At 49.3% G+C, this 133,212-nt stretch overlaps 6 protein-coding genes and 1 long non-coding RNA gene across 19 annotated transcripts; 4 read left to right on the forward strand and 3 right to left on the reverse strand.

Annotated features, from left to right (window-relative positions):
• The first annotated feature begins 2,279 nt into the window (after nt 1-2,279).
• On the forward strand, nt 2,280-31,744 carry BTK (Bruton tyrosine kinase). Of its 3 annotated transcripts, none has more exons than XM_043492696.1 (20): nt 2,488-2,564; nt 7,774-7,853; nt 15,245-15,436; nt 16,260-16,358; nt 17,317-17,385; nt 18,642-18,723; nt 21,616-21,744; nt 21,912-21,976; nt 22,678-22,859; nt 23,447-23,509; nt 24,308-24,362; nt 25,240-25,322; nt 25,495-25,622; nt 26,800-26,877; nt 27,167-27,338; nt 27,687-27,903; nt 30,027-30,091; nt 30,473-30,591; nt 30,744-30,901; nt 31,254-31,744. In XM_043492696.1, exons 2-20 carry the CDS (start codon nt 7,821-7,823, stop codon nt 31,323-31,325), a joined length of 2,061 nt encoding a protein of 686 aa, XP_043348631.1. In that variant the 5' UTR covers nt 2,488-2,564; nt 7,774-7,820; the 3' UTR covers nt 31,326-31,744. The 3 variants fall into 3 exon arrangements, with proteins under 3 accessions (XP_038272792.1, XP_043348631.1, XP_038272791.2); XM_038416863.2 differs by lacking the exon at nt 2,488-2,564 and adding an exon at nt 7,317-7,390 and having other exon boundaries at nt 7,789-7,853; XM_038416864.2 differs by lacking the exon at nt 7,774-7,853 and having other exon boundaries at nt 2,280-2,564.
• LOC122455884 lies at nt 11,134-26,105 on the reverse strand. Its single transcript, XR_006274389.1, has 3 exons — nt 25,472-26,105; nt 18,163-18,169; nt 11,134-11,150 (listed from the first exon to the last, which is right to left on the reverse strand). It is a non-coding gene; the product is annotated as an uncharacterized LOC122455884 (long non-coding RNA).
• A 1,247-nt stretch (nt 31,745-32,991) lies between the features above and the next one.
• On the forward strand, nt 32,992-35,994 carry TIMM8A (translocase of inner mitochondrial membrane 8A). Its single transcript, XM_038417474.2, is given in 3 exon segments — nt 32,992-33,158; nt 33,160-33,321; nt 35,027-35,994. Coding segments are annotated over 3 exon segments (447 nt in total). The 5' UTR covers nt 32,992-33,035; the 3' UTR covers nt 35,189-35,994.
• Nucleotides 35,995-37,717: 1,723 nt separating this feature from the next.
• LOC119861830 (magnesium transporter NIPA2-like) lies at nt 37,718-50,902 on the reverse strand. 3 transcript variants are annotated; one of them, XM_038417472.2, is made up of 6 exons: nt 50,771-50,902; nt 43,421-43,568; nt 41,891-41,947; nt 41,038-41,128; nt 40,740-40,900; nt 37,718-38,881 (listed from the first exon to the last, which is right to left on the reverse strand). In XM_038417472.2, the coding sequence occupies exons 2-6, from the start codon at nt 43,557-43,559 to the stop codon at nt 38,253-38,255; spliced, it is 1,077 nt and encodes a 358-aa protein (XP_038273400.1). In that variant the 5' UTR covers nt 43,560-43,568; nt 50,771-50,902; the 3' UTR covers nt 37,718-38,252. The 3 variants fall into 3 exon arrangements, with proteins under 3 accessions (XP_038273400.1, XP_043348634.1, XP_043348633.1); XM_043492699.1 differs by lacking the exon at nt 43,421-43,568 and having other exon boundaries at nt 50,771-50,818; XM_043492698.1 differs by lacking the exon at nt 50,771-50,902 and having other exon boundaries at nt 43,421-44,025.
• Nucleotides 50,817-62,587, forward strand: TAF7L (TATA-box binding protein associated factor 7 like). Of its 8 annotated transcripts, none has more exons than XM_038417465.2 (13): nt 50,817-50,922; nt 51,506-51,556; nt 53,858-53,931; nt 54,877-54,955; nt 55,842-55,975; nt 56,382-56,508; nt 56,800-56,858; nt 58,063-58,141; nt 58,628-58,744; nt 59,950-60,138; nt 60,281-60,393; nt 60,786-60,845; nt 61,830-62,587. In XM_038417465.2, exons 2-13 carry the CDS (start codon nt 51,544-51,546, stop codon nt 61,872-61,874), a joined length of 1,089 nt encoding a protein of 362 aa, XP_038273393.1. In that variant the 5' UTR covers nt 50,817-50,922; nt 51,506-51,543; the 3' UTR covers nt 61,875-62,587. The 8 variants fall into 8 exon arrangements, with proteins under 8 accessions (XP_038273393.1, XP_038273395.1, XP_038273399.1 ...); XM_038417467.2 differs by having other exon boundaries at nt 50,819-50,922; nt 58,069-58,141; XM_043492703.1 differs by lacking the exon at nt 50,817-50,922 and adding an exon at nt 50,991-51,332.
• Nucleotides 62,588-62,730: 143 nt separating this feature from the next.
• Nucleotides 62,731-69,043, forward strand: LOC119861827 (aryl-hydrocarbon-interacting protein-like 1). The gene is made up of 6 exons (XM_038417464.2): nt 62,731-63,437; nt 64,407-64,586; nt 65,191-65,379; nt 65,602-65,778; nt 66,450-66,591; nt 67,621-69,043. Exons 1-6 carry the CDS (start codon nt 63,204-63,206, stop codon nt 68,658-68,660), a joined length of 1,962 nt encoding a protein of 653 aa, XP_038273392.1. The 5' UTR covers nt 62,731-63,203; the 3' UTR covers nt 68,661-69,043.
• A 2,846-nt stretch (nt 69,044-71,889) lies between these two features.
• Nucleotides 71,890-119,236, reverse strand: DRP2 (dystrophin related protein 2). 2 transcript variants are annotated; one of them, XM_038417461.2, is made up of 24 exons: nt 118,849-119,236; nt 106,143-106,296; nt 97,097-97,230; nt 95,885-96,041; nt 94,661-94,781; nt 90,564-90,832; nt 89,808-89,954; nt 89,206-89,284; nt 87,378-87,438; nt 86,394-86,455; nt 85,881-85,955; nt 85,061-85,262; nt 84,634-84,719; nt 84,028-84,185; nt 83,545-83,711; nt 82,351-82,462; nt 81,674-81,810; nt 81,206-81,271; nt 80,050-80,115; nt 79,613-79,756; nt 78,472-78,709; nt 78,124-78,244; nt 77,582-77,668; nt 71,890-76,686 (listed from the first exon to the last, which is right to left on the reverse strand). In XM_038417461.2, exons 2-24 carry the CDS (start codon nt 106,248-106,250, stop codon nt 76,667-76,669), a joined length of 2,817 nt encoding a protein of 938 aa, XP_038273389.1. In that variant the 5' UTR covers nt 106,251-106,296; nt 118,849-119,236; the 3' UTR covers nt 71,890-76,666. The 2 variants fall into 2 exon arrangements, with proteins under 2 accessions (XP_038273389.1, XP_038273385.1); XM_038417457.2 differs by lacking the exon at nt 71,890-76,686 and having other exon boundaries at nt 77,532-77,668.
• Between the last annotated feature and the right edge of the window lie 13,976 nt (nt 119,237-133,212).

Consider the following 133,212-nt stretch of genomic DNA (forward strand, 5'->3'; position numbering starts at 1 on the left):
TGCACCTTTCCCGGCCATCCCACATTGATGGCAGTGAAATGTTCCTTGTGATCCACCAGTGCTTGCAGCACCATGGAAAAGTACCCCTTGCGGTTTATGTACTGGCCGCCCCGGTGTTCTGGGGCTAAGATAGGGATATGCGTTCCATCTATCGCCCCGCCGCAGTTAGGGAACCCCAGCGCATCCACAATGGTCTGCACATTTCCCAAAGTCACTACCCTTAATAGCAGCTGGTCAATGATTGCATTGGCTACTTGCAGCACAGCAGCTCCCACAGTAGATTTGCCCACTCCAAACTGATTCCCGACTGACTGCCGGGCTTTGCAAGCTCCACAGGGCTATGGCCACTCACTTCTCAACTGTGAGGGCTGCTCTAATTTTGGTGTCTTTGCACTTCAGGGCAAGGGACAGCAAGTCACAAAGTTCCATGAAAGTGGCCTTACGCATATGAAAGTTTCTCAGCCACTGGGAATCATCCCATACCTGCAACACTATGTGGTCCCACCAGTCTGTGCTTGTTTCCTGGGCGCAGAATCGGCGTTCCATGGCATGAACCTGGCCCAGCACCACTATGATCTCCCAATCGCCACATGTCGTGCTTTTAGGAACATCTGTGTCCATGTCCTCATCAGTATAGTAATCGTGCTGTCGTCGCTTTCTCGCCCAGTTTTGCAGGTACTGCACATACTGCTGGATAATGTGTGATGTATTTACAATGGTCAAAACTGCAGCGGAGATCTGATCGGGCTCCATGGCTATGGCGCCTGCACGGGTAATCCTGGAAAAAGGGAGTGAAATGTAGGAGCGAAGAATGGCAGCGGAAGCTGTGCTGTTTGGTTCATGGTAGCTGAACAATGGCGGAAAATGGTTGTCTTTTGTGGCTTTCATGGAGGTGGAAGCCCAGGACAGACAACATGGAGAAGCTTGGAAGCATGGCAATAGCGGGAGAGCTGAGTTGGTGGCGGAAGCTGTGCTGCTTGGTTCACAATGGCTGAGCACAGTTGAGTTGGAGAGGAGGATTCATGGAGAGCAGCGGTGCACTGTCTGCTGAAAGAAGTATGGTGTCTGCACATCAAAAAGGCTCAAAATGATTGTCTGCTGTAGCTTTCTGACGACACACACCCAGAAAAACCTGCAAGAATGTTTTTGCCCCAAAATGCACTGGGAGCTTAACCCAGAATTCCAATGGGCAGCGGGGACTGCGGGAACTGTGGGATAGCTACCCACAGTGCACCGCTCCAACGTTCGATGCTAGCCTTGGTACTATGGATGCAATCTGCCGAATTCATGTGCTTTAGGACATGGTATGTATGGGACACAGAAGACTGAATGTATAAAATAGCTTCCAAAAATTAGAATAGAATAATTTTGAAATAATTTTGTACTATAGACGTATCCTTAGTCTTTAAGGTGCCACCAGACTCCTTGTTGTTTAAATGACGAAAAAATTCATAATACTGCCAAGGTAGCAAAAATGCAGAAGTTTATTTCCTCTTATGTTCCCATTTTTATCAACAGCAAAAAATTACACTTAGCTAATGACTCAGTAGGAGGAAGTGTCTGTCTATGTCTCTGCCTCCAGCTCCAGAGAGAGCTCCAGTTAAAAATGGCACATTAGTAGGGGCTGTCTCTGCCGCTCTGACCCCCACAGTACCCGTTGCCCTGCATGGGGAGTGCTGGCTCTGCCCCTCTCCCCCCACACCTCCCTTTGTCCCACATGGGGAGGGAGCTCCAAGGGTATGTCTACACTACAATAAAACTCCTGTGTCTGGCCCAGGTCAGCTGGGCTACAAAATTGCAGTGTAGACATTCGGGCTTGGGCTGGAGCCCAGGTTCTGGGACCCTCCCCCTGAACCCAAATATCTACACTGCAATTTTTCAGCCACACGAGCCCAAGTCACATGACCTGGGCCAGCCACATGTATTTTATTGCAGTGTAGACATACCCTTACTGTCTCCACCCAACTGCTCCACATTTCTCATCTGTCTTGTCTTGTTCTCTCTTGTCCTGTTCCTCTGCCTGTCCTCTTCTATCTTGTCTGCCTGTCCTGTCTCTCCATCTGATCTCCCTTTTATTGTCTGTCTGACGTCTGTCCGTTTGTTGCTCCATCTTTCCTCTCTCATCCTGCCTATGCCCTGTGCAATCTCCTTCCATTGCTGTGCCCCTGCCCATTGTCCCACCCTGCCTTTCTGCAGACACACCTCCTGCCACTCACAGGCCAACCCCACCACTTGGCGCTGGTGCCCTCTCTGCATAGGACTCAGGGTGGCGCTGTTGGAGGCTGCCTGAGGGATCAAGTGGAAACAAAGCTACTAGCTTAAGTCAGAAACCAAAAAAGGGAACTGAAAGGGTGGGGTTAGCTCTCAGTGGCCTTCCTTCCTCCCTCTCAGCTCTCTGTGAGAATGAGTCGCCTGCTGCCATTCCTATCACTTGCAGACCACCCCTGCATTTCAAACCAGCTGTCCACTGGCTGCTCCGAAGTCTGAATGCCACTGGGAAGCCACCCTCAGTGAAGAGAGCCATCTCGGGGGCAGGCGCATGGAGGAGTGACAGAAGATCACCAGTAAGTCTCTGGAGACCCATTAGACCCTGTTGGGTGTGTGGAGGGGAGGTGAGGAGGGTTGAGAGGGCAGCTGTGTGCGTTGCACTGAGACTGGGAGGGGAGTGTCCAGCATGTGCCACATGGACTAAGTAGAGAAGGACATGCCATGCTTGGGAGCAATGCTTAGCAAGGGGTGTGGTATCCAGAAGGGAGGAGGAACAGGTGTGAAGGCCATCATCAGTTCATAAACAATGTGCCAGACAGGCGGAGTGACTGTGAAGGGTGGCTGCACAGTGTGACATGGAGCAACATGAGATACAGGATTGGAAAGTGTCTGGAAGTCTCATGGGCTACACAGGGGGATCCCATAGACCATGGAGGGTTAGAAGACACCTAGAGATCACCCAGGATGAGAGCCCATCCAGGGCCTGCACCCAAGGCCAGAGTCTACAAGGAGTGAGACTCCATAGGGTTAGGACTTGGGGAGGGCAGGGGTAGGGGGAAATCACACACAGGGTCATAATACAGGACTGTAGGAACTGCCAAATCAGGGAAGCTCAGTAGCTCGTCGAGTCCAGGATTCTGCCTCTCACAGTGGACAGTGCCAGCTCCTTCCGAGGACGCTGCAATGGCCAATCGGGCAGGACCATGCCCAAAAGGGAAGTTTCTTCCTAGGCAGCTAGTCCTGAAGCAGGAGGGTGCATGACCTTTATACATGCCCATTTTAGCTTGTGGGACTGCAAACATTATTATTCACCTAAATGTCTCATACTTATTTGGATCCTACTTGGCGCTGTGCCTCAGGAATGCCTTGTGGCAATGAGCTTCCCAGGTATCAATAGCAGCAATTCACATGGGGTCAGGATTGGTCCGGGGGCTCACCGTGGCTTAGAGTCCCCATGAGGTTCACACAGTGGGTGACAGGGCCCTGATGTCCTCCCAGTCTGATAACATGGTCACTGGTGTACACAAAGGGATCAGGGGCCAAGGAGACAGAACAAGGTGATGGAAGTCGGGACTCCTGGTTCCATTCCCAGGTCTACCAGTGAATTACTGGTGTAGCCTCAGGCCAGTCACTTCCTTTTGCTACGACTCAGTGTCCCACATGGCACAATAGTGATAATGGCATGCACCCACCTTGCAGGTGTTGTCATTTATGTGTAAAGGGCTTTGAGATCCATGACTAGAAAGTTAAGGTGGGCAAAGCATGCCTAGATGTGGCTGCCCTCCCTACCCACCAACCTACACAACAGAACTGAGCTGGAGCATCTCTGCTTCATACAGCGCCACCTGCAGGGCAGCAGAGACACTGCCGAGTCCAGAGCATCAGCCGGGCAGGGGGAGTGGGGAAGGGAGAGATGCAGAGCGGGGAGCGGGGGAGCAGCAGGGAAGAGTCCATATGGGGAAGGGTGCCCTTTGTTTCTTGTCTCCATCACCCCCTGTTTCTGGTTGTCTCTCTCCCCAAGCCTCCTGCCTCTCCTTCCCCAGTTATCAGCCATGCACCTCCCACCTTGCCCTCCCTTTGTCCGTCTTGTCTGCACAGACCTGCCTTGCTGACGTACCAGCCAACTGGCTGCAGCACACTGCAGGGAAAGAGGAAGCCTGGCACTCACTGTCCAGTTTAGTATGGCTAATGGCTTTCTCCTTCTCTGGCTGGCCAGGTCCTCCTGAGCTCCTCCAGCAAGGTGAGGGAGGGAGCTGGCCGAGCTGAATGATGGACAGCAAAGGGTGGCTGCTTCTGTCCATCATGCCAAAATGGCACCTGTTTCTGCTAGCGAGTGGGCAGGGGCTCCAGCTCTCAATAAGGGGTTTCTTTCTAAGATACAAGACATGCAGCTGAGTCTCAGCATAATTTGAACACTATTGTGGTTTGATGAGTGGGGTCCCAAGTGATCTGCTGCCTAGACATGATGAAATCCTGCTCCCTTGCTAAAGGAATGTGCTAAAGTGCTGTAATCTAGCAGAGGGGAGGCATTTATACCTCAGGGCTGGGTGAGTCGCTGGGTGCGGCGGTACCTCAGGGCTCAGCGTGTCGCTGGGTGCTGCGGTATCTCAGAGCTCGGCGTGTCGCTGGATGCAGCGGTACCTCAGGGCTCGGCGAGTCACTGCGTGTGGCGGTACCTCAGGGCTGGGCATCACTGTGGGTTGACAGGGCAAAGATGATTCTGTGTTCGCCTTCCCCTTAGTTTTTTTGTCACTGTATTTTATTTCATTCAGTTAAGGCTCTGAAATGCAAAGATCATTTCTTGTAAAAACTGCTTTTTCAGCTGTGAGCCTGAAATGGCTGCTCCCCAGCAAGTGAAATCAAACTGCACAGCCAGAGATACAGACAGTTGCTCCCAGGACTGAGCGCTAGGTATGCTAAGGACATAAAACCGAACCCCACTGGGGAGTGACTGATTCCAGTGAGGAGATCCAGGCACAGCTGCCTCCTGAAATGTCCTGTCTTAGCCCCGGACTTCTCAGAGCTCTGAACTCAGCTGTCATCATTGTTTTATCTCTGAATCCATCCCTTGCAAAAGAACCCCCACCCCATCCTGGACGCCCACACTGGGGAGTTCCTTCAGACCATCTCTTGCCGCTTCCTTTCTCTGCTCCATTGCTGGTCATCACTTGGACTGACTCAGCAAACTAGTGCCATGGCACTTGAATGGGGATCCCACCATGTGTTGGGGTCGGAAGTGGGGCTGGCAATGGGAATTACCCGTCTAAGGTTAAACTGGAGGAGTAGCAATATGCAGCCCCTCGCTGCCCAGGACCATCGAGGTTGCTCTAAATTACACCAGGGGCCAGAGAGGGCCCCAAATGACTCCAGAATATGGCATGGTCCTTCCCCTTCCCCATTCCAGCACTGAGCATAGGAATGGAGCAACTAGAATCAGGGCCTCTCTCTACTCTGCCTGCCCCAGCCCCAATCCCCAGTGTAAACCCAGCCAGCCCTGCTCTCCAACCCTCCTGTCTCCTGCTACACTCCAGGGAGCCCAGCTCCACTCTGCCTTTGCTCTGTGCTCAGACCTTGTGTTTGTGCCAGGAGCCACAACCCAGCAGAGCAGGAATCCCTGAGTGGATCCATTTGAGAACTTGGCCCTTGCCTCTTCCCCTGGGGGCATCTCCAGTCGCTTCCAGAGAGTCAGCGCTCATTGAGAGCAAACCTGGCTCCAGTTAAAGCAGCATGTTTGACTGCAGAGCCTTGATGGCTGGGCTATGCAAATCCCCACAGTGGCACAGATGAGTGAGCTGGGCAGGTTCCTCTCAGGGGGGCTGAGGGCTGTAGCTCAGCTCGGTCACGTGTGTCTCACTTTCAGCACAGGGACGAGATGATCGGGGAGGAGGGGCAGTTGATGAAATCACAAAGCAGGACACTGGCACAGCTGTGTGCTGCAGGATCCCTCTGGGATTCCTGATCAAAAGCTTAGAGTCTATTAAACTTAGAAACAAACTTAGATTGCCAGGAACACGGAATTCAAAAAGCAGCCTCAGCATTTTAGCAGCTGCCACATTTTCCTGTGATCAACCTCTTTGAAACGGCTCTTCTGCTTAGCTCTATCTCCACACTAATTGTACGCAGATGCAGACTAGAACATTAGTTGAAACAATATATTGGGCCAAATTCCACACTTGATTTCAGCTGCAGTTAAGAACAGCATCCTGGTCTACCATCGTTTGCTTTTTTTTCGCTAGGCAAGAGGAACCCAGCCATTGCCATGGACCCCACATTCCTACTTTTGCATATACCACAAAAGAAGTAACTCTTTAGTTGCTGTGTTGACTACTGTACAGTGCTCCTCTGTCCCAGGCTCTAGCTATCATTCAACCTCTCCTCTTCCCCAAGGCTACACTGATGGCCAGCTATAGTGGCCTCACTGGGACACACTTTTACACCCGGGGTTGTTCTTTACATCAGAGACTGTAACAGCAGAGGGTCCCCTCCAGAGAGAATAAAGCTGCGGGGTCAGATTCCCATTCGTTTTCACCACAGAGCTGGGGGGAGGGGATTTTCCTGCTGTAGGATGAACAGATGCAAGGAAGTGGAGTGAGAGGACAGAAAGATGGACACGGATTGTGGAAGTTTGGGGGAAGGAGGGGCTCATCTCGCTTTCTCTCTGCTGTAGGGCTCCAGGGGAATTCCCCAGGAAGCCTCAGGACTTGGGGACCCCCCCTTTTCTCCCCCAAGCAATGACAGATTAAGCACAGATCTCATTGGTTCACAGCGGCCAGGGACCCAGGGTGCAATGTACATGCACAGATCCATCTGTAGGGCTTCACTGCTTGAGAGAAGTGGGGCCAGGAGGCACAGGAACCATGAGCTCAGGGTGCTCCCCTGTTGTTTCTTGGGTTTGGATTTCCAGCACCTCCCTGTGGTGTGCCTCTCCAGAGAGCCCAGAATGCATTGCATAGCGGTGTGCTAAATTCAGACACAAGAAGCATGAAGCATCTGGTGGATAGCACATGTGACAGGCACACACACAGTTGGCTCTATCAGAGAATCACACAGAGCCACTTCCATCCCCCTTATCTGAAGGGAGAAAAGACCAGTCCCGTCTCTTTGGGCCCTAGCTTAGATATCCCATGAGCCACCACTGCCCAGACGACCCTTGGAGGCTCCTCTTCTCTCCCCCCCCCCTAACGTGGTACCACACCATATCTGAGCCACACCATGCAGCCTCACTGAGCTCTGGGGTTTGACACTTTGTATGTGCAAATGCAGCTGTCCCACATTTGTAAGAGTACAATTGACCAAAGTGTCATATCTACAGGAAGTAACATTAGCCAAGCAGAAGGGGAGCCATCCTCTCACTCCCACTCTTGTGCTTTCACTTCGATAGAAATGGACAGCTTACTGCGAGGTACGTGGCAAATGGCACTGGGGAGTCACCCAGAACAGCCAGGGGCAGTGGCTGGACCCTTTAGAAGCGGAGAGGGAATGTGGGCTGGGAGCAGAGCCCCTGCAGTAGTGACCTGGGTTTAATATTACAATTATATATTATTTGCACTGAAGTACTGCCTAGAGGGTTCCAATCAAGGTTGAGCCCCTGTTGTGCTAGCTGGGTGCTGCCCAGACATAGATTAGAAAACACGCCCTGGGCTGAGGAGCAATGCCTAGTTGATGGAAAAGCTGGATGTTATCTCAGCGAGGATGAAGATGGCTGGTCTGTCCGTGGGGCCATAGGAATAGAGTGCAAGGGACCTGGTCCTCCCTTGGTATTTATCTTCCTTTCCTTTGTCACTGGGCTCTCCCTGAAAGACACACTGAGGAGCTGTCCTGCCTGGACGTGGATGCTAGCCATTGTTCGGGTTCTACGTTCCAAGGTAAAGCCTTTTTCACTCTTGTCAGTAGAGTGGGGTAACTAGATTGACAACTCTGTTTGCAGCAGACATGGCAGATCCAGCTCAGTGTGACTCCGAGGGTCAGATCGCTCGTGATTTGTGAGGGTCCGGGGATCTGGGGACATGGCCGAAAATCCCAAGCCTTCTGGGCATTGGAGTACTAATGGTTATACCTATGAAAAGTCATTATAACCAGAATTAACTCTGTGATTCAGCACTCCCTGTTTGTTATTCAGTCACCTATCCAGGGAGCGAAAATAATGCTGTGGGAGTCAAGTAATCGGTCCCACGCCATGTAGACCATACAGCCAAGGCAAACAGCTTGCTAACAGTAATAATATAATACCTACCTGTTCTATAGTATTTTTCACCAGTAGATCTTAAAGCACTTTACAAAGACGGTATCATTGTCCTCAGTTTACACATGCGAAAGCTGAGGCACGGGGCAGGAACAACTTGCCCAAGATCACCCAGTAGACCAGAGCCAGGAATTGAACCTAAGTCTTACTCCAGTTCCCTTTCCATTAGGCCATCCTGCCTCCATTGCCATAGGGAATACCCTCCTCCAGCTAGTTTCCCTAGGCCATTCCCCTGTTCCCTCACACCCGCCCCCCACGTTCAGATCCCTCCTAAAGACTGTCTTGTGCCATGAGGCCCACAAGGTGTGAGTCAATCGAGTCGTACAGATTTTCACCCATTTTTCAGAGATATTTTTAAACAAAACTGTACAGAAAAATAATTGTTCAGTGAAGCTGTGTGTCGGCCACTGTTCAGCAGAACATAGTGAATTACCGCAAGCCCGCTCTGTGCTCTTCAGCTCAGTTGGTTTGCCTCTCATCTGACACTGTAAAATTCAGACACTCCGGCGATAGAGGCCATACAAATATCAGACAGACAGAATCTTCAAGGTGGGGACCATGCCAGTTTATTCGAACAACCAGACATCACAGCATGCTTACGAAAACAGCAAAACATAACTAATGATTGCTTGGCTGGCTGGTTCTTGCTCACGAGCTATAGGTCTAACTCGGGGTGGGCAAACTTTTTGGCCCAAGGACCACATCGGGGAATAGAAATTGTATGGTGGGCCATGAATGGTCACAAAATTTGGGTTGGGGTGCGGTGAGGACTCTGGTTGGGGGTGTGAGCTCTGGGGTGAAGTTGAGGATGAGAAGTTTGGGGTGTAGGAGGGTGCTCTGGGCTGGGACCAAAGGGTTCAGAGGGTGGGAGGGGGATCAGGGTTGGGCCAGGGGTGTGAGAAGGGGTGCAGGTTCCCGCTAAGGGTGTGGACTCTGGGGTGGGGCTGGGGATGAGAGGTTTGGGGTGCAGAAGGGTGCTCTGGGCTGGAATTGAGGGGTTTGGAGAGTGGGAGGGGGATCAGGGCTTGGGCAGAGAGTTGAGGCATGGGGAGAGGCTCAGGAGTGCAGGCTCTGAGCAGCGCTTACCTCAAGCAGCTCTTGGAAGCAATGGCATGTATCTTCTCCGGCTCCTATGTGGAGGTACAGCTAGGTGATTCTTCACACTGTCCCATCCTCAGGCATCGCCCCTGCAGCTCCCATTGGAGCACCAGAGGGGGCCATTGGAACGTGTAGGAGCCGGATTGGGGCCATGCTGTGGCCTCCGGGAGCCGTGTGATGCGGCCCCGACTATGCACCCCGGCCTGAGGCCCCCCAACCCAGTGCCCCAGCTGGAGTGGGGCTGAGCCCGCTCCCCAGCGGGAGCTCGCGAGGCGTAGTTTGCCCACCCCTGGTCTAACTGGTCACCATATGTGGGGGGCGGGAAAGAATTTCTCCCCGGTCAGATTGGCAGTGCCCTTGAGGGTTTTCACCTTCCCATGCAGCATGTGGGTAAAAGTCACTTGCCAGGATTATCTGGCCATATCTCACTTTATCACTTCACCAGGGCTCAGGCACTGGTGTACTTCAGTCCCTCCTGTTCTCTGCCTGGGGCATGTCATAGTCTAGTCTCCCATGGGCTGCAACACTTTGATCTAATTTTGGTTGTGGGATGTAGTGCATGGGTGCTGGTGGCCTGGGTGATACAGGAGGTCAGCCGGGTGATCTGGGGGGTCTCTTCTGCCCCATAACTCTGTGACGTTAATTAATAACAATTTGCAGCCTGAGTATTTTGTGGCTGCTTCCGAACAATGAAATCAAGATCGAGTTGTGAATGATTCTTGAGCCAGGAGAAGGGGAAGGAGGATGGCTTTTTATAACAGCTAGTCTTGCTGCTAATGCACGACCAGCTCTGCTCTTTGATAATTGGAACGTAGAAACTGCCTCAACAGACCAGGCAAATTGTAGAGGTACCGGATCCTGTCTCTGGCAGTGTCCTCTGCATGATGTTTCAGATAAAGGCAACCCCCCCCCCACATTTGAATGTATCTGTGTGCTCAGTTGTGCAATGCTGTATGTGGGAAGAAAAATTCCTTCTGGACAACTTTTGACAGCCTTTACACCAAGGACTAGACTCTGCTGTGTACCATTGACTATGATGGGGTTTTTGTCATTGACTTCAGTGGCAGCAGGACTAAGCCTTAAAGCATGAGGACTGGTAAGCTTGTAACTTCAGAACATCTTGTGGAACTGCAAATGTTACTCCTGTGCATCATAAATTGTGTTTTAGAATCTTACTGAATTAGTTTTATAATACCCTGCAGCAGTGAGTTTCACAGGTTAATGCTTCCCTTGTGCAAAAAAGTCTGCCCTTGTATCTGTATGGAATGTGTTGCCTTCCTTGCTCTTATAGGAGGGAGAAGGGAAGGGGAGTTCTCCACTGGCCTGCTCTGAACCATTCATTATTGCCTGTTTCTCCAGCAAATCACTTCTGACTCTTCTCCCTCCAAATTAATAGGCCATGGCCCCACCTATAAGAGAGCTGCTTGTAACAGTGGCTTAAAACAATTTTAGTCTGTTTTTGGATCAGGGCTTTTGTCCCTTGCCATTAGCATCTCTCCTTTCATTATATGTATCTCTGTAATTACTGAGCCCTGCAAAGTGCTCTGGGATACAGTTTGCACCGCAGGAAAAGAATTAGACAAAATAAAGCTGTATCCTTTTTTTAAAAAGGATTATTTAGAGCATCCTCATGCTATCGTTAGTGTGGAGCATTCTGCAAGAGGGAAAACAGAAGTGATCTTCACATCAAGTGAAATGAACATCACACGTGGCTCACAGGCATCCAGTGCTAATGATGTTAAACGGGCTAAGTCTTGGGTATGTTGAAATGGGCATAGCCAAGCAGCATTTTAGAGTAACTAACTGAGATTTCCATATGTGACTGTCCAGGCTGTGAGCTAGACTTAGCCAGATTTTGGGGTCATTTTGTGGGCCTTCCATACTAGGGCAAAAGTCATGCAAATGTTATAGCATCTAGGCTGCAAACTATTCCATATGTGGGAAGTATGTAGTTATTAGGGTTGTGGATTAATCACAGTTAACTGACACAATTAACTCAAAAATTTAATCATGATTAAAAAAATTAATCTTGATTGATCGCAGTTTTAACTGCACTGTTAAACAATAGAATACCAATTGAAATATATTAAATATTTTGGATGTTTTTCTACATTTTCATATATATTGTATTCTGTGTTGTAACTGAAATCAAAGTGTATATAATTCTTGATTACAAATATTTACACTGTAAAAGATAAACAGAAAAATAGCATTTTTCAATTCACCTCATACAAGTACTGTAGTGCACTCTCGGTGTGGTGAAAGTGCAACTTACAAATGTAGATTTTTTTTTGTTACATAACTGCACTCAAAAACAAAACAAAGTCCACTCAGTCCTACTTCTTGTTCAGCCAATCGCTAAGACAAACAAGTTTGTTTACATTTACAGGAGATAATGCTGCCCTCTTCTTATTTACAATGTCACCTGAAAGTGAGAATAGGCATTTGCATGGCACTTTGTAAGCTGGCATTGCAAGGTATTTACATGCCAGATACGCTAAAGATTCATGTGTCCCTTCATGCTTCAACCACCATTCCAGGGGACATGCGTCCATGCTGATAACGGGTTCTGCTCGATAACAATCCAAAGCAGTGTGGACCAATACATGTTCATTTTTATTATCTGAGTCAGGTGCCAAAAGCAGAAGGTTAATTTTCTTTCTTGATGGTTCAGATTCTGTAGTTTCCTCATTGGAGTGTTGCTCTTTTAAGACTTTTGAAAGCATGCTCCACACCTCATCTTTGCCAGATATGCTAAACATTCGTATGACCCTTCATGCTTCGGCTACCATTCCAGAGGGCATGCATCCATGCTGATGACACTCGTTAAAAAAATAATGCATTAATTAAATTTGTGACTGAACTCCCAGGAGGAGAATTGTGTGTCCCCTGTGCTGTTTTACCGGCATTCTGCCATTTATTTCATGTTATAGCAGTCTCTATAGATGATGACCCAGGACATGTTCATTTTAAGAACACTTTCACTGCAGATTTGACAAAACGCAAAGAAGGTACCAATGTGAGATTTCTAAAGATAGCTACAGCACTCGACCCAAGGTTTAAGAATCTGAAATGCCTTCCAAAATCTGAGAGGGATGAGGTGTGGAGCATGCTTTCAAAAGTCTTAAAAGAGCAACACTCCAATGAGGAAACTACAGAACCTGAACCACCAAGAAAGAAAATTAACCTTCTGCTTTTGGCACCTGTCTCAGATAATAAAAATGAACATGCATCGGCCCACACTGTTTTGGATTGTTATCGAGCAGAACCCATTATCAGCATGGACACATGTCCCCTGGAATGGTGGTTGAAGCATGAAGGGACATATGAATCTTTAGCGTATCTGGCACATAAATATCTTGTGACGCTGGCTACAACAGTGCCATGGGAACTCCTGTTCTCACTTTCAGGTGACATTGTAAACAAGAAGCAGGCAGCGTTATCTCCTGCAAATGTAAACAAAGTTGTTTGTCTGAGCGATTGGCTGAACAAGAAGTAGGTCTGAGTGGACGTGTAGGTGCTAAAGTTTTATATTGTTTTATTTTTGAATGCAGTTTTTTTTACATAATTCTACATTTGTAAATTCAACTTTCATGATAAAGAGATTGCACGACAGTACTGTATGAGGTGAATTGAAAAATACTGTTTCTTTTGTGTTTTTACAATGCAAGTACTTGTAATCAAAAATAAATATAAAGTGAGCACTGTACACTTGGTATTCTGTGTTGTAACTGAAATCAATATATTTTAAAAATGTAGAAAACATCCAAACATATTTAAATAAATGGTTTTCTATTATTGTTTAACAGTGCAATTAATCGCGATTAATTTTTTTAATTGCTTGACAGCCCTAGTAGTTATATAGTTGTATTTCCAAAATATGACCACGTAGAGCATGATTTGCAAACCCATGAGCGTACGATTAACGTGTATTGCCAGGGAGAGCCCCTGGATCCACGCTGCAAAGTTCAGGTCCATTTTGGATTTCCAGTACTTATAAATGCAGCAAGGGGTTTGAATCTAGAGCTTTGATTTGGGCCCATTTCTACCTGGATCTGTTCACCAGGACACTAAAAAGAATTGCTCTGCTGCTGTTAGGGCTGGATGGAGTGGATGCTTTTTTGAACCAAAGTTCTGATCTTCAGATCCAGCTAAGCTGTGGTCAGAAAAGGGCCTGCACTAACAGTGGCTTCATAGGCCTGCACACAGCCAGTACACCTGCCTCAGTTTCCCTTCCATTTGCCCATAGCTAGGAATATCGTCTCTCTCAATGTCCAATTCAAAGGCTCACCTCTGGGCATAACGTGTGCCTGTACAGTAATCCTGACAAAACCATTGTCTCCAAACCCCAAAGCACAGCAGGTACAAACACAGCAGTTTTCCTATTCCCGCTTCCAGGGCCATCACTTCCAGGTCACCCTCCTGAGAGTCCAGTCTGTTCCCAGTTCCTTTGCCCTTGTTCCAGGGCCCCACTCGCCAGGCCAACCACCAGGTCATTCTGTCCCACGACTGTGCAATCACAGCCAAGTCTATTCTCCCTCAAGAGAGCTCCCTGCAGGGCTCCACTCAGCCCTCTCTGCCTCTCTCCCCTTCTCTTGGGATCCGCCCTACAGCAATTTGGGTTCAGCTTGCTCTGCCTAGGGGCCTCTAAAGGAAGAATCTGGGCCAGTGCTCCTCTACAGCACCCTGGGCCAGCTCTCCTCACCGTAGTTCTGTCTCCCAGGTCTCCTGTAGCTCTGTCCCAGTAACACTTGCCACTGCTCCTCGCTACCTCTGTCAGTTCTCCCTTACTGCTTCCTGACTCTTTCACAGGCCGCTCACTCCAGCTCTTCCTGTCTCCTTCCCTAGGGCCAGGGTGCCCTCTTTTAAGCCCAGTTGGGAGGCATTTGACTGACCAGTCACAGTTGCACAAACTTCTTCCTCATAAAGGGGCCAGGGCCAATCGACAATCACTTCCACATTCTTCCAGGCCCCAGGGCTGTCAGGGACCAGGTCTGTTGTAAATTACAGCAGCCTTGGGGCTGTTCTAACTCCCAGCTGGTAATAGATCCTAAGTTAAGTCAATTGGAAGCCCCAGAGCGCTCCAGCCTTGCCCACTCCCCGAGGCACATGCCTACGGCATCCCCTATACTAAGGATAGTGGGGGAGGTGGGGTAAAGCTACTCAGTTAGTAGCTTTATGGCCTCCTTGTTCAGGAGCCAGATGCTAGCTGCAAACCTCCAAGATATCATCACATGGCAATCAGCCATGTAACTCCCCAGAAATATCACCCACATTTGAATCATGAAGAAACAGGACAAATGAATTCCCCCCTGCCAACACACACACAAATACACACACACACACACTTTTTGAGGTTTCTTGTATGTCACTGATAAGAGTCAGCTATGTCTCCACTGGCTGATTTCAGATGGGGTTTTCCTTTCTTTCCCTCCTTTTCGAGCCAGCGTGTCGGAGGTTAGCCTGTGACAGCCTGAGGATGTTCCCAGCAACAGCATTAGGGATCTGACCGGAGCTGAAACTGCTCAGATACCATCATATCTTTCTTGGTCATTATTGGGACTCAGCAATAAAAAAAAAAATCAGCAGTAAAACAGGAAACTGAAAGATAAAGATCAAGTGTGTAAATTACTCCCCCTTCCCTTTGTGTCTTTGTGACCATGTATCCAGCAATTAACATCTCCAGCTTGCTCAGATCCCAGTCCAACTGGGTGCACAATGCCAGTCTGGGATCTCGCTCTGCCTTCCCCAGGTGACAGTGTGAGCTAACAGAGCACCAGCATCCATGATGTCCCATTGACTTCAATGACAATTGTGGAACTGGACTGTGGGCAAAGGTCTAGAACTCTACATGATGATCTGGCAGTATCTGGTAGGCTGCTCACTGCCTGGCTGGTCTCTGCTTTGCTTTGGCAGCGGCAGCCCAGCAAGCGTGGTGCGGAGGAAGAAAAGGAAGAGGAGGAAGGCATGGCCTCCACTATCCTGGAAAGCATCTTCCTGAAGCGCTCGCAGCAGAAGAAGAAAACCTCTCCTCTCAACTTCAAGAAGCGTCTCTTTCTCCTGACGGAAAACAAGCTCTCCTACTATGAGTACGACTTTGAGCGTGGGGTGAGTCCCAGGGCCTAGAGCAAAGCAGGGGACATTGCTAATGGGGCAAGGGAGGCTCTGCAGAAGGCTTAGCCCCACCAGGGTCTGATCCCCTGCTGGAGACACAGAAACACTCTTTCCCTGGGTCAAGCAATGACTCCCAGTTGCAGTGGGCCAGGAGTGCGGAAGGTGCTCGGAGGAATAGAGGTGAGGGGGAAGGGAAGTGTATGGGTCTGAGGTTTGATCTAGTCACTGTGAATGTCCAGCTCTGTCAATACATCCTGTTCAGGCAGAGTCTGGGGTAACAGTCCAGGCTGGTGTCTAGAGATTAACCTTGCAGCCAGCTTGGGTGCAAATCAGACTCCAAGCTTACTGGCTGGCCCCTTTCTCTCTGTAAATTGGGAACCCCCTCCTCCTCCTCCTAAATTCTGGGAAAGTTTGGATCCCAGATGCTGATCCACACCCAAACTTTGCAGTTCACATCCCTCTCTAGTGCCATGGGGCTGCAACAAAGTCTAGGAGCTTACAGCTGCCTTCCCTGTTTACCAGGGTAAAAGAGCATGTGCCCTGCCAGGCATTTATTCCTAGAGCAGTTTCTCAGGAGACTGCCAATACGCTCGGAGCCCAGCATCCCAGGATCTCCAGGGGAACCTGCTGGTACCTTGTGATGGCTCCAGGAACTGCTGGAGAGGAGTATTAGGCTCTGGGCTAAATCCTGCCCTCGGATGCTGAAGTCAGTGGGAGTTACGTGTAGGGGTCTGGGGGCAGTGTCTGTGCTGAATTCTGATCATGGGGGTCTAGTCTCCCTCCCCCCGCAATTCCTTTCCCTTGTTCTCTTTTGCAGCGACGAGGCAGTAAGAAGGGGTCTGTGGACATAGAGAAAATCACCTGTGTGGAGACGGTGGTTCCTGAGAATAATCCTCCCCTGGAGCGGCAGGTGCCAGTAAGAAAGGGACATGTCCCCATTGCTGACATTGCCCCCTTCCTCCCATCCTCCCATCCCCAGCGCTTCCTTCCAGCCCAACTGTCCCTGGCAGGAACACAGGCCGACGGCAGCCCTTCTCCCAATCATACCTGCAGGGTGTGCCCAGCCCCTGTGGGGAGATTCCTGTCCCAGTTCTTGCTGGAAACGGAGTTGAGTCCTATGTCAGCCCCCAGGAACTGGCTGCAGTTCCTCTGGGGAATTAAGGTGGGAGCTTCTGGCTGCAGGCCCCTTGAGAATTAGTGGGCAAGGCCTTTTCCAGTCCCCTCAGGGCATTGATGGGGGGTTCCCTGATTCAGTTCCTCAGGGCATGGGGGAGGTTCCCACTCCATTTCCAGATGGGCATTTGGAGGTTGCACTCTAGTCATCTGGGTACACTGGCCCCCACTGTATGGCTGTTAGCCCTGTTGCTCTGTCATTTCAGATGGCATGTTAGGTAGAGCATACACCAGAAGCAAGTACTGGTGTAGGGGGTAACTGCTGGCTGTTTTCCCAATCTCATGGGCCTCTCCCAGCCCTGATGCCTGGGTAGCAGAGGTAGGGGAGCAGGCTTTGGGTTTGTCTGTCTACTGTTAGCTCCCATGCTGGCACAGAGGCCTCATTCTGAGATCCCTTGATGCCTGGGCGATGGGCAGGCTGCAGAATGGATGCGGCTCTGTGTGCTCTGACATTCCAGAGGGTGGCGAAAGGCTGTAGCAGATTAAGATCTCAAATCCCCAAAGACCGGGGAGCTGCCCATATTACAAAGCCCTGATATCCAGAGCCACAGAGCACACAGCAAATTCAATATACAGCACCAATCTGTGGAGCCAACAGGACACTGTGCACATCAAAGCTAAGGGGCTGTCACTTGGGTACTGCAGGCACTGATAGCAATTCTCCTGACTATAAATCCACCTTCTCTGGCTGTTTCTTGCAGAGAAAGGGGGAAGATTATAATGAGATGGAGCAGATCTCGATCATAGAGCGGTTCCCGTACCCCTTCCAGGTGAGTCACTCTTCCCCTCAGCTTCCACTGGGGCTGGCTGCAATGAGCTCGGACTTGCTTTGCATGAGGAGAAGGTAGCAGGGATGGGATGCGGGGGTAGGACCAGTGTTCCTATGCTTTGCTGTACTGGGATCACACGCAGGGTGCTGAGCTTAATCCACTTTGAAAGTGGGGTAAGCTAACCAGGAACACTGTGCTCGTACTCCAGAATCAGAGGACCCACACAGGGCGCTAATCTGGGATAGCTATTGTGCTTTGCATTTGCACCCAACCTGAATCTGAATTAACTGTCAAGTGTAGACAAGCCCTTAGTCTCTCTGTCCCTCAACTTCCCATCTGTACCATGGGGATAATGGGACTGCCCTACCTCACAGGGGTGTTGTGAGGGTAAATACATTAAGGGACTGGGAGGTGCTCAGACACTGAGGTGTTGGGGACCAAATAAAGACTAGATGTTGATGTGAAACCGGTGGGTATGTACTTGGCACAGCTCAGCCTGCTGCCACCTGCGCTACTGCGGCAACACTATTTATACTCACTCTAGCGCAACAAGCTCATACCCCCCAGCTCATAGTGCGGATGAAGCCTTAGTTTCTATTACATAGTGTTGCTTATACCGTAACTTTCTCTCAGTTTTACTGTGCTGGCTGTAATGTGGTAGGTACATTCGTGTCTGAGTCAGGGTGAATATCAGGGCCTAAGATGCACCATTTGAATCCAGATCCAAACTTCCCCCAAATTTCAGATCCAGTGTTTTGGTTCTACCCACAAGAGAACCTGGAGTCTGCTGCAGAGTTTGGATCTGGGGGTGTTCAGATCTGCGGATTTGGTTCAGGCCCATCTCCAATATCTTGGTTGGCTGGTTTTCTGGATTCTAGTTCTGGAGACTTAAAAGACATTTTGCTCTTTGTGGACTGAATTCTGTATGCATTTCCCCTCCTTAGCCCATCTCTGATCCAGTCATAATCTGCAACTGGGCCCCATAAGATCCCTGCACATTCTCTGCTTGTCTGAGTCCTGTTTGGTGAACAAAGCCGCCCCTGAAATATTGAAAGTCAAAGGAGGAAGTGGAAAGTCTTGGGGGAGGGGGCTTATTTATAACCTCCTGGTCACAGTCTCATAAGCACAGCCAAGGGGCCAGAACAAAATTAAAGGGGTTATGCTCTGCAGCAAAAGGTTAAAGGCCCCAGTCCCCACCTTCTCCCTAAAGAGATTCCCTGGATGCTATGGAGAGCATAAATCTGTATGTCCCACAGGTGGTATATGATGAAGGGCCCCTCTACGTCTTCTCCCCGACAGAGGAGTTACGCAAACGCTGGATCCACCAGCTGAAGAATGGTGAGTCTCTGGCTTTACAATGACACCTTTTTAAAAATCTTGCACGGGGCAAGGCAGGTATCAGTATTCCGCCCAAATCCAGTGGCTACTGATGGGACAATGACATCAGCTTTGGGCTAGAATCATCATCATTTAATTTGAGCTGGGACCATATTGCAATGATGCAGTGTAGCAGGGCTGTAACACTTGTGGCCAGCTGAAATCTGATGGAGCTGTGTGTGTGGGTGTGGGCTTGTGTGTGAGAGGGGAGATTAGCTGTCTGAAATGACACAGGGAAGTTCACACATGCAAGCCGGAAGGATGTCAGTCTGATAACGGGGAAGTCAGTTATTGCATGACAACCCCCATCTTCTTAAACAGCAGGCATGTAGCAAAGCCTGTAGCTCAGATCAGCTCTTCAGCTGGGTGACAGTGCTGTGTTCCCACTACTCTGCCCTGGATCCTACCCCTTGCTTCCACTCTGTTTGGCAGCATGCCCCGGTCTCCCCATTGACCATACCCTTGCAATGACTGTGCCTTCAGCTCACCACCCTGCAGCCCTTAATGTCACTCCTCAGCAGCCGCTGCTCTCGGAGGCCAAACTCAGCCCAGAATAACAGAGCTCTGGTTGCCCATCAGGTGCCACAGGAACCCAGGGATGCTGCTAGAGAATATGTGGACTGGCCGGTCCTGGCTCCTGGGAGAGGATGGGTGTCTCTCCAGTGCGGGATGGTGCTGTGCTGCAGTACAGTGCTGGAGAACCACCTGTGACAGTTTGCCATGACAGTCATGGAAACTTGCATGTGGGGACATCGGTGCCCTGACACCTAGTAATGAGGACAGAACAGCTGATTTCGTACCTAGTCCTGGGGGGGTCTCTGAATCGCGAGAGGCTCCTGAACAGGCAGATGAAGAGAGACCCGCACAAGGAGAGAGTGAAATTGGTATTTCCAGTGCCACCACACAGAATGTAGCAGCTTCCTCTGCCCTGGGTGTGTCTCCAGATCCAGCGCTGACCTTCCTCAGCACACAGGAGTTTCCAGCTGCAGGGCTGGAGTGGGCGAATTTGGGAGAAAAGGGGCAGCTTTAGGAATTAACCACCCATAGTCGCTTTCCCCACAGCAGTTCTTTGGAAAGGCAACAGGCCAGTGCAGTGCCAGCTGTGCAAGGAGAGTGATGGCTTTACAGGGTTCGAGCTGGGGGCCCACTTCTCCTCTCCCTTGCTCTGGGCTAAAGGAGGAAGGGGCCTGCTGGAGGCAATATGTAATTACACAGAGTCAGGCCCACAGTGCGATTGTGCAGCAGCTGGCTATGAGCCGCTCTCATTGCTGCATAATCACGTCCTTGGGATGTTTGGCTCATCAGAGCAAAACGCTGAAACTTCCCAGCCTGTCTGTGCATTTCTCTTTTAATGCATGGACATCGCACCAGCCCAGCCTCTTGCTGCTGGACGCCTGGAGCCAGAACCTCAGGCCTGGCCATTTGGCATCTGGAACCCTTCAGGGAAGGGGAACCACAAACATGGCTGTAAGTATGTCGGCCCTGCAGTTAAATACCCTCACTGCCCGTGTCAACTAGGGGGATGTTTAATGCAGTGTAGACATTTGGGCTGGAGTCTGCACTCTGGGACCCTTTTCCAGCCCGAGACAAAACATCTACACCACAGTTAAAAAGCCTCATAGCCTGAGTCCCATGAGCCCGGCTCAGCTGACATGAGCCTACAGTGGGTGTTTAATTGCAGCATGTGCATGCCTTTTATGGTTCCCTGACCCTCCGGTCACTGGACACAGGCCTGGTACTGAAGAACATCATAGAGCAGCCTTAGGGCTGCCCTGAACTGTGCTGACTGTCACAGCCCCAAAGGAGTTGTCCTAGCAGCCTGGGATTGCAGATGTGCAAGGGTGTTCCAGCCACACTCATTTCTCTCAGCCATCCCCCGAAGCTAGGGGCTTTGAGGACAATGCTGTGCTGGCTTCACTCCCCTGCAGGATCCTTCTGCACAAGGAGAGTCCACAGCTGGACAATAAAGCCAGCTGTCTGGTTTCTATTCCTGGGGCAATGCAAAGCAGGCTTACTGGGGTTGAGCATATGGTTTTTAATGTCTTCCTCCCTCTTGTCTTTCCAGCACAGCTACTGAAGTATCACTAGCGTTGCCACCCACTCAGATCCACCACCAACTCCCTAAGCACACTGGGGGGTACGAGGTGCTATGGTCACAGAGCTGTCCTAAAACCCCCTCACAATTCCCTTTGTCTGGTCCGGGCTTGTCCACTGGAGCCTCTGATTTCAGGACCATTAGAAAGCCAGGACTTGCCAAACCTCAGCAGGCCAAGGTGCATCCTGCTGGAGAGCAGGCCTGTCTCACCCCTGTCTAAACCAGTCAGAGGGAAAAGGCACCCGAAGGAGAGGACGAATGACTGAACAGTAAACAAGTCAATCCCCATTGCCTGAAGGCCTGGGGGAGGGCTGAAGGTTTCAGGTAATGGGGGATTGAGTTATTGGGCCAGCAGGCTTTGATGTCTGTGTTCGGGGTCCCCTGGTGATAAAAAGCCAGCTGGTTTCCCATAGACTCTGCAGCTCTGTCTAGGAACTCTGCAGCTTCGGTCAAACCCTGCGGGACAGATCCAGCCTTTGGATAACTGAGAGTTATGGGCTTTGGCTAGCCAGGACACTCAGATGTCCCAGTACTGTGTGTAAGAGCAAGGCCTTGATAGAAAAGAGATAGTTAGGTGCAACTGTGATTCAAGAGGGGGGCATTGAGTGAAGAGCTGACGTGAGTTACTAAGGAGCCTCCCATCCTTTTCATCTGATTGTTTATTAATTGTATTCTGGGAGCACCTAGGAGGTGAAGCTTTTACCCCTTGTGGAGGGGGCATCGCCCATTGTACAAACAGGCTTTCTCTCCTGCTGCAGTGATTCGTTACAACAACGACCTGGTGCAGAAATACCACCCCTGCTTCTGGATTGACGGCCAGTACCTATGCTGCTCTCAGACAGCCAAAAATGCCATGGGTTGCCAGGTCCTGGAGAGCAGGAATGGAAGTAAGACACCACCTTCCACCCCCAGCCGGTCCTCCATTCTTCTTCTCTGTGCTTTGGTTCCTCACCCCGTCTCTGGAAGGCAGGTCCGGATCACCTTCCAAGCATCTCACCACTCACTGACCCTGATGAGTTTTTCAGCTTCTTTTGCTTCGTTTCTTATCTTAAAGGTTTAAAGACCGGATCTCATCGCAAGACAAAGAAGCCTCTTCCCCCGACCCCTGAGGAGGATCAGGTATGAGAGAAGTGGCTGGGGTCGGTACTTGTCAGGGGGTGGACTGTCTCCTTGGAGAGCAGTGGGGGCCTGGAGCCAGCCACCCCTTTCCTAAAGCATTTCAGAACAGGTGGTTCCAGGATCACCAGGTGTGCCAGCCTGCTGAGCTCTTAGCTCCATCCAGAGAGGCCAGCAGAAAGGCTCTCCTGTTCCAGGCTCCTGATGCTGGCAGGCTAGGGAAGTCTGAGAGAGCTCAAGCAGAACCCCAAGGAGGAGGGCTGTAGAGCCCCTTTGGCAAGGGAAGGAGTTTGAGCCTAGGGGGGCAAGGAAAAGGCCTGGAGGATGGTTGCACCAGAGAGGCTCTGGGGCCACAGTGGAATTGGCAAGGCCTCCCTGCTGAGAGGAAACTGGGAGCCTGGGGAGAGCTGAAGCCCTGAGCAAAGGAAGGCTTAGAGCCTGGACAGGCCAGAGGAACTGTACATATTTCGTAAGGACTTGATGAATGAGACCCCAAGAGGGGACATGTTGGTTTAACCTGTTCCTGGGTGCAGGTGAGTGCACTGGGGAAACATGCAGGGGGAGCTGAGGTGGGGCAAAGGCAGTGCCAGGCCCAGGGTGGCATGCTCAGGGACCCAACCCTACAACAGCACTCTGTACTGCATGCGGTGAGGGGCAGGACGCTGGGCCCTCACTGTGTTCTGTGTTTCCCCCACCCTGGAAAGATGATGATGAAGCCGTTGCCCCCCGAGCCGTCTCCCAGCACTGCGAGTGAGCTGAAAAAGGTGGTGGCGCTGTACGACTACCAGCCGATGAACGCCCAGGACCTGCAGCTGCAGAAGGGAGAGGAGTACTTCATCCTGGAGGAGAGTAACCTGCCCTGGTGGAGAGCTCGGGACAAGAACGGGTAAGAGCCCTGGCGTGGATAATGTGGGGGAGGGACCTGTACACTCACAATCCTGCAAGCACTTACCCCCTCCTGAGGGCACTGTCAGAGCACATGTGCGCCTATGTACCCCTGCACGCAACTAGGTCCCCCACACATCGGTGTGCCTCCCTTAGAATGGTGCAGGAGCCAATGGGGAACTGTCCCCTCTCCCAGCATCCTGCTGACTGAAAGCTAAATGTAGGCAGCCTGTGCGCCCTGCAGACACGTGCTGGCAGAGTCTGTGCTGGGGACAGACCCCTCTGGGTGGGGTCACCCAGGGCCTGCTGCAGCTCCATGGCGCAGGCTAACAGTCTGTGCCAGCGTCAGGGAGGGAGAGGCAGCTCATTCACTTGGTTCAGAGGAAGGAGGAGGACTGCAATGGGCTGGCTGTGCATGCCCTTGGTACCGGTCTGATCCAAAACCCACCGGAGTCCATGGAGAGACACTCTTTGGCCAGTGGGCTTTAGTCTCTCCATGGCCATTTTCCACCAGGATTTCTGGGCAGGAATCGTGGGTCTCCCTGCGCTCCCTAAGGAGAGGCTTATGGATTCTCTCTTCTCCTGTAGGAAGCAAGGTTACATTCCCAATAACTACGTCACTGAAGCCAAGAATTCCTTGGAGATTTTTGAGTGAGTATGAGAAGCCGTGAGGCCAGCTGGGGATTTGGGCTTCATTGGGACCTCTCTTTATTAAGTAGTAGAGTTCAGCTTTTAACATCAGAGCCTCCTCTGCCCCACAGATGGGGTGGGGGGGGCTGGCTCTGCCACTCCCACCCCCTCCGCCCCACACAGGGTGTGTAGGGGGCTGGCTCTGCCCCAGAGCCTTTTGTCACAGGCCTGCTTTTGTCACAGGCCTGCTTGAGGATACAGCACTGGAATGTGGGGCTGGAGAACGGTGACTGCCTCTCGCACAACCAGGCCCTTGCATAGGGTGACCATATTTCTTAAAGTAAAAACAGGACAGCCTGGGGCTCACCTGAGGGCCCTCCCCCTACACAGGACTCACAAGAGCCGCCCTCCCCACACTGCCGGTGGCTGGGGCTGACTGGCCGAGCTTCTTCGCGCCACCAGCAGCAGGGCTGGGGCTAACCTCCTGAGCTCCATGCCATCCGGGGTTCAGCTCTGAAAGCAGCAGTGCCTGCCAGCAGCAAATTTCTCTGCTCTCCTGCTGGCGGGCACCGCTGCCTTCAGCTGACCCCCCAGGCAGCAGCTGCTGCTCTCCTGCTCTGCCTTGCAGCCAGGACAAATGCACAGTTTTGGTGAAAAAGTAGGGACAGCTGGGACAGAGCTGAAAAATGGAACTGTCTCGGCCAAAACAGGACATATGGTTATCCTACCTCTGTGTCACCACTGAGCTGTGTGTTCGCCCCCACAGTGCCTCCTATCCAGGGGCCTCTCCCTGATCATGACCATGTTCTCTTGTTCCAGGTGGTATTCAAAAAACATAACCCGGAGCCAAGCCGAGCAACTCTTGAAGCAGGAGGTGACTGTGACTTCAGTAAAAATAAGCAACCTAGCTCTGGTGGGAGCCTTTCTCCACTGCAGTCCTTGCTGGGCTCTTCTCAGAGCCCAGACCCGATTCCTCCAGCAAGGAAAGCCAGGGGTCACCTCCAAAGCATGTTCTCCCTGCTCTGGGTCTTGCCCTCTGAAACCCAGCAGTACACAGGAAAGCTGTCGTGTTCGTCTAGGAGCAGTGGAGCCTCGCTGTCATGCCAGCTGAAAGAATCAGAGAAGTGCTGGCGCTGGCTTGGCTAGTGGTGCCATTTCAATAGGAGTTAACATCATCTTGAGGCTGGGCCAGATCCCCAGCTCATGTTGATCACAGTAGCTCCATCAAAGTCTGTGGGGTTGTGTCACTTTACAGCAGCCAAGGATCTGGCCCGATGTGCATAGACTATAAAGCTGCTGCCTCCTTTCAGCTAGGCAGGGGTATGTTCCTAACACTAGGAGGCAGAGTAGAGCCTGCTGTGGAATGGCTCTGCCAATCAGGCGGAGACGAATGGTCCCTGAGGGCTGCTTTGCAGAGTCCACTAGCCCCAGCCAAGCCCGGGTGGGATGGCCAAGGCCAAGAATCCAGTCAGAAGACAAAGCAAAATGAACCCAATCTACTCTATCCTGAGGGTGAGGGAGAGCCTGTGCTGGGCTCCCCATTTGATTGTGGAGACGCTGCCCTCTTTTCACCCCCCTCTGGTGAGCCAGCCCCTCAGGACCCAGTTCACTTTAACCCTTGCCTGCCCGCTCCCCCGTGGAATGAGTGTGTGTGTGCGGGGGGGTGTTTTTGGATTGTCTGGTTCCATCCCTTGTCTCCTCACAGACATCCAGCCCTGTCCTCCATGCTGAATCCCCTCTCTCTGTTTCAGGGGAAAGAAGGAGGCTACATTGTCCGAGATTCTACCAGCAAGACTGGAAAATACACAGTCTCTGTGTTTGCCAAGTCCATCGGGTGAGCACCATCCGAGGCTGTTTTCCTTTCATTAGGCACAGTATGGGCAACTAGCTTGTTTCTGTCCCATTGCTGCCCCCGTCTCTGATGCCCACTTTCCAGGCCCACCTCCCTTGCTAGCTGGCACCCCCCACCCCCCAGTCACTGACTCGGAGTGTGATCAATTCTGCAGGGACCTGCAAGGAGTGATCCGCCATTACGTGGTGTGCTCCACGCCCCAGAATCAGTATTACCTGGCAGAAAAGCACCTCTTCAACACCATCCCGGAGCTCATCATGTACCATCAGCACAATGCTGCCGGTGAGTACGCAAGGGGAAAGAGGACACGGGCAGAGCAGACTCCTGTCAGGGTCCCATACCCTACACAGGCTCTGCATCTCCCTCTCCAGCAATGGGACCGGAAGGGGCAGAAAGCTCCCCTATCCAGCTGACCTCTGGCCAGCAGGACCCAAGGGAGAAACAGTTCATGGCATGATTTCCCCACTTCCTATCGCTGGGGTCCCTAGAAGAACAGAAGTCTACAGGCATGATAAGCAACCACCTCTCAAAGAGGGGGCAGCAATTCAGAGGAGGGTGAAACAGTCCAAGCAAAGACAAGATGAAACTCCCGCTTTGCATTCAGCGGCACTACTGTGCGCAGAACTAGCATGCAGGGGTTGGTGTAGCTCCCAATAGCAGGGTGCCGTCCCAGAGCACCCCTTTGTGGCACATCAAGACCCTGCTGGCATGCTCCCTCTTCTCCTTGGATTCAGAAATAAACTGCTCACATCCAGAGTTTGAAACAGATTTGGTGTAATGAGAATCCTGCAAAAGAGATTCTGCTTAGAGTCAGGGTCTTCCCAGCCCTCCTTAGAGCTGAGAGGACTTCCTGTCAGGCTCCTCCCTCTTGGCCCAGGACACCCACTGCCCTCTTTGTTGGGCTGTGCTCCTCAAGTCAGGCCAGCGGTAGCCAATGACATCCACCAGCCCTCCTCCTCCCCGCCCCGGGGAAGCCTCTTTTTACCTTAGTCCTTTTTCCTGGGGTGGGAGAACTCAGTAGGCAGCAACCTTCCCTTGCTAGTGTCTCTAGGCGCGCCTCTCCATGGGAGCAGCCCTTCTCTGTAAGCCTGCAACCCTCCAACTGAACTCCTAGGGACTCGCTAGTCAATTGACTGCACAGGAGGCTGGTTGGCAGCTATTTACAGGTGGCCTGAGGTGGGCTCATTTGGCTTAAAGACAGGAAGATTGGACTGACTGCCCTTAAAGGGGCCTGCCACCCTGTGGCACCCCGTTTCTGAAGGCTGTGACACTCTGGGCCCCAGGAAGCACCACAGGACAGGCAGCACTGGGATTCAAAGCAAAGACTGTAAGTTTGTGCTGATGCAAGAATATCCTCGTCTTCTCATGGATGCTGGAGATGCATGTTCTTTTCTGGAATGTCAGGAAGTACATAGAGCAGGGATGTACCTCACACTGTAACCTCTTTGCTGTGTTTCAGGGCTCATATCCAGACTGAAATACCCTGTGTCTCAACAACAACGAAAGAATGCCCCCTCCACAGCAGGACTGGGCTATGGTAATGCCTGCTGTTCTTTCATACATGTGTGAGGGTACTGCACATTACCCCTTGTGTCTGCCTTCAGTGCTACTGCACCATTCCCTGCAGTGACTTGCTGCTCCCCTGCCAGAGCTCTTAGAACATCCCCTACCAGGATCCCTCCCTTCTAGGACAGGCTAGGGTTGGGGTCGCTACGAGGGTCCCTGCAATCAGTGCGCCTGCACCTTTCTTGACAGCATCCCTTCTTATGCATGTTTGTCCAGGTGAGTTACTTCCACATCATTGCCCATGCTGCTGTTTGTTACAGGGTCGTGGGAGATTGACCCGAAAGACCTGACTTTCCTGAAGGAGCTGGGTACTGGACAGTTTGGAGTGGTGAAGCATGGGAAATGGAGAGGCCAGTTTGATGTGGCCATCAAGATGATCAGAGAGGGCTCCATGTCAGAGGATGAGTTCATTGAGGAAGCCAAAGTCATGATGTAAGTGGCAACAAATCCTATGCATTTCCTGTGGGGTCTTTACTATAGAGATGTCTCATTTGGCCTTGCAACATCCTCAGAATTCGTCCTCCAGGTTCATTCCCTCCTGGTCATTCCCTGCACTGCTCCACCTATGGACACCAACCCTGCCCTCGAGGAACCACCCTGTTCTGCGATGAGAGGCCACTGCCATTCCCACCTCCATTTAGTACTGAGCTTCCCCCACAATTTTGCCAGCAGATGCCAGTCTTGGAACGCTTGCCCTTGCCAGGATCTCGGTCTCCATGTTCCTAGCATCTCCCCAGCCACTTTCTGCAGTTTAATTTATTTTCTTGTCCTACAATGCAGGAACTTGTCACATGAGAAGCTGGTACAACTGTATGGTGTCTGCACCAAGCAGCGCCCCATCTTTATTATCACCGAGTACATGGCCAAGGGTTGCCTCCTGAGCTACCTGCGGGAAACCAGGGTGCGGTTCCAGCCCTCTGAGTTGCTGGAGATGTGCAAGGATGTCTGTGAGGCCATGGAGTACCTGGAATCCAAGCAGTTTCTGCACCGAGACCTGGTAGGGTCCATAAGGAACATGATGACCGACACAGCTCTAGTGCTGTAAGAGTCATAGGGCGTCGTTGAAGAAAGCTTGGCTGAACTTACAGACACAACCCAAAAAATCTAGTTCTCCTCAGTGAAATTTAGGGAAGTCTACACTACCCATGTTACAGCGTGGCCACGGCAGCACTGTGACATGAGCAGTGTAGACGAACTTTAACGCCAGGGGAGAGCTCTCCCAACGATAAAAAAACCCCACCCCTAATGAGCGGTGGTAGCTTTATTACCGGGAGTGTGACTCCCAGCGATAAAACACTATCTATATTGGCATTTTTCAGCACTAAAACTTTTGTTGCTTGAGGGTGTGTTTTCATACCCCTGAATGACAAAAGTTTTAGCGCTGAAAGTGTCAGTGTAGACACAGCCTAATGGGCGGTGAATTAAGAACAAATAACAGGAAATGATTCTTCACTTAGGGTGTAATGACCCTGTGAGAGTCACTGATGTGGGAGGTCACAGTCATATCCTGGGGCTGGACAACTCAATGCGTGATTGTAGTTGTAGTTAGGTAGATTAAAGATGGAGAGGGAAATCAACTTCAAATCTCATGTTCTGGACAATCAGCAGATTGCTGCAGGGGTCAGCAAAGAATTTCCCCCCAGGAAGAGCCCAGGGGTTAGCATCCTTTGAAGAGTTCAGCTACTGCTGGAGAGGATCCTGGGTTGGAGGAACTAATGGACTGAGTCAGTTAAGCAAGTTTAACATATTCCTTTACATTGATTTGACCAGTTTGATTTGAGCCCAGCTTGTTCATGAGCATGTAGAGGCAGCCATGCAGCCTTCTCTCTGCAAAGCATCTCTCTCACCTTCCTTTCCCTCCCAGAATATGAGTAGTGTGTACCACATGTACAGTCCAGCCCTCCTAAGCCTCTGCTCCTCTTGTGGTTTAGTAGAGAGACTGAAGAAAGCACAAGATTTTTCAACCACATTTTTGCCCACTTGGTGCTCTCAGCAAATAAGTAGGACTGGAGGACCTCTCTGGTCTCAGGCAGTGGTAGACATTGCTTTAGGCAACACGGGCAGGATTCTCTTTGAGTCAAATGTAGTAGAAAGAAGAACAGACTCAGACTGTGTCTACTTAGCTATGCCAGGGTAATCCCCTCGTATAGATGTAAGCTACACTGACAGAGGAGGTTTTGATGTCAGTGTAGGGACACCACCTTCCCGAAGTTAGCTACATCAACAGAAGCATTCTTCTTCCATCAACAGAGTTGTGTCTGCATTGGGAGTTAGGTCAGGGTTGTGTTTTTTTCACACCCCGGACTGACATAACTATGTCTAGCTATGTCAACCTAACTTTTAAATGTAGGCCAAATCTCAGGACCCCATTTTTAAAAGCAGGACTCTCTTTTTATGTCTGCAATTTGCCGATGCAGTTAACGTCACCTAGATGTCTGTTAAATCAGCTCTATTGTAACAGACCTGCAATACCTGTGAGTGTGAAAATGAGAAAAATTATTGGCACCCATAAACTAGCATTGCAAAACCGAAGACAGCTTTAAAAGTCAGGGCCTCAGCACTTGAGAGATATTTGGGACAGAAGGTTGAAAATTTAATACAAGAGCTAAAATGAACCATTTGGCTGGATAACATGTAAGCAGAATTTCCAGTTCTAATCCTGATGGTGAAGAGTTAGTTAAAGGACCTGGGAAGATGCTGAGTAGGGTTAATGCTGCTCATAAAATCTCCAACCTGGCCTGATCTACCTTGTAGTGATGCAGGAATGGTGTCAGCTGTGGTGCATCTGTATCTGCCAAGTCTTTCTGACATGTCTTGGGTGAAACGCCAACTTCTGCTAAGCTCAGTCCTCTCCTCCCCCTGGTTGGTGTCAGTAACATGACCTAGAGAAATCTTAGTTCACGTTCATCTACGACATGAGCTGCCATGGTGCTGTGGTTTGGCAACCAGTGCCTTCTTCTGAGCCGGAGACCAAGGCAACCATTTTGTGCCTGGCACATTGTTTGGTATGGGGGATGGTCACTGCTGCAGTGATTTCCCCCTCAGGGAAGCGTGCTTTGTGTATTTCATATGCCATATTCAATGCTGATACTATGACTCTTCCCATCTTCCTGCCTACAGGCTGCTCGCAACTGTTTGGTGAATGACCAAGGAATTGTGAAAGTCTCCGATTTCGGCCTTTCCAGGTCAGTGTACATGCATGCACATGCGTCTCTCTTCCTTTCTCTTTCACACTTTTTCTCTTCGTCTCTTTTATCTTCTTCATCCCTTCCTCACTCTCCTCCTCCTTCTCACCCTTTTTTCTTTTCTCCCATTTCTGCTTGTATTCTCTCTTCATCCAAATCTGTCACCAAGCTTTTTCTCCCTTCTTCCTGTCTCTTCCTATCACTCGCTCCTCCACCCCATCCATCTCATCCATGTGTATTTTCCTCCCTCTCTGTCTCTGTCTTGTCTCTCCATTTCCTTTCAGGCTTGACTGGGTGCAGGAAAGGTTCATTAGATGAAAGAATGAATGAATGGGGAAAAAAATGTGAAGCAACATCACATAAAATTTGTATCTACTGCAGGTATGTACTAGATGATGAATATACAAGCTCCCTGGGGTCCAAATTTCCAGTCCGGTGGTCTCCCCCAGAGGTCCTTCTGTACAGCAAGTTCAGCAGCAAGTCTGACATCTGGGCTTTTGGTGAGTTGGGAGAACAAAATTTCAAATTGCTGACAGGGAAAGAGTGGTTGAATGGAGTCAGAGAGAATCAGCTCCTCTAAGAAACTGCTTCAGATATGATCCTATATCCTTTTCTGCCCCATGAACTGTCCATGTGCATTTCTGTTTGACAGGGGTTTTGATGTGGGAGGTTTACTCCCTGGGAAAGATGCCCTATGAGAGGTTTAACAACAGTGAGACAACAGACCACGTCACCCAAGGACTGCGTCTCTATCGGCCTCAGCTGGCCTCCGAGAGAATCTATGCCATCATGTACAGCTGCTGGTATGAGGTAGGCCTTATTCCCACCAGTACACATCCTTCATGTCTACCACAACCCATCTGCAAGTCTCCATAGTCACTCCATCCAGTGGACCAAACCTTGCTCTGCAAATGCCATCCTGGGAGGTAGAGGATTTTTATCCCAGGCTTGCTTTACACTTATAATTTATAAAGTATAGCTGACTTGGTATGATTTTTTTTACCAGCATGGCTAAATCAGCAAAACCCTTCTGGTATAGATGTAATTATTACCGGTATATCTACATCAGCAAAACGCTCCTAGCATAGACAAGGCTCCAGTATTTATTTAATCATAGGTTTCTACTTCACTAGTATTTTCCTCTGCGTTTTTTTTGTTTCAGAAAGCAGAGGAGCGACCAACCTTCAGAGTCCTTTTGGGAAATATCCTCGACATAGCAGATGATGAACCCTGAACTGCTACTTGAACTAAGCTGTCATTTATTAGTTTATTTTTGCCATTTAATCTTTTCTGTGACTAACAAACCTGCCCTTAGAGGCATTGGAAGAGTGCTAAAAGAGCCTGCCATACCCAGAAAGGGAGAAAATATCTGGATCCACCAAACAGCATCGGACCCTAGCTTCTCCCACAATCCAACAATTCACTTGTGTTGGAGCCCTCGTGATACTAAAGAGAATATCAACTCACTTGTAGTTATAGATCAGGAACCTCCCTGGAGAAAGGATCCCTGAAAGCAGCACTTCACTGCTGCACTGAGCTCTTGCTGTAGCCCAGAGACTGAAGGGATTATAAATGGTGATAGCCAGGTACTAATGGCCCCTGCATGGGGTGCAGGAACTAGGGATTTTTGTAAAATAAAAAAGTACAAATTGACAGGAATTGGGTCACTGAGATCCAATAGCTCCTGTCTAGCATGCAGCTCTGGTATGGTTGGCTAGGCAGCGGCCCACAACAAGAGAGTGCTACTAGGTGTGCTTGCCACTGGACAATCAAGAAAAGGCATTTCAAAAATACTGGGATGGGGGATGGCTTCCAATCTCCATGACCTGTCAGTGGTGGTCACAATTGTGACCAAAGTGGTGTTGCAGGCAATGAGGCATTATGGGGCAGCTGTTGGAGGACTGGTAGGATTGACAGAGGTTGCACAGTATCTGCACCTTCACAGCATCATCCCTAGTAGGACCACAAGGCTCCCTGTCAGTCAGGGAGGTGGTTTTGCTGCATTGCCATAAGGGGTTGTGTATGATGGCCACATTGGAGCATGGACACATGCACACAGAGGCTGAGACAAGGCAACTTATGCCAACCCGCCTTGTGGTGCAACTCGGCCCGAGTGACCTGCCTTGCAGCCCGGCCAGCCCCCAACCCTGCAGATATGGGCTGGCTGGGACACATCTCCCCCGGCCCTGGGCCCAACCCCCGGGCCCAACCCCCAGCCAACCCCCTCCCCCAGCCACAGGCATGGGCTGGCTGAGGTACGTCTCCCCAGGGCCCACCACGCAGCCCCACATGCACAGGCTGGCTGGGGTGCATCTCCCCCAGGTAGGGTGACCAGACAGCAAGTGTGAAAAATCGGGACGCGGCAGGGGTAATAGACACCTATTAGGGTTGCCAACTCTGACCAAAGCTATTTCAGGAGATTTTTTTCCCCTGAAAATGACCTAACCTAATTTTCTTAACATAGCCTATTAAAACCTCCCGGATCGCCTTCCGCAGCCCCCGGGAGATCAATGCCGATTCCAGGCCAATCCTGGAGGGTTGGCAACTCTAACGCCTATACAAGAAAAAGCCACAGATGCCAGGACATCTGGTGACTCTACCCCCGGGCCCGCCCGGCCAGACCCCGACCCCACGAGCTGGCTGGGGCGCGCCTGCCCGCACCCTGAGGCGGGGCCGACGCTGCTGCCCCCGGAGAACTGCCCGGCGCTGCGCCGCGCCGCCCCTCCCGGCCAGGGAGCAGCAGCAGCTTCCCCTCCCCCAACCGGCAGAGAGGCGCTTTGACTCCACCCCCAAGCTGAGCCCGCCCTTCACACTCGCTCCAAACACCAACCCCCACCCTTAGTGAAGGGACGCGCGCGCCTTGGGTCATCCGCCGCGCGGGGATTGGTTCGTCACTGGCCACGTCACGAGAGCGCGCCCTGGAAGCCCAGGGGTAACGGTGAGGATGCGCATTGCTGAAGATTGCGGGACGCTCCGAGCATGCGCAGTGCGGATAACTGCCCCCTTGAGCATGCGTAGCGAGGCGATCATCCCCCTCCGGGCAAGCTGCTGGCAGACACGTGAAGGTCGCTCGCTCCCAGCGGCGAGGCGTGTGCCCGGAGCCCGGCATGGAGGCCTCGTCCCCCGCGGGCCTGGGCGCCACCGACCCGCAGCTGCAGCATTTCATCGAAGTGGAGACCCAGAAGCAGCGCTTCCAGCAGCTGGTGCATCAGATGACCGAGCTGTGCTGGGTAGGGGCCGGGGCCGGGGCCGGGGCCGGGCAGGTCTCCGGCAGGCAGGGAGGGAGCGGGAGGCAGCTCCAGATGCTCCTCGCTTCCCCCAGGGAATGGGGGCCCATCACTCCCCCCACCCCCGCTCGGGGGTGATCCGGGTCCCCGCCCCCCGTCCTGCGCGCATCTCGCAGGTGCGGCCCTTGCCGATCTGTCCCCCACCCCCTTTCTCCCTCTGGGGCTGTGCTGACTGAGAGCGGCCGGGAGAGTAGAGGGGTCTAGGGACCAGCACGAGGCCCGCTGTGTGGGAGGGGTAGGAACCCCCCAGTACGGCGGGGTGGGGCGGTTACTGGAGACTATGCAGGCACGTCCAGTCCCGGTAACCTGTCTGGGCGATGGAGAAGGAAACGCAAGACAGAATTTCAGCGTTTATCCAAATGTCCATCACATCACAAGGAGACTGCAGGTGTGAACCTAGGGATGAGGGGCTCATTACCCTGAGACCTTTAAGGTAGTGTATCTAGAGAGTCCTTGAAACCAGTGGCTAGGAGGGAACCTGGCTATATAACTAATTATCTCCTGGGATAGAGCCAGGGAGCCGCTCTTAGACTCTAGCCCCAGAAACAACTGTCAGCTAGAGATTACAGCATCTTGACTCCTGGTAGTGAGAGAGCAGCAGCAGCATTGGGATCTGTATTCTCAGGCTGTTAGGGAAATCATCTTGACTTGTAAATGGAACATATATGTGCTGAACATGAGGATAAGAGGAAACTTGGTGTAATGTGTCAAACTAGTAGAGTCTGGGCTGTTTGCCATGGGAAGTCAGAATTTCTGGACAAATTAGTAATGTTTTAGTAACTGCTGACCCTTGCCAAGGAGGGAGAAGCCAGGTACAAAATGGCTGGAGCTGCCACTCTTTGTAGGAAATGCAAGGAGAGCAGAGGTGCAGCTTTCTGTGAAGGGAGGTGTACAGGAGGAGCTGGGAACCTTGATGGACAAGGCAGCAGCAGGAGCAAGCTGAGAAGAGGGGGCAGGTGTGTCTGTGTACACTCAGGGAAAGTCTCATCTACAGAATTAAGTTGACCTAAGTTATGTGGATACACAATCACCTCAGTAATTGAATTGATTTTACACATCCACACTATGCTCCTTGTGTCAGAGGTGTATGTCCTCACCAGGAGCACCTGCATTGATTTAACTGCCAGCATGGGGCATTTTAGGGTCTTTGAAGGGCAACAACAGTCCATGTAAGCAAAACAGCGTCTGTACTGACACTGCATTGACCTAACTACATCAACTTAAGTGCTACGCCTCTTGCAGAGGTAGAGTTAAGCTGGAGTGAGCAAGGTACAGTGATGGGAGCTACATTTTAGTATAGACTCTTACAGACTTAGGGTGATATAAGATGCCTTAAGTTGACCTAACTCTATTGGGCAGACAAAGCCTAAGAGAAACTTGACAACACACGTACTTTTCACCCTATTAGTTAGTTCTCAGGCTTCTAGGTGTCAGCTTATTTAGGTTTGGCTGTAAAGTGGGCCCATAAGCATTATGGCAAAGCATGCTAAGTGTGCAGTAAGTGGGAGACAGCCAGGAACCTCCCCCTTGCCAAAGCTACTGCCTATGATAGATCTGCTGTTCCAAACAACCACCCTTTCTTTTGGGAAGTGTTAACTTAGTAGGTCTTGACTCCTCTTCTGACTGGTTCTTTTCATGTCTCGAGCAGGAGAAATGCATGGACAAGCCTGGGCCCAAGCTGGACAGTCGGGCAGAGACCTGTTTTGTGAACTGTGTTGAGCGCTTCATAGATACCAGTCAGTTTATTCTGAACCGGTTGGAGCAGACACAGAAATCCAAGTCAGCCTTCTCAGAGAGCCTGTCTGACTGAACAGGGCATGGACTTCTCTGTTCCCTTAATAAAAAGAACTGCACATCAAATGGGAGAGAGAGAGGAAAAGGAGAGCGGCTGATGGGACAGCTATAGAAGACAAGCTGTGGGGAAGTTGGCTCCTTCCTCTCTCAGATTCTAGAGTGCCCTGTCATCTGAATGAGCTGAGATCAGCTTTTTGTTTTGTCCTTTAAAATGCCAATCTTGTGAAAAATCACAGCTAGACAAGAGAGCCTGTAACAGATGCACATTTACTACTTTACTTGACAGTGTACTGTTCTCATTCCCACCGACTACCTTTCATACATAAGCTTCACACTGGGATTGTGCGGACAGAACTTCTTAGGTCGAGCACACTAATTCCAAAATATTTAATTGGGGGAGTATACTGGGATATCTAGGAGGAAATATTCAAGTACTGGAGACAGTGGGGAATGAAACACTAAGTGAAGCTTAGGAAGGGGACCACCTTAAATGGTCCTGTATTCACAATCCATTTTTATGATTAATCCTCCCCTGAGACTAGTGAATCTTGGTCTTACAACCAGACTGCAGCTGAGTTGATCTGTGCCTTCTACGTGCTTGTGAGACATGGCTAGGGGAGGACAACAGCTTGAGTTGCAGGACTACCCCAGTATAGCTTTGAGAGAAGAACTTGCCCAAGGATGTAGCTACAGGAAGAGATTTTAAGCCTCACTTTGTGGCCAAGTAACAGTTGTTTCAACTAGAACTGCAACATTGTTAAAATTGATTTGTTCCATAAACTGCTTTCTCCTGATCATTGGAATAAATATTCATTGGATCAATTTTTAAAATTAGCTTCTTGTGTTTAGGTAGGAGGGCTGGTGGGGATGTCGGACCTACCTTTCACCTCTGCCATTGGGTGCAGCCTCTCTCTCTCTGCACATTCCTTGCCTCCTCCCTTCTGTTCACCATAAAATAATTTTTGGGCAGGGAGAGAATATGCAGAGTAGTTCTTACAGTTAAACACAATGGATCTGTTCTGACTAGAAAGCCTATATATCCTATTGTGAACTCTTGATTTGTTGTTTACAGTGGTCTATTTCAAGGCCTCTGACTGGATCAGCTCCTCTGCCAACTAAAAAATGTAAAGAAATCCACCACTAAGTAAATCTACTGTGAAAAGGGGTTAAGTCCCTTCATGCACAAAGCAGATAAAATGGTGCAGATTTCTTTTAGACGAAAACCTCTGTACAAAGAGACTACCTCTCATCAGCAGGTAATTTGTTCTCATGACCATCTGATCCTCTGTGCCTTTGTAGAGACTACCACCAAGAGGAGTGATTCTAGTTGGGGTTTCTGAACCAAATAACTTTTCCCATAGAAAAGAGACCTTCCATTTCCTCTTACACAGATTACTGAAAAACCAGCAACTGAAAAGCATAATTGTGCTACTACTCTTCCCTGGAAACCCCAAATAAATTACTAAATCATGTTCCTGCCTGTTTCCTGAGCATAGTTGTGACTGCCACTTCTGCGTTCTGCAGTGGAGGGTAATAAAGCAGTACTTTAGTATGCCTCATCAGGTGACAGTGCTTACTAACATAAGTTGTCTGTGTATTACCTACCCAGGGGAGAAATCCTACAGCTGCCTTCATCTTTTGTAGCAGTTGTCTAGAGTGATCTGAGCCACTACCTAGATATATGAGCTGGTTCTTAGGCATAGGCTAGTTTCCGCTGCAATCTCCTACAACTGGTATCCTCCAGAGAACAAGTGTCTGGGCCAATGAGACCAGTCAACTCTTATTTCCTTCAGCCAATCCTAGGGCAGGGCTAACCTCAGCTTTCTGATTCTTGTATGTAAATTCACACCACAAAGTATGTGTACACTGCAAAGAAAAACCCAAGGCACTGAGTTTCAGAGCCTGGGTCAACTGACTTGGGCTCCGGGGCTAAAAATAGCATTATGGACATTCCCTGCTGGGCTCCAAGACTCCCCCTACTCCTGCCAGGTTTCAGAGCCCCAGCACAAGCAGGAGTATCGATACTGTGCAGAGTAGATATACCCTTAGAATAACAGTGGGACTTTTCTGAAAGCAAATGTAAAGAGGAGAGAACGGAATATACTCCTCTTTCAGGCACTAAAACCAGTAGCCAAGTCACAACAATCCTTACAATAAACAATCTGTGAGAACTCTTGAACTCTCCCTCCAGTTACAGTTTCAGGCTTTCATACCTGTCCCTGTAGTTCATACCTGTCTCTCACATGTGCTATGCTGCTTCTGCAGCAATCAGCTGGAATGCTTTATGGGGCTCTCTTGGTAACTAAGCAAATGCATTTTAAGGAATTACAATCCCTCCCACCCAACAAAGTAAGTGCTACGATGAAGGGATCGCACTCCACAATGAAATCTGATCCAAAAAACCACATCATTTAGTGGCAGCAACAACATTAAGAGTCATCAGTTTTGGGAATCTAGTTCTGCTTCTAGCTTTGGGTCAGTAACCTCTGCATGAGCAGAGCTGGCACCTGACAGAGCAAAGTACAGATGAGGTTATGAAATAACATGCTATGCACATCATTTTAAAACACACATTACCCCTTGTTGCTGTAGGGGCAGTGTCAACATACAAGAATCTCAGCACGTGGCTAGAATGTTTTGTAAACAATCTTTAAATATTAAAAAAAGCTTTGTTTTAAGGCCACCTAAACTGAGTGGTCCTTCCATTCAGTAAGGATTAGTGTGGTGTTACTACTGGGTCTCCTGTCACGTAAGCCTGTGGCCTGATAGTAGCTGCAGCATGTTCTTACAAAGGGAACTCAAGTCTACTGGTTATAGTGTTGGTGGGGATCTTTTCCAGGTTTTGTTCATAATAGCTGGAAATTGCAATCAGGTCTCTTCACTTGTCCTTCAGGTCCCCAGCAGTGGAAGCACAGAACATTCTCACAGAATAGGCAGCAGACTTTTACTTATTCCCAACAATGCAGCTGTAGCTGGTGGAGTCTGATCTAGCAAACTCACCAAGCGGAGCTCAGTAGTGAGAATAGAAAGCGCTTGGGTACAAGTTCAAAGGCCTTCCCAGGCAACAGGTTCATGAGTCATCATACACTTTCACCTTCCTCCTCCACACTCTGAGAACCCTTGTGGATGTCCTCTGGGCCCAGAAGAGGCGGATGTAGACATGACTGGTGTTTGTCTGCTCCCATCCAAAAAGAATGCAGGTCTGCCCTTCCTTGTTTCAGGAAGAGAGGCAGCAGGTCTGAGGTGAAGGGGATGTCTCTGAATGCATGCAGAAGGAAAATGCCAGAGACTATGGTTAGAAAGCCACTTATAGTGCCAATTATGTTGTGTAGGACCATGTGTTGCCACTCCTTGAATAGGATGGCGGAACAAGTCATGACTGCAGTGGTAAACAGGACGTAGTAGATAGGTGTGACCACAGACGTATTGAAGATGTCCAAGGCCTTGTTCAGGTAGTTAATCTGGACACTGATGCAGATCACCAGGCAAATCAGGAGTATCCAGCCCAGCGGTTCTTTCAGGACCTGCTTCCCAGCAAACAGCTCCTTCAGTGTGATGCCCAACCCCTTGACACAGGACACTGAGAGCGAGCCAATGGCAGAGCAGACCAAAACATACACCAGAACGTTGCTCCGCCCATAACGGGGCCCAGCCACGAAGATAAGGAGAATGGAGCTCACCAGCACACACACCGCAAAGGCTATAAACCCTTTGATAAGAAGGAATAATCATTAGGATTTGCATTAGAGTGGGTAACACTATCATACATTTATGTTACAGAGCAGTGAATGGAGATGCAAGATAGGCCCTCATGGGTCAGTATACTCACCTTTCACCTTAGTGATGGGTTCAAAACAAGAAGTGGTTACACGTCAAAGATTTTAGGGCTCTCTCTATTCATTAGTGCATTATGGTCCGAGTCACAAGACTACCACACAAGTTGGCATGATTAACAGATTCTGTTACATTACAAGAAAGCCTGGAATAGGGAAACTACAGGTCTGGATGGAGGTAGAGACGCAGAATTGGCTGGGGGAAGGTAATAATATGCCACTGGTAGTAGGGGGTGTTGTAAATTGGGATTGTAAAGTATTGGCAGAGCTACATGGAGCTCAGGACTGGAACATCAAAATGCTGCAAGTCAGGCCAGAGAGGTATTAGCAGAGCTGTGCAGGTTGGGATTAGGACTCTCCTGGGATAGGAAGGGGTGCTGCAGGTCAGGCATTCTGGGGCATCGGCACAGTGTGTCTGTGATGAACCGCAGCATGAGCCTGTGGGTGCTGGGGGGGAGGGGTTGACACGATTTGCTCCCTTCCCTTCTCGCTGCAGGCATCCCTTTCTGTACTGTCACTCATTCTTTCCTAAAAGAAAAGGAGTACTTGTGGCACCTTAGAGACTAACAAATTTTTTTGAGCATAAGCTTTCGTGAGCTACAACCCACTTCATCGGATGCATTCAGTGGAACATACAGTGGAAAATACAGATATCTCCCCACTGTATGTTCCACTGAATGCATCCGATGAAGTGAGCTGTAGCTCACGAAAGCTTATGCTCAAATAAATTTGTTAGTCTCTAAGGTGCCACAAGTCCTCCTTTTCTTTTTGCGAATACAGACTAACATGGCTGCTACTCTGAAACCTGTCATTCTTTCCTATCATGCTATTGCCCAAATCACTCCCTTGATTCCAACTTCCTTTCTCATATTGTGAGGGATTTTTTCCTCTGATCTCCCCCTCCCTGCAACTCTCTATTTCCTTCTTTGCTTCTCTTGTTTATTTTCACCTTAAGTTTCTTCTCTGGCGTTTCTTCTCCTCCTCCCACTAATGCTGCCCCTCATGTATTGGAAATCCTCTTTTCTACACTAGCATTATATTAGGGTTAATTGTCATTGCTGTTGATTTTGCTACTAGTTTTGTGGTTATTCTTCCTTTGTAACTCTTGCTTAGCACTTTGGTATTAAAGGGGCTGTATTATAACCACAAGGGTCATGGATAGTGGTCTAAGCATGGGCCTAGGTCCCAAAAGTACCGGAGTGCTAATCCCCGCTTTGACATAGACTCCTGTGGCCTTGGGAGAGTCACTTAACCTCCATCTTACAAAACATCCTGAAGATGAGAAGTGCCATTTCATTTTTATTAAAATAAAATGCAAATATAGCAAACACTTGCATCATACATAGGCGCCAACTCCTTGGGGTAGGCACTTTGGGAAAGAGTTGGAATGGGGGCAGGAGGGGGCGGGGCCGAGCACCCACCAGCACCAGAAGAAGTCGGCGCCTATGGCATCATACCTCTTGTGTCAGATTTGACAATAACAAGCCTTTATCCGTCTCAGTAGCACAGGCTTTCACTCTTACTCTCCAAAAACATGAGCAATCTAATCTTTTCCATCACAGAGAAGGAAACTAATAAACTATCATGGGTCAATGGGCATGTTTCTATCACTTCAGTGCAGGAAGGATTATTTACTCAATTCTTCTCAAGCTAGACAAGTTATTCTACTTTCCACTGCCATTTACGGGGGCGGAGGGGGGAAGGGGAAATTAAAAAAGCCCTCTGTTTGGATACCTGGATCTTTAAGCTTCTCTGCCATTGACTCCAGGCTGGATACCTCTTCCTCCTGTGGGGCATGGATTACCATCACTGTGGAGCCCAGAACACTCAAGATGCATCCAATCTTTCCATGGACATTCAGGTGCTCATTCAGAAAGTAGGACGACAAAACTGCACTGTAGGATTGAAAGCAAAGGATACACAAACACCAAGAGGGTACAGTATTTGAGGAAAAAGATAAGGTGAGGGTAGACAGCTACTTCTAGTGGTAAAGGGTAAAGGGACAAGTACCGCTTGTTCTCATGTTGCTTACCTGACTAGAACACTTAATGCACCCAATGGAGTTACTAGTGTTGCTGGGGCAAAGGCATATGCAGCAAAATTTGCTGCTTCTCCAACTCCCACTGCAAAAGAGACCCAGTCAGTCACAGGAGAGTAGCGTAACATGGGAGCCAATGCAGCACAATTCATGTCAGCTCATAGCCATTGTGCAGTTAGTCACTATACAGAGGCACCATCACCACTTGCTGATTCCATCATCATGCCATAATTTGTTATCTGCAATAGCACAGTCCATCTGCTTGAGCATTGTATGGACAGTATAGACAAGAATTCAGCGACACAAAGAGGTGGATGGCAAAGGAGAAAGCTTATTTACATATGGATATACTGCTAACCAGCATCAGTGAAGAAAAGAAATACTAACATCCTTACAGTTCAACATATATTTGTATAATTTTGCCTTCCTGACATATTCCAGTCTTTACTTAGCATCACGTCTGTGAATTGCCATGAAGCTCTGTTGACTACCCAGCAATACCAGAAGCTAAGGAGCCAACTATGCAGCACATATGGCAATCTGCATAATGCTCTAGAATGCTTTGCATGGTGATAGGAGAACTTCCAAAAATGGCCCAATCACCTGATTAACTCAGTGAATTAACTCTTAAGTGAGAAATTTAGAAATATATAAGATGTGAGCACACAACATGGTTTGTTTAGACAGGTAACACCACTTTCAAACTGCTCAATGAAAAAACAAGGCAGCTGAGCCTCAATTATGACAAAGGAAATAAGAGAACAAGACAAAGATAAATGTGAACAATCAAAAACCTTGGACAGCCAACGTCTCTCGCTTATACTTCAGTTTCACAGCAAGTACTTACTGGACAGTAGTCCTGCCCACCAAAGCCTCTCCCTCAGGTATGCATGACCTCCTTGTCCTGAGAAAGAAAGTGAGAGCAACAACAAAAATCCAGGGTGAGGTTCCAAGCTATACAAATAACCAGGATCTCTTTGCTTATAAAGAAAGGAATGAATTTTCCTTTGAGAGGTGGGATAATCCTCCAGCACTCCTCTTCCTCCTCTGTAAAGGAGCCAATTTCCAGATGATATTAGTTTCTTTAAAAAAAGAGCTTGACGCTGGTGAAGAGTGCTGGCTAACCATCCCTGGGGACAGAAGTCCAATTTATCCTCAAGAATAAGTACAGCATGGGCAGTGGCAGCACATGCTTCCTCCACTCTGCCTCAGCTATGTGCCCAACCATGCCAGGATCACATCTACAACACAAGGAGATAGTTTGGTCTTCATTCCATCTCTGGTGAAGATACCATCAAGGGTAGCAGCTGAAGTAAGTGTTTTTATGAAGCAAATACTTGCATACTAAGAACTGGATTGAGACCAAACTCACATGATATAGTACACCATTAAGCGGTTGTTAGATAGTAATGTTTTTGGGTTACTGATCTGGGCCAGGCTTGGAGCTGAAATAGTGCCATGGCGCATCCAGTTCCCTCTGCTCAGATTAGGTATTTCTGTTTCTCTTCTCTGTTCATTTAAATACTTGTCATTTGTCCCAGCCCTCGACAGATTTTGAATGCTGCATTTCTCCAGCTCTCTGCTCACAATACTGTGCAATATTAGACCACGCCTGGTTACGAGATCCACTACAGCAGTCTAGGATTTCGACCGTATTAACAGCCCCAAGATCAAGAAAATAGTGTGTCCCTTCTGGCTGATCCTAAAGTGACTAAGAGCTGTATTAAAGTCAGAAATGTTTTCACATCATCCAGCTGAATAGCAATTAGAACTTTTTGAAGTTCAATCTTTCCAAGTGTGTAGAGAGCCCCTGAAAACTCTCTTATTGTCTAAGATCGGTCTTCTTCAGCATGGGCAGCGGGTGGAGCCCCCCTTCGGGAAGGCCAGCCCCCAGCTCTGCCACTTCCACCCACGCTTCCCCAGCCCACAGCTGGAGATACAAGTGCCCCCTCCACACCACCCAGAGAAGCCCTGAGCATCGTCCCTCTGCCCCCCGGCCAGAGGAGCCCCAGGCTGGCTGAAGGTCAGAGCGCGTCCTCACCCCCCACATCCTCAGCCGGAGGAGCCCTGGGCTGGCCAAAGCCCTGAGCGCGCCCCACATTCTTGGCCGGAGGAGCCCCGGGTGGGCAAAGCCACGAGCATCCACCCCCCTTGGGTGGAGCAGCCCTGGGCTGGCTGAAGCCCCGAGCCCCCGTCCCACTTGCCCGGAGCGCCCCCACCCTCACCCCCACCCAAAGAAGCCCCAGGGCAGCTATAGCTGCACCTTCCCTCCCCAGACCGCAAGCCGCCCCAGGGAAAAGCATCTCTCCCAATGCTTTTGCCTTTGGCGGGAGCATAACTTTGTACAGCAAACTGCAGCAATAAAGACGGAAGGTACCTGCCCTAATGGAGCCCCTGCTGGCCAACTTGAGAAGCCCTTTCTTCTTTAGGATAAAACTTCCTCCGATAAAAATACTTGAGGACAGAGCCAGGCCTAGTCCGATATAGAAGTCGTAGCGACCTGACACACTCTCCATCACAGCCCCCTGCATCAGGAAGGAAGAACACAAATTCAGAAAGAAAAGAGGTTTGGGCATGTCCACCACACAAATCTAAGGAAAACCCCAGTTGCAGGATGTTCTCCTGGAACGTGAAAGATTGCTGTACATGAAATAAACACTTTGTAGGGCAGCTCGTGGGGGGCTCTTACTTATCTCTACACCTTCAAGTGCTAGGGCCATTGACATTTCCATTTCCTAATGCAGCATTTCTCAAACTGGGGGTCCTGACCGAAAAAGAGGTGGGGCAAGGCTATTGTAGGGAGGGTTGCATGATCACCTTTTTCCTTGCTTTCAGAGCTGGACAGCCAGAGAGTGGTGGCTGCTGGCCAGTTGCCCAGCTCTGAAGGCAGCACCACCACCACCAGCAGTGCAAAAGTAAGGATGGCATGGTATGGTTACTTAGGTCTGTAGGCATGTGCACTGGTGCCATGAATGCTACGTGTGGGGGTGTCAGTCTCTGTCCTAATGGACATCTACATAGGGGGGTGGGAGGAGAGACTTTGCTCCTGAGAAGACAGCAGTACCTGCAGTGTCTCAGTAATAATCATAAACCTGGGCATGACCCAGGAACCCTCAGGATGCACAGGGGCCTGAAGCTGACTCTGCAGCTCCTGCTTGTCCAACTCGCGGGCTGAAACCCTTAGTCCTGCTCTACACTACGAGTTTAGGTCGAATTTAACAGCATTATATCGATTTAACCCTGCACCCTTCCACACAACAAAGCCATTTTTGTCGACTTAATGGGCTCTTAAAATTGATTTCTGTACTCCTCCCCGACGAGGGGATTAGCACTGAAATCGACATTACTGGGTCAAATTTGGGTTAGTGTGGATGCAATTCGACAGTATTGGCCTCCAGGAGCTATCCCACAGTGCTCCATTGTGACCGCTCTGGACAGCGCTCTGAACTCGGATGTACTGGCCAGGTAGACAGGAAAAGCCCTGCGAACTTTTGAATTTCATTTCCCTGTTTGGCCAGTGTGGCAAGCTGATCAGCACAGGTGACCGTGCAGATCTCATCAGCAGAGGTGACAGTGGAGTCCCAGAATCGCAAAAGAGCTCCAGCATGGACCGAACGGGAGGTACTGGCTCTGATCGCTGTATGGGGAGATGAATCCGTGCTATCAGAACTCTGTTCCAAAAGACGAAATGTCAAAATATTTGAAAAAAATCTCCAAGGGCATGAAGGACAGAGGCTATCACAGGGAACCACAGCAGTGCCACGTGAAACTTAAGAAGCTTAGGCATTCCTACCAAAAAACCCAAGAGGCAAACGTCCGCTCGGGGTCAGAGCCCCAGATATGCCGCTTCTATGATGAACTGCATGCAATTCTAGGGGGTGCCCCTACCACTGCCCCACCCCTGTATGTGGACTCCTGCAAGGGGAGAGTCTCACCCAACAGGGATGAGGATTTTGGGGATGAGGAGGGGGAGGTTGAAGATAGCGCACACCAGTCAAGTGGAGAAACCATTCTCCCTGACAGTCAGGAACTGTTTATCACCCTGGAGCCAATACCCTCCCAACCCAGGCTCCCAGACCTTGAAGGCGGAGAAGGCAGCTCTGGTGAGGGTACCTCTGTAAATATAATACACTGTTTAAAAGCAAGCGTGTTTAATAATTAATTTGCCCTGAAGACTTGGGATGCATTCGTGGCCAGTACAGCTACTGGAAAAGTCTTAACTTGTGTGGGGATGGGGTGGAAATCCTCCAGGGACATCTCAATGAAGCTGTCCTGGACGTACTCCCAAAGCCTTTGCAAAAGGTTTCTGGGGAGGGCAGCCTTATTGCATCCTCCATGGTAGGACACTTTACGACAGCAGACCAGTAGCACGTAGTCTAGAATCATTGCATAAGAAAGCATGGCAGCGTGTGGTCCCAGTGTTTGCTGGTATTCAAGCAACATCCGTTCTTTATCTCTCTGTGTTATCCTCAGGAGAGTGATATCATTCATGGTCACCTGGTTGAAATAGGGGAATTTTATTCAGGAACATTCAGAGGTGGCCGTTCCTGCTGGGCTATTTGCTGTGGCTGAAAAGAAATCATCCCTGCTGTTAACCACGCGGTGGAGGGAGGGATGAAGCGATCATCCCAGAGAATTGGGGGTGTGGGGGGGTTAGTTGGGTTTGTGCTGCATGTTAACCTGAAAACATCAGCTCCTCCTTTTAAATGGCCAATGTATCTTTTTCAATTTTAATCTCCTTTTTGTCTCCCGCAGGTGCAAATGTTTCAACGCTGCTACTAGCATCTCTGTCCCAGAGGCTAGCACAGATAAGAAGGCAAAAAACAAACAAACAAAAAAAACCACACTCACGATGAAATGCTCTCTGAGCTCATGCAGTCCACCCAAACTGAAAGAGCCCAGCAGAATGTGTGGAGGCAGACAATGGCAGAGTCCAGGAAAGCACAAAATTAACATGAGGACAAGAGGGATGCGCGAGAGGATAGATGGCTGGAGCAACAGGAGAGGTGGTGGCAGCATGATGAAAGGAGGCAGGATGCAATGCTGAGGCTACTGGAGGATCAAACTGATATGCTCCGGGGTATGGCTGAGGTGCATGAAAGGCACAGACTGCCACTGCAGCCCCTGTGTAATCAACGGCCCTCCTCCCCATGTTCCATAGCTTCCTCACCCAGATGCCCAAGAACGTAGTGGGGGCCTCCGGGCACCCAACCACTCCACCCCAGAGGACTGCCCAAGCAACAGAAGGCTGGAATTCAATAAGTTTTGAAGCACAGTGTGGCCTTGTCCTTCCCTCCTCCCCTACCCCACCCAGTGCTTCCCTCCTCCCCAACCCCTCCCTTGGCAATTATCACCCTATTTGTGTGACAAATTAATAAAGAATGCATGAATTTGAAACAACAATGACTTTATTGCCTCTGCAAGTGATGATCAAAGGGGGGAAGTAGAGTGATCCAAAGGGGCAGGTATTCATCAAGGAGAAACAAACAGAACTGTCACACAGTACCCTGGTCAGCCATGAAACTGGTTTTCAAAGCTTCTCTGATGCGCAGGGCGCCCTGCTGTGCTCTTCTAACCGCCCTGGTGTCTGGCTGCATGTAATCAGCGGCTAGGCAATTTGCCTCAACTTCCCATCCCGCCATATATGTCTCCCCCTTACTGCTACGGATATTGTGGAGAACACAGCAAGCAGTAATAACAATGGGAATATTGGTTTCACTGAGGTCTAAGCGAGTCAGTAAACTGCGCCAGTGCGCTTTTAAACGTCCAAATGCACATTCTACCACCATTCTGTACTTGCTCAGCCTGCAGTTCAGCAGCTCCTGACTACTGTCCAGGCTGCCTGTGTATGGCTTCATGAGCCATGGCATTAAGGGATAGGCTGGGTCGCCAAGGATAACAATAAAGAAAAGGAGTACTTGTGGCACCTTAGAGACTAACACATTTATTTGAGCATAAGCTTTCATGAGCTACAGCTCACTTCATCGGATGCATGCAGTGGAAAATACAGTGGGGAGATTTATATACATAGAGAACATGAAACAATGGGGGTTACCATACACACTGTAACGAGAGTGATCACTTAAGGTGAACTATTACCAGCAGGAGAGCAGGGGTGGGGGGAGGGAAGCCTTTTGTAGTGATAATCAAGGTGGGCCATTTCCAGCAGTTGACAAGAACGTCTTAGGAATGGGGGGAGGGAATAAACATGGGGAAATAGTTTTACTTTGTGTAATGACCCATCCACTCCCACTCTCTATTCAAGCCTCAGTTAATTGTATCCAGTTTGCAAATTAATTCCAATTCAGCAGTCTCTCGTTGGAGTCTGTTTTTGATGTTTTTTTGTTGAAGAATTGCGACTTTTAGGTCTGTAATCGAGTGACCAGAGAGATTGAAGTGTTCTCCAACTGGTTTTTGAATGTTATAATTCTTGACGTCTGATTTGTGTCCATTCATTCTTTTACGTAGAGACTGTCCAGTTTGGCCAATGTACATGGCAGAGGGGCATTGCTGGCACATGATGGCATATATCACATTGGTAGATGCGCAGGTGAACGAGCCTCTGATAGTGTGGCTGATGTGATTAGGCCCTATGATGGTGTCCCCTGAATAGATATGTGGACACAGTTGGCAACGGGCATTGTTGCAAGGATAGGTTCCTGGGTTAGTGGTTTTGTTGTGTGGTTGCTGGTGAGTATTTGCTTCAGACTGGGGGGCTGTCTGTAAGCAAGGACTGGCCTGTCTCCCAAGATCTGTGAGAGTGATGGGTCGTCCTTCAGGATAGGTTGTAGATCCTTGATGATGCACCGGAGAGGTTTTAGTTGGGGGCTGAAGGTGATGGCTAGTGGCGTTCTGTTATTTTCTTTGTTGGGCCTGTCCTGTAGTAGGTGACTTCTGGGTACTCTTCTGGCTCTGTCAATCTGTTTCTTCACTTCAGCAGGTGGGTATTGTAGTTGTAAGAATACTTGATAGAGATCTTGTAGGTGTTTGTCTTTGTCTGAGGGGTTGCAGTTCTGTGGTGACCTAGAATCCTATTTTCAACATCTCCGACTCAAGGAATATTTCCAACACACCTCTGAACAACATACTAACCCACAGAGACCTTCCTACCAAGACTACAAAAAGAAGGATTCTGGGTGGACTCCTCCTGAAGGTCGAAACAAAAGACTGGACTTCTGCATAGAGTGCTTCCGCCGACGTGCACGGGCTGAAATTGTGGAAAAGCAGCATCACTTGCCCCATAACCTCAGCCGTGCAGAACACAATGCCATCCACAGCCTCAGAAACAACTCTGAAACAACAAATCATAATCAAAAAGGCTGACAAAGGAGGTGCTGTCGTCATCATGAATAGGTCGGAATACGAACAAGGCAGCTCTCCAACACCACTTTCTATAAGACATTACCCTCTGATCCCACTGAGAGTTACCAAAAGAAACTACAGCATTTGCTCAAGAAAGTCCCTGAAAACGCATAAGAACAAATCCGCACAGACACACCCCTGGAGCCCCGACCTGGGGTATTCTATCTGCTACCCAAGATCCATAAACATGGAAATCCTGGATGCCCCATCATCTCAGGCATTGGCACCCTGACAGCAGGATTGTCTGGCTATGTAGACTCTCTCCTCAGGCCCTATGCTACCAGCACTCCCAGCTCTCTTCGAGACACCACTGACTTCCTGAGGAAACTACAATCTATCAGTGATCTTCCTGAAAACACCATCCTGGCCACTATGGATGTAGAAGCCCTCTACACCAACATTCCACGCAAAGATGGACTACAAGCCGTCAGGAACAGTATCCCCGATACTGTCACGGCTAACCTGGTGGCAGAACTTTGTGACTTTGTCCTGACCCATAACTATTTCACATTTGGGGACAATGTATACCTTCAAGTCAGCGGGACTGCTATGGGTACCCGCGTGGCCCCACAGTATGCCAACATTTTTCGGTTATTTTCTGGTCTGGAAAGTAAGTCCCTTGCTGCAGCTGTTCATACAGACCAGAGTTCCTGAAGACGAGAGCATCATGTACCTTTCCCAGCCATCCCACGTTGATGTTGGTGAAACATCCCTTGTGATCCAACAGTGCTTGCAGCACCATTGAAAAGTACCCTTTTTGGTTTATGTACTGGTTGTCTTGGTGCTCCGGTGCCAAGATAGGGATATGGGTTCCTTCTATCACCCCACCACAGGTAGGGAATCCCATTGCAGCAAAGCCATCCACTATGACCTGCACATTTCCCAGAGTCACTACCCTTGATAGCAGCAGCTCAATGACTGTGTTGGCTTCTTGGATCAGAGCAGCCCCCACAGTAGATTTGCCCACTCCAAATTGATTCCCGACTGACCGGTAGCTGTCTGGCATTGCAAGCTTCTAGAGGGCTATCGCTACTCGCTTATGAGGGCTGCTCTCATCTTGGTATTCTTGCGCTTCAGGGCAGAGGGAAAGCAAGTCACAAAGTTCCATGAAAGCACCCTTACGCATGCAAAAGTTTTGCAGCCACTGGGAATCATCCCAGACCTGCAACGCTATGCGGTCCCACCAGTCTGTGCTTGGTTCATGGGCCCAGAAACGGTGTTCCATGGCATAAGCCTGCCCCATTGCCACCAGGATGGCCAAATTGCCGGGACTCATGCTTTGAGAGAAATCTATGTCCACGTCTTCATCGCTCTTGTCACCGCACTTCCATCGACTCCTCGCCTGCTTTTGCAGGTTCTGGTTCTGCATATACCGCATGATAATGCACAAGGCGTTTACAATGCTCATAACTGCAGCGGTGATCTGAGCGGGCTCTATTCTTGCTGTGGTATGGCGTCTGCCGGAGACCAGAGTGGCAGCGGAAGCGGTCGTTCAGTGACAATGGTTTCCAGACCTACTGCACAGTCTACTGCCAGGACACAACAGCTGAGCGGGCTGCACGCTTGCCGTGTTATGGCGAGACAAAAGCAGGAGAGCAGAGTGGCAGCGGAAGCGGTGGTTCGATGACGACGGTTAGCAGCCCTACTGCACCGTGTGCTGAAAGCAGTTTGGCACCCGCACGGAAAAAAGGCGCGAAACGATTGTCGGCCATTGCTTTCACGGAGGGAGGGGCGACTGACGACACATACCCAAAACCACCCGTGACAATGTTTTTTGCCCCATCAGGCATTGGGAGCTTAACCCAGAATCCCAGTGGGCGGCGCAGACTGCGGGAGAACTACCCACAGTGCAAGGCTCCGAACGTCGGCGCTAGCCGCGGTAGCGCACGCCCCCGCGGACTTAAGGCGCTTAATGGGGACACCCCCAATCGACTGTATAAAGTCGCTTTCTAAAGATCGACTGCTACAAATCGGAGCTAGTTGGGCAGCGCAGGCAGACCCTTCGAGCCCGCCTGCAACCGACCCAAGCGCGGCTCTGCGCTCCACGCTGGGAGCCAGGCTCCCCCTCCCGGCGCGAGTGCGGAACCCCGCCCGGCGAGCATCAATCTCCGCGCGCAGGGCACCGTGCGGGGGGGGGGGGGCAGCGCAGGCAGCGCGGCGCGTCGTACGCTGCTGACAGCGCCGTCCACCAGGCGGGCCCCGCCCCACACCGCGGGAACCCAGGCGCCCGAGTGCCCGCCGCCCCCCAGGGCGGGGCCCCCGAGACACAGCACAGCTTGTAAGGGGGCAGCAGGGCGGCCCCACTCGCCCACGGGACCGCGACCGGGGGCAGCGAGCACAGCGCCCCGCCCCGCCCCGCCGGTACCTGCTGCAGCTCCCGGCACCGCTTCCGCAGCGTCAGCCGAGCCCTCCCTCCGGCGGGAGCACCGAGCCCTTCACTTCCGCTTCCGGCGAGTCATCCAAACGCCTCCCTTCCGCCTTCCGCCCCTGCTGCGAGGGGCCCTCGCTTGGGGCCCGGTGAGTAGCGGGGAACCGGGAGCGCAGCCCCGGCCTAGGCCCTTCGGGGTAGCGAGCCCCCGCTGCGCGCGGGGGCCGGGACCGTCTCGGCCGGTGCCCCCCCGCGCCCGCCCGGCAGTTGCCCCGGTGCTGGAACAAGGACATCGCCGGGCTCGTGTCCCGGGACCCAGCCGCTCGCCCCGCTGTGAGCCCGGGACGCGCCGCGGGAGGTGTCACGTCCGCCCCTAGCCACCGCGATTACAGCCGGTGCCAGGTCCCCGCTCGCCCTGGGAACGGCCCCGGCCGCTGCCTTACATGGGGGGTGGGCGGAGGGGTCCGGATCCGGGCCTCCTTAGCCCTTTCAGGGCTACTGAAATGGCGGGGGGGGGGGGAGGGACTGGTATTTCCCCTCTCAGCTCTTGCAATAGCCGGTGGTGTTACTTGTGCCAGTAGCAGGTAATCGCTTCTCACGCAGAAGTGCGGTTTTTAAATTTATTTTGTTCTTTTTCTACCCCCGTCACTTTATTTCATTTATTTTTTTAAAAAACTGATTTTCTTTTCTTTTTCCCTTTGGGTATTTGTATTTGGCTTTTGAATGATACAGGTGTTTATAAACATTTGTGCGAAGCAAGAAGAAGCAAGATGACATCTACAAGTAATGAATTTGTTTGATTATGTCTCCTTGGTGCTGGGTCTCTGTCTCTGCTTTCTCTCTGGAAAAAGGATACTCCAAAGTCAGGGCAGATCAAGGCTCTGAGATCGATCCATTGGCGATTTAGCAGGTCTAGTAAAGCCCCGCCAAATTGACTGCAGATCGCTCTCCAATCGACCCCTTACTCTACTCCCAACAAGAATTTCTCCTGTCAACCCCCCACGGTATAGACCTTGCAATAACTCAGCTTAAGGTACGTCCGCTCTAGCTACGTTATTCACACAGCTGGAGTTGCATAGCGTAGGTCGACTTAGCCTTATAAATTCACTGTGTTCCCTTTTACTCTTTGAAAGTATCAAAAGGAGAACAGCAAGCTGTTGGGCCTGAAGTCGAATCTGTAGAACAAACAACATATGCTCTGTGTATATATGACTTCTAAGGCCCCCAAGGAAAATCCTGATGCAACCGTGGGCCTTGCTACACTACAGGGGGAGATTGATCTAAGTTACGCAACCTCAGCTATGTGAATAACATAGCAGAAGCCGACATACTTAGATCTACCTACTGCGGGGTCCACACTATGCAATGTCAACTGGAGATGTTCCACGTAGACGTCCCTTGTGCTTCTCCTTCGGAAGTGGAGTACAGTAGATGGGAGAGCAATCAGTGGTCAATTTAGTGGGCCTTCACTAGACCCACTAAATCGACCACCAATGCATTGATTGTCACCTGTTGAAACACCCTGCTCCATTTCCTCCTCTCCCTCCCAGTGTAGACAAGCCCTTAGCTATGGATTCACCATTGGTGCTTCCTTAAGGAGATATTCCCATTGTCCAGGACTCCTGATATTTAAACACAAAGTTTCTAATGTGGAGTTCAGGGTTCCTGTGCTTTTATGTTAGATTCACATGCACAGAATGCTGCCTCCCTCAGGTGCCTCTTTCTGGGCTTCTGCTTGAGAGTTATACACCTGGAACGTCCTCCTTTCAGAGAAGTTCTGAATATAATGAAAACATATCTTTAGTGCATGTGATAAACTTAATGGAGCAGAATCAAAAGTGTCTTTCTTCCTACAAGTTCTCCATTGTCTCTTATTGAAACCTGAAGATGATGATGTTGTCTTACTGTGTTAATGGCATCTTTTAGCAAGTAAAAGTGGGCAGGATGCCCTTCATGTTGATGGAGCTCTTGGGGTTGAATATTGTTACAGGAGGCTTGTGCTGTATGTGGCTGAGCACTAAGCACCACCATTCTAGGAGCAAGACAGCAGGACAGGAAATAGTACCCTGAGTTTCTCTCACCTAGCTGTGCAGAGCTATTAGACCAGTATACCAGATACTTCAGTCAATGCATGATTTCACCCCTGTGTTCTTCTGTTCACATGTAATTGTAACATCAGATACATAACTGATAGATTTCAGAGTAGCAGCCGTGTTAGTCTGTATTCACAAAAAGAAAAGGAGTACTTGTGGCACCTTAGAGACTAACAAATTTATTAGAGCATAAGCTTTCGCGAGCTACAGCTCACTTCATCGGATGCTGTAGCTCACGAAAGCTTATGCTCTAATAAATTTGTTAGTCTCTAAGGTGCCACAAGTACTCCTTTTCTTTTTGCGATAACTGATAGACATCTACTCTCTCCCCCTTTGTAATGTTATATTAAAGTTGCTCTCATGAAAACAGAATATTGATCATGTACTTTTTAGGAGCAGAACCTTATTTGGTAGAATTTAAGGGTGGGATGCTAAAAAGTGCAAAGCGTTGGTCTCCATCTGTTCCTATTGAAGCAACTGAGAGCTGTACACTGATATCAATAGGAGCAGTTAGGCCAACACTGAGTGTTTTAGAAAATCCTACCCTAAATAACTTCAGAAATGAATACCATGTGGTCACAGAAACTGCTCTTTTCAGCTCGTCTCTCACTTAAGCTCTTCCTTGCTCTGTGTGTGTGTGTGTAGGCATACATTCTTATATCGCGTCCCAAATGCATCCTTGTGAACAGGACTATTTTGTACTTTCTTTTGATTCATACAAGGGAGATCCTTCAGAAATTTGCTGTCAGAATGTAAACACTGGGGACCAGCAGCAGAAATTCTTTAGCTTTGTCAATTAAGGAGTTTCCGAATTAAGTGTCTGTCCCATCGGTCTGCATCTCAGCGGCCAGCACATACAGTTCCTAGTAATATAACAGGGAGATATCCACTTTATTTATAAATGCTGAGTGGCCATCAACTGTGGGAGGTCAAAACAGACTGAACAAACATCTTGGTGACATTGTGTTTGTTTTTGTTTTCTGACCTCAAGAACTAAAGATGAGTAAGAACAAGGACGATGCTCCCCATGAGCTGGAAAGCCAGTTTATTCTGCGGCTGCCTCCGGTAAGAGACTCTTAGATCTGGGCCAGACTAACAAGGACAAAGTGGGAGGAGCATTCCCACACAAGACTACCATCACTCTGCAAAGATCACCAAATTCCCAAGGCACCCATCCAGTCCAGCCCCAGTTTGGAAGGTGCAAAGCAGCAACTCGGGGTAGAGGGGGTTTAAAGAGATGGGTGAAAGCAATAGGAATTCTACAGACCCTGTTTGAAATATTGCAGCAGATTGGCTATTTTTACTGAACCCCTGCCTGTTTGTAATGTAGCTACCCTCAAAAACCAGCCTTCTACCCATTCCTGTTCACGACTATGCCTGTGAGATGCATCTGGATGCACTGCTGCTTGGAGAAACTATGGTGGTATGAAGCAGATCACAGCCAAGCATATACAAGTGATAGTTCAGTTGGTCCTCGTTGCCAGTGATCAGTTCTGTCATTCACTCTTGGTGCAGTTAATCTCATTCAATAAATGCTTAATCTGGGAAGAAGCTTCTTCAAATAACACGCTGATGAGGCATCTCCCCTTGATCCAGATGGAGCCCCTCTGGTTATCCACAAGGGCACTGTAGAGGAGCTGTAAGAGTGGGTATCTGAGTTCTGCTGAAAGGGTCTGTCACACATTATAATATAAAATAGACACGAGCAGTTCATAAAAACATGGGGTAGCATAAAAACAAGGGACCTTAAACCAGCGATAGAATCTTTCCCAAGTTAACATTAGGTTGCTGGTTGTGAGGTATGTTGGGAATAGCAGAGCCATGAAGTTAATGCACACTTCTAGGAGAAATGCTGTTTTCTTCCTGTGTTTAATGGCGCTTTTCAGTGGATTTCTGTGTTTAGATGAAAGTACTGATTAAAATTGGGTTTGAAAGCAGATTCTCTTTAGGCATTCAACCAGGTAACACACACAGGTCTAGTCCTGTCTCATTCATCTGCTTTTTTTTCAGGAATATGCCTCCACTGTGAGGAGGGCAGTACAATCTGGAAGTGTCAACTTGAAGGATAGACTTACTATTGAATTACACCGTGAGTAGCCAAGATTAGCTGCCTTTAATCTCTCAGCTCAGGAGGGAGTACTGTAGGCTTTGAAAGAGTGTGACTTGACTTGCAGAGCCCAGAGTGGGAAGAGACATCAGGGCTTCCTTGGGGATCATGCAGACATGTTGAGAAGGGTGCACTGAGCAATGTGGGTGTCTGATTTCTGGTGGAAATGTGCCTGGCATCTAACCAAGAACTGGTTTCCCAGTGGGAGACCCAGAGAAGAAGTTCATCTTAGTGAAGTAGGTGAAAGCTGCACACTCCCCAACTGGACAAGCTTCACATCCTGTGAAAACCTGCTTGGCCAACAACCTCAATAAAGAGGGTATGCATAGACCAGCTTCTCTTTAATGTAATTGGCCTGAGCTGCCTTTCTCTTTTCTCTGCACCTCACTTAATGGGCATCTCACTGTTTGCCAGAGATTGAGATGTGAATATTTGTGGTTCTGAAGGTAAAATTCATGCAATGTACTAATCACATGGGTAGAGCCATCTTACTAACACGGGCATAAGTCACTGGCCCTGGAGGAAATCCCAAGAATCTTCTTTGTACCTCAACTCCATCAGCAAATTCCCAGTCCTGCCCTGCAGGATTCAAAGGCAAGAAAGCTCTGCCTCTAGCTATTAGAAGAGCCATAGCTGTAGAGCATACCCCACTGTTCCTTCCCCTCCTTCAAAGGTATTTTCTGTGAGTCTATCTCTAGTTATCTTGCTGCTAAGAGCATCACAGATTTCACAGGGAAATGCCAGACAGTTCTGTGCACCTCCAGTTCACTCAGGAGTTTTAAAGTGTTTGGCCCAGGAATGCAGCATACGGGGTTAGCCATTTACTGGGCTGGCTGCTGCATTAATTTGTCTTGTTTTTTTTCTGCAGCGGATGGGCGTCATGGAATTGTCCGTGTAGATCGCGTCCCATTAGCTGCCAAGCTGGTGGACCTGCCCTGCATCACGGAGAGCTTAAAAACCATAGATAAGAAAACATTCTATAAGACAGCGGATATTTGTCAGGTATGGGCTGCCCATTATATTCACTCTGGTGTCCTGTGCTTGGTCCCTTCAGACAAAAGTCTGACCCATTACATTACGGCAGTGCAACATATCGTACCCCACTGCTAATTTCCACATCCTCAGACTGTGAATGGAGCAGCTGTGGTGTAAAATGTCCCACTGCAGCATAGCAGTTGGCACTTCCTTTCCTGACTTCTGCACCCTTCTAACTGAAGAGGAGGTTGGTCATAAACTGATCCATCCACAAAAGCTGATTTTGTCAGCTATGCCAGTGAATCCCAGAAGCTGATCACATGCTGCAGGGAGTTGCATTTCCTTGTATATGTTGTAAATGTACCAGCCTTTAATTTAATTGAGTAGCTCTGCTCTCGCATTATAATCAGTTCCTTTATGTTCTGGGCTTCAGATGCTCGTGTGTACTGTGGACGGTGATCTCTACCCTCCTCTGGAAGAGCCAACTGTGAGTACTGACCCCAAGGCAAACAAGAAAAAGGACAAGGACAGAGAGAAGAAATTCATCTGGAACCATGGCAGTGAGTAGAGTACAGGGTGCTTTACCTGTCTTACGCTGGCCTGACCCCTAGGTCCCACGGCTCACTGCCCCCCAGCCTGCCCCTCCATCCTGGACAATACAGGCCTAATCTGCCAGGGCTCCTCACTCAGCTCTTATAGTTGAGAACCTTGCCCTCAGCCCACCAAAATGCTGCTGGATCTCTCACATCCTGAAGTGGGAGTTTCCTGTACTCAGATGCAGTGAGTCTGTCATGCACGAGACTTCCCCTGAGATCACGTGCCTGACACAAAGCCTGTTTCCTTTGTTCCAGTTACTCTTCCTCTGAAGAATGTAAGGAAGAGGCGGTTCAGGAAAACAGCTAAGAAGAAGGTGAGTTGCATCTCCTCATCCATGGTGGCACCTATGGTGTCAGAGGAATGATGCCCAAAGGTGGGGGACAGAAGAAGACATTAGTACTGTGCCTACGTGGGTCAGGCGCTTAATCTGTCTTTGCAGTATGAATTCTTATAACATGGGCTTTATTAGCTTTGCTTCACACTTCACTCAGTCGGAGCATGGGGGAAGGCAACTAGGACATTTAACATTTTCTTGGCAATCTCCTGGCTGAATTTTGAAAGATGTCCTGGGGTGGGGAAATCTTACTGTGCAGGAGTCGATCAATTGTGTGTGTCCATTTTGTATACAGTGTGTCTCTCCTTCTGAATTACTATAAATATCTGCATGGAAACAAGAGTATTTATCTGCTCCTCCTCTTTCCTCACCTGAAATCCCAGTCCTCTGTGTGGGGCCCAAATATTTTCAGAGCAACCAGCTACAATGCAGCACCCAGAAGATCATGACTTCAGAAGGGAAGTGGGAGCAGATGAACCATTCCAATCCTGTCTTTGTGCAGAAGCCCCCAGTAATAAAGGACTCTGGAGGGGAAATGAAGGCTATACTAAGTGGCTGCCCATTGTGGTACAGACTGGGAGAATTAATTGCTCTCTGCTTTGCACTTCACTTTGACACAATGGAGCAATATTTCAATGTAACATTAGGGAAACCAGACCCTGGAAGCACTGAGACTTTCCCCTAGGAGAAGTGCAGCAGCACTTGCCAGTGTTCCCAACAAATTTAATAATCATAAAAAGTAAAACCTTGTTGTGATTCAGCAGCTGACTTTCAAACCTGGGGGTGTAATGAGGAGGCCTTTTACTGAGGATTCATAAATGAATTCAGCCTTGGGGAGTTCTTGTATGCCATACAGTCAGGCTGGCTTTTATTCAGAGGTGGTGTTGGGAGTGTGAGAATGGAGCCAAAGTCAGGGCAGTGAGAAGATTCAGCTCATCCAGGAGCTTTGAGGCAAAGGTGAGGAAGACGGAACACTGTCCTGAAAGGCAGGTAGTGGCAAGGGAGAGTCTTCCGGTGGGATGAATGAGCTCAAAGTCTAAAGTAAAAGAGTAAGATAAAAGAGCCTTAAAATAAGGGGCTGGGATGGAGTGTGGGAGGCGGCCAACAGCCAAGAGACCTCTGAATTGGAGAACTGTCTGTCTAGGGGTGTTTAACACTGTCTCTTTTCTCTTTCCCCTCTCTGGCCCAGTACATTGAGTCTCCAGACGTGGAAAAGGAGGTGAAGCGTCTGCTGAGTACAGATGCTGAAGCTGTCAGTGTCCGTATCCTTTCTTCTGATTAACTCTGCAGAGCAGGAGAGTGGCTGAGGAAGGCTCAGAGGAGAGAGAAGTTAAGTTAATCTCACAATACACATGGGTAGCAGCAGGCAGGACATGAGTATGTGACAGACACTGAAGTTATAGCTTGAGCTTTACCCTATTCAAAACCTGCTGCTTCTCCTCAAGGACCTCTCTCTGGCATTCGTCATTGCCCTCCTTGGGACATGTCCATACACATGCATCTGCTACTCCTGACGCTGGGGTAACTGGCTGCATCATCTCCAGAAGACAGGCCTTCACAGAAATAGGCCTGCATGACCCTGCCAATACAGTGCAGAATTAGAGAGGCATACCAAGAGAGACTGGAGTCATCCCTAGTGTAGTGTCAGCTGGGGAATCTTCTAGCACCTTGCTGTCAGTGAGGTCTGGCTGGTACCACCTTCTGTCATTCTTCTGGTTTTTCCTTGACTCTTCTGTATCTGCTCTCAGGCTGGGAAGTCATTGCTGAAGATGAAACAAAGGAAGCAGACAACCATGGTTCACTCACCGGCTTGGACATCTCCTCTCCTGGGATGTCTGGACACAAGCAGGGCCATGGCTCATCGGGTACATTGACAAAGGCTTATGCTTTTAGTAACGTCATTTTGCTGCCAGAAGGCAGGGTCACCTGGTTTTGGTCTCTATGGGGTAGTAACACATGAGTGGTACTTTATTGTATGAGCAGAGTTGGATGCTGAGGTTGTGTTCATTGTTATGAGAGAACAGGACAATAATAGTTAGCTCAAGCAGATATGCATTTGCCATTCTAGTGAACACGGCAGAAGAGAGAAAATCAATATTTTCTGGGTCTTGATTTAATCTACTTATAGTCTCTTGGATCCCATAAGGAAGGTTAAGGATGATAGGCGTGTTTAGGTAGTGTGACAAAGTTCCACTTCTGCCTTGGTGGGTCCTGCGCTTATTGGCAGATTTGCTCGCCTTGGAGATTCACGGCAGCCATCAGTTTGGCCCTTTTGCTAGTGGCTCAAACCTGCCGTTCACTCAGCTAACCTCATCGCTGGCCAGCATGGGGAAAAGGAAGGAGAACAATCCCTGCAGTCTCTGCTGATCCACCTAGTGGGTCGGGGGACAGGCCAGGATCTTCCCCTCTGGTGGGACCCACAGTCCAGGTCAACTCCTCTTATATTCAATAGGGGGGAGGGGAATGGGGGGTCCTGGGCCCGCCCTCTACTCCGGGTTCCAGCCCAGGGCCTTGTGGATCACAGCTGTCTGGCAGCTACAACTCCCTGGGCTACTTCCCCATGGCCTCCTCCCAACACCTTCTTTATCCTTATCACAGGACCTTCCTCCTGATGCCAGATAGCGTTTGTACTCCTCAGAACTCCAGCAGCAAGCCCTCTCACTCTCAGCTCCTTGCACACCCCTCACTAACTGAAGTGAGGTCCTTTTTAAACCAGGTGCCCTGATTAGCTTGCCTGTCTTAATTGATTCTAGCAGCTTCTTAATTGGCTCCAGGTGTCCTAATTAGCCTGTCTGCCTTAATGATTCCAGCAAGTTTGGGATTGTTCTGGAACTGCCCCTGTTCTTTACCCAGGGAAAAGGGACCTGCTTAATCTGGGGCTAATATATCTGCCTTCTAGCACTCTCCTGTAGCCATCTGGCCCAACCCTGTCACAATAGACACTGAATACAGAAAACTATGCCTGACAGCCATAGGGATGTGCATTGCCTTTCAGGGAGAGTTGAGGACACACTGGAACCTGATGGGAGTTCATCAACTCAATGTTTTTCTCCTTGTTTCACACCCCTAGAACATGATGAGTTGCGGGAAATATTTAATGACATTAGCAGCAGCAGTGAAGATGAAGATGAGAGAGATCATCATGATGATGAAGATTTGAATATCATGGACACAGAAGAAGACTTGGAGAGGCAACTGCAGGACAAACTGAATGAATCTGATGGGCAGCAGCAGGAGAACGAGGGAACAAACCAGATAGGTGAGCAGTCTTAGGCAGTGGTGGGTTGGTGCTGAGGATGGGCAGTACCCTGGAAGGCTTAGTGCCATGGGGGATTGGCACATTGCTCTGCTAGTGCTATAATTCATACTATGGTGTGGATCATTTCTTCTGTCTCCCTTAGCCATGGGGATCCAAAAGCAGATTGACAACCTGAAGGGTAAACTCCAGGAGACCCAGGAACGGAGAAAGCGCCAGGAAGATCTCATCATGAAAGTAGAGAATCTTGCCCTCAAGGTGAGTCCACCATCTGGTCCTTCTAGCCCAAACCATGCATTCTTTCTGGGGTCCTGTTCAGCTCAGCTGAGGCAGTGAAGGCATGGAACCAGAAGGCATCTAACTCTATTGTCCCGGAGCAGCCAATGGCCTTGCCATGTGGAATTTAAAATGAAAGTGGCTATAGGAATACGTTCCAGCCAGTTATCCATGAATGACCTGAGACTGATGCAGAGCAAACCATGGAACTGTGCTGAAGAAGATAAGGGTCCTGAAATCCATACTATGTTCCCTTTACTCTGCTGCCTGTCCGATCTGCTGGCTGCAGATTTGTTCTCTTTACATAAATGTACATAAATGTCCACTGTCGAGAAGCACCAGCAGTTATGTTCTTGCTTGTGTCTTCCTTCCAGACCCGTCTCCAGGCTGTGCTAGATGAATTCAAACAGCAGGAAGACCGAGAGAAGCAGCAGGTGAGGAAGCTTCTGTTACTGTCTTCTCCACATTCCTGTAGAAGAAAGCAACGAGTGTGCAGTGTTGTGGGGTGATGCTGAGTGATTCTCAGCATTAGGAAGCAACACGTTGCACGCTTGTCCAGTAGTTTAATGTATAAAGCCCTCCTGAGTTTTGCACCACACCACCTCAGGCTAAGGCCACAAGCTAAGCAGGGCTATTCTTGATCAGCACCCACATGGTAGAATGTCTACGGCCAGTGGAGCTGCTGGAAATGGTGATTCAGTAGGTGGTTGTCTCTCCGGAACACTAGTGAGCCAAGCCGTGTTGTTCCAGAGGGTGCTCTGAGGCTGAGGGTGCCATATTTAGTGAGATGTAAAATGAAGACCCTGACTGTGTGTCCATTAAAGATACAGTAGCACTTTCTGAAGAGCAGGTGTAGCTCTGGTCACTTGGCAAATTACCAAGTTGGGTAACTATATTCTGCTGCTTTGCATCTCTCCTTGCAGTTTCAGTTGGATACTATAGTCCGTCCATCCCCCGCCCGCCCCTTACTGGCCTGCATAATGTTGTTTGCTGTAGACAACTGCAGTGTTACACGCAAGAAGTGGCTGCATTTCAGTTGTAAATAAAGCAGTTCATACATCTGAGCCTGATTTTTTTAAACACATGCTCTGAATATGTGCATACAGCTACTCCAGTTTTGTAAGCAAATCAGATGTTTGTGCATGTAACTAGTTATCTAACATGCCATTTGGGGGCAGAATTATGAGACTCATGCTCATTCTGCATCTCTTTTAGACATGGGTATTTCTGTTCAGGCAGTTACATGTAGGTGTCTTTATAGAGACCTATAGTTTGTAAAAAGTTTTGGGGATCCCTTTGAATAGAAAGAAGAGTATTATTACCCCTTTGGTATGAGAGAGAGAGAGAGATCTAAGAAGTTTTAAACATGTAATATCTCTAATGCTTCACTTCTTCCCCCTCCAACCTTCTCTCCACAGCTCACCTCTCTGCAAGAACAACTGGAATCCCTTATGGAGAAGTGAGGAGGGCTTTTGATCAGGGAAGAAGCTGTACCCGCCAAGCGGGCATAGTGCTGAGCTGGATGCTTAACCCATGGGTTCTGGAGCCATCCTTTGTGCTGAAGACCCAACGTTACTGGCACGACCTCACTGCCTATAAGCCTACTCTTGTTAATGTTGGCACTCTATATTCTCCTGGACATTGTTTCTAGAGCTGCTGGCTGATGTTCCTTGTGCTGGACAGTGTAGCCCAAACCATTAACCTTTGAAGAAAAGGCACTAATCTGGAGTTGGTCCTCTGAGAGCAGCAGAAACACATGGGTAGTGGTTTAGTTGCACCGCTGGGGGAGATAGTTCCTTGACTAGTTTGACCCATCTTTCTCTAAGCAGAAATCATTCATACCTTGGAACACGCCTTCAAAGGCACTTTGCTTCCCGACAGGCTAATCCACAGCACTGTCGCTCTGGGTCACCTTAGCTCATAGTGCCAGAAAGCTGTGCTGAGCAAAGGGCAGGAATTAACTCCCCTATGCACTGTGCAGACCTTAAGGAGCAGAGTCAGGTCAGGGCATCACCTGGTTGTTGCTATCATCTGAGCCTGCAAACCAGCATTCTTTGAGGGGGACATCTGCTTCCTTAACAGACTTTGATGGGTCTGCAGTGGTGGGAGTTTGTGCTCATGCTTGGGGAATATCTGCTTGACCAAAAACTAGAATGAATAAAGTGTGTGTTTCCAACCCTGTCTGTCCTGTAATGCTCATTTCCTCAGAGTTGTGCTGTGACTGGCACTGTCCCTTTGCCAGCTGGAGACTGATGGCAGCAGAGCTCCCTGGAGCTTGTCAGTGTAAAAGTGGTGGGGTACTGCAGCAGCCTTGCCTTCTCACTCAGAGAGTGAGCTAGATACAAAAGGGACCCTCCCAAGGGAAAAGTGGGAAGCTGCTACCGTGCTGTCAGTATGGGGGATTCCCACCCCATACTGGGTAGAGCCCTTGTGAGGTGGGAGCTTTCTCTAATCCCAGGTAGATTAGGGAGACCAATCCTAGATTAACCTGGCAGGGGATTAGAAAGGCAGTCCAGTCAGCAGTTGTCAGAATGCATCACAGAGTGTTGGGTGGGAGGGTCTTCTGTACCACAGAGCGAGGGGAAGACGGAGGGGTAAGGAAGTATAGCAGACAACAGGGTCGCTCTGGCTCCTTAAGGTGGTTACCGTAGAGCACAGTTCTCTCTGCTCTTGAAGGGCAGAACTCCACCTAGGGGAAGTCCAGGGAGAAAAGGTTTCAGGGGGCAGTGCAGTCTCTGCCTCATTCAGAGTGGGCAGCTTTAAGCCAGGATGCAGTAGCTAAAGACTGTTAGATGAGCCACAGGAGAAAAAAAAACTCATCCCAACGGACAAGAAACGAAGAAACACTCAGGTCCAGGAAGAGAGAGAGCAACACTGGGTGTGGCCAGCAACCAAAGAGGGGAGAAGGGAGATCTACCAACAGCTTCAGCATGAATGAAATGTACCTGCTTAATGTGGAAGGAGTCAAGAAAAAGATTTTACATGGAGGCCGTGGGGAGCTGCCGCAATTCAAAGATGGGAGCAAGGTAACTACTATCTACAAGCATCTCAAACTGGCTGAGCAGGGATAGAGCAGGTCAGATGTTAGCCCACTCCCTCGAATGACAGCCAGTATTGAGTTCCCCAGCAGCTGCCTCCCAGGCTCTCCAGCTATAGATGGTGACTCAGAGCCCATATTACTGAAATCCTCTGTGCATGTGTGTCTCCTTTTAAAAGCACCCATAGTCAGAAGTGACTCTAAAAATAAAAACAGCTGACTTCTTGTCTCATTGAGTCCACATCAAATTAGCTGAGTTTACCAGGTGGCAGGTTTTTCTAACTGCCAGAGCTGCAGGTGTTGAGATTCCAGCTGTGTTCTGTCTGCCTCCTTCATCAATAGCACTAATAGGTTCTGCCACCGGAATCCAGCTGACAGCTTTGTACGCTGTAATCCAGCTTAGGCTCCTAGAGCCACATTAGCATAGCAAACAGAAGAAACAAAGGCGCTTGCCCGTGACATCCACAACTAAGGAATATATGTAGGGAGCAGATAATGGGAGTAATGTGTTGCCATTTGTGTGTGTGTACATATAGCCAGCGTTCTAAGCCTCTAGCAGTGGGACATAAGGGTTTCTTTGTGGTTCACTTGCAATAACCCTGCTATGAAGTTTGCATGCTATATTTGCAGGGCACTGCTGTGAGGAAGTTCACTCTACAGGAGCCCTATCTGAGTAGGGTTAAAAAGTATCAGCAGAGAGCAGCTGTATATAATATGAAGAAACAGCAGATGGTGGAGTGCCTCTGAGGCATATCCCTTCACCCCATCAGAGCAGCTGAGTGAACTAACCCTAAGCTGGGGTCATGGTCACCCCTTCTCAGTGACCCAAGGGTGGGATGGAGCCAAGATTCAGGGTGGAGAGGGGAGGGAGAGAAGGCTACTTACTACTCTAGTGACCTGATCCCACACTGTCATGCTTGCAGCTGACCCACTCTGCACTGGTCTCTCTTTGGTGCAGCTCACGTTCCACTTTCAGACACTAAAAGACGACTTTGAGCGCACAGTGATAGATGACAGTCGGCAGGCTGGCATCCCCATGGAGATCATCGTGGGGAAGCTGTTCAAAATTGAGGTGTGGGAGACCTTGCTAACCTCCATGAGGATCGGAGAAGTGGCGGAGTTCTGGTGTGATGCTATTGTGAGTGACGCCCCTTCTGCTGGGAACACCTAGATTTCAGACACGGGTGGGTGGGTGTGTGTAAGTAAGTAAATATACACACCACACACACATTGTGCATGCTCAACGCGTTGACACCAAAACACGCACAGGTACCAACACTTACACGTGTGCACAGCCCACAGGTACATTCTGGGCAGGATCGCTCGGGCGCTGGTATACACACACACGTCCTGCCCCCACTGGGAGCTGGAGCACTGGGCTGCTCAGTCCAGCAGCATGTCTTCCCTCATGAAGTCCTTTTATTCCTGAGGTTTGGTGGGTGCAGGTTCTAACTCTAGGACAGACTGAAAAGCCCTGGCTCAGCCCTGGAGGGAGAGGAGCTATTTATTTCTGCTGTAGCAGGCTGCTTTTACAGTATTCCTGGCCCTGTCGTCTCAATACTTAACCCAGATTCCAGGCCCCAACCCTTAAGCAGGGGGTTTAACCCCACTTCCTCCCTGCTGAGAGCAGGTGCCTCCCATTACCATCTCACCCCATCTGCTCTCACTGGCCCCCAGGCTAGGGAGAGTGTTTTGTACGTGTGCTTGAATCAAGGTGCTCCCTCCCCCTCCCCATGTTTCAGCACACAGGCATGTATGCGCTGGTCTCCAAGGGCATGAGGAGGATTGCGGAGGGCAAGGACCCCTTGGAGGGGCAGAAGCACCGCTGCGGGATGGGGAACATGTTTGACTACCACAGCACGGGCTATGCGGACCTGGATGAGCTGCAGAGGGCCCCCCAGCCTCTCATCTTCATCATGGAGCTTTTCAAAGTAAGGCCTGGGCCAGGGAAGGAAAGGCAATTGGGGTGAGCGAGAACAGAGTCAGGACAGACCACAGTAGCCTGTTCTAAGTGGCAATGCTCAGTGTGGCACAGCCTGGGCTGGTAGTCCCTCTGGGGCAGGGGGAACCCTGGGCCCAGCTCTCCTGGGCGTGGTCTGAGGAGCATACATGGCCAGCAGTGTGAAGGTCTGTTCCCTGCCCACACACACCAGGTGGATGACCCCTCGTCCTATAAACGGGACACCTGGGCCATGAATAAAGAGGAGAAGCTGTCAGCGGTGCCTGTGTTGCACAGCGAGGGCAACCGGCTAGTCCTGCTCAAGAGGTACCAGGAAGCAGCGGTGAAGTATCAGGAAGCGGTCATCTGCCTGCGGAACGTTCAAGCCAAGGTGAGAGCCACCCCGCCTGCTGGACACCGCAAATGGGGCAGGCTGGGGCTGGGGGGGCGGGTCAGCACTCAGCTGGAGCAGGGACAGCCACCTCCTGCTCTGGCTTCTTGTGCACAACCCCACAGCATTGGTACGTCATGCCTAGCACCACTTCCGTCCTCTGCTGAGCCCGTACCGTCTGCACAGGCCCGGCATGCAGCAGTGAGCTGGATGCAGTGCCCCCCATCAGCAGCCAACATGATTCCTAAGACAATAGCCGCCACACCTGGGCTCCCTGCGGCTGGGAGAACCTGCACTCCTAGGTCTTCGCAGTGATGTTTTCAGGGTACAAAGTCCTGCAAACTAAATGAAAACAAGTGGCTGGGAAAGGCCACTTCGGGGCTGTGGCCTCCAGCCAGGGAGCTCCAACAGCAGCTCTTTGAACGGCATACTCAGCCAGATGGCTGAAGGTCATGCATGTACTGGGGTGCTCCCAGCAAGCACGCTCCATGCTGACTGTTTCACTTCAAGGGTAGCTACTGCCCTCCATTTACCACAGCTTGCCCGCAAAGCCCCCGCAGGACGCACTCTGTCTCTTTCCTGGCTACAGGCGCTCTATCCCTTTGAGAGCTCTCTGCCCAGGCAGAGGGGTCTAGTGTTTTCATGCTGCACGTTGCTGGTTTTGTGAACAGGAGAAGCCCTGGGCTGAAGACTGGTTGAGCCTGGAGAAACTCATCACGCCCCTTGTGCTGAATTACTGCCAGTGTCAGCTGGAGCTGGGAGAGTACTATGAGGTCTTAGAGCACACCACTGACCTCCTCCAGAAGAACAATGGTAATTGCCCCACTGGCCTGTCCAACCTTCCACTAGGCTCCCAGAGAGGGGGCTCCTGTTCTCATGGGACTCTGCACCCAGCGCTCCTGTTCTCATGGGACTCTGCACCCAGCGCTCCTGTCACGCAGGAGCTTCCTTCCTGCTGCCAGTCCCCTAGGGGCTTCCTCCCTGCTACCAGTCCCCTGAGAGTTTGCTTTCAGCTGCTCCCTTCCTCCAGCACTTACATTCACGTCCAGAAAGCATTTCAGGGGCGGTCCTGCTAACTGGAGGAGTATGGCTTTCCATGGAATTCAAACCCAGCCAGAGCACAGCTTGAACTAGATGCATAGAAGGCAGAGTCAGTGATGCAAGCTGACATGCTAGTGCAGAGTGGCAGATTCAGGAATAGGCTGGTAGCCTTCACTCTGGCTGAGAGTTTGGGTTGGTCACTGGGTGTTTTCCAATCTCTCTCATCTGCTGCTTTCCCCTTGTGAGAACTGTCCTGGAAAGGGAATACTGTCACACCAGGTGTAACATCCTGTGCCACTCACTGCCACTAGATCCGCAGGCCCAGAGTTTAGTAAGATTACAGAAGCCAGACTTGGATGATGAGAACATCTTTACGTTTCAGGCCATGAGCAAACTGGTGGTTGACACGGGCTACTAAGAAAAGCCCCCAGTGGGCAAGCTATGCTTTACTTGTCCCCTCCGAGCTTTCTTGCACCTTCCCGGGAAGCAGCCGTACTGGCCAGACACTGACACAGGACTAAATGGGTGCTCTGGCAGTTCCTACATTGGAATCCTGCTGCATGGCAGTGAATTCAAGGGGAGCCAAGCTGTAGAGCGGTGTAGTACTACAACGCCCTGCAGCGATTGCTGTAGGAGGGAGCAGGGCCTAGATCTTTGCTCTGGTACAGCCCCTTTGGGACACTCAGCACCTGTAGCAGGTGGCTCCTGTGGCCCTCTTCTGCAGGCAGGACAGTGGCACACAATAGCCAAGCAGGGTGAGAGATGAAAGGAAATAATCCCATGCTTCTCTGCACTTGACAGAGAACGTGAAGGCTTACTTTAAACGCGCAAAGGCCCATGCCGCTGTCTGGAATGAGGCGGCAGCGCGAGAAGACTTCCTGAGGGTGGCTCAACTGGACCCATCACTGGCAGCAGCTGTGAAGAAAGAGCTGAGGCTGTTGGGGGAGAGGATGAGAGAAAAACGTGTGGAAGAGCGGCAGAGATACCAGGGCCTCTTCCAGCAGCCTCAGCTCAAAGGGGCAACAGAAGGGAAGGGGCAGTGGGGAGGAGATGGGAATGCTGGAGTTGGCAGGCAGGAGGGAGGAGATTCTGGGGAAGGTAGGGAGGAGACAGGACTGGGAACAGAGAGCTCCACAGCCAAGGAGGAAGAACAAAACCAAGGGATTTCTGGAGCAGAGGCGGTTACCAGAGAGACAGGCCTTGGAGAAGAGAACACACAGGCAAAGAGGGAACAAAGCCTGGGAGAGTCTGGGGTAGAGACAGGACTTGGGGAAGAGAGTGCCAGAGCAGAGAGGGAAGAGCCAGACCAAGGGAATTCTGGGGTCGATGGCGGGATGGAGGAGACAGGATGGGGAGAAGGGAACATAGAAGCAGAGAGGGAAGAGCCAGGGGAAGGAACAGACCAAGGGAATTCTGGGATCAATGGCGGGATGGAGGAAACAGGATGGGGAGAAGGGAACATAGAAGCAGAGAGGGAAGAGCCAGGGGAAGGAACAGACCAAGGGAATTCTGGGGTTGATGGAGCAGGGAGAGGCCAAGGAAACTTGGGGACAGAGGAGACAGGCCTTGGAGAAGGATTTTCCAGAGCAGAGACAGAAAGAACAAGCCAAGGTGATTGTGCGGCAGAGTCTCATAGCGTTCAAGGCCAGAAGGGACCACTAGAGAGAGGCCTTGGAGAAGAGAATGCCAGGGAAAGTCATGGGGCAGGAGCCAGAGAAAGGAGCTCAGAGGCAGATGAAGAATGGGGAGGGAGAGCAGAAGGATGCTCTAGCACGAAAGCAGCAGGGCAGAGCTTGGGGGAAGGGGTTGGGCCTGGGGCAGAGAACAGCAGGATGCTTTGAGATGAATGTTGAGAAGTACAAGTTGCTTCCTTGCTAACACACTGGAGGGAGGTCAACACTGAGGGACAATGCTGCTGCTCACAAGGGCTGCCGAGGTGGGCAAAGGGTCCCAGCCACTATCAGTGTAGTGCAGGACAGCAGAGAGCCCAGGGAGGGAAGTGCAATACAGGGGACCCAGGGCCAGGCTGAGATGTGCGGGACTAGCAGGTCCAGCTGGGCTGCTCTGTGAGTAGTTAGACTTTGGCCTGAACAAAGAGCCCTGGCTCAGTGAAAGGTGACTGGGCATTGGCTGGAGCTCTTTGCCATCTGTATGGTGCAGGCTGAGCCACCAATGAAACCAGGATCTGACCACGTAACCTCAATCAAAAGTGCAGGAGCCAAGGCTGCCAACTTCATTTTCGACCTGCTGCTTCATGAATCGGCCCGACGCCTCATGCACCTGCTCTCACACCTCACCCTGGGCTCGGTGTTAGAGCCTGCGCTCACCCTGTGCTGAATCAGCAGTGCTAACCCCTGTAATGCTTGCTGCTGCTGAGCTTGCTCACTGAGAAATAAAGTGTGTTCCTGGCAAGGCTCTGGCAGGATTCTTTCCCGGCTATGATTGGTGTCTCCGAGCCAGCAGGCTCCCAGGCTGCCTCGGAGACCAAGAACACTCCTGGCCCCTGAAAAGCTTTACTTTCCCTGCATGGATCTTCCCGTTTGTCCCAGCCTCCCAACCAGCCCCAGGAGGGGGTTATTTATTAAAACACAGACACCCCTACCTGAGCTCCCAGGAGCAAGGCCATCTGCCCCCCAGAGTTCACTGTCTGAAAGGGAAAAAAGAACAGGAGGACTTGTGGCACCTTAGAGACTAACACATTTATTTGAGCATAACCTTTTGTAGGCTAAAACTCACTTCATCGGATTCATGCAGTGGAAAATACAGTAGAAAGATATATATTATATACACACACACACACACACACACACACACACACAACATGAAACAATGGGGGTTGCCATACCAACTATAACGAGAGTGATCAGTTAAGGTGAGCAGGAGAAAAAAACCTTTTGTGGAGATAATCAGGATAGCCCATTTCCAACAGTTGAGAAGAAGGTTGAGTAACAGTAAGGGGGAAAAATAAGCATGGGGAAATAGTTTTACTTTGTGTAATGACCCATCCACTCCCATTCTTTATTCAAGCCTAATGTAATGGGGTCCAGTTTGCAAATTAATTTCAATTCAGCAGTTTCTCATTGGAGTCTGTTTTTGAAGTTTTTTTGTCATATTATTGCAACTTTTAGGTCTGTAATCGAGTGACCAGGGAGATTGAAGTGTTCTCTGACTGGTTTTTGAATGTTATAATTCTTGACTGATGACTCTCGTTATAGTTGGTATGGCAATACTCATTGTTTCATTGGGGGGAGGGACGCGCGCGCGTGTATCTTCCTACTGTATTTTCCACTGCATGCATCCGATGAAGTGGGTTTTAGCCCACGAAAGCTTGCTCAAATAAATGTGTTAGTCTCTAAGGTGCCACAAGAACTCCTCATTCTTTTTGCTGATACAGACTAACACGGCTACCACTCTGAAACCTGTCTGAAAGGGGTGGAGCTCACTGTTTTCACTTTGCCTTTAAAGCAGAGTTGGGGGAGAGGGGTGTATAGGGAGCAGCAGGCAAGAAGGGGGGAAATTATCTCCATTTACTGGTGTAATCCATGGGACTAGAGGCTGGATTCAGAGTGGGAAGCAAGATGGGGAAGTTATTAGTGTCTATAGGCCTCTGATCTGCCCAGAGCTCCATCTGCATTGGAGTTCAGCACCAGCAGGTCAGGACCCAGTTCAGCTCCCCCTTTTCCATATGGTGGGAGGGGGCTCCCAAATGCTGTGACTGAACTGACCATGGGAGGAATCTTGGGGAAAGGAACAGGGGAGGCCCCTGCAGAACCACAACCAGGCCTGCTGAGAGCTCATGCTGTTCCACCATTAGTAGCAGAGACCTGGCTTCTGCCCGTTATAAATTAAAAGGGAGAGAGGGATAGGCTGGGAGTTAGTGCTGGGACTAGAATCCAGGAGTTCTGTCAGCCTGTCTCTGACCTCGGGCAAGTCCTTCAGCTCAGCTATGCCTTAATTCCCTCATTTGGGGTGTTGAGACATAATCAGGAGTGCTTGTAAAGAATGTTGAGATTCTCAGGACAATATGCCTGGACCTGTGAGGCTAAAGGCAACTGAAAAGCCAGTTTCCTGGCTGAAAGGGTAGAAGGCTAGGTAAAACAAATACCATCCTGGAGTCACTAGCGCCCAAAGCGTGTTTTGGAGTGGGGAGACAGAGAGGGTTTGGCAGGAGGAGGAGAAATCTCTTTCCAGGGTTTCCTGTCTCGTACACTTGGGATCCCGTTTATAAGGTTCTTCCACACAACAGGCAAAGAAAAATCGTCTAAGCTAGGAACGTGGGACTTTACAACTAGAGCCATGGGTTTTAGCTATTTTTAAAAATTGAGCAGATTTTGTCAACAGATTTCAGAGTAGCAGCCGTGTTAGTCTGTATCCACAAAAAGAAAAGGAGGACTTGTGGCACCTTAGAGACTAACAAATTTATTTGAGCATAAGCTTTTGTGAGCTACAGCTCACTTCATCGGATGCATGAACAGAGTTGAGCTATATTCAGAGAAGAGCCTGGAAAAACGGGCACCTCCTTTATGTAGTGGCCCCTTTGTGTATCCAGACTCTTAACTACTTGCTGCTAATGACAAACATTCACACCTGCAGAGCCAGCAGTGCCATGGGAGAGGAGCTGGATTCTGGTCTGGCCTCATTTCATATACAGAATTGTTAATGAAGTTCCCATTGCTGAACCATTAGTCCTGGCAATGATGCATGAGCCAAAGAAGAAGCCAGCTCTGCTTCCAGATCCCAGGTGAGTTTGTAGCACTGGCAGAGGGGAAAAACACCACTTGTAAGCCAAGCAAATTTGGTCTGGAGTAGGACCATAGCCACCCACAGGAATCTGAGTAGTGGGTCACTCATCTGAGCATCCTGTGCCAGGTTCTTGCAAGGAAGGGAGCAGAGAAAGGAAGGGATGGATGCTTGCGCAGCAACATACTCCAGTCCTGAGGGAAGTTGCTTCCCATACTCTTGCACTTAGCAGTGGGATGCAGACAGGGAAGCCCAGAATGGCAGCTTCCCAGGGAGAGAGGGAGGGGAAACAACAGAAATAACAACAAGGCCAAAGCACCAGCAAAAGTATCAATATAAATATAAATACAAATTTATTCTCTTTTTCTAGAGCAGAAATAGAGAGAAGCCAGTGAGGACAGCACCACAGCAAACAGTACCCAGAGTTAACTAGTTTGTTCCCTTCTCAGCTTTAACAGAAATCCTGAACTCACTTATGCACAATACAATCTTTGCTTTTAAAGAAAACGTCCTAGAGGTTCGGCCGGTTGGCCTTGGCTGTATCTTTACTTATAGCGCAGAGCTAGCTCAGGGAGAGATCTCTAATTCTCTACAGCTGCCCTTTCCAAAGCGAAAGAGGGCAAAGCAATCAGGTCTGAGCCTCAAAGATATTTAGGCACCTAACAGATGGGAATTAGGTGCCCAAATACCTTTGAGGATCTAGGCCTCAGTGATTAAGGGAAGGAGCTCAGAGGAGGCACAAGAGAAAATGGAGGCCTGTCATTTTATAGCTAAAAACCCCACTAATTACATTAGTGTATCAGGTGGTTTTAATCAAGGCCTAGATTAGCACTCATAGCAAAGAGAGCTCTAGAGTGCCGCAGAACCATCGTGAGATGGGGAGCCAAGCCTGGGCAGGGGAAGAGGGAGAATGCTGTAGATAGGTCTGAAACTGGGGAATGCCCAGGAACACTTGTATTCAAGGAGGACAGAGCACAGGGGACTCCAAGGAGCACCCAGGGTTGAGGGTCTAGTAAAGCAGTGGGACACTTCAACTGCAGGGGGTCCCACTCTCTGGGCTTATTGCACTGTCAATAACTATCAATCCTTTTGTGTTCAGATGGAACACTAAGACTAACCCAGGCGCTCAGATGGGCAGTACCTTTGGGTGTTTCCATCTTCCTCTGTAGCATGAAGGAATGGGACACTTGCCAGGATTATTTGGGGGTCTCATTTAATCATTTCCCTGACAGTGCAGGGGCCTCGGGCACTGGTGCACTTCAGTCCTTCTGTCCTCTGCCTGTGACATGTCATAGTTTAGTGTCCTGTGATACTTGGCCTAATTCCAGTTGTTGGGTTTAGTATGTGGGGGCTGGGGTGTTGGTGGCTTGTGATAAACAGGAGGTGGTGGTCCCTTCTGCCCTTAAGCTCTGTCCCTGATCATGCCAGCCACCGCTCTAAACCAGTTGGGGAGATGAGCAGGCCCTGGCCTCTGCTCCCCAGAAGGGAGATTTCATGCAGGGAAAAGCAACGACTCCTGAACATGCTTTTAGAGGTGCCTTTGCCCAAATCTTGCCTTTCTCTCTCATTCTTAGCCACTTCCCAGTCTCGCCCTTCCACAGGCAAAACAATATCCCTGCTAACCCTTCTCCAGTTTGCTAGCAGAGGGAGCCATCTCCTTCCCCATTCCACAGCTGATAACGGGTGGCTCCAATCATCACTGCAGCAGGGCCCTTTGCCTGGGTCTGCATGTGGCAGGCAGCCTTGGAAGACACAGACCATGGTAGGAACAAACCCTTCCTGGCTCTCCTAGCACTAGGGCTAAGTGGTTTGTGTCTGTGAAGCATGGTGGTAAAGCAGATGAGGTGAACACCACCTGTCTGACTTGCTCCTCTCCCTTAGGGCCTGACTAGGCTAGAGGGGGTGCAACTGAGGTTTCCTCTCCTTTTCTCCTAACCTCTGCCTAGAGGGAGAAGTGCAACAGTTTGGTCTGGATTAATCCAAGGCTGTTCCTCCCTGATGGACTGGAGCCAGGGGGACCAGCATGAAGCCTGTTGGGGGTTGGTGAGATTCCCAAGGGGGGCAAAGCCAGCAGCAATTCCTCTGGGGAACAGCAACTACAGAGGGTGCTCTCACTTTGTCAGGGTCTGTGTCTCAGGCAGTCCCATCCGTGAGAGCTCTCCCCAGCTTCCGGCAGCATCACCCAGCCTGAGTCTTCTGCACTGGTCCCAAACACAGAACTTGCAAGACTGTCTCTGCAGAGACACGTGCTCCTCCACTAGACTGGTCAATCCCCACGCACGAGTGGCTCCAGTGCTCCCACTGACGACCTTCCTGGCAAAGAATGGGCCACAGGAATTTCCATCGCTGCAGCACTGAGAGAACACTGTGTTGCTACTCACACACAATCCACAGCCTTCTACAGCTGCCCTAATACAGGACAAGTGACCACATTTGGCTACTCAATACACATTAACCCTACTGCCCTACATGCTACAGTAAGCTTAATACCGCAATCCACAGCACCTCCAGTAAACAGCATGCTATAGCAACGCTAGCAATCTACAGTGCTTCCAATATACCCCCCAGGACAGCAATTCACTGGGCTACAAAGAGACACCAAAATCCACAGGACCTTTTACTACACAACATCACAGATCACAGGAACTCCTATGCACAATGTACAGTGTACTACAGCAAGCCTCATAATCCACAACATGCTGCACCAAACAAGATCCACAACATTACACAATATACCACCACAAAGTCAGTATCACAGAACCTCCAAGACACCAGAGCACTCCCTCAAACCTAACACAGCACTCTAAAGCGCCTTATACCCACCCCACTGCAGCCACCCTACCAGGCCACAATACACTACTGCAGTCCTAACACCACAGTCCACAGCACCTTCAATACACAAGAGCAAAGAGCAAAGCAAACCAGAACTTTTCCAATGCATAGCTGCAGCAGTCAGATCCCCACAACATAGGTTATATTGACTCTGGAGTTCTGTGATGAGTTCCCCATATAATATGCCTAATGTCATCAGCTTTGGAGAATGTAGCAACCCTAACACACACAGTCTGCATACGACATTCCACGCTGTTCTTCATAAAACTTCCTATTATGCCTCTACTACACTGCAACCTTATTGCCTTGCACCCCACAGCCCCTCCCCGCCAAGACAGAACATTTCATCCCATTCCCAGGGTACCTTTCCCCACCGGAGACCATGTTGCAGCCCCCCAGCTCTGCAGTCTTCTCAACCATAACACTTTGTCCCAGACAGACAACTTTCTGGAGCCTTCCAGATCCAAGTGTTCCAGAGAACACGTTGCTATGCTACAAGACACAACGCAATCCTGCATGTTTGCAACACAAGTTTTGTACACCCCGCCTCCCCCATGCCAAATAGTTCCCTCATTTAAGGAGAGACCCCAGCTGTACCCTCTGGGCTCCCAAACCAAACTACTTCCTGGGTTGCAGCAAATGATCTAGGGGCCCTAGCGCCAGATGAAGAGGGAGAGATTTTTAGAAGATGATGGAGCTCACCAGAGCACAGCTCCATCTCCTTCCTGATATGGCTCTGGCTGGTGCCACTGCCTCACAACATCATGTCCTGATACATCACCAAGAGATGTGAGCCTGCCCATTTCTCTTGCAACACCCTGGAAGAAAAGGAGCACATTTACCTACCAGATGTAGAAATGGAGGAGAGTCTGCCGCATGGGATGGAATTGCCAAATGGGCATAACAAAGTCAGTGAGCAGCCAGGGGACCAAAGCTAAAGTCTCTAACGGCCTCAGGAGAGATGAATACGAAGAACCCACTAGACACACGTCTTTGTTGCTGGGATAATCCCCCATTTCCAGTGTGTCGGGATTCAGCTGATAGATCAGGGCCACCTGTTTTATTTAGTTTAAACTTTCCATCCTGGGAGGAGCTGGGGCCCCTTATTATAACTATGGGAGGGGAGGTTGTTCCAGCCCTGACTCTGGTGTTACAGTGACAGACAGCTTGGAAGGGAAATGAACCCTGGATTCGCATCCTAGTGCCACTAGTCAATCCCACTGCACTGAGATCACCTAGGGGGAGTTTCTAGGCCAGGGGCAGCACAAACCATGCCTCTAATGGGGAGTTGTAAGAGTAAATGATAGCACAAAAGGTGTGTCCTCTCAAAAGCAGATGCTAGAATAGACCCAATGAGTGAGGCGGAAATTATCACTGAACAAGGTATTAGAATTTAATGCGTGAGTGAGTCCACGATAGTATTTGAGTACATTACATTATATATATATATATATATATATATATATATATATGGTAAATTAAACGCTAAGGCTCTCGGTTATAAAGCTCCTCTCCAGATAAGGCTACTAGTTGGGCTGAAGCTGTATTATTGACTCCTCCCTTCCCCCTTTCACCCTCCCTGCACTGTTCCCACTAGGCAAGCACCCCCAGTCTGGACCTGGAGATCCCGGGGTACCAGGCAATTGACAGAGTTCAGTTAGTCAGACTCGCAGCCTTTGGCCGTTAACAAAAAAGGTATTAAAATAGATACTCGGAGGCTGTTTACTGTCCAGTTGCTGCAGGAGCATGAGGCTGCCTGGTGCCCAGCAGGAGGCTGTCTGGGAGCAGAAGCAGCCCACACAGCTGAAGTGGGCTAAGGCTGGGCTGGGCTCTGCCATCCCCTGTAGGCGATTTCCTTACCTGTCTTACATCAGTCACAAGGAGGGCGACAGTTTGTGACCAGCGAGGGAGGGGGAAATCTCTGCATGTGTTTCATGTTCAATACCATCTCAGGGTTTCAGTTCCTGGGTTTCTTTTGAATGCTTTAGAGAGTTCCTTAAATCCAGACCCCAGAACACTTGGTCGGAACTGGCTGGTCCTCATTCAGGATAGTTCAAGCCAGAACTCCACAGATCCTGCAGTCACATTCCCATGTGGCCAGTGGGCGTTCCCCTGAGATCTTCGGACATTGGTGGACTTCATGGAGGCCATTCCACTGGAGTGCCCCCAAGAGGGTCTGAGGGAAGCCCATCCAAGGAGGAGTGAGAGGATGAGAGGTGTGGGAGGAAAGCAACCAAGAAGCTGGTTAGACAAAGCCTCTTACCCACGGGAGGTGTTAGATAAGGGAGGTCACACCTGAAAGAAAAGTCAAGAGGTCACATGAGATGGAATTTGGAAGCCACCTTGGTTAGAACTATCACATTAATAAACTAAGTGGAGGAAGATTCGCCAGAAAGTTCTCCCCTGCTGTTCTCCCCAGCACACACACAGGAACCCCTGGGTCTGTTGTACTGGAGCAGGAAAGGAGGTTCATATGGAGGATTATGGAGCTATAACACGAGATTAAAAGAGCAGCCATGTCCAGTAGCTATTAAAGAGGCATTGCTCAAGCAATAGCCCAGTGTTAGAGGTGCTAAGTCCCATGCTCTATCCAAAGACCATGCTGGTGTTGTGAGAAGAGAGTGGGCCATTCAGAGTAACACCAGCTACTAAACATTCCCAGCTGAGAATCCGCTTTCTCTGGGTATCTAGGAGGACATGAGTGATTTCTTCAGATATGTGAAGGGGTCTGGTCTTTGCCGCCTCATTAGGGTGATGGGTAGTGGCTCCAGGCTGGGATGGAAAGAGGGGAGTTGGTCCAAGGTGATCAGATTTAGCGATACCAGGAACCTGATGGAGTCAGGTATGTTCCTTTTCAGCAGCAGTGGAAACCATCTGGAGCACAGGGCTACCCTGACTGATGTCTCTCTCCAGGGCAGAAGGCTGCCCCTATGTCTGGTTGCACTCTCCTGGGGCAAAGGCTGCAGTTCTTAGCAGTTGCAGAGCTTTTCCACAGTTAGGAGGAATTCCTTCTTCTCCTCCCTGAAATCTATGCCACCACAAGTCCAAGCAGCTCTTTGGCAGTGCGTGACAGCTGGGTCCCAATTGTTGCAGGACTGGCTGAACGAGGGCTAGGGCTTCATTTGAGCCAAGCAAGACACTCATTTTAGAGAGGAGTAAGAAACCAGCAAAGGGGATTTCACTCCAGTACCTTGGGCGTTGGGGAAGGCACTCCTCAGTTTCTCCATGATGTCCTCCAAACACAGACTGACATCCCGTGCCCTCGTCTCCACCTCATCTGGGGAGGGGTACAGAAAAAGCAAAGGTGCAATTATAGGCATTTTTCAGGGATTTATCTCCTTATGGATACCAGGTAGGCTAGATCCAGAAGGCAGGATAGTGTGATCAGGAGACAGGACAGGGACTGGCAGCACTGCAGACAGACGCCCTGTTCATGGGGCTAGGCAGTGCACGGCTGCTCATAAAGCAGAGGGCTGGAGAACCTAGAAAACGAAGATCTGTGTTTCATAGCAAGGCAGACCAGGAAGGTGATGGGCTGGTGACAGAGGAGCGACTGAGTGCACTGGACACTCCGGCTCTCCACTCTGATCAGCAGATGAATGGGCCTTTCTTGTAGCACAGTGACCCACCCCATATCTTGGCATGTCACAGGGAATGGGGATGAGGCCCGAGTCAGGTGACCGGGGCTGGCAAGGGGCACAAGAGATCTAACATCCAACTCCAGAGCCTCACCTGCAGCTTCGGTTTCAGGGGTGTTGTGCTCCTTCTCCCTGGGCTGACTTCCCTCCGACGGATGGGGCGAGGAAGCTAAGGAAGAGGCCACGGAGCCATTGACGTCCAAATCAGTCGGTGGCTGGAAAGAAAGAGGCATCATAAAAAAGTTTTCTGATGTTCCCTGGTTCCACATTCCTCCTTCCTTGTCGTTCGTCTGCAACCTTCTGCACATCCATTACCAGAACCTGCCACCCACACAGCCTCCCTGCCTGCAGTATTGCAGCTCCTCTCCCAGCCCCATCATACCAAAGACCTCTCAGATACTGGACTCTGCACCCTGCTCTCCTTCCGATCCCTGTGAGGTACCTGCAGTAGCAACTCTCTGAGGCGATGCAGCTGGGATTCCAGCTGCTTGTTATGGTCCTCCAGGATCTGCATTCGGGTCTCCAGGCGGCTCTTGTGTTGCCGAAGGATCCTTGCTTCAGCCAGGAGCTCATCATTGTGCGGCTCTTGGGCTGATTCCGGAGACCCTTCTGCCACAGTGGGGGACTCCACTGCCTCATCGTGCTGCCATTTCAGACGTCTCAGCTCTCTTTGGAGGATCCTGCAGAAGGGACAGTCAGGATCCAAGCAGCGACTCCACCAGCTCTGGGGAGAAGACTGGAATCCCTGAACTGGCCCCCTACAGTAACTGTGGGCACAGGATGGACAACCCACCACCGAGAAAGCCCTCCTGGGCTGATTTCTTATCACCACATTTGTCTGAGGGCTCAGGATTCAGCGTCCCCTGACTTCTCTGCCTGGTACCAAGTCGATACCTGCCCCTCGTTCTGCACCAGTTCCCAACAGTTTCCTAAACATGTCAGCAATGAACTAAACTTGAGGGAAACAAACAGCTCAGCTCTGGGAAATAAGCCTCCCTTTGAACCTGGCTCTGTGCCTAGCAGATGGCTCCTCAATGCTTGGGCCATAGCTGCCCAGCAATGGTGATAAATCAAAAAAATGGGAGACAGAAGAGACCTACAATGGCTGGTTCAGCTAGTACCTAGGTCAGGACAAAGCCAGAATATTTTCCAGTCTTGCTTTAGATGTCCCAGATAACAGGGCTCCTGCCACTTCCCACGGGAGAAAGTGCCACTTTAATACCGCTTGCTCTCCAGAAGTTTGATTACTAGTGAGCCTACATGTCCCCTTCCTCTACTTCACCCCATTACTTCAAATTATACTTACTGGAGCTAAATAAGGCAGCTCTGTGATGTGTCCCATCCCCTCTCAATACCTGCAGACAGTTCTCACATCTCAGTCAAGCTAGACATATTGTGCTCTATCCATCCCCTTCCATCAGTCATTCCCCCCAGTCCCTGCAATCGTTTCCATCGCTCCTCTCTGAACTCCCGCCTGCTCATCCAGCCCTTGGTGAGCCGGCTAAGACAGTGTTTCTCTGGCTCCTTTCCTCTTTGAACCAACCCCAGTTTCACCTAGCCATGGCTTTTGGCCACACACATACCTGTTCTCATCCTCTAAATGAGCCAGGATTCTCTCCAGCTCCCCCTTATCCTCTGTGTTTAGGCTGTCCTCTACCTTTGGGCTGCTCACCAGCTCTCTGTCTGTGATTGGGCTGGATTGACGCAACAGGTACTGATCCTCATCCCTGTCACAAAACACCAGGAGGAGATTGGTGAGGGAACTCTAGTGATGGGAGCACGAGTGGAAGGAACAGCTGCACGGAGGGGTTTTTGTACAAGAGAGAGGCTGGTTCTGTATTGCTCAGAGCAGGGGAATCCAACTCCTGGGTACAGAGAGTGACTATGCACCACAGATAGTGCAGGACAGATAATAGAGGAGGAGCTTCTCACATGCCCCAGACAGCCAGCCTCAGTATATCTCCCCATGCAAGCTTTGCAGAGAAATACATTCAAAATATAGAGAGATGCATCAACTCACAGGCTATCGTCTGGGGACAAGCTGTCATTAAACAAGGAACAGTTCTGGCTTTCCATCTCTGCGAGCCTGGGGAAACAAAACTGTGTTCATACGTGAACCAGTGGATGTGTCTGTATGTTCTATACACCACAGTTCCCGGAGTCTCCTGCAGACGACTAGACTGGACATCTTCCCAGCTGTTCTGCCCCCAGTGTCCCTGTCACTTTTTTTGTTCTAAACATTTTTGTCCTTCATAGAAAAAAATGGTAAACATGGGTAGATTGTCCTGAGAGAGATGAGCCCTCCATGTGGAGGCCACCCAGGGCTCATCACAACCGAGCAGCTGTTCCATGGAGCATATGAACTTCAATCCTACCTGGAGGGTGGGGCAGTATTAGGGCACTGGTCTGGGAGACCCAGGGTCAATTCCCAGCTTCATCACAGAGCCCCACTGTGGCCATGCCCTAGGCACTTAGGCCCAGATCCACACAGGTCTTTATGCTTCTAAATCATTGATTTAAATGGAATTGAAGCCTAAATACCTGTATAGATCAGGCCCCTCATCTCTGTGCTCAGTTCCACACCTGGGTGATGGGGACAATAGCATTGCCCTGTCTCACAGGGGAATTGGGTGGAACAATGCTTTATGGATTGGGAAGCTACAGCACTGGGGCCCATGAAGTCCCATGGAGCGACCTGAGGCAATGGCTGGGAACAAAAACCCCAAGGAGGTTGGTGAGGGTGTAACTGGCTTGGACAGTGGTCTGGCTTGTCTCTTAGGGGAAGCATCGCAGCTCAGTAGGCCTCTTCTTTAAATATGAAATTCATGAATGAAAATGAAGGTTCCGTAGAAACAGAATGGTCGCATCCCAGCCCAGATTAGCCCATCTGGGCATCCCACTCCAAAGGGGGCCCGGCAGCTGCATCACTACCCTTCTTCCCCTCCCAGGACCAGGGCTCCATGTTTTGGAACTAACCTGAGCCAATTTTAGCCACGATCCATGCCTGTGAAGTGATTTTAGTCAGTGTCACCTGGAAAGCCCCAGCAGAGGAGTGTGTGGAGGAGGTGGGGGCACTTGGATTGTTGGGGTTACTTCACCCTGCAAATCGCAGAGTGAAGGCTGCACACAAGGCGGACAGGAGACCTCATTGGGCAGCCTGCACCGGCATGTGGTACCTGCTGGCGAAGTGTTCGATCCGGGAGTGGGTATCGGCATGCGGTAACATCGGGGAGGAGGCTGGTCTGGAAGAGAGACACACAGGTCAGTGAGGCTGTGTGGTTCCTTACTCTGACCTCTGACTACGAGACGCTACCCCGGTCCCATTTGGGTCTAGAAGTGCCAGGGAGAGTTTGGAGAAGCATCACTCCCGTGAGGTTAAACAGGAAGTTGGAAGCAGCTTCTCCACCAAACCCTCCATCAAGGGAGGACGATGGGAATCCCAGGTCTTCTTCCAAGGCCAAGACACCAATCCAGCCTCTAGAGTGAAACCTGAACCATCTTCACTCTCTGATCCCTGCAGTGGGATCATTTCCATTTGAATTTCTGCCCCCCCTCCCACAACTGGAAGGTCCCCGTCTATGTGTATCTGGGGGAGCGGGGCAGGAGTATCAGACAGGGCTGGTTGATGCGACAGTAGCACTCACGTCTCACTGAAGTCAGCTTCCAGCACAGACTGGACGGGCAGGTAGCCTCTCTGTGGATGCTTGCTGAAGTACTGCTTGGACCGGAACTTGTTTTTTAGAGTCGTAGCAAAGTCCCTCATGTTCTCACTAGAGGTGGTCTGCAGAGAAACAGACACACCAAGGCTTTAGTGAGTAAGGGGTGGGGGCATCCAAAGGAAAGAAATCCCTCAAGCCCAGCCTCAAACAGGGCAGAGGGGGAGAGTTTCCAGAGCACAGGCCAAAGGTGCATGCAAGAATTGTGCAACAAGAGGGAAGAGCACGAGCAAACAGCTGCACATGGAATCAGGAGCGTGGCTTGTCATATCACAGTGCAAGGCCATGCCAACATGCCCAGTATCGGGGACTGTCTCTGCACTTTGCATGAATGGGCTGGAGTGGCAGAGCCTGTGTTTACTGTGACAGCTTTGTAATCAGCAAAATGCACTTGTGTAGGCAGCTTCCGTCACGCACAGGGAGAGATGAACAAAACATTGGCTAAGCCATTTCTGGCACAAGGCTACCCGCAACAGGAGGGGGGTACAGCACTGAATGAAGAGTTTCCTGCAATATCCTAGGCTAGCTGCCCTTGGCTCCCTAGCCACGTGAAACTGCGAGTGCTCAGCACTCCCAGCACGGCAGCGGGCACCCCAGCTCCGTACCGGGGTATAGTATTCCATGATGGGATAGTGGAGCTTGTTCCCTTTGCTGGCTCGTCCGGTCAAGAAGCAGGTCTGACAGATATCCACGTTGAACTGCTTCAGGCTGCGGTACCTGGGAAGATGAAGTGGAGTGAGGGAGACGGCACCAATCTTTGATGTTTTGTCTCCAAGCCTCCCACCTCCAGGGGCTCTCAGCAGGGGACCACTTGCGGTAGCGTGTCTGGCTCACATCGTGTGCGCCTCACAGACCATGGCAGCTTTGGTTTATCTTGTACATCACTGAACCTAAAGCACAGCTCAGAGGCGCTGACCCATTCACTGTCCCCCGAAGCCAGCAAGCTCCCTCCCTCTCTTCCTGTGGGGACAGAGGGTCTCTCCATTTGATATTTGTGGCAGTACCTGTCTGAGGCACTGCTGATACGAATGCCCAAATTATTGACATGGAGATCAGAGGTCACATCTAAAACCTACTGCAAGTCTAGGGCAAATGGCCTTTTCAGCACAGGGCCCAGCTGTTGACCTGCCCCTGCTGATGGGGGCCCGCCAGTAACGCCTCCAGAATGGCCACAACCTGCCCAAGTGCTAGATAAACCCGCTTCTGGCAGAGACCTCATCTCCCAGCCTCAGGGGAGAGTGGGTGAGGGTGAGGACCCCACCCCAGCCCCATGGCCCCAGCACACCCTTTTTATTTTAATATATTTGGTGTGACTGTGGCCCTGGGTTGGCGGCTGCTATCCACACATCAGGCATGGCCTGGGCAGTGCAAGCTTCCCTCGGATCTGCTGACAGGCCTCTGCCCTACTGGCATGGGAAAGCAGCTCAGTCTCCCTGCTGAGGTAGCCAGCTAAGGGTCCAATAAGTACCTGCAGTTGGTACTTCGTGATGGTCTCTGTACAGGGATAAACGTCTATCAAGTCATTTCACAGAGGTCACAAACACTTGACAGCTGGGTCAGCTTTCTGTCACACCCACCGAGCCAGGGTCCAGCAGACCTGGCTGAGGTCCCATTCCACGCAGGGTCCACACCCTCACTCACTCTCCCGAGGCTGGGAGATGAGGTCTCTGCCAGGAGTGGGTTTGTCTAGCACTTGGGTGAGATTCATCCCAGTATAACCCCACTACCACTGGCTCCCGCAGAGTTCCCCTTGTTCCTAAACTGGCTGCAGGGACTGCACACACAGTTGCTCTCCGTACCTGAAGCCTTTGATGGGACACTGTTTGCAGACAGAGCATTTGGTTTGGTGCTTCATCTGCTCAGCAATGGTCACTCTGTGCAGGACAGCCAGCCACACCATGGACTGTGGCTCCAGGTTGGCCCATTCCAGGAACTGGACGACCTCGATCACAGGCTTCCCATTACTCTAAGGAAAGAGGAGAGAGACAGGAGCAGACCAAGCTGTGAAACACCATCATGGCTCCAAGCACGGAGTGAGGCAGAGATCTCTGCTAGCCAATACCTGGGGTGCCTCCTTTTCCATCCCCGCATCTCTGTCCCTCTCCCTGCTGAGCTGGTACCATACCCACTTCAAAGAAGGCATGTACATCACAGGAGGTAGCTCCGACATTGATCTTCCCCGGAGCCATTCCCAGAGCTGCTGCCACTGCCTCCCTGCCCATTGGATGGACCCCTCGGGAAGGGAAAAGGCAGAAGGAAGCATCGCCACTGACGTTACTTACGAAGCGGAAGCAGCTGCGGACACTGGGCTCCACATTGCTGCCCCCAAACGCCGCCACCTCTCCCAACTGGCGCGGAACCTGAATGGCCTCATGCAGCAGGATATTGAGGTGCCGCTGGTCGCACAGACCGCCGGGATTCGCCACCTGGCCAAAGAGATCTGCCAGGAGATGGCCCAGCACCACAGCAATCAAGAGAACAAGGGTGAGAGACGAACAGCACAGACACTCCCATTACAGTTGTGCAGGTGCGTGCCTACCCCCCACCCCAGGCTGGGGATGCAGCTTTATTTGGGCAAGAGGAAGGGAAGCGAGAGGACGGAGATGAAGCAAGGCTTGGAGCTTTGATCCCAAGACTGACCCTTTGCCACAGCTGAGCTGAGGAGTTCACCTGAGTGTGTCTATATTTGCACTGCAGCATTGTAGTCCCAGCCTACTAATCTAGGAGGTATGGGATTCAGAGAAAGAGGAGGAGTCATAATGCAGAGATTAGTCATGGTAGGAGGCTCCCATCAGGCAGGCCTCCTTGCTCAGAAACTTTACTAAGCCCGGAAGCCTCCCACTCCTGCTCTGACCTAGTTATTCCACGGACCCTGGGTGGTGACTCACACTGGAATTTCTCCTTCACCTCTGTGCCACACAGACATGCAATGCCAGTCTTGAAGGACAGCGCTCGCATCTTCCCGCTGCGACCGCTGAAAAACAGAGAGGCACAACGCTGAGCCCCTCTGTTCTGCGAAGGTCGTTTTCTTAACAGAGCCCAATCGGTGCCTGCTGGGAGTTCAACAGCATGAGCTTCCTCCCAGCAATGCTAGCTGGACCACTGCAATGCCAACTTCTTCCCAGGAGTGCCTTGCCTATGCCAGCTGGGCCCCAGCCCATGGCAATGTGAGCTTCCTTGCAGCACTGGCCTGGCAGTACCCACCCGAGCTCCAGAAGTGAGGTTCCCCTCCACGCAGTGCCCAGGCAGTGCACCAGCTCCAGCAGCGCCAGCTTTATGGCTTTGAAAGGAGCCAGGGAAGCTGAGAGCAGGTACCTATCGAAAACGTTGAGCAGCCAGTTGAGACTCATGTCCACGCAGAGCGGCACGTTGACCAGAATGCCCCTCTCCTCCTCCAGCCGCTCATAGAGGGCAGTCAGGCAGTGGATGACCTCCACCACATCCATCATGCGATCGCCGGGCTGTAGCTCATGCTCATTAAAGATTTCCAAGGCTGTGGCCAGAGTCACCAGGTCCACTGAGCAGGCCAGGGGCAGAGAAGTGAGGGATTGGAGGAGCAGGGAACAGGGAAAGGAAAGATTACAGATCAGAACGGAGAGGAGAGGTATGGACACCTTCTCTGAAGACATCAGTCCCAAACACCACAAAAATACATCATCAAAGGGCCACCATCTATTTAAAAGCCACCTTTCTGTCTGGCATTCTTTCCCCTACTGTGGTTACACATAACAGCTAAGATCCCAGTCACTGAAAGATTACAGGGAAACAGTGTCTCACTATTTTTTTCCGTGTGTTTACTCTGGCCATTGGAGAGCACTTTGTGTAGCGTCTCACTGCCCAGCGAGTCAGTTTCCCCTCTTTGTGTTGGCCTTCCACAGCAACATAGCAGAGAAAAAGATGTGAAAGCAGAGGAAAATGGGACTGAAAAGCCACAAGAATCACAGGGGCTCCGACATGAGGGTAGGACTGACCCTACCATTAACATAATTGTCGAACTTGATCAGAGAGAGTTGACAGTCTCATCGAACCAACCCCAAACCCAATCAGTTGCTGCACTCCAACCTCTCCTTGTAAGCACTGAAAGGCTCCCCAGAGCAGGAGGGCAGGAGAGGCAAGGATGGTGTCTGGTACTCACACCGCAGAGCTTTCTGGACACGGCGCAGCTTCATGGCTGTCCGATACGCAGAGAATTTGATGTTGTTCAAATCGGCTGCAAAACAACACAAAATAATGAATACAATTGTGGCCCTGTGCATCTTCATACTCAGCGGCAGGGAAAGGAGTACTCGCCAGTCACAGACTTTGCAGGGGAAAGTGTCCTTTGAATTAGCACAGAACCCAAGCCAAAGGATGTTGTGCCAGTTCTAACAAACAAAAGGATCAATCCTCCGTCAGGGACAGAAGGTGAGGAGGAGCGAGCGTGGCAGAAGACAGCACAGAATCACACACCAGGTCTCTGCGAGACTCTGGATCCATTATATTGAGGGGAACTAAGCGGAGGGAGTTCTGCCGCTTGTCAGGGTGCACTGGGGGATTGCTCTGAGTCCTGTCGTATAAAGGGCGTGGAAAGGACAGGCTGTGTGAATCAGTGCTCTCCATGGGCTCATGCAGCGGGGTCCCCAAGGGAGGTGCCTAGAGCAGCTCTTACCTAGCGTTTGATATAACTCGGTCATCTTGGGGTGGTCCCAGCATGTCGTCTGAGCCTGGTGGCTGAAAAAAAAAAGAAGGAAACCAAATCACTAAACCTGTAAATTTACTGGCAGACATGTGAACAGGCAGCCAGCCATCACCCCCTTTTTATTGCAAAGGGTCCCCAAAGTCTGTGCTGCACTTCCTGGATCGGAGCTCCCTCTGGTCCCAAACCAGGCAGCAGATGCCTGCAGGCCTCTGCCCATCACCTGACGGTCCCGTCCTCCCATCTCAGAATAATGGTGCACAGAGATCCCACATGCTTTCTTCCGCGGGGGGTGAGGGGCATTGATAATACCAAGGGGATTCCCAGTGCACACAGGCAGGGGTGCATTTTGGTGGCAGGGGGTCCACCCTGGTGGAATCAGGTGTGATAAGCTTGTTCAAACATCACTGTTAATTTCGCCTTCAGCCCCACCTCTTATGGGCTGACTGCTAGGGTCCTTCCTCCTCCAACATGCATCCACTACTCCCCAGTACCCCAACGCCTGCTAACAGCCACTAGGGGGTGCCTAAAAACAGCACTTGCCAAACTATGCCCCCCCTCCCTCACACACCCCCCCCCCTCTAATATCTACAAATGTCCTCTCTGCAAAACCTAATGAGAGTCCCCAGAGCTGGGAATCCTGCAAGGGAACACATCTCTTGCCCCAACCACAGCTGAATGTGGGGGCCCACCTAAGTTCCTACTTAAACCAGAGACTGCCCAGGGAGGATCTCTGTCCAGGGGAGAAAGGACCACTTGGGCTGTGTCTGGTGTGATTGGAAGGCGGTGAGCTCACCGTATGAGATCCTGGAATGTATAGAATTTGTGTTTTGCCCCATCAAGACCACGTAGGTCTTATTGGAGGTGAGTCACACAGGGGATGGAAGACAGACAGAGCGCCCCAGAAAGTGAGACAGAGAGACCAGCCACTCTTCCAGCTTCTGACTGTACACTTACTTGATGTAGTACGGCACTTTATTGGGTGAAATTGCTCGTTCCCAGGGAACCTGGACAGAGGCTGCAGAGAGAGACAGATACAGACGTGCCTGTCAGTCAAACTCCTCTCTGATAAGAGATCGCAGCCTACTGAGTTCTGTTCTTGAGAGCAGAGATGAGGTGGGGCTAGGGATGCAGCACTCCTTGTACTGTGAATGCAGAAATGGAGTAACTATCTAGAGGGGGAGGGATAGCTCAGTGGTTTGAGCATTGGCCTGGTAAACCCAGGGTTGTGAGTTCAATCCTTGAAGGGGCCATTTAGGGATCTGGGGCAGATATTGGGGATTGGTTCTGTTTTGAGCAGGGGGTTGGACTAGATGATCTCCTGAGGTCCCTTCCACCCCTGATATTCTATGATCATATTCTGTGTCCCCAGCCTTACCCCACTCCCCACAGTTGGCTATGGACAGGACTCTGCCACTGGGACACTGTCATTGCCCCAGGCAGTGATCCCTGGTCAGTGCAATCCTTCCTTACAAGGTCCATCCTTGAGACCCCAATGTGCATCAGTGTGGGTGGGTGTACTGCACTGGATTTGGGTGCTGGAGGGTGTGTTGCTACCCTCTAATGGCTGGGCCACAGTGTGTGAGACACCTGCTTCTCTCACTCTCATTAGAGATCTTTGTCAGTTCAGGAGAGGCCTGTTTTTCTGGAGCAGAAAATGGACAGGAGCCCTACCATAACTGTATTGGTTGCCTGCAGCACCAGTCATTATCTGGGGAAAGGAAACCCTTTCACCTCCAGCTCCACCACCAAACAGCTCACCTCCACACAGGCACTTTATAAGTACAGTACCAAGGTCAGTGCTTCTCAACCTGGCTCCTAAATCCATGTACAGGCACCCAGGCCAAGTGACCTGATCTACAGAGAAGCCGAGCACCCACTAACCCCAATGATGTCATTGGGAGCTGTGGGTGCTCAACACCGCAGAGAATCAAGCCATTTTTATGTAGGAGCCTAACATCAGATACCCAGGTTTGGAAATGTTGTCCTAAGTGCTTTCCACTGCAGGGTTCGCCATGATGCCAAGACAGCCTCCTGACAGAGCCAGCTCAGTGACGTGGGAATAGCATCCTGCTTTACAATGGAAAATAACAGGTGCATTCTCACCGCCCTACCCACCACTGTGGACTATGGGAGCTGACTTTTTGCTGCCATCTGTCATCGAGCCCTGTGGAGTCACAGGATTACTGAGTTTGGCACAGCCCCAAGAGCCAACTGGGAGCTGCTTCAGGCCCATGTCACCATGTCTATGTCATTGAATGGGGCACCATTCCACCTGACTGGCACATGTGGTTAGCAAATACGGATCATAATAGCCTGGAGAGCTGCCTCCTGCATAAGGGCTTGTCTCCAGAGAGGGTTAAGATTCAGGGAACAAAGACCACTTTACTTCCAAACAGGAGCATCCACATGGGTTTAAAGCACTCTCACTGATGCCAAATGACTTCACACTTTACTGGATTTGTCGTATTTTTCCCAAGTGTCCCCATATAGACAAGCACCTAAATCCTGTACCTCACCGGTGTCATGGTGCTATCAACCTTGAGTAATGTCATGTGTCACTTAGGAACTGCCACTCGATAGTGACTCTTTCAAGCTGGTTGTTGGGGTTGCCCTGGCAGAGCTAGGCCAAGGGGAATATGTCTCTGGGGGAAATCTTGAGTGGTCAAGGCAGTAAGAAAGGCAGGCAGGTGTGAATCTGTACAAAGCAACAGGCACAGTGCTTAGCTTCTCCAGCCCAGGGGGTATCTGATGGTGAGGACACTGGGAGGATCTGCTCACGTACTGGAGAGGAAGTGCTGGGAACCTGGTCCAAAGTCCCGATGGGCATCCTGGAGCTGCTTCAGGCGTTCGTTAACTGAGGCCTGGGAGAAGGGGAAACTGGAACTTAAAAGTGAACTTCCCCAGGACTTCAGCTTTTAGACAGGCCAGTAGGCATCGCACATGTACTAACATGGCACTGCAATGCACCACCTCTCCCCCACATCCACCACCTTCCTGGATTCCTATCCCCCAACAACCAAACCCTCCTGCCCACTCCCTCGCCTAGCTAATTCTCAGTCCCCACAGGCCAGATCCGCACTATGGCTCCACTGAAGTCACCGGAGCTGCACCCATTTATGCCAGCTGAGAACCTGCCCCTATAAGCCCCCGTTGTGCCTTGTCCCTCATGTTGCCTCTGTTTCCCAGAATCCCACTGCAGACTCACCACCTCCCTGTCCCAGTGGCCTGCTGTCTCCCTCTCTCTCAGAAAAGGCCCATTCAGACCTATGACCCCAGATCTCTGTTACCCTTGTTGCACTCTGACAGCCCCTTCCCCATAATGTCCAACTACTGTTCATGGGGCACCCAACTTCCCTCCTTTGCCCCCACGTTGCCCCTTCCTACCTGCAGTTGTTTCCATCGGGTGTTGATCTGCTCCAGAGCCCGGGAGTTCTCCATGGACAGATGCACATCTGAGATAGCAAGCTGGTGTGCGAGGTCATTAACTAGCTTCATCCCGTCCTTCATGGGGGAGAGCTCCTCTTTAAACAGCTAGAGCCCCCCATCCCAAAGAGAAGACACACAAGGTGGGACAGAGAGAAAAGCCACTCACCTGACTCTTTCATTGTAACATCATTAGCAATGCTCTGATACTGGCCTGGGTACACCAGCAGCTGGCATTGCCTGGGAGAGTGTGGGTGGGTGGGAATCACTGCTTAACCTTTCTTTTCTGAGAGTGCTAAAGCAGCAGAAGGAACCCAGCAAGCCAGACTGAAGATGCACACACTAGCACTACGATGGAATTGAGTCCTCTTGCTTGGGATACTAATCAGATCCCAACTAGTAGCCAACGAGAAGAAGAGTCCTATCCAGAGAGTGCCTGGTTTGAGCAGGGTACAGTGAGGGGAATATGCTCCACTGGAGAAGACCTCAGGATTATCTATCCCTCAAGACGTCACAAGCCAAATTTGCCCTATCAGTCAGTGGAGTCACCACTAGCGATGAACTGATCCCTCTGGTTTTAACGGTGTCCAGACAGGATTTTGGCACAGTCCTATTTGGATAGTGACTGTATCAGACTGCATGATGCTGTCTTACTGGAGGAGATCCTGCAGAGACACAACTGGTCTCCCTTAGGGACAGAGAAAGGGTAAGATGTACCTTGGTTGCCTGGATGTGCTCTGGTAAGGAGTCAATAAAGAGGTCCCCAATGGGCTCCCAGGTTTCTCGCACACTCTCGGCCTGGTCCAGTGTTGTGCTGAGCTCCTCCATGGCTTCCTTGATCTCCAGCAGCTGCTCCAGTGTCCGTTCAATGTGACGGTGCTGGTCAACACAGCGGGCAGTGAGCTTCTCCCACAGCTCACTGGCCACATTCGCCTGCTTCCAGACAAAACGGCTGATGTTCTGGATCCTCTGCCTTGGAGAGACATCTACGAGAGAAGAAGCAGGGCCACAGTGAACAACCAGCAGATCCCAGCCACAGCAGGGACAGCCAATGCAAGGGTGGAGTGACAAGAGGAAGAAAGATGAGAAAGAGGAGAAGCCAGGGAGAATTGGGAAGAGGAGGAACAAAGGACAGAGAGAAGGGAGAGAGGAAAAAGAGGACAATTTCAGTACATGTCATAGAATCATAGAAATGCAGGGCTGGAAGGGACCTCAACAGATCATCAACTCCAGCCCCCAGCCCTGAGGCAGGGCCAAGTAAACCTAGATCAGCCCTGACAGGTATTTGTCCAACCTCCTTCCCAAAAGCCTCCAGTGATGGGGATTCCACAACTTCCCTTGGAAGCCTATTCCAGAACTTAACCATCCTTGGAGTTCAAAAGCTTTTCCTAATATCTAACCTAAACTTCCCTTGCTTCAGATAAAGCCCATTACTTTTTGTTGTACCTTCAATGGACATGCAGAACAATTGATCACCATCCTCTTTAGAACAGCTCTTAACATATTTGGAAACTATCATCAGGTCCCCCCTCAGTCTTCTTATCCAAAGACTAAACATGCCTAGTTTTTTTAACCTTTCCTCCAATTTCCCAGAACTGGACCCAGTATCCAGTTGAGGCCTCACCAGTGCCATATAGAGCAGGACAATTACCTCCCAGTACGACACTCCTGCTAATACACCCCTATTAGCCTTTTTAGCAACTACATCACCTTGCTGATTCATATTTAGCAGTACTACCATCTAGCCAGTTATTTCCCATTTTGTAGCTGGGCATTTGATTTTTCCTTCCTAAATGCAGTACCTCTCCCCTGGTCTTTTTTGAATTTCATCTCGTTGATTTCAGACCAATTTTTCAATCTGTCAAGATAGTTTTGAATTCTAATCCTGTTCTCCAAAGTGCTTGTGACCCCTCCCAGCTTGGTGTCATCCACAAATTTTATAAGCATATTCTCCACTCCATTATCCAAGTCATGTAAGTATTGTCTAGTACTAGACCAGGACTGACCCCTGCAATACCCCACTAGATACACCCTCCCAGATTGACAGTGAACCATTGATAATTACTCTGTGCATACGATGTTTCAACCAGTTGTGCACACACCTTATAGTATTTTCATGTAGCCCACATTTTCCTAGTTTGCTTATGAGAATGTCATGTGGGACTATTTCAAAACCCTTACTAAAATCAAGATATATCACATCTACTGCTTCCCCGCATCCACTAGGTAAAAATAACCCTGTCAAAGAAGGAAATTAAATTGGTTTGGCATGATTTGTTCCTGATAAATTAATGCTAGCTATTCCTTATAATCTTATCCTACTCTAGGTACTTACAATATGATTGTTTAATAATTTGTTCCGGTACCTTTTCCCTGTATCAAAGTTAGTCTGACTGGTCAGTAATTTGCCAGGTCCTTTGTTCCTCTTTTTAAAGATAGGTACTATGCTTGCCCTTCTCCAATCCTCTGGGATCTCTCCTGTCCTCCATGAATTCTCTACAATAATTATTAACAGTTCTGAGATTGCTTCAGCACCCTAGGATGGATTTCATCAGGCTCTGGTGACTTGAATGCATCTAATTTATCTAAATATTCTATAATCTGTTCTTTCTCCATTTTGGGTTGTGTTCTTTTCTCCTTGTTGTTAATATTAGTTATGTTGACTATCTAGTCATCATTAACCTTTTTTAGTGAGGATTGAAGCAAAATAGGCATTAAACACCTCATCCTCCTTGATATCAGTTACTAGCTCTCCTTCCCGGCTAAGTAGAGGACCTCCACTTTCCTTCATCTTTCTCTTGCTACTAGTGTATTTAAAGAACCTATTCTTGCTGTTTTTTATGTTCCTTCCTAGTTGTAACTCACTTTATGCCTTAGCCTTGCTGATTTTGTCCCTATACACTTGTGCTATTCTTTTGTATTCATCCTTACAATTTGTCCTTGTTTCCACTTTTTGTAGGATTCTTTTTTGATGTTCAGGTAATTAAAGAGCTTCTGATGGAGCCATATTAGTCTCTTACTATTCTTCCTAACTTTCTTCCTATCAGGATTGTTTGCAGTTGTGCTTTTAATATTATCTGCTTGAGAAACTGCCAGGCAGCTCTCCTGAACTTCTTTATCCCTTACATTTTCTTCCCAGGGGACTTAACCTACCAGGTCTCTGAGTTCTGCTTTTTTTAAATCCACCATCCTTATTCTGGTGCTCTCACTCCTGGCTTTCCTTAGAATCATGAAATCTATCATTCAGATCATTTTCACCCAGGTTGCCTTCCCTCTTCAGATTCATTCCTCTTTGAGCATTACAGCTCAGCTTCTCCCGCTGCCAGTCACAAGCTTCCTGCCTACCAACATCAGTCTGATCATGGCCTGCGCTCACAAGTGATGGCTTTGGCCCATGAGGCTAAGCTATTTTCCAAGGAGCTTGCCTAACAGAGTATCAGGGTACAGCATGCACATTCCATTGGACACAGTGACCCGGCAGCCAGCGCTGCTACATCCCAGTCAGGAGCTGCTGGTCTGACAAAGGACCTCTGAAGGACTGCGCACACCAGTAGCTTCACTTGTGGTACCAAGGTGAGTACTCCGCTGAAGGAGTCAAGATGGCCCTATTGCCTTTAAAGCACAACTCCTAAATTCCTTCCCCAGGCAGATACAGCCCCTCAAGTTACAGGCAGCTTTGACTGAGTAAGAGCCTCAGAGCTGGGCCCATTAATGCGAGGGGAGTGTTATCCCTGTTACACAGATGGGGAAACTGGCACAGAGAGAGATTAAGTGATTTACCCAAGGTCACAAAGCAGGTCAGGGGCAGAGCTGAGTGCCAATCAGCGTAGGGAGCCCAGCGCTCAGCAAAGGGGCCCTATTATTGGCCAGGCCAGATCACTTCACTCCTCCTCCCTATCAGTGGGGAAAGCACAGGAGCTGCCAGGACCCCACACAAATGCTGGGAATGGATTTGTACCCTGCCCCCCAGCCAAGAGAGGGAGCAGTGGCTGGCAGAGCACTTCTTCCTTCCCAGCCATTGCGGGTGGGGCTGAAGGAAGAGAGGAAACCCCTCAGAGTCACCAAGAAAAGGGAGAGCTCTCCACCACCTCTGGAGGGAAGAGGCCATGGCTTCACATAAGGGGTGTGGCTCAGGTGAAGGGCTGGGACAAGAGTTTATTTTGCAGGCATGCTAATTAAATCACTGTTCAATGCCGTCATGTACCATGTTGCATCTCTCTAGGATGAGCCACACACTATGCCATTCTGGGCATGTGCCACACACTGTGCTCCATCACACCCCGTGCTTGCTGTGTGCCTAGCCCCACCACAAAGTAACATGACATAGGATATGTCCACGCTGTCCTCGGAGATGTGATGGCAGCACATGCAGACATACCCAAGCTAGCTTTATTTGAGCTAACTTCAGTGTCTATAGCAGTGATGAGCTTCAGTGCAGGCTAGCCACCCCAGTAATGATCTAAGATCCCAGGTGGGCTCATGAGCCTATGCCGAAGTTCACGCTGCTGTAGCTTTGCTGCTATTGCTACCCAAGCTAGCAAGATCAAAGCAAGTATGTCGACAGGTGCTGCGAATCACCCCTCCAATGGCAGTGCAGGCATACCTATGGTGACACACGGAGTGCCAGTGCCAGGTAACACTGTGCTATAGGACTGCCCATTCAGTTCATTCATGCTGCACTGCGGTACACAATGCCACATTGCCCCCTGCCCCTGCTCGTCTCCTCTCTCAGAACAACAGCATGCAGGGTCCGAGACCTAGGCCATGCTGACATGAGGACAAGGAGGGGGATGAGAGTGGGAGGCTCCACAAACCTTTACTTTCAGAATTGGGTTCCTCCAATTCCTCGAATGGGTGCTGGGAAAGGAAGGCCTGCGCCGACTCCAGGATGGAATAAATATATGGGCCCCGAGACTTCACCTCTTCCATGAAAGCCTGCAGTGGGGAGGCACAGCATGACAAAACAAAGGCTGAGTTAGAGAACTGAAAGGCTCCTTCCTCAACCAAGAACTGTGCAGTGAATTACTCACTCCAGTGCACAAGCGAACTACCAGCACGTACCTGACATGTTAAAGAAGCTCTGCCTCAGAAGATGGTACATGAACATCTTTAGCATACAAAGGAAAGTTAATGGATAAACAGCCCTGGGATTCAAGGAAGATCCCACCACATGGAAGGAGGAGAGAGATTTGGTGAGATCTGTAGATCAACAGTGTCTCTGAAATAGACAACTAATGGTGTGTTCTGGGCCATGAATTATTAAAGGGGAGGCATTCTGATCATGGCCAGTTTGCATTGTAGGTCCAGGGAGGAGGAAACAGTCCTTTGTAAATATTTTAAATACTTAGTCCTGTCACAAGTGCAGGGGACAGGACTTGATGACTTCTTGAGGTCCCTTTCAGTTCTATGATTCTCCTGAATTCAGATGGGATGACATTGGTTAATCAGAACTGCTATGTGCTATAACACAACAAGGATTCTCACATCCCTGTCATTGTGTCAGCTGTAGATCTAAGTCAGACAGATGACCCAATCTGGTCTCTTGGATCCCAGCAGGCAAGTGTCAGGATCCCCACGAGTGTGGCCAAAGAAAGGTATCTGTCTGTTTGAGAGCTCGGATATTGCAGCCAGTTGGGAAACAGGAAATAGTCAGTGCCTGAGGCTCAGTATCCAGTTCTGTGATCTCTTCATAGATTTAACTTTAAATCTGTAATGCAGATTTACTTTCTGTCATTTACACTAAATGCCTCTGCACTTTCTAAACTGGCCTGATTCTATCTGTCTGTTATTCATTGGGGAAAATACAGGCTGGAGCTTTTCAGAATGTTGGCTCCACCTCATAAGGGAAGGGGGAAAAACACAAGTGACAGCCAGCGTACTGGCCGCAAACATAAGTCACAGGGGAACCTGCAAGTACAGTTGTGGGCAGAGAGGCCAGGTCAGGTATCCAGGTTCCATGCCAAGGAACCTGGGGCGGGAACTCATCCTAGCTGGTGAGCGAGGATAGAGTTCTAGGGAGTGTGTATCTGGAAACGTACCACATGCGTCTCTTTTTCCTGCTGTACCAAGAGCACATCTCCCCGGAGCGGCAGCTGTGCGGACAGCTCTTCATCCTTCTGACCCAGCCAGTCTATGATCTCCTGGAGGGGGAGCTGCAGCTTCCCACTGTGGTCTGAAAAGGCCTCCAGACGAGCCCTGCACCGGATGGATGGGAACACAACAGTCATAGAGAGCAGACAAAAAGGCTGAGGCCTGATGGGAATTCACCGCTTTTCAAAAAGGGAAGAGTGGACAGTGCACTGGGCCGCTGCAGCCTGCGGCTCAGAGGGCACAGCCCAATCTCACACAGTGTGTGCCTTCTGCCCTGAGGAGAGGCAGCGAGGCCAAGGGAAAACTTGGCTATATCCTGCACTGGGTCAGGAGGGAGGAGCTCCCTCAGCCTGTCCCAGGTCAGCATGCACATGGATGCTGCCCTGGCCTCGCCTGCAGCAGAGGATCCCCTCCATGGGAGATTTCCAGGGGCTCAGCGTTAGAAGTATTTCCTGGTGTTAGCAGGGGCAGGTGAGGGGACTCCCTTAAGCTGTTTCTGATCTCCAAGTGTGTAGTGTGGGAGAGCAGAAGAACCTCCCTGGACTTGTGTGTATAAGCAGCCTGAACTCCGGCTATGCCTATATTGGCAGAGACTTGGCTATATGTTGTAGCCACCTGGACCATTTACAGGATGAGTGTGTTAAGGCAAAGCACAATTAATATGCCCTAACTGAACTCTCAGTGATGCTGGCGGTGGATCTGCAACTACAGAAGGCTGCAGAAAGGCACATGCTCCTAGAGGGGCCTGGAGGGAAGGGGCAGGCCACAGAGGAAGGCGATGTGAAGGGAATGGGTTCCTGAGTCCTTATCTTGGGCAACACACACACACACACACACTGCTTGAGGACTGGAGAGAGGGGCAGAGAGAAAGCAGGAATGGATGGGGAAGAAGAGATAAAGGGACAGGAGGAAATAAGGGGAAAGAAGGAGTGAGAGCACAAGCAAGGGCAAATGAAAAGAAAATACATTTCAAGCAGAGGAAAAAAGAGTCAGTGACTCAGAGATTTGTCTCTGTTTTAGAGGCTGAGAGGGAAAATTGCTCCAAAGTCACAGTGAACTTGGGTGGCAAATGAACTGAACAAGATCTCAAGGCTTGTGCCTAATATCTCCAGCAGGCAATCCCGGGGCAAAGACCACTCACTCCACATTGGGAGTCCTACCGAAGGCTGTGGGATTTCTTTTTGATTTCATTCCAACAAAGATTCATCTCCAGAGGTGTCTGGGGCCTGAGGGCACTGTCGGAAGCGTGCTGGGTTACACAGGGCGCTCCTTCACCATCTTCCGCTGCTTTAACCTAGGTGGAAACACAAACACCTGACACACCGTGTCCAGACACAGGATATCTAGTGGCTAGAGCACATGGCTGACTGCTGCTCTCACCTCTGCCACTGACTCACTGTGTGTTCTTGGGCACAACCCTTAACATTTATGTACCAGCTTCTCCATCTGTACAAAGGGATTGAAATGCCGGCCTGCATCACAAAAGATCTTGAGATTTTGTTAAGGATTTAAAAAACTTGAAGGATGTTCTATCAATGTAACATATTATACAGTGATCAGCATTTACAACATTGCAAGGAGATGAAGGGTTTTTATTCTTGTGCTCTGTGTGTGTGGTTTTTTTTTGTTTTTTTTTTTTTTTGCTGGATTGAGTCAGAGTTGCTCAGCTGTGTGACATAGACTCCACACCATTCTACATGGATATTCCCCTTCAGCTTAAGTGGCTAGAGCTTGTGCTTTTGGAGCACCAAAGAAGCACAGGCTTCAAATTCTGTTCCTACTGCTGCCACTAAGTTCTGAGCAGCCCCAGTGTGCAGCACAGTGACCACCAGGAAGGTGTAGGTGACCACGGATTTGTTACAATATTAATGGCCCTGGCTATGCAGCCTGAGCTACCACAAAAAATAGACTATAAACTCCCACCTGCTTCACCTGTAGAAGATTGCAGGTGAGAACATTCTCTGGCAGTCCAGGGGCCCAACTTCCAGAGACTCTGCAGCTTCTCTGCACCCACTCCAGAAGGAAGAGAGCGCATACATGTGAAAATTAGGGAGAGACTCAGAATTCCAGTCATCTGAAGAAAGGAGATCACACTATGTGTCTTTGCATTCAGCGTGCTTTAAATCCAAGGATCTCAAAGCACTTTACAATGAGGAATGTAGTCTCAATCCCTTGGGAGGAAGGGAAGCATTATCGTCACAGATTGGGGGGAAAGTGGAGGCACGGCACAGGGAAATGATTTGCACAGTGAGTCAGTTGCAGAGTTATGAGACGAACCTAGTCTCCTGGCTCCCACTCCAGAGTTCTGATCGCTAGACTGTGCTCCTTCCCATGACAAGAGCAAAGACTATCCTACTTGCCAGACACACCAACAAACAATCAGAGGGAGGCATGATCTAAGTGCAACACAAACACAAACACTCTCACCACTGTGTGTTTGGGGTGCATGGGTGGAGGGCTGGTGTGTGACCACAATGGCAGCTTGCTGCTTGTTGTCAAAACACACAAACATTTACTGTTTTCACAGGTGGGAAGTTGCTGTGTTTTGCTTGGGAAATCACAACCTTTCCCTCCAGTTCTAATTTGTTGGCAGGGCTCAGAAGTGGTAACAATTAACATGCATTAGTACCTTTCAACCCAAAGTGCTTTCCAAATGATCGGTACAGGAATCACTTCACTCAACTGGAGTGCAGCCATCTCTGAGGGGAGTGGCAGTTGTTTCAGAGAGCACAGCTACCCTGTAATAGTTTTGAGCGAGGAGGGGACCATATGCTAATGGCACAGAAGGAAAGATGGGACCAGGCAGAACAGACAAGAAATTAATTCAGGGCAGTGACACAGTAGGTCATGATCACAATGGTCCCTTCTGGCTTTATAATCTATCCAAAGGGGGTTTTGCCAAGTCACTAGGGCTATCACCTCTCTACTCCCTAAAAAAGAACTGGGAGGTACTTAATGATCACAGTGGGGGCAGAAGCGTGTTTTATGTTTCACCCAAAGCACGTTTAATTTTCTGCCCCTGATTTGCCATGTCATTCCAGAGAGCATCCCAAAAATCATCAAACACAGAGTACAGAGGAATCCTAGACATGAATATCATAAATCATTCACGCTAACGCTGCTGCCTGTATACTGAAAGTCAATACATTTCTTGTGCAAATACCCATGCTGCCAAAGTAGGTTAGCCCTGCGTGGCCATAGCCACCTCCTCTGTCCCCAGGGAGATTGCAAAGGGATCAGGGCCAATGGCCTTTCTCCATCGGGGGGAGGGGGGGCAAACGGAACTACATGGATATAACCCCACGGGAAGCATGATCCTCACCAGCCTAGTTTAGGAAAAGGGTAAAAGTCCACGATGCCTGCCACTCACCGACTACGTCCCATAGATGAGCCAGAGGGAAAGCAGCCATACACTGGTCAGGTGTGCAATGCCTGCCCAGAACAAAACCCCTGCAGGTGAGTGGGGGAAAGCAGTGCTTCCGCATCAAGCACCGGTTCCACTGGCTGCAGCTGCCGAGGTGGCAGGCCGATTGGATCCTTCTCCCTCCAGAAGTCAGATGCATGTAAACAGCTTTATTTTTAGATGTGTGTGCAGGCACACACACACACAGAGGCTGTGGAGCACTTCCCCTACCTGTGCAGAGCCAGGGATCCATGGTGTGGCTGCTCACCAGCTGCACAGGAGAGAACATTGTCCTCCTCTTTTCCCAGTGCCATCACCCAGCACCAGGCAGACCGCAGCAGGAGAAAGGCAAGCAGCACCACAGGGAAGAGAGGCAGGGTGGAAGGGACCAGAGGGTGGGCGAGGAGCAGGATGGGGGGGCTGAGAGGAGCTGCTGCCCTGTTTACTGACCCCCCAGGAATCTGGAAGGAGGCGGCGGCAGCAGCCGCTCTGCCAGTGAATCACAGCTTTGTCCGGGTGGAATTCCAGCTCCCTCCAACCTGCCTTAACCCCCACGGGTACCACGGCAGCTGTCTGTGTGTGAGGGAGGGCAGGGTGTCACCAGGAGTCATCCTGTGCACACATGTGTGACAGGCACTGATGGGGGAGAAGGTACCACAGCTAGCCACGTTCAAAGAAATCACTGCACATATAAGAGAACACAGCACTGAGCAGGGCCACCCCGGGTAATAGCAAAGGTGGCACTGTACAGGGCTAGGGCCCCTGTGTAATAGCAAAGGCAATGGTGCAGCAGCCCCCAGGTCCTCTGGTTACTGCAAATGGAGTGCTGGGGTCTCAGCATTTATTTGTCAATGGACAGATTCCTGAAGAAATAGTCAATGCAAGCTTTTAGTCTCCTAGACAGACCCAGGGCGCACCTGGGGGCTCTGTCCGAGTCCCGTTATGGTGGGAGAGGACGGGGGTGGGGGGAGGCAGGGGGGTGGAAACAGAAACTCCTCAAACTCCATTATACGAGAAGGACGGCGGGAGGTTACACTGAAAGAGCTACAGGAGTTCCCTATTGCTACCAGAAACCCTGTCCAGAGCCTCAGTGGAGAAGCATCTGCCTGGCCCACACCTCCTGGACAAGCCATGAGCTCACCTGGGTGAGCCCCAGCAGAGGTGTGCATCACAGTGATGGCCAGGGCCTGCCTTAGGGACAGAAGGGGAAGCCCCTCTGCAGATTCAGTGCTCCCCTCCTTCACTGCTGGGGCTCCCTGGGCCGGACTTCCCCACATGTCAACATCAACATTCCTGGGCTTGGCTCACACCCATCTGCACCCAGGGAAAACATCTTGTTTTTGCCAAAAGGATTTCGTCCCCGTTCCCATCTGTCTCCCACAGAGTTCTCTGGAGTTTCTGCAGCTTGGCATTGTTTCCATGCTCAGTTCCACCTACAGGAACACTATGAAAAAGCTCCCTGTATCTCTCCCTCTTCCCATTCTCTCTCTCTCTCTCTCTGCATGCCTGCCATCTCTACCCATTTGTCCCCTCCTCCCTCCCTCTGTGCTGGGCTGCCCTTTGCAATCTGGGGGCTCTCACACCAACACACTCTTCAGTTTTCACCAACCCAGTGGGATCCCTGGACTCTGAAGCCAAGACAATAGCGACGCCAGCAACCCTGAGTAAGGCTCATTCCAGGAAGGGGGCAGACAGTGCATGGTATTTGGAGGGTGGAAGGCAGAGCTGCTATTAAGATCACTGCCCTGCAAGCAGAGCAAGCCAGTGGCACTCTGCCTGCATGTGGGGTTAAATACTCTAGCCCTGTGCAGCGCAGAAGTCAGGAAAGGCTTTGGGTGGGTGATTATAAGCTCAGAGCAATGAGTGCCCCTCGTACACCCTCTCTCCAGTGCAGCTGCTGATTGCTGCAAGTGTCCCTGAGGTTGCCCTTGCCTCTGTCCGTTTCCCTGCTTATTCCCTCTTTCACTCCTGTACCCCCAAAAGAGAGTCAGACCCACCCAGGGATAGCTCCTCAGTATGTTCATGGCAGGCAGGCGGCAGTGGGAGTTGCTGCTCAGCTCACTCTGCTCTCCCTTCAACCCTCTGCTCCTTGTTAATCTGCTGGGTCGTTTATTAACCCCCTTACACACTCCTGGTAATAGCTACATAACAGCCACCCCCTCCCCATAAACACTGACTCAGAACCAGCAGGAAAAAGTCACAGGCTCATCTGTGAGACCCGCTTCCAACCTGGGAACTGGTTCAGACAGACAGATGCCAGTTTCTCACACTTCCCCCAGCTTCTCTCCCCCGAGCTGCAGATCTCCATGCTGGGGCAGCCAGTGCAACGGCAACACACGGTGCTGGGATCCAACCCCAGACTCAGCCATCCTGAACTCCTTGGAAACAGCAAAAAACACCTGGGTGTGCTGTAGAACAGTAGTTCTCAACCAGGGGTCCGGGGCCCTCTAGGGGGGCCTTGAGCAGGTTTCAGGGGGGCCTGCAAGCAGGGCCAGCATTAGACTTGCTGGGGCCCAGGGCAGAAAGCCGAAGGCCCACTGCATGGGGCTGAAGCCCAGGTCCCTGAGCCTCGTCAGCTGGGGCTGAAGCCTGAGCAATGTAGCTTCGTGGGACCCCTCTGGCATGGGGCCCCAGGCAATTGTTCTGCTTGCTACTCCCTAATGCCAGCCCTGGCTTTTATATGCAGAAAACCAGTTATTGTGGCACAAGTGGGCTGTGGAGTTTTTATACCATGTTGGGGGGCAGCCTCAGAAAGAAAATGTTTAAGAACCTCTGCTGTAGAAGAGGAGTGCCGAGGCCAAAGGGGGCTTGCTTCACTCAGAGCAGTACTGCTGTTTCCACAGGTCGCTGGTCCAGCACTCTTCAGCCAGAGGGAGAGAGAATGGAAAGGGGCAGTGAAGGGTGGAAGGGAAAGAGCCCTGAAGAGCCTCTGCTGAACCTCCAGATCAGACAAGCAATGCAGGCACTTCTGTGCCTTCTCTGCCATCGGCTGGGGTCTTGGGTTAACTGGCTCATTCCCCTTTCGCAGGCAGGACAAACTGCCAGCCCTGGCTACGTTCAGCACAAGAAGTGCAAGGCAAACACACATCTAATGACCACTGACACAGTATCTGAGGGACACACAGGCCATGCAGGTCAGAAACCTGCTTAGGATGGCTACTGGCCTCAGCCCGTCCAGCCAAGAATAGCACAGGCCTGCTCCTAACCAAAGACCTGGGATTTCCAAAAGGGCCAAAGGGAAATAGATTCTTCAATCCCACCAATATTGCCAGCCCCAAGTGTTCAAAAATCATAAGGCAGGCCCCAAAGAATCATGAGATCAGCTTAAAAATCATGAGACTTAAAAACAGTTGGATTTTTTTCTTTGCCTTCTGGTTTTTGAGCCTTTAGCACCAGGGTCACATTTTCCACCTCTTCTCTGCAGAAACTTCCTTTTTTAAAAAATGATAGCTGAATTCCTCATGCTTCTCAAGTCACATGAATCCAGGAGCTGGGACTTTAAGAAAAACAAATATTGCAAGACTAACCATCAAATCATGAGAGATGATAACAGAGACCCCCTAAGCTCCACACACACACACATATCCACACATGATTTTTGGTGGTGGAGGTTTGAAATCCAGAACAGATCCCAACAATGCACATTGTCACTCAAGCCCATCTCTTGTTTGTGAAGCACCGTGCATCTGGAAAGTGCTATATGAGTAGAATACACTAAGTAGAAGCTGGGGGAGATGGAGGAAATAACAGCCCCACCACTAACAGGAATGTAGGAGGTGCTACTTTGCTATAAATACAGAAGTTTGGCAACTGTCACCAAAACTCTAAATTGAAAGAGAAAAATTTGATAGTTAATTAGCCCTGGCACTCTTAGAATCATAGAATATCAGGGTTGGAAGGGATCTCAGGAAGTAATCTAGTCCAACCCCCTGCTCAAAGCAGGACCAATCCCCAACTAAATCATCTCAGCCAGGGCTTTGTCAAGCCTGACCTTAAAATCCTCTAAGGAAGGAGATTCCACCACCTCCCTAGGTAACGCATTCCAGTGCTTCACCCTCCTAGTGAAAAAGTTTTTCCTAATATCCAACGTAAACCTCCCCCACTGCAACATTAGACCATTACTCCTTGTTCCATCATCTGCTACCACTGAAAACAGTCTAGATCCATCCTCTTTGGAACCTCCTTTCAGGTAGTTGAAAGCAGCTATCAAATCCCCCCTCATTCTTCTCTTCCGCAGATTAAACAATCCCAGTTCCCTCAGCCTCTCCTCATAAGTCATGTGTTTCAGTCCCCTAATCATTTTTGTTGCCCTCCGCTGAATGTTTTCCACTTTCTTCACATCCTTCTTGTAGTGTGGGGCCCAAAATTGGACACAGTCCTCCACATGTGGCCTCACCAATGTCGAATAGAGGGGAATGATCACGTCACTCAATCTGCTGGCAATGCCCCTACTTACACATCCCAAAATGCCATTGGCTTTCTTGGCAACAAGGGTACACTGTTGACGCATATCCAGTGTCTCGTCCACTGTAACCCCAGGTCCTTTTCTGCAGAACTGCTGCCTAGCCATTCGGTCCCTAGTCTGTAGGGGTGCATGGGATTCTTCCGTCCTAAGTGCAGGACTCTGCACTTGTCCTTGTTGAACCTCATCAGATTTCTTTTGGCCCAATCCTCTAATTTGTCTAGGTCCCTCTGTATCCTATCCCTACCCTCCAGCGTATCTACCTCTCCTCCCAGTTTAGTGTCATCTGCAAACTTGCTGAGGGTGCAATCCACGCCATCCTCCAGATCATTAATGAAGATATTGAACAAAACCGGTCCCAGGACCGACCCTTGGAGCACTCCACTTGATACCAGCTGCCAACTAGACATAGAGCCATTGATCACTACACATTGAGCCCAACAATCTAGCCAGCTTTCTATCCACCTTATAGTCCATTCATCCAGCCCATATTTCTTTAACTTGCTGGCAAGAATACTGTGGGAGACCGTGTCAAAAGCTTTGCTAAAGTCACTGCTTTTCCCTCATCCACAGAGCCAGTTATCTCATCATAGAAGGCAATTAGATTAGTCAGGAATGACTTGCCCTTGGTGAATCCATGCTGACTGTTCCTAATCACTTTCTGCTCCTCTAAGTGCTTCAGAATTGATTCCTTGAGGACCTGCTCCATGATTTTTCCAGGGACTGTGGTGAGGCTGACTGGACTATAGTTCCCCAGATCCTCCTTCTTCCCTTTTTTAAAGATGGGCACTACATTAGCATTTTTCCAGTTGTCTGGGACCTCCCCCGATCGCCATGAGTGTTCAAAGATAATGGCCAATGGCTCTGCAATCACATCCACCAACTCCTTTAGCACTCTCGGATGCAGCGCATCTGGCACCAGGGACTTGTGCTTGTCCAGCTTTTCTAAATAGTCCCGAATCAGTTCTTTCTCCACAGAGGGCTGGTCACCTCCTCCCCATGCTGTGCTGCCCAGTGCAGCAGTCTGGGACCTGACCTTGTTCATGAAGACAAAGGCAAAAAGCATTGAGTACATTACCTTTTTCCACATCCTCTGTCACTAGGTTGCCTCCCTCATTCAGTAAGGGGCCCACACTTTCCTTGACTTTCTTCTTGTAGCTAACATACCTGAAGAAACCCTTCTTGTTACTCTTAACGTCTCTTGCTAGCTGCAACTCCAAGTGTGATTTGGCATTCCCGATTTCACTCCTGCATGCCAGAGCAATATTTTTATACTCTTTCTTGGTCATTTGTCCGATCTTCCACTTCTTGTAAGCTTCTTTTTTGTGTTTAAGATCAGCAAGGATTTCACTGTTAAGCCAAGCTGGTCACCTGCCATATTTACTATTCTTTCTACACATTGGGATGGTTTGTTCCTATAACCTCGATAAGGATTCTTTAAAATACAGCCAGCTCTCCTGGACTCCTTTCCCCATCGTGTTATTCTCCCGGGGAATCCTGCCCATCAGTTCCCTGAGGGAGTCAAAGTCTGCTTTTCTGAAGTCCAGGGTCTGTATTCTGCTGCTCTCCTTTCTTCCTTGTGTCAGGATCCTGAACTCGACCATCTCATGGTCACTGCCTCCCAGGTTCCCATCCATTTTTGCTTCCCCTACTAATTCTTCCCAGTTTGTGAGCAGCAGGTCAAGAAGATGTCTGCCCCGAGTTGGTTCCTCCAGCACTTGCACCAGGAAATTGTCCCCTACCCGTTCCAAAAACTTCCTGGATTGTCTGTGCACCACTGTATTGCTCTCCCAGCAGATATCAGGATGATTGAAGTCTCCCATGCGAACCAGGGCCTGTGATCTAGTAACTTCCATTAGTTGCCGGAAGAAAGCCTTGTCCATCTCATCCCCCTGGTCCGGTGGTCTATAGCAGACTCCCACCACGACATCACCCTTGTTGCTCACGCTTCTAAACTTAATCCAAAGACTCTTAGGTTTTTCTGCAGTTTCATACCGGAGCTCTGAGCAGTCATACTGCTCTCTTACATACAATGCAACTCCCCCACCTTTTCTGCCTTGCCTGTCCTTCCTGAACAGTTTATATCCATTCATGACAGTACTCCAGTCATGTGAGTTATCCCACCAAGTCTCTGTTATTCCAATCACATCATAACTCCTTGACGGTGCCAGGACTTCCAGTTCTCCCTGCTTGTTTCCCAGGCTTCTTGCATTTGTGTATAGGCACTTAAGATAACACGCTGATTGTCCCTCTTTCTCAGTATGAGGCATGAGCCCTCCCCTCTCGCTCCTGCTCCTGCTTCCTCCTGGTATCTCATGTCCCCACTTACCTCAGGGCTTACCTGAGACTGTGAGTGGGTGGTGCTACTGTGATGTGACTGGTCTGCTGTATGCCACTCATGACATCGTGGGAGAGTGTAGAAGCATCCCGGCATGACCATTGGCTGCATCGGAACGAAGGCTCATGGGGATGGAGACTTCTCTGGGCAAAGGCACCTGAAACACAGTGTGAAATCCACTGGATCAGCTCTCAGGTTTCACTGTTCAGGAGAGCTGCCTGAGTTGCAGGGAGAAAACTAGACACATAGGCCTTGCCATAAGGGGACAGACCAAAGGTCTACCTAGCCCAGAAACCTGTGACCAACAGTGGGCCAGTCCTAGATGCTTCTCAGGAAGGGATATATCCTCCACAATGCACTCACTGTACAATACTGAACCACGGAGGGAAAATTCTTCCTGACCCCACCAGCCAGATCAGCTTCTGCCCTGAAACATGACGACTGAAAGGCCTTGTCATTTTTATCATAGAGTTAGTGTCACTGAAGATGCTATTTTCTTGCTCATATAAACATCTAATCCTTTTTTGTAAGCAATTTGCCTTAACAAAACCCTGTGGCTGTGAATTCCACAGATTATACTATAGCATGCAAAAATGTCTTTTCTTTGGACTATGACAAGTGAGACAGAGAGCTATAGAGCTTAATGGGAAAGGGGGAGGAACCAGAACTGTCATGGGCACTAAGCACTGTTGCCATTTACCCTCAAAGATCTCAGAGGGACAGGAATAAAAAATACATCCTGTGTTTGGAAGGAAAATTGATTGTAAAGCCATATGTCTAGAGCACTAGACACAGAGACAGACAGACAATATTTATAACCCATCATGGGGTCATTACTGCTCCAAGAAAAAGGCATTCGTAATGGTTAACTCTGGTCTCTCACCAAGTCCACTAACCTCACTCTTTTCTTCTGGCTATTGTGCTGCTTCTGCATTTCAGTTTAGGCAGCAAAGCAGCTGTGAAACTAGGAGCCCTTATTTTAGGGAGAACAACATTCTATAGTCAGATCCAAAATACTACAGCTTATATTTGTGGTACCACAGGGTTTGGGGCCATTACTAAGGGGGAATAGATCAAGACAGACAATCTGAAAATCCCACAGGTTGCATCATCAGCATTTGCCCTTCCATGGCACTTTTTCTATGAGGAGTTCAACACGCTTTACAAACATAATTCAATGCTCACAACATTAATTTGCCCAGTTTTACAGGGATGCTAAGAGACACCAAAATTAAATGATTTCAGAGTGCTAGCCGTGTTAATCTGTATCAGCAAAAACAATGAGGAGTCCTTGTGGCACCTTAGAGACGAACACATTTATTTGGGCATAAGCTTTCGTGGGCTAGAACCCACTTCATCAGATGCATGGAGTGGAAAATGCAGGAGCACTTATAAATACATGAAAGGCTGGGGGTTGCCTTACCAAGTGTGAGGTCAGTCTAACGAGACAATTCAATTAACAGTAGTATACCAAGGGAGGAAAAAACTTTTGTAGTGTTAATGAGAATGACCCATTTCAAACAGTTGACAAGAAGATAAGAGTAACAGTAGGGGGAAATTAGGTTTAAGGTTTTGTAATGACCCAACCAGTCTTTATTCAGACTCCCAGCCTTTATTCAGGCCTAATGTGATGGTTTCCAGTTTGCAAATTAATTCCAATTCTGCAGTTTCACGTTGAAGTCTGTTTTTGAATTTTGTTTGTTGAAGAATTGCCACTTTTAGGTCTGCTATTGAGTGACCAGGGAGATTGAAGTGTTCTCCTATTGGTTTTTGAATGTTATAATTTCTTATGTCAGATTTGTATCCATTTATTCTTTTACGTAGAGACTGTCCGGGATGGCTAATGTACATGGCAGAGGGGCATTGCTGGCACATATATCACATTGGTAGATGTGCAGATGAATGAGCCCCTGATGGTGTGGCTGATGTGGTTAGGTCCTATGATGGTGTCCCTTGAATAGATATGTGGACAGAGTTGGCAACGGGTTTGGTTGGTGTTTTTGTTGTGTGGTGTGTAGTTGTTGGTGAGTGTTTGCTTTAGGTTGGGGGGCTGTCTGTAAGCGAGGACTAGTCTGTCTCCCAAGGTCTGTGAGAGTGATGGGTCGCCCTTCAGAATAGGTTGTAGATCCTTGATGATGTGTTGGAGAGGTTTTAGTTGGGGGCTGTAGGTGACGGCTAGTGGCGTTCTGTTACTTTCTTTGTTGGGCCTGTCTTGTAGTAGGTGACTTCTGGGCACCCTTCTGGCTCTGTCAGTCTGTTTCTTCACTTCACCAGGTGGGTATTGTAGTTTTAAGAACGCTTGATAGAGATCCTGTAGGTGTTTGTCTCTGTCTCAGGGATTGGAGCAAATGCAGTTGTATCTTAGAGCTTGGCTGTAGACAATGGATCGTGTGATGTGGTCTGGATGAAAGCTGGAGGCATGTAGGCAAGTATAGCTGTCAGTAGGTTTCCAGTATAGGGTGGTGTTCATGTGACCATCACTTATTAGCACTGTATGTCTAGGAAGTGGACCTCTTGTGTGGACTGGTCCAGGCTGAGGTTGATGGTGGGGTGGAAATTGTTGAAATCCTGGTGGAATTCCTCAAGGGCCTTGTCAGGGTTCCTTCCCCACTCTGAACTCTGGGGTACAGATGTGGGGATCCACATGAAAGACCCCCTAAGCTTATTCTTATCAGTTTAGGTTAAAACTTCCACAAGGCACAGATTCCTTTCTTGCCTTGGGATTGCTGCCACCACCAAGTGATTTAACAAACAATCAGGGAAAGGACCACTTAGAGTCCTATTCCCCCAAGCCTACACCCCCTTTCCTGGGGAAGGTTTGAGCAGGTATCCTCACCAATTGGTTACAAAGGGACTACAGACCCAAACCCCTGGGTCTTAGAACAATGGAAAAATCAGTCAGGTTCTTAAAAAGAAGGATTTTATTTAAAGAGAAAAAGGTAAAAGAATCACCTCTGTAAACTTAGGCTGGTAGTTAACCTTACAGAATAGCAGAAAATTCAAAGAGCACAGAGGAACCCCTTCTAGCCTTAGTTTCAAAGTTACAACAAAACAGGGATAAACCTCCCTCTAGCAAAGGGAAAATTCACAAGTTGAGAAAACAAAGGTAAACTAGTACACCTTGCCTGGTTGTTACTTACAAGTTTGAAATATGAGAGACTTGTTGAGAAAAATTCGGAGCGCGTGGATTGATGTCCGGTCCCTTTTAGTCCCAAGAGCGAACGGCCACAGAAACAAAGAACCCAAAACAAAACCTCTCCCTTGCACCAGATTCGAAAGTATCTTTTGTCCCCATTGGTTCCTTTGGTCAGGTGCCAACCAGGTTACTTGAGCTTCTTAACCTCTTACAGGTAAGAAGGAATTTAGGCTACCCCTATGGTTATGACAGGCCTCCTCCCATGGGTCCTGATGATGAAGATGTCATCAATGTAGCGCAAGTAGAGTAGGGGCATTAGGGGACAAGAGCTGAGGAAGCGTTGTTCTAAGTCAGCCATAAAAATGTTGGCATACTGTGGGGCCATGCGGGTACCCATAGCAGTCCCGCTGACTTGAAGGTATAAATTGTCCCCAAATATGAAATAGTTGTGGGTGAGGACAAAGTCACAAAGTTCAGCCACCAGGTTTGCCATGATAGTATCGGGGATACTATTCCTGATGGCTTGTAGTCCATCTTTGTGTGGAATGTTGGTGTAGAGGGCTTCTACATCCATAATGGCTAGGATGGTGTTTTTAGGAAGATCACCAAAGGACTGTAGTTTCCTCAGGAAGTCAGTGGTGTCTCAAAGATAGCTGGGAGTGCTGGTAGCGTAGGGCCTGAGGAGAGAGTCTACATAGCCAGACAATCCTTCTGTCAGGGTGCCAATGCCTGAGATGATGGGGCATCCAGGATTTTCATGTTTATGGATCTTGGGTAGCAGATAGAATACCCCAGGTTGGGACTCTAGGGATGTGTCAGTGTAGATTTGTTCTTGTGCTTTTTCAGGGAGTTTCTTGAGCAGATGGTGTAGTTTCTTTTGGTAACCCTCAGTGGGTAATGGCCTGTAGAATGTGGTGTCAGAGAGTTGTCTAGCAGCCTCTCATTCATATTCCGGCCATATTCCGAAATTAAATGATTTTCCCATGGAAATCTCTAGGCAAAGCACACAAAAATCGCAACTCTAACCTCAAGACAGCACCAGTGTCATGAGAGGAACAGACCAGCTGAGCACAAACAGAGGGGATTTGTCTTGGGTCTAAACATACAACAAATCTGAACGTCATGTGGGGCACTCCAAGAGGTGAAATGTACGGGTAAGTGGGGAAGGATGGCTTAGTTATTGCATATGCATATGCTCACTGCAATGTCGAGGGATTCTGTCCCTCTCCCAGGTCTACCACCTAAAAGCTGGGTTTCCCCAGGGAATTCTAATACAGCTCCAGCCACCAGCCTTCACTTTAAAGCCATAAAAAGGGCTGTTTCAAAAGGGGTCTGTGAGAAAGGAGAAGTGAGGCAGCTGGAAGAAAGCCTGGCTGCCTCCTTCGGGGTGGGTGGCTGTCACACATGGCCCCACTTTGAGCCACTGAGAAATTTTCTGATGGGTTCTCGTCAGACAGAAGCAGGCAGTACATTCTGCAAAGCCTCTGATAGCACTGGGCAGCCAGGCGAGGAGAAAGTCCCCCAGCCACAGCTGTGTCTGTCTCTCCAGTCGCAGGCCTCTATTCCGTTTGCTCACGCTCTCGCACTCCCTCCCCTCCCCAGTCACACACACTAAGAGAACAGCTTATCCTATTATGATTTATTTTAACCCTTTAGCAGTTTCTGGCTCCATCTCCCACAGAGCAGCCTGTACTGAACTCTTCAATATGCTGATAATCCCCCGGTCCTGCCCCTTAACCTTCCCTGCCTGTCTGCATGAATGTCAGATATTGCACATTGCAGTGACTCCCCTCCTCAGCCCTGGAGGAAGTTATTAATTTGATGCATTTATGGCTAGAGTTCCAGGATCCTGAGTTCCCTGAGCCCCATGGCCAAATTACCCCCTGGCGTAACTCCAGTGAAACAATGGATGACTTCTGCCTTATGTATCAGAATTGCTAAGATCAGATTCTTCCACATCTCCCCACAAACTTCTTCTCCTGGTCCCCCTAATTCATGTCTCGATGGGCTGGGCCAGGCACCACAGCTGAAAATGGAACTGAAAGTCTGAGGCCCTGGATATCCTCTTCAATGTACAAACAGATTAATCAATGGTGCACACAATGATATGACTGGAAAATCAGGGTCATACCACTGATGAAAGAGTCCATAATGCATTCGGTCTGGTTGTAGTACCAGTGGGTCTGGCTCTCTTTTCCTTAATTAGTCTCTACTACACAGTACAATACAGTTACAGTGTTATGTTCTGGCCAGTCCCCCCACCTTGGACCTCTGCTTAAGTAACTGTTCCTGTGGGGTGCAATGTGGCTATAGTTTTAGGGGCTGCACACTCCTCTCCAACCCTCTGTGGAGTATGCAGTGCACCATGGCTTCCCATGCCTGCCATCAGCTCCCACACCTTGTTTTTGGATCAGCCTTTCTGCACAGGACAGCCACTCCTTTGAAGAGAGGTCAGGGGATAATTCTGGGGCTGTAGGACATGCATGTGTTCCATGTTCCCTAGCAGCTGTATTGAGAGAGAATGGCAGGGGGCCAGCCCACTCTCTACAGAAGCTGGATTTCTGATGCAAAAAAGGGGAGGGCTGTGTGGAGATCCTCACGAGTGATATGGGTCAAGCAGAGTGCCTCACAACCCCCTATGCAACACCATATTGGAACAAAGCCTTTCCAACTCAGTAGGCACAGACCAGACAGGGCTGGAAATACAAGCAACAGCCCTGCTAGTTGGATGCCTTTGCCACCACTAATAGCATGCCCGGCGAGAGACAGGTAGATTCTGCATCACTCTCCCTAAAGAGACCTTAAAACAAAACAAGAATTCTACAACTCACAATCCCTGTGACATGTCAGCAACAAAGCCTAGCATGGAATTCTAGCACGTAGCAAATAGCCACTCGACATCCAGCTAGGGACAAAGAAACAGATACTCTGTGGGAGTGATGAGAATGCCAAGAGAGTCCTGGGGGTGGACAGGTGGCACCATCTGACCAACAAGCTCTCCGCTGCCCACTAGCAAGTGCTCCATGGACTTTGGGAACCTGTTACTGAAGTGTTTTAAAGGATGACCATTATAACAGCGTGGCTAAGTGGCCACTCCACAAGGATAGAGCAGTTTCAGATATTCAAAGGCTGTTAACATCAAGGAGGGGAATCACTTGAAGTGAAATGAAGAAAAAATTTAGACCATCAGGATGACAATGAGCTCTCAGTAGCTGTAGAATCGGGTCCCAAGGGAAGCGTGGAAGGCCCATCACTCAGGATATTTAAACTAGACTGGACAGATCAGCTAATCTACTGTAGGGAACACTCCCATGCTGTGAGATGCTGCAGCCTTGCATTAGCTGGGAATCCTTTTCTCCATGGCATAGTCCTGTGGGGAGAGTGCTTCTTAGAGCTACACCCCCATGGGTAGAGGAGAGAGATAAATACTTACCCATCAGCAGCTGTTTATCTCACTCCAGGGAATCTACACTGGCCCTCTGTGTGCAGTGAAGTGATTAACGGTGGAGCAGAGGTCAGGACCCTGGACCTGCAGCCACATTACTGAGTGCAGAATGGCTGACCCCATTGTGTTTGTGCAGGTATGCATGCACCGGGGAGTGCTAAGACGTCTAGGCCTTTGGTATACTTCCCCTCCCCTGATTATTCCTGGGGCACTATGTAAAAACGACCCATATTAATGCTATTTGGAGCAGCACTAATCAATCATTCTGTGGGCTCTGCCCCCCACCAGAGGGGCGCAGAGTGCAGAAGCAGCCTATGCTACTGGTGATGGGTGGAGGACGAGGAGACACACTGTGGGTGTGTGACTAGGGTTTCCCATACATCTTCAGTCTCCACCTCCTAATCAGAACCCGTCCATGAAGCATTCCCTCTGGATCTGCAGTGGCACACAGGCCTGACAACTGCACCGTTGAACCCATCTGGGTGTGAGATGAGTGGGTTCCCCTGTCTGCCTTTCTGAAGAGGAAGGGAAATATGCTGAGGCCTGTGTGAACAGGGGCTGGTAAGAATTGCCTTGCACTCATGTCTGTGAAGCCTTTCCCCAGTAGTACAAACTCTGAAATGACAACTGGCCATTTTCCTGGGGCACTCACCTCCATGTAATATAGGCTGGACTTTTCTCCAATGGTGCAGGCCTCCCCCATAACACTGATGGTCATTTCCCTCGTAATGAATGCCCCAGCAGAAACTGGCCAGTCTTTCCCCAAGTTTGCAGTACAGTAAGTATAAACTATGTGCAGACAATAGCGTTACGCATTTCATGAGGCTGCACCAGGACTTCAAAGCGCTATTACACCTTCAGCGATCAGTCATATTTCAGATCACAATAATCACTTTGCTGAGAAATAAATAACGTGCAGGTCTTGGCATTACTTTTAAATGCCAGAATGGTGCAGCGTTAAGGTGGTTTCAAGATAAACTGGGTGGTTGTTTAAAAACACACACACACCCTCCACAGATTTTATCTCTTGCTGATCAAGCTGCACCTGCTTCAAAATCAGTAAAGGCAAGATTGGCCTATTGTACTGGCTGAAAAGCAGTCTGACAAAAGAAACTAACAGCCATTGCTAAACCAGTTCTGCTTCAAACTCTAGAATATGGATTACTGCTTCACTGGGGAATCTAGTCTACAGAATTGCTTCTATTCAGAAGCTCATTTCAGCAGCATTTGTTGATTTGCTCAAGTGGCAGCATTAGGTAGGTTTGCTGAATGAAGTCAGACCTTTGCTCCATCTCTTTTTGTATCCTGCCTCCGGCAACAGTCCCACCTCACGTCTGAGACAAAGATGACCATTCATCTACAAACCACACACCTGACCTCTGACCCCCAGAAGCATACAATTTGATTGCCCTTAATTTTAGAAATGAGCCTAAGCTGAACCCCCTCAAATTTCAGAGAAGTTCTCATCTCAAGACAAATTTTGTAGCTGGTTCATAGCTCTATAGCCAACTAGATTAAGCAACCTTCAACCTTTGAGGAAGTTTGGACTGGATCCAAACTTTGGACTTCAGACTCTGTATGACTTGTTTTGTGTACTGAACACACAATATCTTCACGGCATAGCTTGCAGGAAAGGAAAAATTTTTTAGCCTATCACTAACTTCCCCAAAAATGTTCCTTTGAGACTCAAACTTTCAATTTGGGGTCTTGGCCTAAAGGGAACCATTTATCTGGTGAATGTTTGAGCTATGGTTTCTTAGCCATTATCCAGTTGTAGCAATGGAAATACAAATACATACTTTCTCCACTGCTAGAATGGTTAATGACTTTTTTGTTGGCTAATTTACTGCACAGTGGAAGAATAACTGAGTACTCAGAAGGGGAAGGAAGGACGGTTTAGGATATTTCAAAGTTCAAATGATATGTTTATGCATAAGTAGCAGAGAAGTTTTCATTGCAGTTTTAGTTGCATCTTAATAGGATCCTGAATGAGCTGAGACAGCTGGACTCGCGATAGTGCACTAACATGTATTGTTCCAGAATAAAAAGTTGTCTACTGGACATGCAGTAAGTACTTGTTCCTGGGAACCAGGACTTCTTCCTCGGAGTCAGGGACTGATGGCAGAAAAAGAGGAGATATTGCTGCCTAGGATTTGGTCTACAAGTAAGGAAGAGCTCCTTCTTGGAGTGGGTGTCTTTGGTCTTCTCTCTAGAGCCACCCTGTGTGCCCCATGTCACAGGCACACCTCTGCTTGTTCCTCAGGAGGAAAGAAAAGACCAGAGACAACACTCTATGCAGGAACCTCAACCCATGGGGAAAAAAAGAAGAGGTGCTGACAATGATTAAACATGGGATGTGACCAGGCCAGGCATGTCCTGGGACAATTAGCTGTTAGGAACTTGTAGTTCCTTTCTCTCCCTCTTTAGGCAGGAGAAAACTCCTTTTTCCCCCACTGAACTAAGCATTTAGGTCCCCTGCATTACATGTACTGAAACATTTAATGTGTAAAGGCCACACCTACCCCCATTAAAGTAAAATGAAACCTCGAACGCAACTGGTATCACCCCAGTGCCACATTAGATGTGCTGGGTCATCTAATGAACGAAACTTGGACCCTGATCCCATGGGGAAATAAAGGGCCTGACATCAGTGTAACTGACAGCACTTGGCACCTTCCAAGATCAAGCCCTGAGGCCACAGGCCAGGGAAGGGGGCCAATGTGGAGGATCTAGGTGTTTATATGGAAAACGCTAAGGAGAGGGTCCTCCTTAAGAAGCAGAATCTCTCTCCCCTCAATGTGGAAAAAAATACGTTCTGTTCTGTTAATACAGCACTCAAGCTGAGAAATTGCACATACAAAAGTCAGGGAATGCTGAAGTTAGTGTTCCTACAGCAACGTTAACTAGGCCATGCTGCACACACATACACTCACCATGTAGCCTCTTTGTCTGGCTACATGAAACCCACAGCATATTATTTAGGAGGAGGTTAAATGCTACTTCTTTCGTATGCCTCCCCCTATGCTTGAAATAGTTTGCCAAACTGCTCCCTCCTTAAAGCCCATTTTGATTAAGCTTATCTTTCCTACTTCATTCTCTTCACCAATCTCTTCTCACCCTCCTCTATTTCATAGTAATTATATTTATTACAGTAGCACTTAGCAGACCCAACTGTGATCATGTGTCTCTGTCTAGCACAATGGGGAAAGTCCCTGCCCTGAAGAACTCACACACTAGGTAGATAGGATAGGAAAAGGAAGCATTATCTCAATTTTACAGATGGGAGAAGTGAAGCACAGAGGTTAAGTCACCAAAGAAGTCTGTGGTAACATCAAGAATTGAACTCTGATCTGTAAAGTCCCAGTACACATCTCTAGCCATGGAACCATGCTGCTTCTCCCTAAATAAACTACTGTCGTAAATCTTTTCTTTGTCTTTCAGATACTCTGTACTCTTCTTTCCCTGCTCTTTGAGGGGAGGAATGAATATTACACTCGGTTCTGAAATATGCACCATCCATTTATCGTGCTATATAAATGGTTAGTAATAATAGAGAGAACTCACCAGCCGTGCCATGTAGCCAAGTTAATTTCCTGGTGCTTGATCTCTCATTCTCAATGTTGCATTAATATATGTTTTTGTGCATTGACTGTTACTGGCCCACAATCACCCAAGCTCTCTCAGACATCCAACCACAGCATGTAGTTCTCCAGCTTTGGGAGGCTGTGAATTTTGTAGGCGGAGTGTATGCTGTGTGAAGTAATTCCTCTCCCCCCCGAATGTATAAGTGCTATCTTGTTCTTGTTTTATAGGACATGGAAAGCAAGGGGGCACTGAGCAATTTACAGTCTACTCTTAAGCACTCCAATCCGGCCATTTGAGGAGTGGATTCGTTTTGCTAAGTATGTCTTGTTACACAAGATTTACAATAGCACCTATGTGCTTTTAGGATTAGCCACCAAGCCTGAAACAGAGGCCCTGTATGCAGCATTCTTTAAAATATCATTATAGTCTGAAATTCACTGGCAATTTAGAGAACTTGGACTTTTTGTTTTACTGGAACCCACTTAATCCTTAAGCATCACATTTTGCCTAGCCTTGCTTGATGGTCAAATATAATTTTAAAGACATATTCCAGTCTGATCACAGAATCATAGAGCCATAGGGTTAGAAGGGACCGCAAGGGTCATCTAGTCTAACCCACTGCCAAAATGCAGGATTTGTTGGGTCTAAACCATCCAAGACAGATGGCTATCCAGCTTCCTTTTGAAAACCTACATAGAAGGAGCTTCTACAATCTCCTGAGATGTCTGTTCCTTTGTCCTACTATTCTTACAGCTAGGAAGTTTTTCTTGAGATTTAATCTAAATCTGCTCTGTTGTAGTTTGAACCCATTGCCTCTTGTCCTGCCCTCTGTGATCAGCTGTCTTCCTGGTTATATTTAATCATCTCTACTTTACACAGTGTTTAATTATGTGTGTGGTTTATATGTCCCAGGTTGTGACCTGGAAAGAGACTGTCCTCGTCTTTTTCTGGTTAAATAAAACCAGGACAAAGCCTTCTATTACTCAACACACAACACCTTTAAGTGTCAGTGAGTACAGGTCACTGGATAAGAGGCAGTTCAAAATTGCATGGCTTTATAACACAGCCCTTTCCTGTTGGGGCACTGCACACGGGTACATCACCAGGGACTTGTGTGGTGTAACATGCACTGCCAGGAAAAGGAACACTATCTGGAAATGTCAGGTGTTGCCATGCACCAGTGCAAAATGGGAGCCCCAAAGCACTAGGGGTGAACGCACAGAACAGGTCTGCCAGGGAATGGAAACCCCCATGGCACTGCGTGTGCATTTTGGGGATCAGCACCCCCAAGGCTTTGAACTGTGTATTCAGGGAAAGGATCCCCCCCACAAGGGGTAACACAGACTAACTGAAGAGCAAATTCTAGCTGCTCAGGAGAGATTAGCTAGTGGAGGAGGAAGGAACGAAGATGTGAAGGACCCAGTCTTGGGACACAGGGAGGACACAGACTTTCTAAAGGTTTGATTTGTTTTTTAAACTTAAACATTTTGACAAATTGTCAAAAGTGGCTTTTCCCAACTGCTAACACAACATTTAAAAACCCAAGGGCAATTCAACAGCTCTCCACCACTCCAGCAATGCCACGCATGCTTCTTGGCAAGGAGGCCTGCCAGAGCCCTGTTAGTAAACCCACTGCCAGTACTACATGCTTGCCATACCAAGGGAGTAGGTGAGAAGAAACAGCAGGTAACTGGAAACAGGGGCTGGGTTGGGGCACTACTAAATACATTGCAGTGCTATGCAATACCCAGGTCTAGGCTGCTGAGACTGGGAAGGAGGTAGAAGCAGAGTGCTCAGCTTTGGAGAGCAGGAAGTGGCCCATGTCCTCTCTAGACTATTATGGAGCAGAACTTATGGTTTCTGGAAATAATCCTGGCTAGCCCTCCTCAAGCAGAAGAATGGTAGTTGTAATATGGGTCCTCAGTGGGAAAAGAGGGGAACAAGAGAAAAATTGGGAGGGGTTATAAGAGCTGGGGGGGGAGGGAGGAGAAGGAATAATATAAAAGCAGTGGCAAGACCGAACAAGGAAGTGAATGAAAGGCCAGAGCTGGGACCATAGTCCCTATTGCTTCTCATCTGATCCCAGCTCACTACTTGAAAAGAGCTTTAGGCTCCACTTTGCCCTGCAGGCTAGTCTTTTAAGGAGAATGCTGGAAGGCTACCATGCCCTGATCCGAGTAGCCCTTCAGCTTGGCAGAAAGCATCTTTCGGTGTAAATAAACCTCTGATTTAAAAAGAATCAAAGCTGGAGATAATTGCAAAGCTTGCTATAGCTGTTTTTCTCAAGAATCTGCATCTACTTACCATTCCCTGAGCTCTTTCCTATGGAACCAAAGTCCTGGCGGCCCATCTCTCCCCCACCCCCTATCCCCTTTCTTTTCCATGCAAGTTTCCCCAGACACACATACACAGTATACCGTGCACGGACAGATGGACGCGCACACGCACAGCACAATGCTGAGGCTAACCATACAGTACAATGGTAATTTTCCTCTCTGTGCAGAGCCAGGAGCTGGGTAGAAAACCATTGATCTGCAACCTACCTTCCGATTCCGTCAGGTCTGAAATGAAGGCAGCAGCTGGGCTTCAGTGGTAGGGACTGGGGCTGCCTCTGTGAATCAGCAAAGAAGTCCCTCTGACAGGGATGCATGCTGAGGCTCGGGTGCTGCTGTGTGCATGCTCTCTGTCTCTCCTCCTCCACCACCCTGGGCTTCTGTGTTGCTATGCAATCAAATCACCAGGAGTAACAGCATCTCTCCAACCTCAGGCAGAGATACCCTTGACTGGGCAATGCAGGAATGCACCAAGGCCAAAATTCCAGGCACTTCACAGAACTGGAGGTTCCTTGGCTAGAGATCAAAAGAAGGAATAGAAGCGGGGAGATACAAAGGAAGAGAGACGCACACGGAGGGAGGAGGAGACAAAATACACACAGAGGTAGAGAGAGAGAAATACAGAGACACAAAGGCAGTACAGCCTGACTGCTGGAGACCTGACAGTCTGCTGGATTCACACACACCCCATGCAGCCTGCTGATGTCTATCAACAGCGTTTCTGGGGTGGTCTGGCAGCTCTTGTTTTAGGATACATATGTCCATGTGTGTGCTGGAAATTGCTAGACAAGTTCTCAGTTAAGGAATGAAACAGCTTAAATAAAAACCCAGGCATTCTTTACTCTTACTCAAATTTAATAATTTCAGTAAAAATGTGGTTATTTTTAAGTCAAAGGGGAAAAATCATTGTGTTTTAGGCCCATTTTCTGTTTCTCTTGCAAAAGGAAAATAACTCAATGAGTCCAACAATCCCAACTTGGGGTATGAAATCCCAAACCAGACTTTCCCACGTTTGGCGGTGTTGGGATTCAGCCCCTTAGAAACAAACAGAGGGCTTGAGCACTAACTTGGCTTTGAAACCACATTCAGACCTGGGATTTGGATTTGTGCCTGTATGTAACAAACAAATAGTTATAGTTACCCTTTGCATTCTTTTTGCCACCTTCCATTCAAGGATCTCAAAGCACTATACTATTATTTAATAATTTTTATCTCCACTGCTATGATGATCAGTGCTCCCCACAACACACCTTTTGAGATCCAGGGGTCCTACACATGCCTAGCACAACATGTGGTATACCTCAGCCAGTGCATCAAATGCCCCACCAATAACTATATGGTTGAAACCAGACAGACAATCATTATGCTCTCGAATGAACTCTCAGAAAAATGATAAAAGATCTGTAGGCAAACACTTTTCACAAAGTGATCACTCCATATCTGACCTGTCCTCATCCTCAAAGGAAGCCTACATGACACCTTCAAAAGAAAAGCTTGGGAGCTTAAATTCATAACTCTGCCAAGACTCTAAAAATCATGATCTCAGTAGAGATACTGATTTTATATGACTCATTACAACGATCTGTGAAACCCACTTACCCTCCTTGGTTCTATGACTGCAGAGATGTTAATTGTCCACTTCATCTTAAATGGTCTGCAACACCCCTTATGCTAAATAACCTGTACTGTTTTGTATTTAGCTGTGACACGCTAAATACCTTTCCCAGATCTGAAAAAGAGCCTTGAATAGCTTGAAAGCTTGTCTCATTCACCAACAGAAATTAGTCCAGTAAGAGATATGACGCCACCCACCTTGTCTCTCTCATATCTGGGATCAACACAGCTACAACAAGGAATTTTTCCTGTCTGTTTGCCGGGGGACACAGTTTCATAAAGCAGCTATGCCTCTAATCCACTCAACACCAGGTCCATGTGGTGTTCACAGAAGGGTTTCCAGGAGTTAAGGAGTGGGGTCAAGCTGGTGCCTCAACACCTTTAGGACCCCAGGAACATAACTAGTTGCCTTTTAGGCCTGGTTTACACAACAAAATTAGGTCGGTTTAGCTACATCAGTCAGAGGTATGAAAAATCCACACCTCTAGCAGCATTGTTAACCTGACCTAAATCCCGGGGTGGACAGCATTAGGTTGATGGAAGAATTCTTCCGTCAACCTACCTGCCATGTTTCAGGGAGGTAGATTGTGTCTACACTGTTGTGCCGCTGTAGCATTAAGTGTAAGCAAGCCCTTAGTTCCACTGTGTGGAGGAAATGAGGATGGTAACGGGATATGAAGCCTTTCACCTTTAAATCGTCAGTTTAAATCTGGTCCAGGTTGAGGGTGGCAGAACTATTACAATATTCTGTGAAACAAATTTGATAGGTCTTAGCACAGTTCCCAGTGAACAAAGTGTGCACATCATAATTGCTACTAACTGGTACCCTGAAAAAGGAGAATTCAGGGAACATGAAGGATCCAAGGAACACAATATGGGTCAACGGCAGAAGAAGTGCAGAGGGCTGTTCCCTATGGAACATATTCATGTGCCTGAAATTGGGTCTGAGTGATTTTTGATGCAGAATGCACGTAAAAACATCGTGTCAACACCATCCCTATCTGGCATCGAGAAATTTGCATACTATTTTGATGCAGGAGGTGCTCCTCTCCAAGCGTTCACCACAGCATGAGTAACTGGGCACAGAATAGCTCGGCACAATGCAGAGGGATAACTGAGAACGGTGTACTTCTCATACCTAAGGATCGGAACCTGCGTGATGTTCCAGTACAGTAGCAAAGAAGACATGTTTGAAAGTAGGAGAGGACAAAAAGTCCCTTGTTCCAGGGCAAGGAATGAAAATAGAACTGGCGGTTCTGACTTGGAACTGAAGAGAATCAAAGACTTGTTGTCCACTAGATTGTTGCTACTTAGTTTAAATAATTGATATCAAGTAAATTCCTCTCCCTCCATCCCCAGCACGAATAACCATAAGGGGAGTACCTCAGCGCTGATTTTATCCTGACAACATTTTGCATTAAGTTGTTTTGGGGGGAAAAAAAACAGTGGCGTCCTTTCTAGTGGCATTCTGCTTGGGTAGAACAAATACAAACAGATAGATTACACATGCTCAGAAATCAGACTGGCTCCCTTTATGATTGCTCCTGCATAACAACTCAAAGGATCCTTACTGAATAAGCGGAAATGAGAAAGATTACAGAGAGGAGGAAAAATCCTTTCGGGGCAGATAGCATCCAAGACTGCGGAGTGGGATGCGGAGGGGGAGGGAGAAGGAGTGCAACAGGAAAAGGAGGGGGCAAAGAGAAATAGAAAAAGGAAAAATCAGGGAATGAGAGAGGAGACAATGGTAGCAGGGTGGAGGGAATGGAGCACAAACATCTTTCATGGCTCTTTTTTGTTCTTCAAAGGTTGTCAATATGTTTATGCTGTGCCTTTCCATCTCCCTCCCTATTTACTGGGTTTTGTACACAGGAGGAGGAGAGCCATCACACAGGAGCTGCTGGAAATTCAGTTAGACACAGAACAGAGGTGCCCTAAGAGAAAGGAAACTGCCTAGTGATGCATGCACAATGTACCACGTTGCAGCCCCAGAAAGTCTTGAGGCTTTCTCCCGGCCCCATCTCTAGAGATCAGTCTCTTCCTGGTGAGATCATATCCAGGGCCTGCTACAAAAGTCTAGCTGGTGGGGGGAAGTAGGTTGAACTGAGTGACAGCGCAACTTACATATGAAAAAAAAAATAAGGAAAATTCTAACTCTACACATATATAGCACCTTCTAGGTGAGGATCTCAAGTGTATTAGACCTTGAGGGTAAAATTGGCAAAAAGCACATCAGTGACTTAGGAGCTTAAGATCCATTGACCGTCAGTGAGACTTGGGCTCCTGAGTCACTTCTGAAAATGGTACTTAGGCACCTTTGGAAATTTTACCCTGAGCCACTAAGGGTACATCTACACTGCCTTTGGAAATCCACAGCAGTGAATCTTAGAGCACAAGTCTACAGACTCAGGCTGGCGGGGCTTGTGCTATGGTGCTAAAAACAGCAGCACAGACATTGTTGCTCAGGCTGGAGCTTGGTCTAAGCCCAGGGAAGGGGGTTGGCTTCAAAGCAGCTGCCTTTAGCGCTGTAGTGGGAGCCCAAGTCTGTAGAACCTGGGCTCCGAGACTCTGCCATGGGTTTTAAAATGCAGCATAGACATCCCTATGACTCACAATACCCCTATGAGGCAGGAAAATACCATCGCCACTTCACAGTTGGGGAAACTGAGGCACAGAGAAATTAAACCACTTGTCCAAGGTCACAAATTAGGAAGTTTGTCACAAAGTCAGGAACCAGACCCAAGTCTCTCAAGGCCCAGTCCAGTACCTTGAGCAAAATCCAGTAATTGCTTATGCACGTGCATAACTTTTTCACAGTGGTCGCACTGAAGTCAATGGAATTACCCACATGTATAACTGATTGCAGGATTGGACTGTTACTCAGGAATTGTGTAACATAGCTGTCTGTAGAGTTCCTGGATAATCCTTAGCTGGAACCACACCACCATTACCTTTACAATTCTCTAAAATAAAGTCTGGTACCATAAACCAGCACCAGTGACCAGTAACTGTCTCGAGAACTTCACTGATTTTGGTATACAAGTAAACGGTTTCAGACAGCCAGATATTAAGAAGTCACAATGTCTAGGGCATGGAGTAAAGCACTGGGAAGAACCTGGGTTCTAATCTTCAGTAAACCAGCTGCAGATTGTGTGACTGAAGACAAACCACTTTCCTTCCCCATCAACCTACCCAGCTGGAAACTACAGAGTAAAAATCACTGCATTAAAAGAGAGCCAGGTGTTGCTGGCTCTGAGCCGAGCTTTTCTGGACAGAAAAAATGCACCAGGGCTCTGGTCTACCTTTCAAAATAACCATCATAAAGAGCAAACTTACTGCTGCTCTTTGTTCTTTACAGACCAGGTGCCTCCCATGGCTGAAAAGCAGATAGAACCCACCTTACTACTCCTGCTCAGGAACTGCCTCACCACAGAAATAAGCAGCTCGCCTGGGTAGCAAAGGTTTTGTGTGGACAAAGTAGGACACTTGATCAGCTGGTCCAAGCCCATAATTAACCATCTTCATCTCTTCTGTTCTGTGGGCAAAGATTAGCAATAAATCATTTTGTCACAGTGCCCAGGAAGTTATTGCCTAGCACTGGGGTTTATAATGGAGCATTAACTCAGACAAAGGCAGCAGGAGATGGTGGCTAAAGTAAGTGCTAGGGGTTAAACTCAATGTATAGGGGTACTGAAGTAAGCATTAATCGTTGTCCTTTGGTACCAGTTACATGTCATTAGAAGACTTCACGAGCATACACATTGGCAGTTGTTAGAGCTACTATCCAACCCTCAGAGGTTCAATTTTCTGAGTGGCTACAGCTGTACCACCTTCCAAATCCTTTGGTCCTGATTTATTCATAGCATTAGGAATGCAAAATGCAAGCACACGGAAGTAGGCCAACAAGAGAATAGAAAGCAGAAACACAGAGGAACCGGTTTCTTCATTCCAGCAGAAAATGGGTTGAAGCTGTTAACTCTTTCAGAACAGGCCAAGTGGATCTGAGAGGACAGCACTGGCTAAGGAATGAGACCCCACTGAATTAAGACAATGCACAAACAGAAGCTTCTCCCCACAAAAGAAAATTTTAATTTGCAGAAAAATGGCTTCAGAAAACAGTTCAGCCCAATACCCTCAGGCATCTGCATTTCCAGATGCATTATGTTCAGGTCAATATGCCTGGCATTGGAGGGCTTAGTGGCTCTTGGCCTTCAAATTGTGGACCAGATGCTCAGCTGGTATAAATCAGTATAGCTCCATTGAAGTCAGTAGAGCTATGGCAATAAATATCAGCTGAAGATCTGACCTTGTAACTTGAAATCCAGTCCAATACCTCCATAGTGGGGGGATGGATCAGCTTTCATGTCACACTCCCCATCAGTACTTGGCCTGGGCAAGCTAATGATTCAATCAGTGGACTAAATTCGGTGATGAATCCTGGTTTAGTGCCACCTGAGCCATGTTGCACATACACTAAGACGACCTACATAGTGGTTTTCTTAAAGTGAAAGGCTTCACTCTTTGGAAGTTTCAAAGCTGGTTAACTAGAAAGCAGCAGAATGCAGTATAGAGCTAAACAACTGCTGATCTATCCTGCTTGTGACATAATGAACCTCTCATATTAAACACAGGGAGGACTCCTTCTTTGAAGGGAAAGCAATGGTAATGGCATCTGTATACTTCTTACATTCTGGAGCATGATGTTGGTATGTATTCATGGGGGAGAGAGTGGGGAGATAAAGCAGTCTGCACTGGATCAGATGGCAATGTACACTCTCCAAACTTAGGGTAATCTGCTGGGCTGGCACCGCATTGCATACGCACACCTCATTATCCTGAGTAGGGGAACTCAAGTAGCATGAGAAAAGTACATGCTTTGCTGGTGAATGAAAGCTGTGCAAAAGATGAGGTTCAAGAACAACCTAAATCTCAAATTTAGTTTCCCAAAGTATTTTGTAGCCAAAAATCTACATATTTAAAATTAAGCAGGGTGTATGCAATTCCCTCAAGGAGCAGTTGCAGAGTAGACCTGAACTTAAAATAGTCAGGGGGAACTGACCAGGAGCATGAACATGAAACTGAAAATGAGAAGCCTCCCACAATTCAGAGTCTTTGTAGAACAGTGACAGAAGAACATCACACCTGTATGGCTCTGACAATGGCAAGATTAGCCAAGTACACCCCTTCCGAAGTGCCGTGTGGGGTATAGCTGGAGTGGAGTCAGAGGAATAACACAGCAAAATTATGGGACTGGTGGGCAAATCATAACCAGCAGAAGAAATGAAGGAGGGAAAACACGGTTACCCAACTTTTCATATCTGTTGTTCTTCAAGATGTGTTGCTCATGTCCATTCCATTGTAGGTGTCCGCGGCCGTCGGAGATTTTTGCCTTAGCAGTATCAGTAGGGCCAGCTGTGGTGCCCCCTTGAGTGCCACGCTCATGTGCTGGTATATCAGGCACTGCTGGCCCTACGCCCACTCAGTTCCTTCTTGCCGACAACTCTGACAGAGAGGTGGGAGGGCGGATAATGGAATGGACATGAGCAACACATCTCAAAGAACAGTTATGAAAAGGTGGGTAACGGTTTCTTCTTCTTCGAGTGTTTGCTCATGTCGATTCCATTGTAGGTGACTCACAAGCAGAATCCTCCGAGGTGGGCTCAGACTTTACCGTCTTTCAGTTTAGAGCACTGCTCTACCAATGGCAGCATTGTCTTGAACTTGCTGGGTCAGCATGTAATGTGATGTGATCATGTGGATTGACGACCAGGTTGCAGCCAGACAGATTTCCTGGATTGGCACCTACACCAGGAAGGCTGATGATGAAGGCTGTGCGCCGTAGTTGTGTAATCTGTCACAATCACTGGTGGAGGCAGCTTTGCCAGCTCATAGCAGTAGCAAATGCAGGTTGTGATCCAGGACGAGATTCTCTGAGCAGATACTGCTCGACCTTTCATCCTGTCTGCCACTGCCATGAACAACTGTGTCGATTTGTGGAATGGCTTCGTTCTATCTATGTAGAATGCCAGCACTCTCCTGACGTCCAAGTGTGAAGTCTTCACTCCTCATCATTCGCATGAGGCTTTGGACAGATGACTGGTAAGTTTATGTCCTGGCCAGTATGAAACTGGGAGACGACCTTGGGCAGAAACGCCGGGTGCGGGCGCAGCTGGACCTTGTCCTTGAAGAAGACCATAAAGGGCAGATCCGAAGTGAGCACCCTGATTTCAGATACCCTCTGGGACGAGGTTATAGCGACCAGGAAAGAGATCTTCCAGGAAAGCAGCAGGAGGGAGCAGGTAGCCAAAGGCTCAAGGGGAGAACCCATGAGCCTGGAAAGCACAAGGTTCAAGTCCCAAGGAGGGACTGGGTTCTGGATGTCCAGACCCTTTAAAAACCTTACCGTCATAGGATGGGCGAAGAGAGACCTGCCCTGGAGCAGGGGATTCAACGCTGAGATGGCCGCCAGGTAGACCTTGATGGAAGAGAGGGACAACTCTTGGGGCTCAAGATGCAGCAAGTAATCCAAGACATCTTGCAGCAAGGTCTGAAGGCGACACTCCAAAGCCCAACACGTGAACTGTGTCCACTTTGCTAGGTAGGTTGCCCTGGTTGAGGGTTGTCTGCTGCCCAGCAAAACCTGTTGAACACAGGCCGAGCATGCCTGTTCTTCCACACTCATCCATGCAGGAGCCAAGCTGTCAGATGCAGCACTGCCAGGTTCAGATGTAGCAGGTTGCCATGGTTCTGTGACAGCAAGTCTGCGTCAACAGGTGGGGGAAGAGAGACAGCCGCTGAAAGGTCCAACAGCATGCCGAACCAGTGCTGATGGGGCCATTCAGGGGCCACGAGGATAACCCCTGCTCAGTCATGCTTGACTTTCACCAGGACCTGTGGATTAACGGCACCGGTGGAAAGGCATACCAGCTGGAGCAACCCCAACCTCAACTGCGCCAGACCTGAGCAGCCCCAGCCTTGGCCATGCTGGGCTGATGGGACCCCAGCCCCGGCGGGGCTTCTGGAGGAACCCCAGTCCCAGTCCCAGCCCACGCCAGGCCAGCTGGAGGGACCTCTAATAATGGTTAACCAGTTAAACAATATAATTTTAATAATTTAACCGGTTAACTTTTTAAACCAATACTTACATCCCTATCTGGTACCAGGCTCAGTGCCGGTAGCTGGTGCTCCGAGACAGTGGCCAACGAATGGAGCAAAGGGGACATAGCCATGACTGGAACCCCCCCATGTATTCCAACAAGGCCACTGCCTGGCTGCTGCTGCCACTACCAACTCAATAGCCCATTCTCGCTGCTGGGTTGTAGGCAATGGGCTGAAGTAACCCTCAGATCCGCTGGATCCCCCATGGAGAGGCTGTAGACACTTGAGTCTGCCTTGAGACCACCGATAACGGTGACCGGTACCCTGCATGGGGGGACAACTACCTACGGTGTGGAGACTGAAGTTGGTGCCAGGGGGACCGAAGGCGGGAAGGAGAACACTGCCACAGCATCAGCAACTGGATCGGTGACAAGACGATGACCTGTGGGACGGCGATTGGTGCCAGGAGTAGGGGGATCGGCACCTCCCTCTCAAAAAACTGAATTGGGATGATGGTGACCATGACTGCTGTGCTGGTGACCAATGGCGAACATCTGCCAATCTGGATGGAGGTTCCGTCTTCCGTCGGTGCATTGGTGGAGAGCGTGTCATCACCTCAGGGGATCTGTGGTGCTCCACTGCTCCCTGGGGAGCCTTATTGGCTGGCTTTCCCTCTTGGGAACCCTTCTCCCAAGCTTGCGGCACCTTCAGCACTAGCGGCGGCCAGTGCTCCTTTGACACCTGAGAAGCATGCGTTGGCATTGGTGTTGGCAAGGAAGTCGGTCAAATACTGCTCGCAGGAATAGGAGGAGAACTTTTTATTGGGCTAATGGCCCCAACTGGAGAAGGCTGACTACAGGGCTCTGGGGTAAGTGGACAGCCCAAGGTAGATCCTTTGCCCATTGCCACCTGGCTTTTCTTCACTGGTACTGGGGAGCCGTGCTTTCAAGCCTTCTTTTTCGGTACTGGCGACAGAGTGCAGTGCTGTGCGGAGCCCAGTGCTGGGATTGCACTTTTTACCAATGTGGAGATGCTCGTTGACTTGTGCCGAGATGGCTCGGATGCTGGACAGAGGGCTCACTCCATGAGGAGAGCCTGGAGTCAAATATCGCACTATTTTTGCATGCAGGGCCAAAAATTCTTACAGATACGGCACTTGCCTTTGATGGGTGCCTCTCCCAAGTACTTGAGACAACTACTGTGAGGGTCACTAATAGGCATAGGCCTTCTACAGTCTTCGCAGGTCTTGAAACCCGGAGACAGGGACCTTAAGTACTAACAACTAAACTATTAACACTAACTACTAAGAAAAACTGTATAGAAGGCCTTAAGGCAAAGTCCAAGACTAAGGGCATGTCTACACTGGCAGAGTTACAGCACCGCTCAGAGAGCACTGAAGGGAAACCGCTGTTGTGTGTTCACATTGTCAGCTGCCTGCACAATAGCGTGTTCACACTTGCAGCAGTATTCAGAGCGTTGCACTCTGGGGAGCTATCCCACAGAGCATTTCTTCCTCTTCTGCCACTAAGAGTTGTGGGAAGATGGAGGTCGTGGGGTATCCTGGGTCCTGTTCCAATGCCCCGTGATGCATTGCTTTGCATCCCAGCAATCTCTGTGCTTCCATCCCAATTTGAATTTCAATGGTTTGTGTACTGCGCGCCCTGCGTCTTCGGTCTACAGAAATGGATCCCGAACTGTTGACCACTATGCTGCTCGCTCTGACCAACATGTCGCAAGTGGCAGTGGAGTTATTTCTTAAACTACAAAGGCAAGAGGAATGCAACATTGATCTCGCCACATTGTACTAGCTACAACACAAGATTGCTTGTGGCCTTCAGAGACGTGCTGACCACAGTGGAAAGCCACTTCTGGGCTCGGGAAACAAGCACTGAGTGGTGGGATCACATTGTGATGCACGTCTGGGATAAGCAGTAGCTGCAGAACTTTCAGATGAGGAAAGCAACATTCATGGGACTGTGCCCTGTGGCGCAAGGACACGAGAATGAGAGCTGCCCTGCCATTGGACAAGCGCACGGCAATTGCACTGTGGAACCTGACTACTCCAGACTGCTACCGCTCGGTTGCTAACCAGTTCAGAGTGGGAAAATCGACCATTGGACTTGTGTTGAAAGGAATATGCAGGGCCATTAATCGCATCCTGCTCCGAAAGACTGTGACTCTGGGCCACGTGCATGACATTGTCGATGGCTTTGCACAAATGGGCTACTACTCAATACTCATGAGCATGCTGTTCAATACAATACAGGGCACCTCACTGAACAGTGTGAAAGATGCCTAGACAAAGAAAGAAAGTTATTTACCCATGCAACATTCATTCTGACCCTTTGGGCATCCAACCTGTGCACTGAGAAAAGAGTGAGAAAAGTGAGTGTGCTCTTGAGTGAGTGTGTGCTCTTGTGTTTAAAGACTACCATAACACATATGCACATGGGGAAAGAATTAAGGATTAGCAAGGTGGCAATAGTCCTGTTTCAAGGCATGATTAGATGAACCTACAGTTTCCAAATAAACACTTAGGTGGTATGCTCCAAGGAAATACTGGCATACATGTACTCAGGAACCGTTAATTCTAATATTGCTAGAGTAGTCAGCATGTACCAGGATAAATGCATTATTGTGCTATAACCGGTACACATTCCCTTCACGGATGAGAGCACATACACACCTGTAGTGGATGAAAGAAAGCCTCTTCTAGGCTTGTTTAGCTCTACCCATCTAACAGGAAGGTTACATGGCAGCTGGATATTGCCAGTGATCTTTGAAGATAATCCTGTCTATGGCATTAATCAGACAAGCAAATCTCTTTCTACTCTTATCTCGCACTGTTTCCTCTTCCCCATGGTTTCCAGACCTGACCTGCAGGCAGAATTCAAAGACACACTTACTTGCTTCACAGTAAGTGTGGTTCTGAGAGATGTGTTGTCCGTATGGATTCCACTCCTGGTGTGCATGCGTCCCATACGCTCGGGCTCAGATTCTTTTGGCCAGTGGTATCTATTGGGGTTGTGCCTGTGCCCCCACCAAAGGGCATAAAAAGCAAATCCAGGCCAACTGTCCCTCAGTTCCTTTGGCAATAACGAACTTAGGACGCTCTAGTAGAGGAACACTGCTCCCTATCTGGGTGTGGAGGAGGGGTGGGGAAGTACATAAGAGACTTTTAAGGAATCTAGCTACCATCAAGTGGGAGAATACTGTGCGTCTCTGTATGCGGGAATGGTTAGCTATTATTGTTGCCTGGTGGACTCTTAAAGGAGCTTATAGACAACTGCAAGCTCTTTAGTGACAGATAGTCCAACTCTCCAAAAATGATAATTGGTTTTGGGCCCAAATAGTGAACAGTTTCCATTTGGTAGAATGTGTAAGTATGGTAGAATACTTTCCTATGATGAATTAGTATATTTTGGACCTCTGAAGAAGGTTGGAGGTTAGCCAGCTGGCATCCATGTGTAATGAAGGAGATGTACCTCATTCTGGAAGAAGTAGTAAATGTAGTAGAGGATGGATGGATAGATTTATACATTCCTAGGCCACAAAGGACCATCTAGTCTGACTCCCTGTATAACACAGGCCATAGAACTTCCCCAAAATAATTGCTAGACCAGATCTTTTAGAAAAACATCCAATCTAGATTTAAATATCAGTGATGGATAATCCACCACAACCCTTAGTACGTTTTCCAATGATTAATTACTCTCATGCAGTACATGTTAAAAAAAATTATAGCTTATTTTCAGTCTGAATTTTTTTATCACAGAGTGGCAGGCCCCTGTGTCAGAGCAGGTGCTGCCGGTTGAGCCAATTAATGCAGCAGGGCAGCACCTGGGCTATAAAGGGTCAGAGGACATTCAGTGAGGGAAAAACTGCAGCTATCCTGCAAAGGCACCCAAAGAAGAGTGTTGATGCTGGGGAAGATCACCCAAGTGAGTTTTGTTTAAGCAGCCCTAAATTAGGGGAAAACTAGGGTGGGGCACCCTGGCCACAAGGAACTGCTCAGATGCCAGCCACCATGTTACAGTCTAGCTTCAACTTCTAACCATGGGATGGTGTTATACCTTTTGCTGCTAGCTTGAAGAGCCCATTATTAAGTAGTTATTTGCCCATGTGGATACTCAGACTGTAATCAAGTCACCCCTTAACAGTTTCTTTTTTAAGCTAAATAGACTCAGAGTTCAATCTATCACTCTAAATTCAGGCTTTCTAATCCTTTAATCATTCTCTGAACCCTCTCCAATTTATCAACATCACTCTTGAATTGTGGGCACTAGAGCTAGACACAGTATGCTAAGCAGCAGTTGCACCAGTGCCAAATATAGAGGTAAAATAACTTCTCTACTTGAGATTCCCTTTTATGCATCCCATGATAAAATTGGCTCTTTTGGCCACAGTATCACTAAAGGGAGCTTATGTTCAGTTGATTATCCACCACAAAAATCACTCAAATCCAAGAACCAGAATTGCATTGGCCAAGGCAATAGTGGTGCTACATGATCATTGGTTTCAGAGTAGCAGCCGTGTTAGTCTGTATTCGCAAAAAGGAAAGGAGTACTTGTGGCACCTTAGAGACTAACAAATTTATTAGAGCATAAGCTTTCGTGAGCTACAGCTCACTTCATCGGATGCATCCGATGAAGTGAGCTGTAGCTCACGAAAGCTTATGCTCTAATAAATTTGTTAGTCTCTAAGGTGCCACAAGTACTCCTTTTCTTTTTACATGATCATTGTGACTGAGCTCTAGCTGAGCTTTGTTAGAACCCATGGTATCAAAGCAATTGGCAAGCAAGCATATATCATCCCAGGAGTACAGACATGTAGGAAGGCATCTGACAGGAAATCAGAGCTTTGACACCCCCTTCCCCTCCCCCCTGGCCCATGCAGCAAAATGTAAATGGGTTGACTATACCTCATATAATGGTGTCTTTGACTGACCACTTGTGGTTGGTTGCAAATTGCCTGCTGAGGTGGTCTGAAAGGACTAAGTTGAAAGCTCCTGGAGCAATTTCATGGTGAATGCATCAGTTCCTGGGACTCTCAGCTTTTTGACATGGGGAGGGAAGGAATACAAAATATCAGCAGACAGGGGTGAGCATGATCTAATACATTACTGAGGCATTGTCTGTCCTGATCTGATCTGTCCATTCCTTCGTTACAGAAAGGAATGCTGTGCATGCCTGATAAATCACTCCCAAACTCCAGCTTGCTTATTTCAAGGCAGACTTCCTGGGAAGTCAAGATGGTGGGTTTGGGGGCTCCCCATGAGAATGGAAGCATTTGTCAACAGCAGCTTGGATGGCAACAGTAGAAAAAAAAAAGAAGGGTACCCCCCTTGCATACCTTTAGAGGATTCTTCCACAAGTTCAACTATAATCTGTATAAGCATAGCATCTAGAAGTCCTAGTCATGGAGCAGGACCCCATTGTTTATAGTGTTTTTAGCACACACAGCAAAGATGGTCCCTGTCCCCAAATGAAAACTGGGGACACCTGTTACTTTTCTTCTAGATGATATATATTGGGCGGAGAGATTTCAACCAATCGCTGCACAGAGCGGGTGAAGTCTGGCATGCTGTGTTATGCAAGCACAGGAAGCCACATGCCCTAGAAGTCAGAGACAAGCTCATGATATTTGTGGATGGGTCTATAACTAGTTGAGATCCACTATGGGGAATGGCTATAGCGAACACCTAGGACTATTAAAATGTGCTCTAAATTCCCTACTGGAGGCAAAGGAATTAAATGAGAGAGACCTTGAAGAGCAATTAGGTGATATCTCCCTGCTATCTTCAGAAGCTGAAAATATTCCACCTCTGAAAGTGGAGTTAACAGGCACTTCAGGAAAAACCAG

This window comes from Dermochelys coriacea, chromosome 9 (genome assembly GCF_009764565.3).
Source record: "Dermochelys coriacea isolate rDerCor1 chromosome 9, rDerCor1.pri.v4, whole genome shotgun sequence".
Classification (NCBI taxonomy): Eukaryota; Metazoa; Chordata; order Testudines; family Dermochelyidae; genus Dermochelys; species Dermochelys coriacea.

Bases quoted from the DNA above. Each gene is read 5' to 3' on its own strand.
- BTK (XM_038416863.2), top strand. The intron at 21,977-22,677 runs GTATGAGAGAAG...CACCCTGGAAAG, and splicing joins CGACCCCTGAGGAGGATCAG to ATGATGATGAAGCCGTTGCC. The intron at 25,323-25,494 runs GTGAGCACCATC...TCAATTCTGCAG, and splicing joins GTGTTTGCCAAGTCCATCGG to GGACCTGCAAGGAGTGATCC.
- DRP2 (XM_038417457.2), bottom strand. From the start codon at position 106,250: ATGCAGCCAATGGTCATGCCGGGATGCTTCTACACTCTCCCACGATGT. The intron at 87,439-89,205 runs GTACGTGAGCAG...CTCTCTCTGCAG, and splicing joins TTCCCAGCACTTCCTCTCCA to CCTCTGTCCAGGTTCCCTGG. The intron at 80,116-81,205 runs GTACCACATGCC...TTGTTTCCCCAG, and splicing joins ATCGAACACTTCGCCAGCAG to GCTCGCAGAGATGGAAAGCC.
- LOC119861827 (XM_038417464.2), top strand. From the start codon at position 63,204: ATGAGCCACAGGAGAAAAAAAAACTCATCCCAACGGACAAGAAACGAA. The intron at 65,380-65,601 runs GTAAGGCCTGGG...CACACACACCAG, and splicing joins TCATCATGGAGCTTTTCAAA to GTGGATGACCCCTCGTCCTA. The intron at 65,779-66,449 runs GTGAGAGCCACC...TTTTGTGAACAG, and splicing joins TGCGGAACGTTCAAGCCAAG to GAGAAGCCCTGGGCTGAAGA.
- LOC119861830 (XM_043492698.1), bottom strand. From the start codon at position 43,619: ATGCCCAAACCTCTTTTCTTTCTGAATTTGTGTTCTTCCTTCCTGATG. The intron at 41,129-41,890 runs GTAAGTACTTGC...TCTCTTTTGCAG, and splicing joins GTGGGCAGGACTACTGTCCA to TGGGAGTTGGAGAAGCAGCA. The intron at 38,882-40,739 runs GTATCCAAACAG...TTCTTATCAAAG, and splicing joins AGAGAAGCTTAAAGATCCAG to GGTTTATAGCCTTTGCGGTG.
- TAF7L (XM_038417465.2), top strand. The intron at 54,956-55,841 runs GTGAGTAGCCAA...TTTTTTCTGCAG, and splicing joins ACTTACTATTGAATTACACC to CGGATGGGCGTCATGGAATT. The intron at 60,846-61,829 runs GTGAGGAAGCTT...TTCTCTCCACAG, and splicing joins AAGACCGAGAGAAGCAGCAG to CTCACCTCTCTGCAAGAACA.